Source organism: Mixophyes fleayi, chromosome 9 (assembly GCF_038048845.1).
Source record: "Mixophyes fleayi isolate aMixFle1 chromosome 9, aMixFle1.hap1, whole genome shotgun sequence".
NCBI classification, from domain to species: domain Eukaryota; kingdom Metazoa; phylum Chordata; class Amphibia; order Anura; family Limnodynastidae; genus Mixophyes; species Mixophyes fleayi.
In genome coordinates, this window is record NC_134410.1 from 19,070,880 (window position 1) to 19,213,037 (window position 142,158).

General features: G+C 39.1%; 3 protein-coding genes and 1 pseudogene across 6 annotated transcripts; all 4 read left to right on the plus strand.

Annotated features, from left to right (window-relative positions):
• Positions 1 to 11,136: 11,136 nt before the first annotated feature.
• On the plus strand, positions 11,137 to 85,986 carry LOC142102124 (4-galactosyl-N-acetylglucosaminide 3-alpha-L-fucosyltransferase FUT5-like). 4 transcript variants are annotated; one of them, XM_075186768.1, is made up of 3 exons: positions 11,137 to 11,311; positions 62,517 to 63,479; positions 83,715 to 85,986. In XM_075186768.1, exons 1-3 carry the CDS (start codon positions 11,166 to 11,168, stop codon positions 83,716 to 83,718), a joined length of 1,113 nt encoding a protein of 370 aa, XP_075042869.1. In that variant the 5' UTR covers positions 11,137 to 11,165; the 3' UTR covers positions 83,719 to 85,986. The 4 variants fall into 4 exon arrangements, with proteins under 4 accessions (XP_075042869.1, XP_075042867.1, XP_075042868.1 ...); XM_075186767.1 differs by lacking the exon at positions 83,715 to 85,986 and adding an exon at positions 37,356 to 37,585 and having other exon boundaries at positions 11,238 to 11,311; positions 62,517 to 63,709; XM_075186769.1 differs by lacking the exons at positions 11,137 to 11,311; positions 83,715 to 85,986 and adding exons at positions 37,519 to 37,585; positions 60,957 to 61,048 and having other exon boundaries at positions 62,517 to 63,709.
• LOC142102125 (4-galactosyl-N-acetylglucosaminide 3-alpha-L-fucosyltransferase FUT5-like) lies at positions 83,722 to 85,986 on the plus strand (annotated as a pseudogene).
• Positions 85,987 to 111,421: 25,435 nt separating this feature from the next.
• Positions 111,422 to 112,366, plus strand: LOC142101523 (4-galactosyl-N-acetylglucosaminide 3-alpha-L-fucosyltransferase FUT5-like). Its single transcript, XM_075185979.1, has one exon. The coding sequence runs from the start codon at positions 111,422 to 111,424 to the stop codon at positions 112,364 to 112,366; it is 945 nt and encodes a 314-aa protein (XP_075042080.1).
• A 27,516-nt stretch (positions 112,367 to 139,882) lies between these two features.
• On the plus strand, positions 139,883 to 140,999 carry LOC142101469 (3-galactosyl-N-acetylglucosaminide 4-alpha-L-fucosyltransferase FUT3-like). Its single transcript, XM_075185922.1, has one exon. It carries the CDS (start codon positions 139,883 to 139,885, stop codon positions 140,939 to 140,941), a length of 1,059 nt encoding a protein of 352 aa, XP_075042023.1. The 3' UTR covers positions 140,942 to 140,999.
• Positions 141,000 to 142,158: the final 1,159 nt, after the last annotated feature.

Below are 142,158 nucleotides of genomic sequence, written 5' to 3' on the forward strand. Positions count from 1 at the left end.
TGTTTTATATTTTTCTTGGTTGTCCATATATTGAAGCTAGTTTTATTTGCCTTTATTCTGGATACAATTATAGGAATATGAAATAAATGTTAAATGTTAAAAAGTGGAGACAGTTGTACTTTAGGAACTATAGTTTGTTAGGTGTGATCCTGTTCCATTTGTGATCAAAGGTTGATTCCGGTTTTGAATGTTTGTGAAAAATGATTCAATTACAGTCTGACCTTCAGCAAATGTAAAACTTCTGGAAGTGTCATCCAGGTCGCTAAGGAAGTGAAAGTAAATACTATTCTATGACAGTGTTAGAAAAGGGTAATTCACCGGCAGGGGCACACCTTGGAACCAAAATTTGTAAAATAGAATGTATATACATGTTCCACTAGGGAACTGTTATTACTTTGATATGGTGAAATCACCTGAAATATTAATCTCAAAATATATAATAAACACGGATATGACCCATAAGTGGATTTCTAATGGCATATTCTCTTCTTTAATTTACACATAATATGACATCTTTTTGAATTACATATTAATAAAGATTGAAATTTTAATTTATTCTTCCCCTTCAATATATATCCATCTATCTCTATCTATCTCTATCTATCTCTATCAGCAAATGTTTATAGCTTATTGACACTTTCCAAGGTCTTTCCTTTGTATTACCTATTGTTCAAGGGCAATAGAAATCTTCAATATAAAAGTCACTATTCTAAAATTTCTTATGAACTATCGTCTAATTAAAGCGTTAGTCATATGTTGCTGAATACCGGTGTGGTGATTGATACTGTGGTTGACTGGCATATTATAATTCAATGGTAAAAATGGACAAATGTGGCGATACATTGTGTGCCTTGGAGCTATTGTCTGGGTGTTGTCCACAAATCATTAAGTCTGGATTTGTTAAGCAATACCACATTTCTTTAACACCCAATATTGTTTTGAGCAATTTATACACCATAGCCCGTGATTATTACATCCAAATACAGGTTGGTTAAATTGTGATCTATATTGATCCCCTATTCGTCAATCATAAGCATATGTAGGACTTTGTGTTTAAAAGTGTAATCACTTCCCACAGTTTCCTTTAAACAATTGTGTTCTAATAAATATCCCTTTAAATTGTCTTATGAATTACAACTGAAAGGAAGACAATCATGTACATTAAGGTCACATGATTATCATCATCATCAACATTTATTTATATAGTGCCAGCAGATTCCGTAGCGCTTTACAATTGGGAACAAACGGTAATAAAACAATACTGGGTAATGCATACATACGTAGAGGTAAGAAGGCCCTGCTCGCAAGTTTACAATCTATGGGACAATGGTTTAATACACAAGGGTAAGTGCTACATCATATTGAACATTTGTTCAGCTAGAATGCAGAGGTTACGAAGTATTTAGTGGGCTGTGTGATCAGTCACACAGCAATGTTGGTCAGAGGGTTGTAGTCTTGTATTAGCTGTGTAGAGGGTGGTAATAGAGTAACCTAGAGAGATTAAGAGGGTGGTAGAGGAATATTTTAAGCTTGTCTGAAGAGGTGGGTTTTGGTTTCTGGTTCCTTAACCTATTCATGAATATTAGCTATGCAAATGTTCTATACACACCTTTCAGCCCTTCAGCCATTTCAACTCACAAAGAAGGAGAGAAGTTCATAGGAGCCTGAAAGGTTAGTACTAAGCAAATGTAGGATTTTGTGCTTAAAAGTGTAATCACTTCCCACAAATACCTTTAAACAATTGTGTTCTAATAAATATCTCTTTATATTGCTTTATGAATTACAACTAAAAGGAAGGCAATCATGAACATTAAGGTCAAATGATTATCAGAGCACAAATTGATGTGCCATATAGCTCCTATGAAAGTTGTTTATTATATATCTGGGAATTGCATATTTTGCTTTCTGCAGGTTTTAAAATACTATAGAGCTCCGTTTCTAACAGTATAAACATATCCTACGGATTCAGGTTACCACTTATATTCCAAGTATTTTCATTTGCATTACTCGTAAAGCACTTTAAATATTGATGTATATGATTATATATACTAGAGTAATATATTTATTGAAGGCACAAATCTTCCATATAACTCCAATAAAAGTTGTACTGTTAAAAGATGTTTGAATAATGGTCTCTATGTATCTAACTATTATCCAGATATAGTTGCAGATTTTATGACAATAGAAGGTAAAATAAAACAATATTATATCCTTATAACAAGATCGGGACTTTAGGATAATCATTTTATTCTAGTTTCATTTAAAACCTTCAAGTACAGTATTTTTGGTTTTGTGGTCTTGGTTTGAGAATTTAAATTTGTGTCTCCCCTTGGGAGATGACCTCACATTCCATCTCTCATACCCGTGGCTACCATACTTGTTCATTTCCTGGTCTCTGGGAGAATGTGCTTAGATGTCATCACGTTAATGCAGTTCAATACAAAGATCATGATGTCTCTGAAACCTAGTTTGTGATAGTTCAAATGAACTGGCCTAATCCTTCAACAAGCTGTTCTCCACAACACAGAAATTCCAATGTATTAATTTGAATTCACACATTCCACATAGTTAACTCAGTAAATGCCTTATCAAGGTTCAAGCTGGTTACTGTAGCTAGACTTGACTAATCTTAACTGTACCAATGTATCCAATGTGCTGTAGTACAAGCAAGAGGAATATAAACATTTTTAGATCTAAAAGAAGAAATTGGTTCTCAAGAGTCACTAACAACCCAAAAAAGTACACAATAAAAAGTTGCTCTCAGATTTGCTAATAAAAAGCAACAATGAAGTAGAAAATGTTTACATGACAGTTACTACAATATAGTCATTCTAACAATAATAGATATTATTTCTAAAGGACAATAGGAATGTAGAACTATTCTTACATGAGACACAAAGACTTTTGTAATTCTCTCTTGTTTAAAAGTCCTATCCGACACAGCTCTAGAGATCCTTTCACATGTAGTTTTAAAATCTAAAATCATTCATGTATAATATTTGATCTTTATACTGTAATCGGTGCACTGAGCAGCAGCACCAGTTTATCCAAACTAATAAAGCTAATGACCAGATCATACAACTGACCATACTGTTATTAATAAAGTTGAAGTGACGCTCAGAAATTCAATAATATTTACATAATATGATTTGGGGGCACTATTGTGGCTCCACTTCATTGTTCTCTGCAGTCCTTCCTTTGTTCTTGTCTTACTCTCCTTTGTCAGCCCATATCTAACTCCACCACTCTAGCCCACTTCTGGCCCCCATCGCTGCCTTCACCTCGGTGCTAATTGCTCTTACCCTCTTCTTGCCCCTTCTCTCATTCCCAGTCCCACCTGTCTCTCACCATGCCGCACCGCTCCTTTCCTATACCCATCCTCTCCCCTAGCCCCTTTCTCTCACCCAACTCTCACTCCCCCTCGCTCCATCAACCCTGATAATCTCATCCGCATCTCCCCTCTTCCCTCCCTCCCTTTCTCTTGTGCCCTCTGGAACTCCAGGTCCATCTGCAACAAACTTTCCTCCATCCGTGACCTCTTCATCTCCAACTCTCTTAATCTTCTTGCCATCACTGAAACCTGGCTTACTTCTTCTGATACCATTTCACCTGCCGCTCTCTCCTACAGGGGCCTCTCCTTCACCCACTCCACCAGACCAGACGAGCGTCCAGGAGGTGGAGTGGGCCTCCTCCTATCCCCTAACTGCACTTTTCATGTCATTTCTACTTTACCTTCCCTCTCCTTCTCCTCCTTTGAAGTACACTCAATCCGTCTATTCTCCCCCATCCACCTCCGTGTCTCCGTCATCTACCGTCCCCCAGGCCCCTCCTCCCTTTTCCTTGACAACTTCGCTGCCTGGCTCCCCCATTACCTGTCCTCTGACCTTCCCTCCATCATACTTGGTGACTTTAGTATCCCTATTGACAACTGTTCTGACCCCGCCACCATTAAACTTCTCGCTCTTTTCTACTCCCTAGGCCTTACTCATTGGACCTCTTCCCCCACTCACTGTCTTGGCCACTCCCTTGACCTTGTCTTCTCTCATCTCTGTGATCTCTTTGACTTCTCCAACTCTCCCTTCCCACTATCTGACCACCACCTCCTCTCCTTCACTCTGTCCTCCTCCCCTGCTCCTGCCTTGCCCAAAGCCACCCTCACTAGATGTAACCTGGATGCTATTGACCCCACCTCCTTCTCATCCTCTCTCGAAACTCTCCTTTCACCCCTTCCCTCCCTGGCCTGTCCCGACCAGGCCTCCTCTCTCTACAATCACTCCCTCACCACTGCCCTGGACGCTGTTGCCCCGGCCTCTTCTATCCGGCGATGCGGCATTATTCACCAACCCTGGCACTCAAAACTCACCCGCTTCCTCCAAAGATGCTCTCGCACTGCTGAACACCTCTTGAGGAAATCTCGCTCCCTGGCTGACTTCCTCCACTTTAAATTCATACTCTCTTCTTTCTCCTCTGCCTACTCCCTCATTAAACAATCCTTCTTTAAATCCCTCATTTCTTCTCAGTCCTCCAATCCCCGCCGCCTCTTTGCCACCTTCAGCTCCCTCCTCTCCCCCCCTCTCTGTCCCGCCTTCCCTCTCCGCTTCTGACTTCGCCACTTTCTTCTCTTCCAAAATTGAGGCCATCAGACTGAACATCTCCTCCTCCCCTTATCCCGCCACCCTCATCGCTTCACCTCCCCCATCAACCAACTCTGAAGCTCCTTCAGCCCTACAAACGGTGAAGAAGTTCACTCCCTTATTCTTTCCTCTCCACCCTCTACCTGCCCTCTCGATCCCATCGCCTCCCACCTCCTTCGATCTCTCTCTCCAACAGCCTGCTCTTACCTAGCACACCTTTTCAACCTATCACTCTCCTCTGGTGTAGTACCCTCCTCTTTTAAACACGCTCTTATCTCTCCTATCCTCAAAAAAAACAATCTTGACCCCACCTCTCTTGATAATTATCGCCCTATCTCTCTTCTCCCCTATGCCTCCAAATTACTTGAGTGGATTGTCTTCAGCCGCCTAACCAGGCACCTCGCGGACAATTCCCTCCTTGACCCTCTCCAATCTGGCTACCGCCCCCTCCATTCTACCAAAACTGCCTTGGCCAAGGTTACTAATGATCTCCTATCAGCCAAATCCAAGGGTCACTTCTCCGTACTCATCCTCCTTGACCTCTCTGCAGCCTTTGACACCGTGGACCACCCCCTCCTGCTGCAAACTCTTCTCTCTCTCGGCCTCTCTGGTTCTGTCCATGCCTGGTTTGCCTCATACCTCGCTAATCGCTCCTTCTCTGTATCCACGTCTGGTTCTTCCTCCTCCCCCTACCCTCTCCCCATAGGAGTCCCGCAGGTCTCTGTTCTTGGCCCTCTACTCTTTTCGCTCTACACTTCCTCCCTTGGTGCTCTCATCTCCTCCTTCGGTCTTCAGTATCACCTTTATGCTGACGACCTTCAACTCTATATCTCCTCTCCTGATCTTTCCTCCACCCTCCTCGCTCAGGTATCCGACTGCCTCTCCGCCATCTCCTCCTGGATGTCCGAGCGCTTTCTCAAAATCAATATCTCTAAAACTGAACTCATTGTCTTTCCTCCGCCCAGACTCCCATCCCACCATGACCTCTCTATTGTCGTCAATAACACCACCATCTCCTCTGTCACCCAACTTCGCTGCCTGGGTGTCACTCTCGACTCCTCTCTCTCTTTTGCCCCCCACATTCATTCCGTTGCCCAAGCCTGTCGCTTTTAACTACGCAACATCGCCTGCATCAGTACTTTTCTCTCTCAGGATGCCACCAAAACTATCATCCACACACTCATCTTCTCCTGCCTCGATTATTGTAACCTCCTCCTCACTGGCCTCCCCCACTCCCGTCTCTCCCCCCTCCGCTCTATACTCAATGCGGCCTCAAGACTCATCTTCCTCTCACGCCACTCCTCCTCTGCCTCCCCGCTCTGCCTTGCCTTACACTGGCTCCCCTTCCCCTACAGAATCCTTTTCAAACTCCTCACCACCACTTACAAGGCTTTCTCCAACTCTACTGCCCCTTATATCTCTAACCTCCTCTCCATTCACACTCCTGCCCGCTCCCTGCGCTCAGCCAACGACCGCCGCCTCTTCTCCACTCTTATCACCTCTTCCCACTCCAGAATCCAAGACTTTTCCCGTGCAGCCCCCCTTCTCTGGAACGACCTCCCTCGTTCCATCCGTCTCTCTCCTACTCTGTGCTCCTTCAAACGTGCACTCAAAACTCACCTCTTCCTCAAAGCCTACCAACCATCTACTTAACCCCCATATCCTCCCTTTAACTCATCCTCCCTTCTCTCCTCTTGCCTCAACTGGCTCCTCTGTGCCTGGTCTGTTTACCCTCCCTTAGGATGTAAGCTCGTATGAGCAGGGCCCACTCCCCTCCTGTCTCCATACCTCTTTTTCCGCTCCGTCTTTACTGCATATGACTGGCCGGAGTTTCTGAAGTATTGGTACTTTTTGTTCATTGTTCTGTATGGTTTCACCCTGTATAGTCTACTGTTAGTACTGTGTGCGGCACTGCGGATACCTTGTGGTGCCTAACAAATAAATGATAATAAAAATAATAATAATATGATTTGGGGGCAATACTGTATGGTATATGATTTGGGGACACTACTGCATGGCCAAATATGAATTGAGGGTATGCACTACGGTGTGGCATAATATGAACTTCTGCCAAAGGTAAGTTTCTCATTGTTGAATATGATGGGAGCCCAAAGAAGTTGCTGTACAGGGGCCCAAAATTCCTCTTGTCGAACCTGCCTGTGAGTCAAGGGGGTAGACGTTTCCAGGTAAATAATCTAAATGTTTTCTATCTAATCAAACTGATGGTTCACATCTAGTTATCTCTCACCCACCTCCTCTATCCCCCTTAATTTATATACTGTGTTATTTAAAATTAATAGAAAAGACGCATATCCAGTAGGGGTGTGCACCGGCCACTTTTGGAGTTTTGGGTTTTGGGTTCTGATTAGCTTGAGGTTTTGGGTTCTGATTTGTTTTGCCAAAACACCCCACGAAAGGTTTTGGTCCTGATTTTGGGTTTTGGGTTCTGATTTTTTTTTAAAAAGGCATAAAAAGTTTTTTTTCACTCCTACACTATTATTAACCTCAATAACATTAATTTCCGCTAATTTCTAGTCTATTCTTAACACCACACACCTCACAATATTGTTTTTAGTCCAAAAGGTTGCACCAAGGTAGCTGGATGTTTAAGCTAAGCGACACAAGTGAGCGGCACAAACACGTGGCCCATCTAGGAGTGGCACTGCAGTGGCAGACAGGAGGGCAGTTTGCAAGAGTTTGCTAGAGGTGCAAGATGGAATTGTCCTTGGGCCCTCTCACCCACCCTGATGTTTTTGAAATAGGACATTCGCACTTTAACAAACCAATCAGGAACAGTGAACGTAGTTTAATCTCTGGTACTAATATTTCTGGACTGCAGGAACAGTGAACGTAGTTTAATCTCTGGTACTAATATTTCTGGACTGCAGGAACAGTGAACGTAGTTTAATCTCTGGTACTAATATTTCTGCACTGCAGGAACAGTGAACGTAGTTAAATATTGCAGTACTAATATTTCTTGACTGCAGGAACAGTGAACGTAGTAAAATATTGCAGTACTAATATTTCTGGACGGCAGGAACAGTGAACGTAGTAAAATATTGCAGTACTAATATTTCTGGACTGCAGGAACAGTGAACGTATTTATATATTGCAGTACTAATATTTCTTGACTGCAGGAACAGTGAACGTATTTATATATTGCAGTACTAATATTTCTTGACTGCAGGAGCAGTGAACGTAGTAAAATATTGCAGTACTAATATTTCTTGACTGCAGGAACAGTGAACGTAGTAAAATATTGCAGTACTAATATTTCTGGACTGCAGGAAAAGTGAACGTATTTATATATTGCAGTACTAATATTTCTGGACTGCAGGAACAGTGAACGTATTTATATATTGCAGTAGAAATTTTTATAGACATTTTTTTATAATTTTTTTACATTTTTTTTAAATTATTTTTGTAAACTTTTTGTATAATTTTTTTACATTTTTTTTGTATAATTTTTTTTATGATTTTTTTTTTATTTTTTTATAACTTTTTAATAATTGTAAAATAACAATGGCCTTAGCAGAACAGAGCACAGGACACAGCACCATTGGACTCAGCAGGACAGAGCACAGGACACAGCACCACTGGACTCAGCAGGACAGAGCACAGGACACAGCACCACTGGACTCAGCAGGACAGAGCACAGGACACAGCACCACTGGACTCAGCAGGACAGAGCACTGGACAAAACACCACTGGACAAAGCACCACTGGACTGATCAGCAGGACAGAGCACTAGACAAAGCACCACTGGACTGATCAGCAGGACAGAGCACACCACAAAGTAACCACTGGATTAGCAGGACAGAGTGACAGGACACAGGAGCAGGAGCACCACTACTACAACCTTCCCTGATCTGACCCCTAATGAAAATGGCGGCCGCAAGCGGGGAATTTATGACATCCAAGTCTCGCGAGATCTGACGCGAGACTTGGACGTCATAGCCTCTCTTTTTTTTAGATATATGTTAGAGTTTGATTTCATGTAGAATGATTCATGAAAATTCTGCCAATACTTTTTAATTGCGGGAAAAGGGTACATGTTAACTATATGTGTGTGTAAGTATTCTGTTGTTGCTATTTTGTGGGAGATTTGAAAAAGCAAAACAATGGTTTCCTACAGTGGCGCCTGTATAATTGGTGGTATTGCTGTAGTATGGGGTGGGGTGGTGTTGGCAATGTTGTAGTGTGTTTGGGGCTTAGTATTGTTAATAAGTAGGAGAGGATAGTGCTATAATGTGGGGGGTGATGCCGATTGCTGTAATGTGAGAGGTGATGCGGGTTGCTGTAATGTGGGGGGTGATACTGGTTGCTGGAATGTGGGGTGTGATACTGGTTGCTGGAATGTGGGGGGTGATGCTGGTTGCTGTAATGTGGGGGGTGATGCTGGTTGCTGTAATGTGGGGGGTGATACTGGTTGCTGGAATGTGGGGTGTGATACTGGTTGCTGGAATGTGGGGGATGATGCTGGTTGCTGGAATGTGGGGTGTGATGCTGGTTGCTGGAATGTGGGGGGTGATGCTGGTTGCTGGAATGTGGGGTGTGATGCTGGTTGCTGGAATGTGGGGGGTGATGCTGGTTGCTGGAATGTGGGGGGTGATACTGGTTGCTGGAATGTGGGGGGTGATGCTGGTTGCTGGAATGTGGGGGGTGATGCTGGTTGCTGGAATGTGGGGGGTGATGCTGGTTGCTGGAATGTGGAGGTGATGCTGGTTGCTGGAATGTGGGGGGTGATGCTGGTTGCTGGAATGTGGGGGGTGATGCTGGTTGCTTGAATGTGGGGGGTGATGCTGGTTGCTGGAATGTGGGGGGTGATGCTGGTTGCTGGAATGTGGGGGGTGATGCTGGTTGCTGTAATGTGGGGGATGATGCTGGTTGCTGGAATGTGGGGGTGATGCTGGTTGCTGGAATGTGGGGGGTGATGCTGGACACTGTAATGTGGGGGGTGATGCTGGTTGCTGGAATGTGGGGGTGATGCTGGTTGCTGGAATGTGGGGGTGATGCTGGTTGCTGTAATGTGGGGGAGTAATGCTGGTTGTTGTAATGTGGGTGGGTATTGATGTAGTATAAGTGTGTGTGGGGGGTTATTTATTGCTGTAATTTGGGTACTAATAATGTATTGCCATGGTATTTATTGATATAATTGGGGTGCTAACAATGTAATGTTGAGGGTCATTAGGAGAAATAAATACCCCCCACACACACACACACACACACTCATACTACATCATGTTGTACTGCGCCAGCATCAGTGTGCAACAATATAGTGCATAGAGCCCACAACATGTGAACCTGTGTGCTTTAAATGCCAGGGCTGATTTTTAGTCCCAGTCCGGCCCTGGTTTGGACACAAGGTCCAACACCTGAGAGAGGGTATCACTAAAATGTATTATCTAGTAGCCAGACGGCTAGGATTTTGTTTATGTTTTGTTTGCAAGATGGTGAATAAACTAGCTGTGGCTTTCAACCTGAAACCCTTGGACTTGTGTGGTTTACTGCTGCTGTTCATCGCCGTCTCCCCCTTGGAGATTGTACCTGTCCCCTGATTATGTTAAAATATATATATATATATATATATATATATATATATATATATATATATATATATATATATATATATATTAGGTAGAGCACTGATATATTCCACATTACCGTAGTGCTTGATATTATATCATTGAGTATAATATTACATAGATTTACATTTACCCCTGAAGTGGCCTTTTTTTAGTAGTACTTTTTTTCTTTTTGATTCTTTAGTGCATATATCTTACTACTGAGAGCACCCTAACAATATATGTAGATTACTATATGTATTGGTACAATGATATCTAAGGGGGTTTGTTTGATACTACACTATGGCTTTCTAATGCAGTTGGTTTACTCTTTCCTAAATATTATTATTATTATTATTATTAATTTTTATTTATAGGATGTCACAAAATATCCACAGTGCCGTACAGAAACAAACAGTAGGACAGTACAAGGTAAAACAGCACAGTATAAAAACAATAACAATATAACTCAGGTAGCTCAAAGCACAGCTGGGAAGAAAGGTTGAAAGAGTGAGGGTGAGCGAGGAAAATTCATTAGAAGCTGGAAACCTGTGCCCAAGAGTCAGGGCGCAGCTAACAAATACCAAACTTATTTGGAGCACTCTCGTTTCTCATCATTGTGCTTCTTCATTCACATATATTTTTAAATGTTGATTTCTACAATTTATAATGCAGTATAGTGAATCAACAAATATAAAATAATGACTAAAAGATTGCCTAACATCTAGCTAGTAGGAAAAAATGAAGGTCATTTAACGAAATATAATATAAAAAGGTGTATATTATGCAATTTATGACTCCCTTGAACAATAAACAATTGAAAATAATATCTGCATCCAATAAACTTAATTTATATGAGTTAGTTGTTTTCAGCTGTCTTCTGTAGGTTGCCTCAGGCATCAACACACAAAGTCAGACTTTTCTGCCGCAGACAAGGATTCACTGAGATGCTGCCAACAGGAGCAGGATGCTAGAGAGATGCCCAGAGGAGGTGGCGCTTAACACGCAGGCTCATGTAAAACCTTCAAGTGCAGTAGATTTGTTTTTGGGACTATCTTGGCTTGAGACTTGTGTCTGCTACTGGCGAAGAGCGTTCTGTGGACCTCAAGAGAGGTTAGTAAAATGATATTCTGCACAATTTTAGTACCTACATTAAATTGGTGTGGGAACTGGTGATTCTTTACTCAAGGAGAAGAGGGGAGGCTTTTACATAGGTCAATCACTGGCTTATGAGGGTGCAATGTAAGTTAGGAAGTGTCTGGGGTAGTTTTGCATTAGTCTTCTTTTCTCAGATGTTTCTATGTCTCTAATAGCGGACAGATTTACAGTGGTGTAAAGAGCGCAAAATACTCTGGAGGGCTTGATGGTGGCATTTTCAAAATGTCTTTATTCCCCACAATGGCTTCTAAAGAGCAGTGATATACTATAGCCTAGCTTTAATTCCAGCTTATAAGAAGCACTACTGGAAGTAATTTGGTGCCTGAATCATTAAGGATCTTAACTTAAGAAACTTCTTATTTCAGTCTCCTGGACAAAACCATGTTTCAATGCAAGGGGTGCAAATTAGTATTCTGTTTAGCACATAAGTTAAATACTGACTGTTTTTTCATGTAGCATACAAATACTTGATAGCTTATTTGTACATTGAAATGTAAAGTTGATATTTGTGTGCTACATGAAAAAACAGTCAGTATTTAACTTATGTGCAAAACAGAATACTAATTTGCACCCCTTGCATTGAAACATGGTTTTGTCCAGGAGACTGAAATAAGAAGTTTCTTAAGTTAAGATCCTTAATGAATCAGGCCCCTAGAGATTAACATCTGTCCTATCAAATCTGCACTAAATTGAAATAATGAATTTAATTGCATATTTTTAAGATGTTGGTGATCCGTCATAGCAACCCTGACACTGTCTACTTGACAGACCACAACAGTGTTCAGTCTGTCTCTGTGAACTGGGACAAAGGAATTTTTCCATTCCTTTTAATAAAAAACTCAGTACACAAATGAAGTGTGTCTGTTTTAAGAAAACAGGAAGCTCGGCAAAGGTCTCTCACATACATACAAATGATTGTGTGAGTGTAAGGGGCTAACGCATTTCATTCCACACATTTGAGTTAACTGGACAGAAGTCCTGTCTGTAGTTAACCCTGATTATGTACCAAAGAGAGACAATCATTAAGCCACGTTTTCATTATATGGACTTCTCTAGTTCAGCTCTCTTGTGTGCATTTCTCTTTGTTATAATTCTTCATTTATATATTCAAATGTTAGTTTCTACAATAGACAATACAGTGTATAGTGAAAAAATGTATATTATATTCTTTAGAGTATCAAGGACGCAACTTATTAAATTTTAGATTTAATATACAAAAGGTACAGGGCACACAGATAACAAAAATACTGAAAAAAGATTGGACATACAAATAATAAATTGCAAACAGTTATAAAACAAATGGGATGACACAGAAGTACAGAGCATTACTTACAATAATAATCTGTATGCCTGGGGCAGGCAGGAAAGATGGACAGTCCTTCAATTAGATTGATTCCCCAAGAAGCTGACAAATTCTCCTTTCCACACACAGGTTTTTAAGCAACATGAAATGAGACAGTCTTCACAGATGCTAATCGGGGGTTGTGTCCTGGGACACTTTTTCAAACCAAATTTACATGTTGCCTGATTTCCTAACCAATTCTACTATGTGATATATTTTTCCTGGACAGCGTTATATCGATCCAATTTTATCATTAATAAATCCCCTATGACTTTGTCCATCTTTTCATATCAAGCATACCTAAGTACAGTGCATTCGCAGAGCTTACACTCCTTTTCTTCATTTCTCTGTGGGGCAGAATTCTTAATTTAACATATGAGCTGCCCTTCATCATGCTATTGAGGAATATGTGGTTGATCACTACTTTTATTGATTTTAAGTGGCATATTTTAAAACTGAATTATTTTTGTCTGTACAGTATTACATATAGGCTATGTTAGCACATGGCCTCATTCAGCCAGACCACATGCTGAGCAGTACCTAAACGTCTATTCAAGTGTCACAAATAGTCTACATCATACTTGCCAACTCTCCCGGAATGTCCGGGAGACTCCCGAAATTCGGGTCAATCTCCCGGGAGAGTTGGCAAATCTCCCGCATCCCGCTGCAGCCACCGCTAAATGACACGATTCAGCCAGAATCGCTGCATTTTGGCCCCGCCCCCCGCGACAAAACGTAATTTCCGTCACGGGGCGGGGCTAAAATGACGCGATTTGTCTTGCCCATCCCCGCCCCGCCCTCCAGTCACGCCCATCTTCTGGAATCAGAATACAGAAAGTAGGTAAGTATGGTCTACATCTCACCCCGGGAGTCCTTTGAACTGCCCCCAGGTGACACTTCTATCTGTTCACACTGGTGTGTGCAAAGCCATCAAACACAAATACATCAGACTCTGCGTCTTTAACTGTTACACTAACTTATCAATGGATTCATTTGATACAACCTATTTACACTGCAGTTATGAATTATCCCTTATAAATAACTGCAAGCTCTCTATGTTAACGACACACAGTAATAACAGTTTCCTTTTTAAGAGGTAGAGAAAATATTTTTCCAATTTAATAATAAAGAATCATCATTATCACCATCACCATTTATTTATATAGCGCCACTAATTCCGCAGCACTGTAGAGAACTCAGTCACATCAGTCCCTGTCCCATTGGAGCTTACAGTCTAAATTCCCTAATATACACACACACACACACAGAGAGAGAGAGAGACTAGGGTCAATTTTGATAACAGACAATTAACCTACCAGTATGTTTTTGGAGTGTGGGAGGAAACCGGAGGAAACCCACACAAACACGGGGTACAAACTCCACACAGATAAGGCCATGGTCGGGAATTGAACTCATGACCCCAGCGCTGTGAGGCAGAAGTGCTAACCACATAGCCACCGTGCTGCCCCAGACAGGAGTGCCCTCAAGCACTGTCTTTCCACACACTCTTTATAGAGTGCTTACATATTATTTAGGAGTCTTTTATCATTTTAATTGTTAAATAGTTACATAGATATAAATGTGTCCTTTCCGGATAGATTGAACTTGTATTCAGAACGTGGATCAGTTCACATTAAATGTGCGGCATATGCCTACAGCACAGTGCCACTGGGGCTAACATTGTGGTGTCACAGGGTTATGGCCATGGATTTAATTGCAAACCAATCGTGTTTACTCCCACACTGCAACTTTAAAAGGGAACTGTTATTACTGTGATATTTTGAAATCAGCTGAATTATTAATCTCAAAATGTATAAGGATCATGGATATGACCCATAGGTGGATTCATTTCTAATGCCCTAATCACTTATTTTATGCACAAATAGCAGCGCATATTTTTAAATGACATGCTAATAAAGATTGAAATCTTAATTTATTCTATATATATATATATGACTATACATGCCACGTGACCTTTGACCCCACAGTTTTGGAGAGAAAGGTTGATCTTTGGAATCAGGCAGATCAGTCAATTAATAATTTTCTTTGCTCATCTTAATGAACTTAGGGCCAGATTTACTAAGCTGTGGGTTTGCAAAAGTGGGGATGTTGCCTATAGCAACCAATCAGATTCTAGCTTTCATTTATTTAGTCCTTTCTACAAAATGACAACTAGAATCTGATTGGTTGCTATAGGCAACATCCCCACTTTTTCAAATCCGCAGCTTAGTAAATCTAGCCCTTAGTTTACACCAGATACTAATAATACTTGGCTGCACTTTCTGCTATTAAACCCCTGTTCAAGCTTTTTAAATCAAGGCAGTTGGTTTGGTTTGCAAAATTTGTATGCGCTCCCTTGTATGGATTTTGTCCAGACTGTCATCTTGATAAAACTATATTTAATCGCTAACCATTTTTACTGCCATCCAGAGAAGATAGTATTTGCCATTTTACATGACTTTTAATATGTCTTTTTTGGTTCCTAAACCTGTTCATGAATATTAGCTATGGAAATGTTCTACACACACATACACACCTTACTGTCCTTCAGCCATTTCAATTCACCAAAGAAGAAGAGAAGCTCATAGGAGCCTGAGAGGTTAGCACTGCAGAGGTTCTGTTTTCTCATCTTCCTTTATTATGGTATCTGGTTGGCTTCTCCCGACTCTTCTCCACCGACTGTGTCACAACATCATTAATTGATGCCCTCGAGGTCTAAGGTGCAGAGAACCAGGTGCCTCTCAACATTATCACTATATCTATTATCTACTATATAAAAGCCTAGTGGCGTGTGTATGTGTGTGGAAAAAAAAAAACCAAGCTGCAGCGCCAACTGCTGGGCGAAGTTATACACTGACCTACTAAATTCTTAGTGTGTGTGGAATTTTTTTTTTAGAAAGGGCTGAAATTTGCTGCAGCGCCACCTGCTTGGCGGAGTTATACACTGACCTACTAAATTCTTAGTGTGTGTGTGGGAAAAAAACTCAGAAAGGGCTGAAATTTGGTATACTACGATGTTTTTAATTTGTTAATTTAATTTGTTAATCGTTAAAAGTGTTTATAAAGATTTTAAAAAAATATATACCCTATTTGCTGGCGTATAAGACTACTTTTTGCCCTGAAAAACATGCCTCCAAGTGGGGGGGTCGTCTTATACACCGGGTCCAGTATCGCGCGGTATCCAGTGCGGCCGCGGCGGGTCATCAGCGTGGCTGCGGCGAGCATCAGCAGCGATACAGGGGTGCCAGCCTTTTTGGCGTGACCGGCCCGTTCTGCTGACAGGGAGGGCAGACAGGGAGCAGGGACCAATCCAATCAGGCTTTGTATACAGCCAACAGCCAACCACAGTACTGCACCATTGTACAGCACAATACAGCATAGAAAATGTCCAGCAGTCAAACCCCTATCAACCCTATCATGGCACCAGCAAAAAGAAAGAAATACGATGCAAGTTTTAAACTTAAAGTTGTAAACTTTGCCATGGAACATAATAATTGTGCTGCTGCAAGACAATATGGAGTAACAGAAAAGAAGGTTCGGGACTGGAAATCAAATGAAAAAGCATTAAAGATTATGCCAAGGGGTAAGTGTGCACTTGCTCTCTCCCTCTATTTGTTATCTTCCTTCTATCATTGACTAGTGAATTACGTTTAATAAACTTGCACTGTTTTATGTTTACTGTACATGTTTGATAACATACAGCCTTGTGACAGTTTTCCTGCATGTCATAGGCATTCGAATATAAAATAACATGTTGAAATCAAATCTGATGTTCTTTTACGTTTTATTTGGTGTGTGGAAGGTGAGCGGAAGAGGGGGTAGTCTTATACGGCGAGTATATAACAAACTATATATTTTGAGTGGAAATGTTGGGGGTCGTCTTATACGCCCAGTCGTCTTATACGCCAGCAAATACAGTATATATTTCTTGAAGGAGAAGTGACAGTTGGGAGTGGTTGGTGGTTGCCGGGGGCGACAGTGGGGAGTGGTTGGTGGTTGCCGGTTGCCAGGGGTGACAGTTGGGAGTGGTTGGTGGTTGCCGGGGGTGACAGTGGGGAGTGGTTGGTGGTTGCCGGGGGTGACAGAGCGAGAGGAGTGTGATACTCAGGACCGCTGAGAGAGATCCCTGTGTCTGGATAGACATCTGGATAGATGTGGGGATAAAGATGAAGGATGAGGTGATGGAGAAGAATGATGAGGTGGTGACATGTGGACAAAACCACCTTAAAAAAGGGCGCTTACGCCGGGAAGTAACGCTCTTCCCCTGAGGAGGCCTGGCCTAGCCCCAAATGCATGACAAGAACATTTTTAACTCCTTAAGTAGCTTGATTTGACTAGAATGCATGAGTATTATGCACGGGTTAACTTGTATATATTAAGGATGAGCGGGCTCGGATTCCGCTAATCCGAGCCCACCTGAACAGTGCGGATCCGACGGGATCCGAGCACTGTTCGGGTATTTCCGGCGGCCAAAAAAAATGAAACTGAGGCTCTGACGTCCAAGTCTCGCGTCGGATCTCGCGAGACTCGGATTGCATAAATTCCCCGCTAGCGGCCGCCATTTTCATTTGGGCTGGGATCAGGGTAGAGGGAGGTTGTAGGGTAGTGGTACTCCTGTGTGATCAGTCCAGCTGTGCTTTATGATTGTGTCCAGTGCTCTGTCCTTGCTGAGTCCAGTGGTGCTTTATGCTTGTGTCCAGTGCTCTGTCCTTGCTGAGTCCAGTGGTGCTTTATGCTTGTGTCCAGTGCTCTGTCCTTGCTGAGTCCAGTGGTGCTTTATGCTTGTGTCCAGTGCTCTGTCCTTGCTGAGTCCAGTGGTCCTTTTGTCCTGTGCTCTGTCCTGCTGAGTCCAGTGGTGCTTTGGCCAGTGTCTGTCCTGCTGAGTCCAGTGGTGCTTTAGTCCTGTGCATTATTGTGCTAAGCCCATAGTAATTGTCTGATTATTAAAAACTCCAAAAAAAAGAAATTCTAGAGCAATATATTATTGCAGTCCTGAAATATTAGTACTGCAATACCTACATTCACTGTTTCTGCAATCCAAAAAATAGGAACTGCAATCTATATTACTACGTTCACTGTTTCAGCAGTCCAAAAAATAGGAACTGCAATCTATATTTCTACGTTCACTGTTTAAGCAGTCCAAAAAAAAAACTGCAATTTATATTACTACGTTCACTGTTTCAGCAGTCCAAAAATAGGAACTGCAATCTATATTTCTACGTTCACTGTTTAAGCAGTCCAAAAAAAAAACTGCAATTTATATTACTACGTTCACTGTTTCAGCAGTCCAAAAAATAGGAACTGCAATCTATATTACATTTACTACGTTCATTCTTTAAGCAGTGCAAGAGAATAGGTACTGCAATCTATATTACAAGAGAAAGTGAGGGAGGAGCTGGTAAATCATTGCGATTCCACCAAGCATGTAGCTCTTGTGGATGAAGCCCTTCGTACGCTTTGCCAGGATCCGAGGGTGGTCACTCTTTTAAAGTCAGAGGAATACATTCTGGCCACCGTGCTCGATCCTCGGTTTAAAGCGTATGTTGTGGCTCTGTTTCCGGCGGACACAAGTCTACAGAGGTGCAAAGACCTGCTGGTCAGGAAATTGTCCTCTGAAGAGAACCATGACATACCAACAGCTCTACCCTCATTTTCTTCCACACCTAAGGCTGCGAGGAAAAAGCTCAGTTTTCCTAAAAGACCCACTAGCGGGGATGCAGACAACATTTGGGCCGGACTGAAGGACCTGCCAACCATTGCAGACATGTCTACTGTTGCTGCATTGGATACTGTCACAATAGAAAAAATGGTGGAGGATTATTTTTCTGACACCATCCAAATAGACATGTCAGACAGTCCATATTGTTACTGGCAGGAAAAAAAAAGGCAGTTTGGAAGCCCCTGTACAAACTGGCTCTATTTTTACCTCAGTTGTCCCCCCTCCAGTGTGTACTCGGAAAGAGTTTGTAGTGCAGCGGGGAACCTGGTCAGTGAGCGGCGAAGGAGGTTGCTTCCTCAGAACGTTGAAAAAATGATGTTCATAAAAATGAATTAATAATTCCTCAATCAAGTACAGCACTGCCCTCCAGATAGTACAGAGGGACCTGTGGTTGTGGAGTCCAGCAGGGACGAATTGATAATGTGTGATGAGGAGGAAGTACACACTGAAGGGGGCCAGAAATCAGAGGATGAGGATGAGGACGACATCTTGCCTCAGTAGAGCCAGTTTAGTTTGTACAGGGAGAGATGAATAGCTTTTTTTGTGTGGGGGCCCAAACAAACCAATCATTTCAGCCACAGTAGTTTGGTAGGCCCTGTCGCTGAAATGATTGGTTTGTTAAAGTGTGCATGTCCTATTTCAACAACATAAGGGTGGGTGGGAGGGCCCAAGGACAATTCCATCTTGCAACTCTTTTTTTGGCATTATGTGCTCTTTGGGGCCTAGTTCTATCTCCATCAGAGATATTCCTGCAGGCCATGTCACCGGCACAGCTATGTTGGTGTTAGACGTGCGCTGCATACTCTGTCTGATTTAGCAGAAGCTAGGCATTGCCCTTGATAAGCAAATAGGCTTTCCGTGATATTACATTGTCAGGGATTAGGCTAAACAGAGTGTCGTGGTATTTGAGATCCCTACCTTACCTACACACAGCATATACAGCGCTGCAATTTGTTCTATCATATTAATGTTTAGATAGGGTCTCTCCATATTAACACACTCCGCTTGCTCACATCACCCAGTGAAGCAAGCGCTATATAAGTGCCAACTTTTAGACACGTTAGGCAGCGTCTTTAATGAGAATACAGTCTATATAATTGTGAGTGCTTTAAGATCTTACATGACCTTTAATCAGGCCACTTTAATCGCTGCTCTATTACAGATCTCTGTCCAGTGATCATCATGCATATTTTTGCAGAACCAAGTTAAATATATAAACAGGGTTTCCTAGAATACGTACTATTTTATTTAAAGGTGTTTTAAGGGGCATTACACTCTAATAGAGAGACTCATCATTTCTGAATAAACAAAATTATATAATTCTTGTTAAGTTCCAAAAAAGAGGAACTGCCATTTCTATTACTACGTTCTTTGTTTTTGTAGTTCAAAAAAGCAGTAACTGACAATTCTATTAATACTTTCTTTCTTTCATTAGTTCCAAAAAATAGTAACTTCCATTTATATTACTACGTTCTTTGTTTTTGTAGTTACAAAAAAGAGGAACTGCCATTTTTATTACCACGTTCTTTCTTTCTGTAGTTCCAAAAAAGAGTAACTGCCATTTTTATTACTAAGTTCTTTCTCTCTGTAGTTCAAAAAAATAGTAACTTCCATTTATATTACTACGTTAATTGTTTGAGCAGTCCCAAAAAAGAGGAACTGCGGTCTTAACATCTATGTTGGTTTTAGACGTCCATCCAGTGTCCGCCATCTGTGCAGTGGAATTCAGACCTGTTGAGGGTGATATATTGTGGCCCCGGTACCAAATTGGGTACCGGGGCCACTCAACTACGCAGTCTAGATAGATGCGTATCAGATATTAAACTACATTCAGTGTTGGGGGCAAATCCAAAAATAATTAAAATGCACTGTCATGATCGAAAACAAGAGGTATTGACACGCTAGAACTCCACCCTCTATTTGCTGCAGAGGATGGAGGAGCAGCCATATGTGCAGTGGAATTGAGACCAGTTGGAGGAGGTATTGTGGCCCCGGTACCAAATTGGGTACCGGGGCCACTCCACTACGCAGTGCAGAAAGCTACCGCGGTGCAACGTTTTGGACTAAAAAGAATATTGTGAGGTGTGAGGTGTTCAGAATAGACTGGAAATTAGTGGAAATGATTGTTATTGAATGTTATTGAGGTTAATAATAGCGTAGGAGTGTAAAAAAACCAAAATAATGTATTTTAGCGCTTTTTATGCTTTTTTAAAATAAATCAGAACCCAAAACCCTAAATCAGAACAAAAACCTTTCGTCAGGTGTTTTGGCAAAACAAATCAGATTATTTTTCTGACACCATCCAAATAGACATGTCAGACAGTCCATATTGTTACTGGCAGGAAAAAAAGGCAGTTTGGAAGCCCCTGTACAAACTGGCTCTATTTTACCTGAGTTGTCCCCCCTCCAGTGTGTACTTGGAAAGAGTTTTTAGTGCAGCGGGGAACCTGGTCAGTGAGCGGCAAAGGAGGTTGCTTCCGCAGAACGGTGAAAAAATGATGTTCATAAAAATGAATTATCAATTCCTCAATCAAGTACAGCACTGGCCTCCAGATACTACAGAGGGACCTGTGGTTGTGGAGTCCAGCGGGGACGAATTGATAATGTGTGAGGATGAGGAAGTACACACTGAAGGGGGAGAGGAATCAGAGGTTGAGGATGAGGACGACATCTTGCCTCAGTAGAGCCAGTTTAGTTTGTACAGGGAGAGATGAATAGCTTTTTTGGTGTGGGGGCCCAAACAAACCAATCATTTCAGCCACAGTTGTTTGGTAGGCCCTGTCGCTGAAATGATTGGTTTGTTAAAGTGCGCATGTCCTATTTCAACAACATCAGGGTGGGTGGGAGGGCCCAAGGACAATTCCATCTTGCAACTCTGCAATTATGGAAGTGAAAGGGCCGTCCCTGAATTTCAGTGGCCTCCGAGAATAATTCCCAGTATTGTAGGTGTGTATGTAAATATATATACAGCTAGGTATATACCACACTCAATTTTTATAAAGTTAAATTTTAAATTAAATTTAAATTAAAAAATTTTCATGGGTGTAGTCCTTCCAATATTATTGGAGAGATAGAGAGAAGGTATTTATGTCTGTTTTCCTCTCCGATGAGTCTCTGATAGGAGCCGTGATACTGGTGTTTCAACACTTTGCTATGACACAGAAACCGAGATCTTGAATTCATCACTACTCTGTAACAACACAGTGTTGTGCGATTCACAACACTTACCTGTGTGATAATCTATTTCCCTGTACACAAATCAATCTCTGATTGCTTTACTCTGTCTATATAGAAAGCAGTTTTATAAGGAGGTGAACTGAGACAAGTAGCATTTTGGCAGAAAATTGTAGGAATTCAAGTGTATAAATCTTCATGTTCTTGTTGCTAGTGTCTGAGATAGTGATTTCTACAGTATTCATATAATAGATCTGTAGGATTGATATTGCATTGACTATAGATCACTAGTAATCTTTAAAGCATTTTTTCTTATCTTAAACCATCCTAATCTAACTTAAGATGGGTACAAAGTATGATTATAGCAGTGCAATGTGAACTACATTTATGATAATTAAATTGTTAAATAGTTATGTATATAGGAATCTTAGTATTAACATTAAAAATAGTGCTTTTGGTAGTTAATGGTTCTAATTAATATGCATACGCATAACACAACGAAAATATGATCTAGCATAAAAACATAAAAAAATAATAAAATAATATGATCAGTAGTTAAAAACAAAAATACTATTTATTTGTTCCCGAATGGTTTGTATATACTTTTCAGGAAAATGCTTTACTGTAAGCAATATAGCCCAGTTAGCCCTATGGTTAATCCGGCCCTGGAAACACTACATTCAAAGTGATCTGGGTTTGAACCACCCACTTTAGCACCTTGCTACATAAGCCCAGGACCTGAATTCTGCAAGTCTAGGAGTCAAGTTTACACTTACTGGTGCAGGAAAGATTCCTTACATACCTCCCTCCCCCGGAAATTAAAATACCCAGCACCAGTGCTATATCCTGCATTGGTTACTGCTAAAGCTGGGGGGCAAAAAGCACAGGGTCCCCTCGCAAAAGTGATAACCAACACCAGACTTTGTTAGACTGGGCTGGTCACACTATACCAGGGAGACCCACAAAACAGGGCTAAAACCCCCCACCCGCCTGGAAAACCAGCCCTCTGTTGAATAGCACTGCTGTATCATTACTGAGGTTACAATAAAATATGCAATTTCCATCCCCAAATGGACATATTTGAACAAAACTTCACCCGCTTTCCTATTAAGGCCCACCCGGTTTGCTACCCGCGGGATGCCCTGCCACAATCGGGATAACTGGGAAGTATGTTAAAGTACATTTTGATGTAACCACATACTTTTTGAGTCACATGTATCTAGATTCCTAATAATGTACAACTCAAAATATGCATGCAAGGCTAAAATTGTTTGGATGAAAGTTTAGGTTAACATTCGGGAAGCAGGATTGTACCTGCTCCAAGTCCGGCCCTTTCTGTCATTTGGTCTCTCATTTCATCCTCAGTCGCTCTCACTCTCAGTTTTACCCCTGTCTCATTTACCTGACTAATGTCTTCTCCATCCTCAATCATTTTACCCTCCCTGCTGCAATGCAGTGAATACAAGCCCTTTCTATAGTCGATTATCTAACCTGCTTCAACTGTCCTTTAAAATGCCTTTTATTACCGAGGAACGAAGATTCGGCATTCCAAGCAGTGAAAGGGATTTCAGACACGTGACTTTTAAGTCAAATATCCTACAACCTGTCCACTTGACCCTATTCCCTCCCAACTACTCTGCTCCCTCTCCTCCACTGCATGCCCACCCCTAACTCACCTCTTCAACCTGTTTCTCTCCACTGCCATATTTCCATCCTCCTTTAAACATGCGCTCATCTCACCTGTTCTAAAAAAAATCTCTCGATCCAGCCTCTCTCTCCAACTACAGCCCTATTTCTCTCCCCTTTGCCTCCAAACTAGTTGAGCGATTAGTGTACAACCACCTTTCTCACTTTCTCTACTTTCATTCCATTCTCGACTTTCTGCAATCAGTCTTTGGCCCCCAACATTCCACTGAAACTGCTCTCACAAAAGTGACCAATGTTCTGCTTACTGCAAAATCTAATGGTAATTTCTCCATACTCATTCTCCTAGAACCCTCTCTCACCCCCTTCTCCAAACATCCTTCACTCCATTAGACTTCATGACACAGTCCTTTCCTGGTTCACTTCCTACCTATCAAACCGCTCCTTAAGTGTTTCTACTTCATGCACATCCTCCCCTCCACTCCCACTATCTGTTGAGGTCCCACAAGTCTCTGCTCTTGGTCCTTTACTCTTTCATTGCACACCTCTTCTCTTGGGGCACTAATTTGCTTATTCGGCCTCCAATAGCACCTCTACGCTGATGATACACAAATCTATCTCTCTCTTTCACTGACCTCTCTCCTCTCTGTACTATCTCTTGTAACCAACTGTCTTTCTGCTATCTCCACATGGATGTCCCAATGCTACCTAAAGCTCAACATGTCCAAAACAGAGCTTATTATCTTCCCTCCTGCCAGAGTCACCACCTGCCCTCAAATCTCCCTCACTGTCAATAGCACCACCATTTCCTCAGTCTCCCAAGCCTGCTGCCTCGGTGTCACACTTGACTCCGCCCTCTGCTTTATTCCTCACATCCAGACTCTCTCCCAGTCCTTAGCAGGAAAAGTGGAAGAGAGAGTATGTATTGAGGGGCACTCAGAGGGTTGGGATAATGAAATGTATGTACATAAAGTAAAAAATAATAAATCTTTATTTGTATTCATTAAAATGCAAAAATTCCATTTATAATCTCAATAGTAATTCGATGTCCACAAAATTAGAGTAATGATTAAAAATGCAAATGACCTGTAAGAACCAGTAGTAAAATTACTGTTAAGAAGCAGTGTTACCTGCTGTACTGTGTTGCTGTATAGTATAATTCAAATAAGGATAAAAATATCCTGTATATAGTACTTCAAATTCCTTGAGTCTCTAAACTAACAGTGGCAGGGAGTCTTATGATAATCTTATAATCCTTCCATAGTGAGCTGTTATGCTAAGGATTATGTATCAGTATGTAAACACATGCACGGGTCTATACTGTTATCATACAGAATTAACAGTAGCATATAATTAATTATAGATGGCATCCTTCAGTATCGCAAGTGACTTAATTAAAAGACAAGAGAAATGGCAAGGCTATGCAGATGCAGAGTTTCTCTCTGATACTTCAGATATCAATGTTATCCCTAAGGGATGGTCACAATTACTTTATGATTTCAAAAAACTCATGTTCAAACAAACAAAGACCTTTTGGAATAAAACTTTGTTTATTAATTATACCAAACAAAAGATGATTCCAAGGGGCTTACGGCCTAAAGTTTACCCAGCTTTTGAACTGGCCAACGAGGAACTTAGAATAAAATGGGAATCAGCGAAATTTTCTAATGACCTTATGGGTATTTTGATTGAACATGACAGTCTCCTATTGGATGAACTCTCTCGGGAGATTGCTATACTTAGTGAAAAACTCAAACAATATGAGGAGCTTGATCATTTTAAGAAATCATATGATAAATTCCAACAAGATCTGGACTATTTTGAAAAAATGGTAATTGACAAAAAACGCGGCAAATTTACGAGAGATAAGAATGACTATATTAACAATAAGGTATTCAAATGGGATACTCGGAAAGTTAATAGAAATAGATCTAATCCAGGTACCTCAGAGGTAGAGTCATCGGAAGGTGACATTCTGGACTCCTCCCCAGAACAAAGAGCCAAACGATCCACTATGAGGAATTTTTTGGGCTCAAACCCCAGATACAAAGAAGGTGGTGGCAATCCAAATCTAAACAAATACGAAGGGGGGGGCAAGAGACACAAGAGAAAGGAAAAGGAAGGCTATGGAAGAGCAGGAATTCCCAACTCAACAATCTTACAGAAAAAACAACAGACGAGTACGTTATTAACAGATGATATGAAAGTTATCAATCTATCCGATAAAGTTCCTAACCAATATCACATTTCATTTTTAAGCAGGGGTCTTTCTTTCTCACCAGTTCAAAAATTTGACAGATTTGAATGGGAGAAAGACCTCATGCTTTTTTCCAGGAAATTACTTTTAAAAAAGTTCTTTATTACCAAACAAAGAGAACAAGCCACCACTGTGGACATGTACACCAATCCTGATATCCCTATTTTTGATACTGAAGCCGAAATACAGGCACTACAAATTCTAGAGGAATTGGATTCTTCTAGTAATGAGCCTAGTGATGCAACTAGTCAATCGGATCAACCAATACAATTTAAAACCCCAAAAATTTCTCCCGATGTATCGATCTGTCCTCAAGTAAAAACTTTTAGAGACATGGTATCCCATGATTTGGATTTACTGTACCAAACGAGATGTAGAGGGAATTCCAATAATAACTTATCTAAAAATGAAAAAGCAGCGCTTAAAGAGATAGAGGACTGGAAGGATATCATTATAAAACCCTCAGATAAGGGCGGTAATACAGTTCTGTGGCCCCGAAAAACGTATTTAAAGGAAGTTTATAAACAACTGAATAATGGTGATTGCTATAAACGCCTCATTTTTAATCCTACAGATAACTTCTTGTCCCAGTACAATCACTTGATTGAAAATGCCTTTTCAAGGGGCACCATCACTCAATCAGACTTCCAATTTCTCTCTGTTGACAACCCGAAAATATCGACATTTTATCTACTCCCTAAGGTTCACAAAAACGAACGTAATCCAACGGGGAGACCCATCATTTCTGGGGTGGTTTGTCTTACAGAAAAAGCCAACCGATTCATTGATATACATCTATGGGATTATGTGAAAAGCTTAGACTCATATGTCAGGGACACTCTGGATGTACTATCCAAACTTAATAACATCACTGTCAATGAAAACACTTTTTTTGCCTTGTATGATGTCGAATCCCTCTATTCTAACATTCCTCACAAACTGGGAGTAGAAGCAGTTAAATACTTTTTGAACATGGCATGTAGTGATAACTTTCATAAGTTCCTGATTACACTCTTAGAATTTGTGTTGTTCAAAAATTACTTCCTTTTTGAAGAAAATTTTTTTCTTCAAATTCGAGGGACTGCTATGGGCACAGTGTGTGCCCCAACGTATGCCAACTTGTTTCTGGGTTGGTGGGAGAGAGAGTTTGTTTTTATTGATGCCAAAAGTGTATATTCTAGCCACATTATTTTGTGGCTCAGATACATTGATGACATACTCATTCTATGGGAAGCAGATGTTAGCCTTACGACTCTCTTGAATACTAATACCTTGAATTTGAGACTTACCTCAGAGATACAGGAATTTTAAATAAATTTTCTTGACCTGACTGTTTTTAAATCAAATGATGGGAGGCTTAATACAGATGTCTATCGTAAACCAACGGCCACTAATAGTCTACTGCATGCGACCAGTGCGCATTACCCTGCAGTAATACGTGGAATTCCGAAAGGAGAAATGCTCCGGTTACGCAGAAATTTCTCGGACAAAGATACTTAGAACAAGAGAGCTACAGAATTAAAAGTTAGACTCAAATGTAGAGGATACAGTAACAAAATCATTAATAAAGCTGCTAATATGGCCAATTTAAAAGATAGGGACACTTTAATTTACCCTGCCCCCAAATCAGACAACAAAGATAATCAACTTCGTATGATTGGTACATATTGTCAGGAATGGAAATTAATCAATGACATTTTTCAGAAACACCTTAAGATCCTAAAATCTAATGATGATCTAAAAGAGTTTGTTGGAGACCGTATTCTAATGACCTGGAGAAGGTCAAGAAATATTAAAGGCCATCTAGTTCACAGCGTTTTATCTCCAGTAAAACAATTTACCCCAATAACAACAGGCTTTTTTAAATGTGGTCTTTGCCGTGCTTGTCAATATATGAAACAAACAAAAAATTACTTTGACCGCTACTCTAAGAACTGGCAGATCAAACAATTCTTAAACTGTAATTCGCCGATTGTTATCTATTGCCTTACTTGCCCATGTAACTTTCATTATATAGGGATGACCACCAGACCCTTTAAAGTTAGGGTCTTGGAACACGTGGGCAATGTGAGAAGAGCAAATAAAGACAAGGAGAATTTTAAACAACTAACCTCTGTGGCCAGACATTTCTTAAGACATTTCTTAGGATGCCATAATTCTGACCCTAAATTGCTCCAAGCTTTTGCTAGGGAACAAATTACGCTAGGTCTAGGGCTAGAATTACTTAGAAGGGAAACCAAAAAGATCTTTATTATGAACAGTCTAGCCCCACATGGTCTCAATGACTTCAATAACTACATGGTATATTTATAGCTTATTGAAGGAATCTTGTTTGTATTACCAATGTGATTTACATACTTACCTTCATTAACTTAAACTTACTTCTATACACGATTTTTCTAATTCGGGATGACTGCTTTAGATTGTAGATACTATAATTTTAAGATATGGTTATAGTTATTTCAATCCTTCTAAAGTGGAGCTTCAATTTTCCCTTTTATCACATTGTATTTTTCACTACACATGGTCCCAAAGGATTTAAAAATATATTACTTGTTTAAATTACAATTTAATCCTTATTCTCTATCCATATTTATCTCTTAATAATTAAGTTTTCTATAATAAATACACTCTAAATATTATAATCAAATATTTAGAACTCCCCATAATTATTATTATATATTATTTATATGTATATTTTTTTTAAAGTTATTTTTTATTTTTTCATTTATCCTTCACAACCACTAGGCACCATTGGTCACTCACGGTTACCTATACGACTTTTTAATGGTTATATACCATTTACTTTTAAAAGTACTAATCTTATTATACACTAGCTGTAAATGCTATATTAGGCCAGTAAACAAATACATATTTTTCTAGTTGCTAATTAACAACCGACTTCTATTATACCCCTTATACTTTTCTCACTAAAATTACTATGGCTTATATTCATGCTATTTAGCACTGTATTCTTCTTAACAATCAAATGACTCTTCTGATCGCAGGGGGTGTTAATTGAATGTTATAAATGTTTCTACAACATCGGTACTGTAACATTGTTCAATATACCTGTCAATCTCATGACTCCACCTTTGTTTGCCAAAAACGTCACTGATACTGACGTCACATTGAAGGCGTGGTTACATGCTTTAAATAGCATACTGAAGGGCTGCCTCTGGTTGCCTTTGATAAAGCCAATTAGCGAAACGTGCGTTGGGCGTTTCTGTGCTCTACTGTCTCTTCACCTTTATATACTAATCTCTCATACAGTGGCTGCTGCTATAAAATGCTAGGGATACGCTATGCTATTGCTACAGTATACACAATTATCTTTATCTTAGCAGCGATTCCTATGCAATTATACTCGCTGCTTACAGCCGCTTCTAGCAGGGCCCCCTTAAGAACATCTTGGGCCCCCGGGCACAGCAGTGCACCGGGGCCCCTATATATACAAAAAAAAAAATTTTTATGATTATATATATGGGCCCTGCAGCCCAGGGGAACCCATCGGAGGCAGCAAAAAAAAAGAAAACCTGAAAAAAAAGAAGAAAATACTTACCTTGCGATCAGCTGGCGATCCGGCTCCCTCCGTGGTCTCTTCTTCCGTCGCGCTCCGCAATGGATGTCGGGCGGGTGTGATGACGTCACGCCCGACATGCACTGAGAGCGCGACGGAGGAGGAGACCATGGAGGGAGCCGGATCGCCAGCTGAGAGCAAGGTAAGTATTGTCTTCTTTTTTTTCAGTTTTTTTTTGCTGCCTCCAACGGGCCCCCCTGGGCTGCAGGGCCCCCCTGGGCTGCAGGGCCCCCCTGGGCTGCAGGGCCCCCGGGCACCTGCCCATTGTGCCCAATGGGAAAGACGGCCCTGGCTTCTAGGCAGATTCCTCCACAGGGAGTCCTCTCCTGGACAGGCAGCTTTGATTACATATGCTAAGTTACTCACAGTGGGTTCCTTTATTTACTGTGCTTGCATAATACAATCGGATACATTACTGACAATACCTTTCCGGATCTTATAGACGCTGAGAGTTCAGATCTATAGATAGCTGGAAATTTGTTTCATTTTACTTAAAGGGAATTTAAGATTTTATTAGATCAATCCCTTCATTATACTGCCGATTATTAACTACATAAGGCAGGCTTGATTTTAGGAGTTTTTCCAGTAATTTAATTTAATTAACATAAGTATGTTTACATACTGATACATAATCGTTAGCGTAACAGCTCACTATGGAAGGATTATAAGATTATCATAAGACTCCCTGCCACTGTTAGTTTAGAGACTCAAGGAATTTGAAGTACTATATACAGGATATTTTTATCCTTATTTAAATTATACTATACAGCAACACAGTCCAGCAGGTAACACTGCTTCTTAACAGTAATTTTACTACTGGTTCTTACAGGTCATTTGCATTTTTTAATCATTTCGCTAATTTTGTGGACATCGAATTACTATTGAGAATTATAAATGGAATTTTTGCATTTTAATGAATACCAATAAAGATTTATTATTTTTTACTTTATGTACATACACTTCATTGTCCCAATTCTCCGAGTGCCCCTCAATACATACTCTCTCTTCCACTTTTTCTGCTAACATATGTTGTTATATGTGAGGGTGCACCATTTCCAGAGACTCAATATATACATTAGTCATTATTTTTTATGACTTTTTAAGTATCTCTGGTTTCCTTTATTAGGGTTTGCCCAGTGCGGTTCACAATTTTCCAGTTCTCTCCCAGTCCTGTCGACTTCACCTTGGAGTCACCGCAAAACACCTCCTACCCAGTAGGAGGTCCGTTATGCAATGAACGCACCTCTATGTACTGTATTAAGTGATTTTCCCACGCTATTGGGGAAATCACCTAATACTGTAAATAGAGCTTACGCAAGTAGCGTAGTTCATTGCGCATGTGCTACGCTACTTGCGTAAGCTCCATTTCAGGGTTTTTTCACTAAACTCGCAGGTAAACACCCGCGATTTGCTGCGATTTTAACACGCTGGCAAAATCGCACCTTGATACATTTACCCCCTGCTCTTGTCTACGGTAAAATAATTCACCAGAATTAGTGACACCTCTGCTGTAACTCCACCTGATAAACTATCAACATCCAAAGAATATTGGAGGATTATTTTCAATTTTTTTGAACGGTATAAAGTCAACAGTTTTATTAACAAAGAACAACGTTGTTTGCAGAAGTAATGTAAGCATGGATGTCTAAATAGACGTGTATATGTATTACCTTTCACTTTGCTGTTGTTTTATCAGTATTGCACAAAGTGTTTGTAATCTGCACTTTACATCAAAGGTACCTAACTATATTATAATTTTGTGGGAATTGGGGCTGATTCGAAGCTCAGTGATGAACTTGCTTTTTGCTGTGAATTACAATGGCAGTTTTTAGTGCATTGTCTGGCACCTTGGATTGGTCTGGGTCTGATAAAAGCACACATCCCACGGGGGGAGGGTCAGTGCTCATCGCCATGTATTAGCTGTAGAATTATCACAGTTATCCAAGGAACGGTTGGAGCGATCAAATGAACCATAAATGATTTCATGATCCAAGGACAATTCCATCTTGCACCACTTTTCTTTACTGACACTGCTGTGTGACAATGTGTCCTAGATGTGCTAGGAACTGCCGTGTGTTTGAGTCATTGCTCTGTCGCTTAGCATCCAGCCAGGTCGCTGCAGTCTTTGTTTGAAAGTGTATGAAAATAGTACTGTGACTTGTGAGATGGTCCAAATTGACTTGAAATAGTGTTATTGAGATTAATAATAATGTAGGGGGAAAAAAGCAAAATTAAGGGATTTGAGCAAAAAACGTAGGGATTTAAGAAAAAATAGGGATCGAAAACCAAAACACGCGAGGCCGGTTTTGCCAAAACCAAAACACAAAGTTTATACAGATCCAAAACCAAAACCAGAACACTGGGATCAGTGAACATCTCTACTTTTATACAGATTTACACAGATAACCTGCAGGAGGTAATCTTGCCTCCTCCCCCTTTAACCAATCTAGGTGCTTCACCTTTTTAAATTGCTGCAACATCTGAGGTTTTATATTGAATGTTTACCATAGGATATAACATTTTCTCTAATCTTGCTTTTAGCACAAGTTAACTTACAAAATTCACATTAATCTGTGATCATTTGCATCCTGACACACATAGGCAGTCTATCAGAAAGTCTAATTACTCCTCCTGTGCTTTCAGACTCAGCAGACGTGTTGGTCACTCAGCGCTGAAAAGATCTAATTAACATGAGATTACCTGTTTCCAGACATTGTCAAAAACACCCCCTCCACACATATGCTTACTTGGGATTTCCTATAGAAAAGTTACAAAACTTAAACATGACATACTGTCTCATAAATCAATACCTCAGAAATCAGTACATTTGCAATAATATAAATATAACATTTAAAACCTTTAAGTACAGCATGTTTATTTTTGGGACTATTTTGGTTTGAGATAACCAACTTGTGTCTGTTAATGGCAAAGAGCGTTCTGTGGACCTCTAGAGAAGTTATTAAAATTATATTCTGCAAAATTTTAGAACATACAGAAAATTATTGTGGCAACTGATGATTCTTTATGCAATGTCACAGTAGAAAAAGAGTGGGGTCTTTTCCATTGTCCAATCACTGGCTTAGTAGGGTCCGATGTTAGTTAGGAAATGCATGGGGTAGTCTTGCATTAGTCTTGTTTCTGAGACGCTTCTCTGTTTCTGATAGCAGACAGACTTACAGTGATGTACAAAGCCCCAAATTCCTCTGGAAGGTTTGACAGTGGCATTTTTAAAATGTCCTTATCCCCCTTCCTACGTTCTAAAGAGCGGTGAAATACTAAAGACAAGCTTGAATTCCAACTTATGAGAAGCACTGCTGGAAGTGAACTTGACAAAGGTCTCTAACATACATATAAAAGATTGTGTGAGTGTAAGGAGCTAATGCATCTCATTCCACACATTTGAGTTATGTCCTGTCTGTAGTTAACCCTGACTATGTATCAATCATTAAACAAAGTTTAATGTGTAAGTTTCTGTTTGTTAGACTTTCTCATTCATATATTCAAATGTTAATTTTTACAATAGACAGAACAGTGTATAGTGAGTGAATGAATATAATACTATAACTTCAAGATATACTATCACCTAGATAAAAGAGTTTAGGCGCCCCATGCATCTGTATTTAACAGGGATGTGCCGGCAAAGCAATAAATGTTATCACTTTTAAATGGTGTCACAGAGAATAAGGGTGTGGGAGGATGAAGGTCAAGCCACAATCTCTTGCATACGGTTTGTGATTGGTCCAAACACACAACCTTCCCCACCTTTTTTTTTTAACCATGGCTGTAAATGAAACGGACTAGCCCAGCAAAAATGGCTGCAAATAGCATCCCCCCAGCATAAGTGCACATTATAAAATATTTGACTAGCTGGTAGTGCTGATTTAAAAGGAACTATAGCATGGTCCAAACAATTAAATAGAAAAAGTATGGAAATCTAGCAGACAATTATCTTAAAGTAACAGATTTTAATTTCCGTCCCCAATTATACTCTATTCATTTATTAATTAATTTATGCATTCAATAAATCATTCATCTCTGAAATAAATAATTTGTACAACTACCTGTTTTATATTTTTTGGGTTGTCCATATATTGAAGCTAGTTTTATTTGTCTTTATTCTGGATACAATTATAGGAACATCAAATAAATGTTAAATGTTAAAAAGTGGAGACAGTTGTACTTTAAGAACTATAGTTTCTTAGCTGTGATCCTGTTCCATTTGTGATCAAAGGTTGATTCCGGTTTTGAATGTTTGTGAAATATGATTCAATTAAAGTCTGACCTTCAGCAAATGTAAAACTTCTGGAAGTGTCATCCAGGTTGCTAAGGAAGTGAAAGAAGATCCTTTTCTATGACAGTGTTAGAAAAGGGTTATTCACCGGCAGGGGCAAGCCTTGGAACAAAAATTGGTAAAAAAAAAATGTATATACATGTTCCACTAGGGAACTGTTATTACTTTGATATGATGAAATCACCTGAATTATTAATCTCAAAATGTATATTAAACACGGATATGACCCATAAGTGGATTTCTAATGGCATATTCTTTTCTTTAATTTACACATAACATGACATCTTTTTGAATTACATATTAATAAAGATTGAAATTTTAATTTACTCTTCCCCTTTCACAAATATCCATCTATCCATCTATCTCTATCTATCTCTATATATCTCTATCAGCAAATGTTTATAGCTTATTGACAATTTCCGAGGTCTTTCCTTTGTATTACCTATTGTTTAAGGGCAATAGAAATCTTCAATATAAAAGTCACTATTCTAAAAATTTCTTATGAACTATCGTCTAATTGAAGCGTTAGTCATATGTTGCTCAATACCGGTGTGGTGATTGATACTGTGGTTGACTGGCATATTATAATTCAATGGTAAAAATAGACAAAGGTGGCGATACATTGTGTGCCTTGGAGCTATTGTCTGGGTGTTGTCCACCAATCATTAAGTCTGGATTTGTTAAGCAATACCACATTTGTTTAACACCCAATATTGTTTTGAGCAATTAATACTTCATAGGCCGTGATTATTACATCCAAATACAGGTTGGTTAAATTGTGATGTATATTGATCCCTTATTCGTCAATTATAAGCAAATGTAGGATTCTGTGTTTAAAAGTGTAATCGCTACCCACAGTTTCCTTTAAACAATTGTGTTCTAATAAATATCCCTTTAAATTGTCTTATGAATTACAACTGAAAGGAAGACAATCATGTACATTAACATCACATGATTATCATCATCATCTAATATATAAAAGCCTAGCGGCGTGTGTTAGTGTGTGTGTGTGTGTGTGTGTGTGTGTGTGTGTGTGTGTGTGGAAAAAACTACAGAGTGCTCAAGCTGCAGTGCCACCTGCTGGGCGGAGTTATATACTACACTGACCTACTAAATTCTTAGCATTATCTAATATATAAAAGCCTAGCGGTGTGTGTTAGTGTGTGTGTGTGTGTGTGTGTTGAAAAAAATTATTTTCTCAGAAAGGGCTCATCCAATTGACCTGAAATTTGGTATACTGACATTATTTGACAAAAAAATTATAATAGTGAAGTCAGTTAACTTCCATCATCCCCCCTTCCACCCGTGGGAGGGGTAGTAAAGGCTCAATTTACGAGTTGAGGGCTCAAACTCATATTCGTGAGGTAATTTTACCTCATGAACACACATGCTGTGTTAGTGTGTGTGTGGAAAAAACTACCGGGTGACAGAGTGCTCAAGTTGCAGCGCCATCTGCTGGGCGGAGTTATATACTACACTGACCTACTAAATTCTTAGCATTATCTAATATATAAAAGCCTAGCGGCGTGTGTGTGTGGCGATGAAGATGACAAGAACCTTTTTAACACCTTAAGTAGCTTGATTTGACTAGAATGCATGAGTATCATGCACGGGTTAACTTGTTTATTAATATAGCGCCAGCAGATTCCATAGCGTTTTACAATTGGGAACAAACGGTAATAAAACAATACTGGGTAATATAGAGATACAGAGAGGTAAGAGGGCCCTGCTCGCAAGCTCACAATCTATGGGACAATGGTTTATTACACAAGGGTAAGTGCTACATCATATTGAATATTTGTCCAGCTAGAATACAAAGGTTACAAAGTATTTAGTGAGCTGTATGCTGAGTCACACAACTATGTTGGTCAGACGGTTGTTGTCTTGTGTTAGCTGTGTAGAGGGTGGTAATAGGGTAACCTAGGGAGATTAAGAGGGTGCTAGAGGAATATTTTAAGCTTGCCTGACGAGGTGGGTTTTGGTTTCTGGTTCCTAGACCTATTCATGAATATTAGCTATGCAAATGTTCTATACACACCTTTCAGCCCTTCAGCCATTTTAACTCACAAAGAAGGAGAGGAGTTCATAGGAGCCTGAAAGGTTAGTACTAAGCAAATGTAGGATTTTGTGTTTAAAAGTTTAATCACTTCCCACAAATACCTTTAAACAATTGTGTTCTAATAAATATTTCTTTATATTGCCTTTTGAGTTATAACTAAAAGGAAGGCAATCATGAACATTGAGGTCAAATGTTTCTCAGAGCACACACTGATGTGCCATATAGCTCCTATGAAAGTTGTTTATTATATATCTGGGAATTGCATATTTTGCTCTCTGCAGGTTTTAAAATACTATAGAGCTCCGTTTCTAACAGTATAAACATATCCTACGGACTCAGGTTACCAGTTATATTCCAAGTATTTTCATTTGCATTACCAGTAAAGCACTTTAAATATTGATGTATATGGTTATATATACTAGAGTAATATATTTATTGAAGGCACAAATCTTCCATATAACTCCAATAAAAGTTGTACTGTTAAGTGACGTTTGAATAACGGTCTCTATGTATCTAACTATTATCCAGATATAGTTGCAGATTTTATGACAATAGACAGTAAAATAAAACAATATTATATCCTAATAACAAGATCGGGGCTTTAGGATAATAATCTTATTCTAGTTTCATTTAAAACCTTCAAGTACAGTAGTTTTGGTTTTGTGGTCTTGGTTTGAGAATATAAATTTGTGTCTGTCCTTGGGAGATGCCCTCACATTCCATCTCTTATAGCCGTGGTTACCATACTTGTTCATTTCCTGGTCTCTGGGAGAATATGCTTAGATAACATCACGCTAATGCAGTTCAGTACAAAGATCATGATGTCTCTGAAACCTGGTTTGTGATAGTTCAAATGAGGTGCCTGTGGAAAAACAGCTAAAATATGCAATCATTGTCTCAGACATGGGGAGGAGGTGAGTTGCCTCCTGAGACATTCTGTGGTGAGCAATGATATGTTGAGTGTGTGTTTGTTCACAAGGTCCAACACCTGAGAGAGGGTGTCACTAAAATGTATTAGCTAGTAGACAGACGGCTAGGATTTTGTTTATGTTTTGTTTTGCTTGCAAGCTGGTAAATAAACTAGCTGTGGCTTTTAACCTGAAACCCCTGGACTTGTGTGGTTTACTGCTGCTGTTCGTCGCCTGATTATATTACAATATATATATATATATATATATATATATATATATATATATATATATTAGGTAGAGCAGTGATATATTCCACGTTACCGTAGTGCTTGATATTATATCATTGAGTATAATATTACATAGATTTACATTTACCCCCTGAAGTGTCCTTTTTTTAGTAGTACTTTTTTTCTTTTTGATTCATTAGTGCATATATCTTACTACTGAGAGCACCCTAACAATATATGTAGATTACTATATGTATTGGTACAATGATATCTAAGGGGGTTTATTTGATACTACACTATGGCTTTCTAATGCAGTTGGTTTACTCTTTCCTAAATATTATTATTATTATTATTATTATTATTATTATTAATTTTTATTTATAGGGCGCCACAAAATTTCCACAGTACAGTACAGAAACAAACAGTAGGACAGTACAAGGTAAAACAGCACAGTATAAAAACAATAACAATATAACTCAGGTAGCTCAAAGCACAGCTGGGAAGAAAGGCTGAAAAAGTGAGGAAGAGCGAGGGAAATTCAGTAGAAGCTGGAAACCTGTGCCCAAGAGTCAGGGCGCAGTTGACAAATACCAAAATTATTTGGAGTACTCCAGTTTCTCATCATTTTGCTTCTTTATTCATACATATTTTCAAATGTTGATTTCTACAAATTGCAATGCAGTATAGTGAATCAGCAAATATAAAATGATTACTAAAAGATTGCCTAACATCTAGGCTATAAAGACTAGAAAATAACTCAAATAAACTTAATTTATATGAGTCATTTGTTTTCAGCTGTCTTCTTCAGGCATCAACACACAAAGTCAAACTTTTCTGCTGCAGCCAAGGATTCCCTGAGATGCTGCCAAAAGGACTAGTAAGCTAGAGAGATGCCCAGAGGAGGTGGCACTTAACATGCAGGCTCATGTAAAACCTTCAAGTGCAGTAGATTTGTTTTTGGGATTATCTTGGTTTGAGACTTGTGTCTGCTACTGGCAAAGAGGATTCTGTGGACCTCAAGAGAGGTTAGTCAAATGATATTCTGCACAATTTTAGTACCTACATTAAATTGGTGTGGGAACTGGTGATTCTTTACTCAATGTCACAGTAGGAGAAGAGGGGAGGCTTTTACATAGGTCAATCACTGGCTTATGAGGGTGCAATGTTAGTTAGGAAGTGTCTGGGGTAGTTTTGCATTAGTCTTCTTTCTCATATGTTTCTCTGTCTCTAATAGCGGACAGATTTACAGGGGTGTAAAGAGCGCAAAATACTCTGGAGGGCTTGATGGTGGCATTTTCAAAATGTCTTTATTCCCCACCCTGGCTTCTAAGGAGCAGTGATATACTATAGCCTAGCTTTAATTCCAGCTTATAAGAAGCACTACTGGAAGTAATTTGTTGCCTGAATCATTAAGGATCTTAACTTAGGAAACTTCTTATTTCAGTCTCCTGGACACAAACATATTACAATACAAGGGGTTAAAATTAGTATTCTTTTTTGCACATAAGTTAAATACTGACTGTTTTTTCATGTAGCACACAAATACTTGATAGCTTATTTGTTCACTGAAATTTAAAGTTGATATTTGTGTGCTGCATGAAAAAAACAGTCAGTATTTCACTTATGTGCAAAACAGAATACTAATTTGCACTCCTTGCATCCACTAGGTGGTAGTGCTGCTAAAAAAAATTAAATAGTCAACACTGTAAAAATCTACACCAATTATACTCTATTAATTTATTAATTAATGTATGCACTCAATATATCATTCATCTCTGAAATAAATAATTTGCACAACTACCTGTTTTATATTTTCTTGGTTGTCCATATATTGAAGCTGGTTTAATTTTCCATTATTCTGGGTACAATTATAGGAATGTCTAATAGGTGTAAAATGCTAAAAAGTGGTGACAGTTGTACTTTGAGAACTATAGTTTCTTAGCTGTGATCCTGTTCTATTTGTGATCCAACGTTTATGCAGGTTTTGAACGTTTGTGAAATATGACCTTCAGCAAAATGTAAAACATCAGTAAATGTCATCCAGGTCACTAAAAAAGTGAAAGAAAATCATTTTCTATGACAGTGTTAGAAATGGATTATGCCCTAGCAGGGGCACACCTTGGAGCAAAAAAGTGTGTAAAAAAAAATGTATATACATGTTCCGCTAGAAAAAAGGAAGGTAAAGAGTAAATTAAAGTTTCAATCTTTATTAATATGTATTAAAATTGTTATAAAAGCTAAATATTTAAAAATATTTAAAAAGATGTCATGTTATGTGTAAATAGAAGAAGAGAATAGGGCATTAGAAATTGATCCACTTATGGGTCTTATCAGTGATTATTATACATTTTGAGATGATTTCACCCTGTCACATTAATAACAGTTTCCTTTTTAAGAGGTAGAGAAAATATTTTTCCAATTTAATAATAAAGAATCATCATTATCACCATTTATTTATATAGCGCCACTAATTCCGCAGCGCTGTACAGAGAACTCACTCACATCAGTCCCTGCCCCATTGGAGCTTACAGTCTAAATTCCCTAACACACACACACAGACAGAGAGGGAGAGACTAGGGTCAATTTTGATAGCAGCCAATTAACCTACCAGTATGTTTTTGGAGTGTGGGAGGAAACCGGAGCACCCGGAGGAAACGCACGCAAACACAGGGTACAAACTCCACACAGATAAGGCCATGGGCGGGAATTGAACTCATGACCCCAGTGCTGTGAGGCTGTGACATGTTTATCATGTGCTAACCACATAGCCACCGTGCTGCCCCAGACAGGAGTGCCCTCAAGCACTGTCTTGGCACAAACTCTTTATAGAGTGCTTATATATTATTTAGGAGTCTTTTATCATTTTAATTGTTAAATAGTTACATAGATATAAATGTGTGCTTTCCGGATAGATTGAACTTGTATTCAGAACGGGGATCAGTTCACATTAAATGTGCGGCATATGCCTACAGCACAGTGCCACTGGGGCTAACATTGTGGTGTCACAGAGTTATGGCCATGGATTTAATTGCAAACCAATCGTGTTTACTCCCACACTGCAACTTTAAAAGGGAACTGTTATTACTGTGATATTTTGAAATCAGCTGAATTATTAATCTCAAAATGTATAAGGATCATGGATATGACCCATAGGTGGATTAATTTCTAATGCCCTAATCACTTATTTTATGCAGAAATAGCAGCGCATATTTTTAAATGACATGCTAATAAAGATTGAAATCTTAATTTATTCTATATATATATATATATATATATATATGACTATACATGCCACGTGACCTTTGACCCCACAGTTTTGGAGAGAAAGGTTGATCTTTGGAATCAGGCAGATCAGTCATTTAATAATTTTCTTTGCTCATCTTAATGAACTTAGGGCTAGATTTACTAAGCTGTGGGTTTGCAAAAGTGGGGATGCTGCCTATAGCAACCAATCAGATTCTAGCTTTCATTTATTTAGTCCTTTCTACAAAATGACAGCTAGAATCTGATTGGTTGCTATAGGCAACAACCCCACTTTTTCAAACCTGCAGCTTAGTAAATCTAGCCCTTACTTTACACCAGATACTAATAATACTTGGCTGCACTTTCTGCTATTAAACCCGTGTTCAAGCTTTCTAAATCAAGGCAGTTGGTTTGGTTTGCAAAATTTGTATGCGCTCCCTTGTATGAATTTAATCGCTAACCATTTTTACTGCCACCCAGAGAAGATAGTATTTGCCATTTTACATGACTTTTAATATGTGCTTTCTGATTCCTAAACCTGTTCATGAATATTAGCTATGGAAATGTTCTACACACACATACACACCTTACTGTCCTTCAGCCATTTCAACTTACCAAAGAAGAAGAGAAGCTCATAGGAGCCTGAGAGGTTAGCACTGCAGAGGTTCTGTTTTCTCATCTTCTTCTATTATGGTATCTGGTTGGCTTCTCCCGACTCTTCTCCACCGACTGTGTCACAACATCTTAATTGATGCCCTCGAGGCCTAAGGTGCAGAGAACCAGGTGCCTCTCAACATTATCACTATATATATATATATATATATATATATATATATATAAATATATATATATATATATATATATATATAATATATATATATATATATGTAAATGTTTATAGCGTATTAACACTTTCTGAGGTTTTTTCCTTGTATTATTACCTATTGTTCACGTAGACGCTTCTTCAATAGAGAAGTCATTATTCTAAAGTTTCTTATGAACCATCGTCATATTGAAGCGGTAGTCATATGTTGCCCAGTATCGGTCTGGTGATTAATACTGTGATTGATTGACATATCATAATTCAATGGTAAAAATAGACAAAGGTGGCAATACATTGTGTGCCTTGGAGCTATTGTTCGGGTATTGTCCAGAAATAATTAAGTGTGATTTTGTTAAGCAATAAAATATTTGTTTAACACCCAATAGTGTTTTGAGCAATTTATACATCATTATTACATTTAAATACAGATTGGTTAAATTGTGATGTATCTTGATCCCTTAATCGTCAATCATAAGCAAATGTAGGATTTTGTGTTTAAAAGTGTAATCACTTCCCACAGATACCTTTAAACAATTGTGTTCTAATAAATATCTCTTTATATTGTCTTATAAATTACAACTGAAAGGAAGGCAATCATAAACATTAAGGTCACATGTTTATCAGAGCACACACTGATGTGCCATATAGCTCCTATGAAAGCTGTTTATCATGTATCTGAGAATTGCATATTTTGTTCTCTGCAGGCTTTAAAATACTATAGAGCTTCGTTTCTAACAGTATAAACATATCCTACGGATTCAGGTTACCACTTATATTCCAAGTATTTTAATTTGCATTACTCGTAAAGCACTTTGAATATTGATGTATATGGTTATATATATACTAGAGTAATATATTTATTGAAGGCACAAATCTTCCATATAACTCCAATAAAAGTTGTACTGTTAAGTGACGTTTGAATAATGGTCTCTATGTATCTAACTATTATCCAGATATAGTTGCAGATTTTATGACAATATAGAGTATAATAAAACAATATTATATCCTAGCAACAAGATGGGGATTATAGAATAATCATTTTATTATAGTTTCATTTAAAACCTTCAAGTACAGTAGTTTTAGTTTTGTGGTCTTGGTTTGAGAATATAAATTTGTGTCTGTCCTTGGGAGATGCCCTCACATTCCATCTCTCATAGCCGTGGCTACCATGCTTCCTTCCTTCATTCCTGGTCTCTGGGAGAATGTGCTTAGATGTCATCATATTAATGCAGTTCAATACTAAGATCATGATATCTCTGAAACCTGGTTTCGGATAGTTGAAATGAACTGACCTAATCCTTCAAACTGTTCTATCTGCCGGAAGTGACCTTCCACAACACAGAAATTCCAATGTATTAATTTGCATTCACACATTACACATAGTTAACTCTGTAAATGCCTTATCAAGGTTCAAGCTGGTTACTGTAGCCGGCAGCTAGACTTGACTAACCTTAACTGTACCAATGTATCCAATGTGCTGTAGTGCAAGCAAGTGGAATATAAAAATTTTTAGATTTAAAAGAAGAAATTGCTTCTTAAGAGTCACTAACAACCAAAAAAAAGTGCACAATAAAAGCGTGTTCACAGATTTGCTAATAAGTAGATAGTGATTTAATGAAGTCAGGTAATGCTTTAAGTAACTTTTGAGTTGATATAGTAGGAAAATGCTCTAGTCTCTTTTGAAGTCCTGAATTGGTTTAGAATGGTCAAAGGAAGTATGAAGAAATTCATAATGTCGAGAAATTGCTCTGTGTGTGGGAGGACCATAGTACCTAAAAGATTAGCCTAGTCAGTTGTAGGTATAGAACTAAGGACTTTGTGGGCATAGTATGAGCTTTTAAAACTGCAAATCTATACAGGCCCACAACATTAAATTTCTCTATAGTCTATACGTAATGAAGTCCCTCCCGTTTCCAAGAGGTAAAGGGATCATGAGTACATCCCTTTTGGAAGCCAGTATTACACACGAGGAGCAAATGTAATGATTAGTATGGATGCAGTTTGGCTTTATTATGCAAGATAAGCCAAATTTTCTTGTTGACATTAACAATTGATTATACAGAATGTGTGGGGGTATCTCCTGAGAGGAGTATGTAAGAAGACAACAATATTGAGATTATCAAGGACATTTTTTTCAAGTGTGGGGATATAATGTTTCATCATGAATCCAATCGCTTAAATATCTCAAAACGTATCATGATTATACGCGATTACTTGAATACTGCCTTTTGATTTTGATAAACACAGTCTAATCAAACCTATATGAGTTAGAAAATCATTATGTTTCAACAGGAAAGGTAAAGTTTAATGTGTATATGGTAGTTTAGGGAAAAATACCATTTTAATAACATTGACTCGCTATTTTCAGAGCAAAACACTACAGCTAACCTCCACCCTAGGGGCTGTCTGTTATAAAATGGAACTTGAGAAAACGAGGGAGGACTATATAGATAGCTCGAGTTTTGGAAGTAACTTTTCTCCGGAAATGACGTTTTGTCTCTTTTTGATATCCGAAATTGTCACACAAAACTAGAGATGGGCGGACTCGTTTCCCCCGAGATCCGAATTCATCCGAATTCAGCCTATCCGAGTACCGAGCCGAGCACGCTCGGTACTCTGCCGCCCGTTCGGAATCGAAATTGAGGCAAAACGTCATCGTGACGTATTCGTATTTCTGAGCTCGGTTCTCGCGAGATTTGAAAAGCATAAATACCAGCCTCCACAGCAATCCATCGCCATTTGACAGAGGGAGAGAGCAGGGTTAGGTCACAGATTATATCAGCGCAGGGACAGAGCAGTAATTGGACACATTATTGTTTCTATTCAATACCATTCTAATCTTAATACCAGTTGTTACAGCAATAAGAGGAGGATAGAGGAGGGTTTTTGTTCAATTTCTGGCACTCCAAGTGCTTCTGGGGTGTTCCCCATTCTTTTGCATTAATTTTTCTGGCTGTAAAAAGTACTATTTGTCAGCAGTCTAAAAAAATAATATTTAGCACTCCAAGTGCTTTTGGGGTGTTCCCCATTCTTTTGCATTCATTTTTCTGGCTGTCAAAAGTCATATTTTTTCAGCATTATCTAAAACAATTTTTAGCACTACAAGTGCTTTGGGGTGTCCCATATTCCCCAGTGTTTTACTGTAATTTTTCTGGCTGTCAAAAGTCATATTTGTCAGCAGAATTTCTACAATTTTTGCTCTACAAGTGGTTTGGGCTCATTAAAATGGATTAAAAGCAGTCCACATATGAGCAGAATCAGCAACCAGGTTCTGTCACCAGTCCTGATGGTAGTGTTCCCAGTACATCATCTGGGAAAGGCGATGTAAAAGTACATAGTCTTTTTAAATCAGGGAAAAAAACACACACCAAAATTTTTTTTACCGTGTTGAAGCGAAAAAGAAATGTAACTGAGGAAAAGTTAAGTGCGGATAAAAATAAAATTGCCAACATGCCATTCTACACATGCAGTGGCAAAGAAAGAATGAGGCCTTCGCCTTTCTCTATTAGTGGCAGATCAAAAAATGTTACTGAGCCTTCTTCTTGTACGGTCACTCATGACCAAGCAAAACCAAGTAATTTGGAGTCTAAAAGTGGTGAACAACTACTGTTACACGTGAAAGCCGAGCTGCAAGAAAACAGTAAGGCATTAGAGGGTAATGTATGCTCTGAATCAGAAATGACACCAATCCCTGTTGAGAGTCCAATCACCAGTGGTATGTCTAATCGTAAGCATTCTGTTAATGACACTGTACCTCTAAAGATGGTTCCTTTCAGCAGTTCTGCTGATGTGTGCCTGAACAGCCTGAGTGTAGCCGGTGATACACCAATTGGGGATGCCACTTTGGAATTAGAAGAGGATGAGGGGGAGATTTGTGTAGGCGACGAGGGCACTAATGATGATGTTTATGATTATGATGCAGACAGATACCAAATTGCCTTTCTCAATTTCTATTTATATTCTAGACTCTATAGCGGCTGAATAGTTTTCTATTTTACTCCTAGTGCAGAGGAGGTCTGATGCAGACAGATACCAAACTACCTTGGTCCATTTATTTTTATATTCTAATTCTACAGTCTATGCAGGCTGCTTTTTTTCTATTCAACTACAAGTGGAGGGCAGGGGGGGAATAGATAGCCACCAAACTACCTTGGTCCATTTATTTTTATATTCTAATTCTACAGTCTATGGAGGCTGCTTTTTTTCTATTCAACTACAAGTGGAGGGTGTAATATACACCCAAAGACGATGGCTACATTGCCAATAATCAAAGATGGAGGAGGTAGACAACCAGGTTTGTTTGTATAATTTGCAGGCAAGTGTTAGAATTAAGGATGGCCTACCAGGGATTAAACTGTTTTTTTCATAATTTATTAGCTTTAGAATTACCTCACTTATCCAAGAAACTGGTGGAGCACTAAATTAGGTTATTTTAGACCAAAAAAATGGCATTTTTTTCAAAAATAGCAAAACAAAACCAAAACCAAAACACGCAAGGGCAGTTTGGCAAAACCAAAACCAAAACACGACGGTAATCCATATCCAAAACCAAAACCAAAACCAAAACACGGGGGTGAGTGAGCATCTCTACACAAAACCGAGTCATAACTCTGTAAAACTCGGATCCCCAACGTCCGATCTAGTTGGATTTCACCAAATCCAAACCACTCACCCATTTTCATTTAGTAAGGCAAACTTACATATTTATATATATTTACATTTTATATTAATTTTAATGAATATATATTTTAACTTAGGTGTTAAAAGGAATTATTTGCACAGTTATTTTTGTTTATTGATAATTTTATAGTAGGGGTACACCATTTAATATATAATTCCACTGTCACTCTTATAAACAGCAGGAAGTATAATAAACTTAAAAAGGAATAAATATTAACTAGCAATACTGATTACAAAGCTTAAGGAGCCCAAGCCACACAATCACAAATAGCAAATTGGTCAATATAAAAAGTAGACACGCACAAATAGTTAATAAGTAAAAACATTGCATGCAAGGGCATTTTAAAGACTAGATGTGATATACTAGTAGTACATAACAGTCATGGGCTATTCAATGATTCAGCTGAGCTGGCGTCTGGCAGGAAAAATTGGAATCCAATCCTGCAAAAAAAATTCAAACTTCAGATGATGATAGCTGTCAGCTATGTAAGCTTTGTACTGCTTCCTCACCTTACCAGAAATCGTTTGATATGCTGATAGCACCAAGTATTATTTTAGGGCTTAGGGGTATTAGGCAGACTTGCCAACTCTCCCGAAATATCCGGGAGACTCCCGCATTTTGCGAGAGTCTCCCGGGCTCCCGGGCGAGTGTGGCAATCCCCCGTATCTGGATAATTCTGCCCACTTCCTAGTGAAGTGGGCAGAATTAAGTCCCAAACGCCGCGATTCCCGGTGAATCGCGGCGTTTGGCCCCGCCCCCCGCTGTCAAATGACGCATTTTGCGTCATCACGTCATGGGGGCAGGTCCAAAATGACGTCACTTGGAGCCCCCCCCCCCCCCCCCCCGTCACGCCCACCTCCTCTGCAGGCTCCCGGATTTCACCAACAGAAAGTTGGTAAGTATGGTATTAGGGTTAGAGAGTTAGTGATGACCCTAACCCTAATCCTAACCCTAACCCCTAAATAATACTTACATTACATCAATGACAGCTGGGTCCGTCTATCGCCGCTTTAAGACAACTCGCGCTTTGTTATGACGTCATTTAACACAGTCAGTAACACAGAGAGTCGTCCTGTGAAGACATCTGCATCCTGGTAAGTTTTTTTTTTTCAGGTCGCTGTAGTATCAAGTCGGTGTCCTCCAGTCGTCCTCTTCTTTGTCGGGGTAGTCAGTACCGTAAAACTGACTACCACCGAATCATATATGGTCAGCTTCTTCTAAAACAAAGCAAAAAAAGATAATATAACTTAATATTAACAGGTTATACTATATGGTAATGAGGATCACCTATTATTATTATTATTATTATTATTATCATTTATAGATATGATGCTTCAAAAGGTTTGCAGCGCCGTACAAGACATTTACAGTAATATACATTAAAGAGACAACAATGATTCATAACACATTACATAATACATGAAAAAGAAAAGAATACAAAGACCAGATTTACTGATTAAACAAATTGCACACACATAAAGAGAAAGTTATTACGGGACAGAGAGTGAGAGTGATGTCCAAGTGGACCTGGGCTCCAGAAGACAGGACTAGGAAAGCAGGCATAGAGATACAGAGGGTGATGGAATGGTAGAAGAAGAAAACGAGGAAAGAGAGCATTGCACGAGAGAACTTACATCCTAAAGGACACTGCACAAGAGAACTTACATCCTAAAGGACACTGCACAAGAGAACTTACATCCTAAACGACACTGCACAAGAGAACTTACATCCTAAAGGACACTGCACAAGAGAACTTACATCCTAAAGGACGCTGCACGAGAGAACTTACATCCTAAAGGACGCTGCACAAGAGAACTTACATCCTAAAGGACACTGCACGAGAGAACATACATCCTAAAGGACGCTGCACGAGAGAACTTACATCCTAAAGGACACTGCACTAGAGAACTTACATCCTACAGGACACTGCACAAGAGAACTTACATCCTACAGGACACTGCACAAGAGAATTTACATCCTAAAGGACACTGCACAAGAGAACTTACATCCTAAAGGACGCTGCACGAGAGAACTTACATCCTACAGGACACTGCACAAGAGAACTTACATCCTAAAGGACACTGCACAAGAGAACTTACATCCTAAAGGACGCTGCACAAGAGAACTTACATCCTAAAGGACACTGCACAAGAGAACTTACATCCTAAAGGACGCTGCACGAGAGAAGTTACATCCTAAAGGACACTGCACAAGAGAACTTACATCCTAAAGGACGCTGCACAAGAGAACTTACATCCTAAAGGACGCTACACGAGAGAACTTACATCCTAAAGGACGCTGCACAAGAGAACTTACATCCTAAAGGACGCTGCACAAGAGAACTTACATCCTAAAGGACGCTGCACAAGAGAACTTACATCCTAAAGGACGCTGCACGAGAGAACTTACATCCTAAAGGACCCTGCACGAGAGAACTTACATCCTAAAGGACGCTGCACGAGAGAACTTACATCCCGAGGGACACTGCACGAGAGAACTTACATCCTAAAGGACACTGCACGAGAGAACTTACATCCTAAAGGACACTGCACGAGAGCATCCTAAAGGACACTGCACGAGAGAACTTACATCCCGAGGGACACTGCACGAGAGAACTTACATCCTAAAGGACGCTGCACAAGAGAACTTACATCCTAAAGGACACTGCACGAGAGAACTTACATCCCGAGGGACACTGCACAAGAGAACTTACATCCTAAAGAAAGGGGCAACACACAAATACAGTGGTACCAAGTGGGGGAGTAAATATGATATCTGAAGCAAAGGAGTAAGGAAGAGGGCAAATGGGCTTAAATACAAAATTAATTTTTCAGATCAGTTTTTCTTAATTCACAGTTTACATTAAGTCTCTCTTTACTTGAGACTAAAATCATTATTTAATTTTCTTTCCCTTTACTTAAATATGTTCATCTTTTCTCAATTTCCCTGTCTGCGTAGGGAGTTGTGAAGTGGTAACTGTAGTTCTGTTAATGATACAGTGTACATTTAGCATAATTATATGCATAGGCACTAAAGGAAGTGTGCTTGTGAACATTTTCAAAAGGACATTGTATGTGTAACTAGGATTCACCAGGGAAGTTACCAGGAAGCAAAAAACAGAAACATAATTAGCAGCTATCGCCCAGGTAATTCTACAACTTTAAGCACTTATCCTTTTATTTTATGCACTTTCCTAGCTTATATTAATGTCATACTTGTGGTTTTAAACACCAAACTAATGTCCACTGATTCCACTTTTCTTTTCAACTATAAACAATGACAGCTCCCTATCCTGTCTGAACTTCACTTTATCTACTGTGCTATTCCTTTACTACTGTGCTAATCCTTTGCTAAACCCAGGGATAGATTGGTCATACACATTGCTGGGACTTTTCCCTGTAGGAGGATGCCCTAATGGGGCCGATACAAGTCCACCTGTTGTTTTTATATTGCATTTTCTTTTTTTGGTGGGGGGGGGGGGATTCCCCCGGCAGAAAGTGGTGGGTGCTACTTATCTGGGAATGCCCCATCAGTGAGGTATTTAAAACAGACATCCAGACAGCAAATCAGACTGCTGCCATGTATGTATGTATGTAAGTATATGATATTGTATATGTATGTATGTATGTATGTATATGGCATTGTGTGTGTGTGTGTGTGTGTGTGTGTGTGTGTGTGTATGTATATGGCATTGTGTATATGTATGTATGTATATGGCATTGTGTATGCATGTATAAGGCATTGTGTATCTGTATATGGCTTTGTGTATGTATGTATTTGGCATTGTATATGTATGTATGTATGTATGTATGTATGTGGCATTGGGTATCTGTATATGGTGTTGTGTATGTATATGGTATTGTGTATCTGTATATGGTATTGTGTATCTGTACATGGTATTGTGTGTGTATGTATGCATGTATATGGTATTGTGTATATGTATATATATATGGCATTATATATATATGTATATATATGGCATTGTGTATATGTAAGTATATATGTATATCGCATTGTGTAAGTATGTATGTATGTGGCATTGTGCATGTATGTATATGGCATTGTGTATCTGTATATGGTGTTGTGTATGTATGTATAAGGCATTGTGTATCTGTATATGATGTTGTGTATGTATGTATGTAGCATAGTGTGTGTATGTATGTATATGGTATTGTGTATGTGTATATATATATATATATATGCAAGTTAAAACGTGCATGAAACTCATGCATTCTAGTCAAATCAAGCTACTTAAGGTGTTAAAAAGGTTCTTGTCATGCATTTGGGGCTTCCTCAGGGGAAGAGCGTTACTTCCCGATGCAAGCGCCCTTTTTTAACGTGGTTTTGTCCACATGTCACCACCTCATCATTTTTCTCCATCACCTCATCCTTCATCTTTATCGCCACATCTATCCAGATGTCTATCCAGACACAGGGATCTCTCTCAGCGGTCCTGTGTATCACACTCCTCTCGCTCTGTCACCCCCGGCAACCACCAACCACTTCCCACTGTCACCCCCGGCAACCACCAACCACTCCCAACTGTCACTTCTCCTTCAAGAAATATATATATATTTTTTTAAAATCTTTATAAACACTTTTAACAATTAACAAATTAAAAACATCTAAGTATACCAAATTTCAGCCCTTTTTGAGTTTTTTTTCCACACACACTAAGAATTTAGTAGGTCAGTGTATAACTCCGCCCAGCAGGTGGCGCTGCAGCTTGTTTTTTGTTTTTTTTCACACACACACAGACTAACACACGCCAATAGGCTTATGTATATTATATATATATATATATATATATATATATATATATATATATATGGCATTGTATATGAATGTATCTAAATGGCTTTGTGTATGTGTATATGGTGTTGTGTATGTATGTACATGTCATTGTGTATATGTATATAGCATTGTGTATGTATGTATGTATTTGGCATTGTGTTTATGGACGTATAAGACATTATGTATGTATGCATGTATATGGCTTTATGTATATGTATGTATGTATGTATATGGCATTGTGTATGTATGTATATGGCATTGTGTATCTGTGTATGGCATTTTGTATGTATGTTTATGGCATTGTGTATCTGTGTATGGCATTTTGTATGTATGTATATGGCATTGTGTATCTGTGTATGGCATTGTGTATGTATGTATATGGCATTGTGTATCTGTATGGCATTTTGTATGTATGCATATGGCATTGTGTATATGTATATGGTATTGTGTGCATGTATGTATCTGGCATTGTGCTTGTATATATATGGCATTATATATCTGTGTATGGCATTGTGTATGTGTATGTAAGTGCCTCATTTTGCTGAGATCCTCATTGAAAGTCAGAGGTTTTCTTTGCAAAAAAACAATGAAATACCTGCAACATGCTAAATGTTTCTTGTCCACGTTATCTCACAATCAATTACAATTTTATCTGGTTCTGGTCTTAGTTATCCAATGGAGAAAAATCTTGATCTTTATTGATGTGAGTGTATTTTCTGTTTTGACCTTCTTTAGATCTTTGTATATCGACCACTTTTGAGTTTGTCCCACCTACAATTGATTTGGTCCCTTCCACGTGAGGCCACTTTCAGATTTTTTTTCCAGGGGCACTTTCAGGTCCCAATCCGCCCTTGACTAAACCAATATTGATATCATATTTTCTTCACTCACTTTCCCATTAGCTAATGAATAGTATTTGTTTCTCTTGCTCCTCACCTGACAAGTGGGCTTCATTTACATTGGCCCCGCTCTTCTTTCCTCATCCATCTCAAAATGTACTGCCACTCCTTCAGCCTGACAATCCTTCTTCTCCCATCTCACAATGTAAAAATGAAATCATCTATTCTCCTCATCATTGTCATGGACTTACCTGATCCCCGCCGCTCCGTCCAGCCGCACTTCCGCATTCAGGACCATGTGACCGCACCCGGAGGCGGTCACATGACCACAACCCTAGAGGCGGGGATTTTGAATCCCCTTCAGTATAAAAACCTCACTCTGACACTGGCTGAGTGTCAGAGCAACACTTACCTGTTCCTGGCTCCTGCTTTTCGTGGATTGCAGTGTCTTCCTGTTTCCAGTGTCTCCTGTGTGCTGATCTCTGCCTGTTTGACTTCCCTGGCTCTCCTATCCCTGTGTACCGACCCGGCTTGCTGACCATTCTCCTATTCTTGTGACCCGTGTACCGAACCTGGCTTGTTGACTCCAAGTTGCCTGCTGATTCTGCCTGACTCCATTCCTGTGTACCGAACCGGCTTGTTGACTCCGCTACCACCGCTTCACTCTGCTGTACTACATCTTGAGGCGAACCTGGGGACCGCGACCTGCGACTCCTGGCAGCGAAGCCCACCCCGCCTTGCGGCGGTTCTTGGTGAACACCGGGGAGATCGTTAGACTCCGCACCTCAGGTAAGCCAGTGCTAATCAAGATTAGTAATATAGTATCCAGAATCTGTTACAGTTTGCTCTGACCATGGATACCACAGCTAAAGATCTGTTGGAGCATTTAGTAGGAAGGACGGATAAGCAAGAAGCTAACCAAGAGCAACTTTTAAAATTCCTCAATAGTCTATCCACTCGGTTGGATGTTGTCCAGAACACCCTAGTGGCTGGTGGATCACCTGGGCCGGCAGTGGCCCCTGTACCTCAGGCCGCAGCAGCAGCTTCTTCCTCGCAGCTACGGTTACCTAACCCACCCAAGTTCGATGGAGACCCTAAAAATTGCAGAGGATTTTTAAATCAATGCTCCATACAATTCGAGCTTCTACCTGGGAACTTCCCCTCCGGGAAAACGAAAGTGGCCTATGTGATTTCGTTATTGTCCGGTCAAGCTTTAGCATGGGCTTCCCCCTTATGGGAGAGGGACGACCCCATTCTGCATAACTTCAACCTCTTCTTGTCCACCTTCAAGAAAATATTTGATGAGCCAGGAAGGGTGTCCAATGCCGCTTCCGGCTTACTACGTCTCCGCCAGGGAAACCAGTCTGTGGGGCAGTATGCGGTCCACTTCAGAACCATGGCCTCTAAACTTCGCTGGAACGATGAGGCCCTAGTAGCTACATTCTGGCAGGGCCTTTCAGACCGAATCAAAGACGAGTTGGTATCCCAGGAACTCCCTACGTCTTTGGACGATATTATCTCCCTCTGTGTCAAAATTGATTTGCGTTTCAAGGAACGTAATTCCGAGAAGGAACAGTCGCGGCGTAGTATGATTCGCTTGGCCCCCAACTTCCAAACCCCTGTTCTTCCCCCTGAAGAGCCCATGCAACTTGGGAGGACCCGCCTATCAGCCGAAGAGAGGGAGAGGAGATTTCGGAACAAGTTGTGTTTATATTGTGGAGAGAGTGGCCATCTTCTGAGTTCTTGTCCCAAACGCTCGGGAAACGACAGGGCCTAACGAGTTCTGGAGCTGTATCGTTGGGCCTCTTTTCTCAGTGTCAGTCAGTTCCCAATAGTAATGATTGCCTGTCTATTCCCATTTCCCTTCAGTTAGGACAAAAGACCTTCCCGCAGTCGGCTCTTCTAGATTCCGGAGCCGCAGGAAATTTCATTTCTGCCACAGTAGTTAAAAAATTCGCTATTCCCACACAAGCCTTGGAACAACCCATCTCTCTGATGGCCATTGATGGGGGAAGAATCCCTGAGGGGTCCATCCTGGTACGCACTATTCCTCTTCTACTTCAGATAGGAGCACTTCATCGAGAGAAGATTTCTTTTCTAGTAATACAGAGATCTACCAACCCAGTCATCCTAGGACTTCCTTTGCTTCGTGTCCACTCTCCCACCTTGGACTGGAAATCTGGTCACATATTGTCCTGGGGACAGTCCTGCTTCTCTCGCTGCCTACAGAGAGTGGTTCCCCCGAATAGTCCCAGACGTACCCAAGAATTTCCTGTGACTCTCCTGCCTGAGCCATACCAAACCTGCTCTGATGTTTTTTGTCAACAAGAGGCCACTAGACTTCCCCCTCACAGAATCTGGGACTGTGGCATTGATCTGATACCTGGTAAACCCATTCCCAGGGGCCGTGTTTACCCCCTTTCCCTCCCGGAGTCTAAGGCTATGGAGGAGTACATCCAAGAAAATCTAAACAGGGGCTTCATCCGCAAGTCTGCCTCCCCAGCTGGGGCTGGCTTCTTCTTCGTAAAAAAGAAAGATGGGGGCCTCCGCCCTTGCATTGATTGCAGAGGCCTGAATGCCATTACCGTTAAAAATCGGTATCCACTGCCACTGATTTCTGAATTATTTGACCGGATTAAGGGTGCCACCATCTTTTCTAAACTTGACCTCAGAGGAGCGTATAACCTTATACGCATTAAGGAGGGGGATGAATGGAAGACGGCGTTTAACACCCGAGACGGTCACTTTGAATATCTGGTCATGCCTTTCGGGCTATGCAATGCCCCAGCTATATTTCAGAGCTTTATGAATGAGCTGTTTCAAGACCTCTTGTACCAATCTGTAGTCATCTACTTGGACGACATTCTCATCTTTTCTCAAGATCTAGCATCTCATCGTACTCATGTATTGGAGGTCCTCTCTCGTATCCGAAAAAATCAGTTATTTTGCAAATTGGAGAAATGCACCTTCGAGCAGAGACAAATTCCCTTCCTGGGATATATTATTTCGGGCACCGGTCTACAGATGGATCCCACAAAATTGAAAGCCATACTTGACTGGCCCCAACCTTCGGGCCTTAAGGCCACTCAACGCTTCCTAGGATTCTCCAACTATTATCGTCAATTTATCAAGGGGTACTCCTCTCTCGTGGCCCCCATCACAGCATTAACCGCAAATCTGCTGATGCTGGTATTTGGTCCTCTGAGGCTATCCAAGCCTTTATATTATTAAAGTCTCTCTTTTCATCTGCACCCATTCTTCAACCGCCAGATTGTTCTCGTCCCTTTGTCCTGGAGGTAGATGCCTCTTCTGTTGGCACAGGAGCCGTACTATCACAGCGAGGTCCTTCTGGAAAACTTCATCCCTGCGGATTCTTTTCCCGTCGCTTTTTACCTGCTGAGAGGAATTATGGGATTGGCGACAAAGAGCTCCTGGCCATCAAATTGGCTCTCTCCGAATGGAGACATTTACTAGAAGGAGCGCAATTCCCTATCACCATATATACCGACCATAAGAATTTGCTTTACTTACGCACTGCTCGATGTCTAAACCCTCGACAAGCAAGGTGGTCCTTATTCTTCTCACGCTTTGATTTCAACATCACTTTTCACTCAGGATCTAAGAATACGAAGGCAGACGCCTTATCTCGCTCTTTTGATCCAGCTGACATGGAATCCTCGGAAGATAAGAAATTCATTGTAAATCCATGTCAAGTATTGGCAGCTACACACCTGAAAAAGGGTTGTCCTCCAGGCAAAACATTCATCTTGCCACATCTACGCACCCGGCTCCTTCACTGGGCTCATCACTCACTCTTCTCTGGGCATGCCGGCATTCGCAAGACCTGGGACTTATTGTTCCGAAGCTACTGGTGGCCTTCCTTGCTGGAGGATGTGAAGAGATTTGTTGCTGCTTGTTCCAAATGTGCTCAACACAAGACCTCTAGGAAAAAGCCTTATGGATGCTTGCTCCCATTACCCATTCCTGATTACCCTTGGTCACAGATCTCCATGGATTTTATCACGGACCTTCCCCCTTCCAAATCCTGTACTGTAGTGCTTGTGGTCACGGATCGCTTCTCTAAAACAGCCCACTTTATTGCTCTCAAAGGCCTTCCTTCTTCCTCCTCCTTAGCCGATATTTTTATTAAAGAAATATTTCGCCTCCATGGCTGTCCTCAACATATTGTCTCCGATAGGGGATCACAATTCATATCAAAATTTTGGCGGTCTTTTTGCAATAAATCCGGGATTAAGCTTGACTTTTCTTCCGCATATCATCCCCAGTCCAATGGGGCTACTGAGAGAACCAACCAAGAATTAGAGAAGTTTCTAAGAATATTTATCTCTAGTAACCAAGACAACTGGGTGGACCTTCTCCCTTGGGCCGAGTTCGCCCATAACAACCATTTTCATGAGGCCATCTCTAACTCCCCCTTTTTTGTTCTGTATGGCTGCCATCCTAGACTACCCACCTTCTCTCAAGTCTCATCTTCTGAAGTTCCAGCAGTGGACTCTCTGGTTCGTAACTTCTCTGATATTTGGGAACAAACCAAGACAAACTTAAAACAAGCAACTACTCGTTCCAAAAAATTCTATGATAAAAGGAGAAGAATGACTCCAAGTTTTGCAGTTGGTGACAGGGTATGGCTATCCACCCAGAACATTCGTTTAAAGGTTCCCAGTAAAAAATTTGCTCCCAAGTTTATTGGCCCATTTGCTATATCTGAGATTATTAATCCCGTAGCCTTTAGATTGAGTCTGCCTCCTTCCTTACGCATACCCAATGTCTTCCATGTCTCCTTGTTAAAACCGATGGTAACCAACAGATTCTCCACCTCATCCAGAACTCCTCCTCCTGCTGTGGATCGGGATCAAGTTGAATACGAGATTAAAACTATCCTAGATTCTCGTAAAGTTCAAGGCGCCATACAGTTCTTGGTGGATTGGAAGGGTTACGGCCCTGAGGAGCGCTCATGGGTAAGAGCCATTGACCTACATGCTCCCCGTCTACTTAAATCCTTCCATAAAAAATTTCCTTTGAAACCCTATTAGGTGTTCGGAGTCCACCTTTATGGCAGGGGGTACTGTCACGGACTTACCTGATCCCCGCCGCTCCGTCCAGCCGCACTTCCGCATTCAGGACCATGTGACCGCACCCGGAGGCGGTCACATGACCACAACCCCAGAGGCGGGGATTTTGAATCCCCTTCAGTATAAAAACCTCACTCTGACACTGGCTGAGTGTCAGAGCAACACTTACCTGTTCCTGGCTCCTGCTCTTCGTGGATTGCAGTGTCTTCCTGTTTCCAGTGTCTCCTGTGTGCTGATCTCTGCCTGTTTGACTTCCCTGGCTCTCCTATCCCTGTGTACCGACCCGGCTTGCTGACTATTCTCCTATTCTTGTGACCCGTGTACCGAACCTGGCTTGTTGACTCCAAGTTGCCTGCTGATTCTGCCTGACTCCATTCCTGTGTACCGAACCGGCTTGTTGACTCTGCTACCACCGCTTCACTCTGCTGTACTACATCTTGAGGCGAACCTGGGGACCGCGACCTGCGACTCCTGGCAGCGAAGCCCACCCCGCCTTGCGGCGGTTCTTGGTGAACACCGGGGAGATCATTAGACTCCGCACCTCAGGTAAGCCAGTGCTAATCAAGATTAGTAATATAGTATCCAGAATCTGTTACAATCATCTCTTGCCACTTTAACTGATCTTAGCAGCTGGTGAAACTTCTCTTAATCCTGTTATTTTGTCACCTGTTTTTCAGCCCAATCATATAATTTCAAGACACCCGACTAACTTTATTAACATATACAAGCACTTACTTTTCCCTTTAAGGTGGACCTGTCACTTGTGCTCAGTGGAGACATCAGTTTTCTAGGCTGAAACAGAATCATCTATTTGCTAGGGTCCAGTAAAACACTACAGGCTTTGTCTTAGATTGGATTAGCTTGGATTAGAGTTAAGAGATACTGATTGCTATGAATGAATTGATAGGCTACATTCTCATAAATATGACACAGTGGAGTCAGACAGGAAGTAACTTTAAATGAGCAGTTGGGATTCACACTCTTTGTGCTACGACCTCCCAATCATTTAAGACCTGTTTCTCACCAACACTATTAACCTGTTGGCTCTGAATTAGTGCCACTCAAACTGCCACTTTTATTTGTTCAAGTCTATTCTCCTATCTGACTTTTTACAAGGTGCAGACATATCCCAACCTAATGGCTAAACAAATCAATTCCAAAATAATTTCTGATCTCTCCCTACACATTACTTGCCATATTTTGCTGTAAATTGCTCTGCCATTGACCAGTAACAAACTATACGCCAGAGAACGCAAATGTATGCAATTCGTCTTCAAGTGCAAAGGACATTTACGGCAGGCTATGGTTTCATGGGCGGAACGGAGAGGAGAATGGGCGTATGTATGTAGTCAATGTACAGAATGACAAATGAGGCTGAATAGGACGAATGCACTTAAAGGGCGACAGGGTTTGTAGTAAGCTGTACAATTACCTGAAGGTGTTAACATGGGTTGGCCCGACCAATGTGTAATCCAGTGGGAGGGACCTTGATTGATATAGGAGGCTGCACTTCCTGTTCTGGTTCATTCCACAGCACGAGATCCCACCCACCCGCTCCTTTGGTAGGGTATGTCCGGTTATGTTGCGGTAGGAAGGCACTGCGTTCAGCGGCTGATTTGTGGGCGCACTGGTAGTTGTCGTAGGTCATTGCCCCCCGTTGAGGCACCAGTAACTCCCTTTTTGGCCCTTCGGTGAGGAGGGTCCCTGTTCGACTCGGTGAGGGAGGGCAGAGTGAGTTTTAAAAGGGGCAGTCACTCTGACGCCAACTCAGCGCAAAAGTTATGTTGGGATTTGTTCCCCGTGGTGGTGGACGTACAGTGGTTTGCGCCAGTCCACACGTGATAGTGTTTGTCAGCTTGAGAGTTGTTTCGCAGTGCCCTTTCTCCGCCACCATAGGTCTAGTTAAAATTAAAATCATAATAAAAGTTCTGGCAATTTTTAATAACTTATACAAGTCTCCGTGTGTTTATTTGCATGCAAAGGTTTAGAATTATAAGGTTGATGTAAGGTTTACGGAACATACACGATGAGCTCTTTAAGGGTGTGCCAAGCTCGAGTGCACACAGCAGCTTCCAATTTAAGCTTTGGGCATCTCTATGGTAGATGTTTTTCTTTCGTAACACTTGCACCTGCTACAGGTCAGGTGTAAGTGCCGATTGAAAGTCATGACAGTCGAAAATGCATGCTAGAACATGTGTTTGCAATCAAAACCAACTGCAAAAATGCATTTTTATGTTCAGTAGCCATTAATAACAACCTGATAAATGTATTTCATGGGGAAAAAACAAATGTTTTTTCATAAATTAATATTATTATTATTATTATTATTATTATTATTATCATTTATTTGTTAGGCGCCACAAGGTTTCCGCAGCGCCTTACATAATACAAACAGTAGACCATACAGGGTAAAACATTACAGAACAATAAACACAAAATACCAATGCTTCAGAAACTCCGGGCAGAAATATGGAGTGAGGGCGGAGCAGAAGAACAGGTATGGAGACAGGAGGGGAGAGGGGCCCTGCTCATGCGAGCTTACATCCTCATGGAGGGTGGACAAAACAGGCACGAAGGAAGGAAGTGATGCAAGGGAGAAGAAGGGACCAGGGGAGAGAGGGGAGAACAAGCAGAGTGGATGAGGGGTTAAGTGGATGGTTGGTAGGCTTTCAGGAACAGGTGAGTTTTGAGTGCCCCTTTGAAGGAGCACAGATTGGGAGCGTGACGGATTGAGTGAGGGAGGTTGTTCCAGTGCAGGGGAGCAGCTCGGGAGAAGTCTTGGACTCTGGAGTGGGAAGAGGTAATAAGAGTGGAGGAGAGGCAGGGGTCATTTGCCGAGCGCAGGGAATGGGCAGAAGTGTGAATGGTAAGGAGGTTAGAGATATAGGGGGGAGTAGACTGGGAGAGAGCATTGTAAGTGGTATTAAGGAGTTTAAAAAGGATTCTGTAGGGGAAAGAAAGCCAGTGTAAGGCCTGGTAGAGAGGGGAGGCAGAGGAGGAGCTGCGTGAGAGAAAGATGAGTCTAGCAGCTGCATTAAGTACAGATCGGAGGGGGGGGCGAGATGGGAGAGGGGGAGGCCAGTGAGGAGAAGGTTGCAGTATTATTATTATTATTATTAACTGGTGACAATAATTGAATACTTTTTTTTTCTTACGCATATGTACGTATCCTGTCTCAATACGGCAAGTGCCGTATATGCAGAGCGCACCTAGACCTGAATTCAAAAAGAGATGCGTATGCCCGATTACGTGCATTTTAAAAAAGAGGGCACAATACGTTCCTTTTGCATCCTTGATGAATCAGGCCCAGTTTCCTGACCCTTTTCCATAGGTTGATTCCAACTGCTTCTCCTTAACCACCTACTTTGGACTTTCCTAACTGACTAATTTTGCCATTAATGGTTGATTATCTTTTAAGTGCATTTTTACGATCCTTTTCAGCAAGCTACAAACCTATCACTAATCTCCCCTTCACATCGAAATTTCTTATATTCTTAGACTACACCCGCATTTCAATTTTTCCTATAATTCAATCCATGACCTTTACAATCTCATTTTCACTTACCTCTGCAGGGGCAAATGCAGGATTTGTAGAGGGGGGTTTCCACACCACGCCACCAGGGGGCGTGACCAGCATGCATGGGGGCGTGGCTATAATTATAGACAGTGCTTGGCTGCTCTCCAACTCTTCCTATCCCCATAATATACATGGGCAATGCTGCGTGCACTACTGTTAGGTGCACGCAGCTCTCTCCCTTTTCAAGCAGAGCCGTGTGAAGTGGGGGCAGGGTCCAGCCACCTCAATTATACAGTGCCCCAGGCTTGGATGGGGGTTTCCAGGCACTAGGAAACCCCCTCTTGGTTTGCCTATGCTCTGAGCTCTTTTTGGGGGGAAATGTATTAAAGTGTGGTATTGTTTGCGGCTTGCAAACTGCCACTCGTCAGTGATCACATCTGTGATCTTACTATTAGCTACAGATTGGTACATTTTTTACTGCATACTCTTTGGGAGGAGTCCACTCATTGCATGGAGTATATTTTCTTTCTCCTTATAGGTTACAAGATTCCCACTTATCCACAATATCCCTCTACCATACCCTTATATATCATATTATCGTTGCCATCACAATCACTCAGTACTCCAGAGTACTTAACAATTTTACACCCATATACGTTCCTTTGTTGCTTGGTCATTGTTCAAAACATACACCTGTACTTTCTGTATTGCTTCCTTCCTCCTGCTAGATCTCAGCTCCTTTAAGCTCGTACATTTTTCTCTAGTATGTATTCTAATCAATGTGTTTTGTTTTCTCTCCCCAATATACAGTGTTAAATTAATGAATTAATAATAATAATTGCACCACTTTTTACACAGCTTTGTTGCAGGTGTTTTAATATGTCTCCCAATTTATTAGAATCATGTGGTAAGTTTAAATGATCGCTATATGCAACAATAGCTGAATGCTCAAATCAGGACAGTTCCGCCTAAAAGAAGGCATTTGGAAGATATGATAAATTGTGCTTAAGATATGGGGTCATAAAAGTACTGGTAAACATATTGAAATTCATTTACAAAAGTGCAAAACATCCACTGCATAGTGCAAAAGCAGATTTTTGCGTGCCTCGATTTAAACAATTGCACCTAGATTTCTGCCAAGATGCACAGGTTTATGGTGCGAGCATCAGTGCCATAGTATACTGCAGAAACAAGAATTCCCTTCGTGATTATTGAAATCTACGATAATAATAATCAGGTAAAGGGATGGAGGAGCACAATTTTAAGGGGGAGGGGCATTCCTTTTGTGCAATTGGGCAAAGAGCCATTTCCATTCCACAAACAGCTTTGACTTTTGTACCAGCTCAGGACTGGAAATCTTCTGATTTTAATTACTTTGTACATCTAGGCACATTTCTATTTTGCAGAAAAGTCCTCCAAAGGCGGAGAGCAAGCATGCACCCAGAAGAGCCTGGACAAACCATCCAGGATCACTTGTGCAGAACCAAGGCATTTTGCAGTGCGTATCTGGAGTGCTTTGTAAAATGAAGGCAGTTGGGGATACCACCATATACACCCCACTTCCACCACTGGGCAGACATTTTGGGCCTGATTCATTAAGGAACGTAAAGCAAAAAAAAAAAGAATAACTTTGCCCTTTGGCAAAGCCATGATACAATGCTAGGGGTGCAAATTAGTTTATTATTTTGCACATAAGGAAAATACTGGCTGTTTTTCCATGTGGGTCACAATTCCTTGATAGCTTTATTTTTATACTGAAATTTAAAGCTGATCTAGGACATGCCTTACCACTACAATAAATCTGTCCCCACATTTTAAATTTACCTCCCCTCCAATGCAACATGGTTTTGCCCAGGTGCAAAGTTACTCATTATTTTTTTGCTTTCCTTTCCTTAATGAATCAGGCCCTTTTAGTTTAGTCATATAAAAGAAGGTCTTATCTGAAAAGAAGAATGGTGGCGATTCAAGTAGACTGTTTTACTGTAGTAGTAACCACTGTCAGAGAATCTACACATTTATTTATAAATCTATTTCTTTATAACTCTATTATATACAGTAAGCCATATAGGAGAATAGAGCATTTCTACGTGCTAAGAAATATAATAAAACACTTAACACACACATACATTTGCAACACGTAATACCTCAGAACTTGCGTCCTCTCACCCAAATGAAGCTAAAGTACTTTTGGAGAAAGACAAACAAGTTTTTCTCCAAAAGAACGGTAGTAAAGAGCTGCGTATTTGTACTTTGATGTAGCATTTAAACTTTAGTAGAGAACTCCCCTGGAGAATGTTCTGCTGCTTCCACACGTAATCATTCCTCTGTCTTATAGAGGTATCTCCTGATGTGGAAGAGTAGGCTTGTACCTAGGAGCAGCAGTCTAAAACAAGGCAGCGCAGTACACATCGAGAACTATGGGAAAGGGTACTGCTAACAGTGAAAACCACAACTAGCCTGACAATTGGTGCTGACATCCCTGGGATCCCTATCAGACATTATAATGAAGCAGTGCAGCAGACATTCTACATAAATTTCAAATGGTTTCCCTTGGCAACCAAAATAAACACTGAGAGGTTATAAACCATTAGATAACAGTAGCAAGAAATGTACCTAACCAACAAAATAAATCAGGTAGGTGAATGCTTTGGTTGAGTTAGATTTCAAGTCAGCAAGATACTCATATTCTCCCAGCTAAAAGAAATCCTGAATTTGCCAACAGAACCTACTCATATACAGTTGATGTGGTAAAAGTGAAGTTCCTAAGTTATTATGTGCATTGCCAACTTTTAATCACTTGTATTCTATCCTGCCACAAAAAAACATAGTTAGATAAATTATCCGTTTAATAAAGGCCACAACATATTTAGTGCCACCGAATAGCTAATACTTGTCCTAATGTCACAAAACATTAATTTTCACATTGGATTACAAATCTAATACTGCTATTTATCATTTCTCTATAGAATAAAAATGATCTTGACTTCACTCAACCAGAAGCACCTGATTATATGTTTCCTGTCTCTTATTTTGTTCCTCCTATTCTCTTTTACTTGGACACATGTGTCTATCTCATTGGGATTAAAATGCATTGCAAACAAAAATATTCAGGAAAAGGAGGCTCCAAACATGACAACAGCTAGAGAGACAATATACCAGGCAAGAGAAGAGAAACAGACTCTCATCCTGATTTGGCACTGGCCTTGGGGATACACGTTTCCATTAGATAGGTGCTTCAAAGACTATGGCATCCCTGGATGCAAGCTATCTACAGATAGGAGTCTGTATAGTGCTGCTGATGCGGTCATCTTACATCACCCCGACATTATGTACAACAAAAACTCATTGCCCCAAAAGCCAAGACCTAATTTTCAACTCTGGGTGTGGCTCTCTGTGGAACCTCCACTGATTATTAAAAACTTGGATGTGCTAGATAACTTGTTCAACTTGACTATGTCGTTCCGTCTGGATTCAGATATTTTCATCCCATATGGCCGTATGGAAGCGCTGAAAGAGCCTCAAAACTTCACTATTCCAGCAAAATCCAAGCTGGTGTCCTGGGTAGTTAGTAAATGGTACCCTGGTGTCCGTCGCATTAGTTATTATGAGGAGCTAAGGAAACACATTCCTATCGATGTTTATGGGGCAAAACACATGAAACTGAGTTGGGAGGATTTCCATTCTACCATATCTCAATACAAATTCTATTTGGCCTTTGAGAATTCGAATTACAAGGATTACATCACTGAGAAACTATGGTCAAATGCTTTCGGTTCATGGGCGGTGCCAATTGTGTTGGGGACATCTCGTCAGAACTATGAGCGTTTTATTCCTGGAGATGCTTTTATTCATGTTGATGATTTCCCAAGTGCGAAGGAGTTGGCTGCTTACCTTCTGGAGTTAGATAAAGATGATGAGAAATATAGAAGGTATTTCAACTGGAGAACTCGATACCGTGTAAAGATATTGATTAACTGGCAATATAGGTATTGCCAAGCGTGTGAGATAATAAGACAGGGTCCAAGGTACCAGGTTGTTCAAAGTGTGGCTAAATGGTTTCTGAAAGATGTCTAATTTTTGTGCTTTAAGATGGTTGTTGTTTACTTTAAATAATGTTAGTTGTTAAAGAACTCTATCCTTAATTAAAGTTTGTACCTAATTTCTCCGCTCTTGTCTTCCATAACATTCTGGCTTCTTGTCTACATGAGCATCTCATGAGCCCATGCATAGTAACCCATCAGTAATCAAGCTCACCTTTGACTTTTCCCAACATTCTTTTCTTAGCAGCTATAGCAGTCTCGAATAACTGAGAATAGAATGCCGGGACATGCTGGCAGGGAGGTTGTACTATGCTCCTGGTTCCTTCAACACTCGATTGCTCTTTCCTGAGGCACCACACTCACACTAAATAGAGGCAGAGAACATTTGAGCACTCTAAGGTCATAAAAGAAGCTGAGAGTGGAAAAAAGAGTGACCATTCCACCATGAGAAAATGTCAGCTCTTGAGTCTAGCGATGTACTTCTACAACTTCTGATATTGTTACATGATTCCCACAGACATGTGTTGTGATAAGACAATGTGTATTGAGATGTGAAGCGATTTAAATAGAAAAATAACTTATTGCAACTAATTTATTTCTGCCCCAGAAGAGAAAGATAGGAAACTATAAATAACCAAAGCTACATTGTCTTTTTATTTAATCATAAGATAACCTGGTTATTTTATTAGAGTAAACTGTGTATCACTACACCTCCTGCTTTTGCATGAGAATTGCACACTTTATTAAACCTGATTGTGCAGGGATATCTGTTTGTTGACTTTAACTCTCAGGAGCTTGAGGTTGGAGAGACTGAGTTACAGTCAGGTGGTTGAACCAAAGGCACTGAAAGGCATAAGATAAGCCTAACTACCAATTATAAGTGCACACAGGGACTATATATAGATAAAAAAGTGCACAGATTTTGCACACCATCTGATCGGTGTCCCTGGAAATATTTTTTTTTTTTTTTTATACACTAATAACATATTTTCAGATGACGTATAGAGGTACCGTTTATTCCGAATTTCGCAACAGGAGCTTTCATTCAGAAGATCAATTCTGAAAGTATACAACTGTGGACCTACCAAGCAAACAACGCTTGGTATCATCTTGAGTCCTTTTTTAAATGAAGCATAGATGTGTACCATAGCATTACAGCATCTGCTGGGGATGCAAAAGACAGTACAGTGCTTTAACACTAAGATCCTTCAGTCGGAATTTCCATGCTCAGATCTAATTTGTATAAACCAGTAATGTAGCATAGGAACTACAAGCTGGATGTATAAACTTTGTTTCATGTAAAGGATATATCACATTCCTGCCTCTTTATTCAATGAAGTTCAAATACAGGCAGGTGAAGGTGACATTTGCAAGACTCTTTCACTGGTCTCCGCTTTAGTAAGTTTAACAGCCCTGATGCAGATTGATATCTTATCAAGCTGTTATTGTAACAGGGACAGGCAAGTTTTCATTGGTTTTCACCGGTTTTTCTATGAACTTTATTGCATAAAGAGGCACATGTGTAATGTACCCTTTATAAGAAACAAAGTTCATACATTTAACCTATTGTTCCTGTGAAATAATACCTGTGTGATATAAAGTAGCATTGAACAAGATTAAGGTTTCCTCTAGCACTTATTAATCCTCTTTCCTAAATATCGCAGGAGTATTTTACTAAACAAGGGACAGCCCAGTGAAAAGTGACAAATAGGAGCAAAGAGAGGTGAATTAAAGAGGTGCACTGATTGAGTTTAGTAGGCACACTATTCAAAAAAGTACTTCACCAGTTGGGAGCCTCTGTCTTACTTTTACATGCAGATTAAGATCTGACAAGTCACCGGTTGCAGAAGGTCGCTGCTCTGTTTCAAAGACGGAGTAAAGAATGCATTTAAATATTATATTATGGTTTATTACTGTTTCAATTACATATTTATGTACTTGAACTTTGTAATTGTTATTAGATGTCACTGTATAACTTGAAAACTCATCTTATCTAGCTTATATTACAATATCATATACCGTATATACTCGTGTATAAGCCGAGTTTTTCAGCATACTTTTGTATGCTGAAAAAGGCCACTCGGCTTATACACGGGTGAACTTACCTGGTGTCCGGTCCCTCGGCTTCAACTTCTGCATATGTGTTCCAACACAGGAAGTTCGGCATTTGGAACGCAAACTTGCGTTCCAAATGCCGAACTTCCTGTTGTTGGAACGCATATGCGTTCCACTGCCGGGTAAGTGAAAAAAAACATCTCTCTCTCTCTCTCTCTCTCTCTCTCTCTCTCCTTTTTTTTTTAATTGGCAGTGCAATTACATAATGAACAAACAATACAGCCACCATGTTCATACATTTATATCCCTACCCCTTATATACCCCTTTATTTAGGTTAGGTTGTACCCAATGCCAATGATTTTATAATCATTTATGAATGTTCCTTGTCATCTACTGTTATTTATGGTTTAGCTAAAAATGATTTCATAGATTGAACCTATCATTTTTATTTAGGTTTTTAAATTAGCGCTCTTTTCCACCCTAGGCTTATACTCGAGTCAATAAGTTTTCCCAGTTTTATGTAGTAAAATTAGGTGCCTCGGCTTATATTCGGGTCGACTTATACTCGAGTATATACGGTATCTCTCTTTTTTTTTTACTCTCTGTACGGTTTTATCTCTTGCAGAAACTGTAGTCACTTTGGCATCATGACCCTTAAAACTAGGGCACCAAAGACCTAGGTCGATGTAAGAAAATGTATAGTGAAACTTCACAACCCATATATGGAAACACCAAAATTTGGAATATTGGAAAAATTCTACTAAAAGAAATTAAAACCTGGTGGTAAATGATAGTCTTAGAGCACAACATAAAATTAGGTAGAGTTCCTAGAGGTCTCAGAATAATTAAATATTCTACTTTTAGTATAGACTAGCAGAATACCCGGCGTTGCCCGGGATTTAAAGAATTTTAAGACACAACTGTGTTACAAAGTGTTTCTCTGAGTTTGAAGAGACCAGTTACTGGATGAAGTGGCATTAAACCATTCCCAATATTTAAGAAATAATCAGCAAACTGACCGTCCATTGTGTTGCCATGCAGAGAAACTCTTATATTTGTGGTTAGTCGCAAAGTGCGAACATGCCTGCAAAGATGTGATGATTTAAGGCATGCATTAATTTCATCCGCCATTGTTCCTTTCGGAATGACCGGCAATGTTTGTCGAAAATCTCCAGCCAATACAACAGTGACTCCACCCATTAGTAAATTATTGCCTCTTAAAAATTGAAGTGTTTGATTGAGGGCCTGTAAAGCATTTTTGTGTGACATGGTGCATTCATCTCATACAATGACCTGACATTGCTGCAGAATCTGAGTTTTTTCTGTTCGTTTAGTGATATTGCAGATGTGAGTTTCACTTCGGGCCAGATTAAGCGGTAACTTGAAAGCTGAATGTGCTGTTCTTCCACCAGGGAGCAAAGTTGCAGCAATTCCAGAAGAGGCCACAGCAATAGCTATCTTGGAATGTACTAGAATTTTAGCAAGTAACAACTTGATGAGAAACGTCTTACCTGTTCCTCCGGGTGCATCCAGAAAAAATATATTTCCCCTTTTTTTTGGAACTTCTTCCAAGACATTGTTCCAGACATTCCAGAGTTATGGTCATTTTAGATGATTTTTAGTTGTTACCCCCCTCGCCACCCCCACCCTTAGGAATGCTAGGGGTGTCTTGCCCCCACAATATTTGTTGTCAGACTGTAAGTCATATGTGTACCAGGTTTGGTGTAAATGGTTCCAGACATTCCAGAGTTATAGTCGTTTTTGATGATTTTTAGGTGTTACCCCCCTCGCCACCCCACCCCGTAATGAATTTTAATTTTAAATTTATTTAGTTGCCTCCGTCATGTTTTAATACACTCGTATGCAAAATTTCATGATCTTCGCTTGAAAAATGTGTATTTGTATAGAAAGACAGACAGAAGGACAGAAGGACAGAAGGACAAATTTTCTCTTTTATATATTAGATAATGCGGCCATCACTGAGGCATAGGAAAAGGTTGTAGATTAGTGCTAAATCAATCTTATGAAACTCATTATTCATACACAGAAGAAGATTCTAAGGTCCTGAGTCATTATGGAGAGCAAAGCAAAAAAGGAGTAACTTTGCACCCGGGCAAAACCATATTGCAATGGAGGGGAGGTCAATTTAAAATGTGGAGACAGATTTATAGTTGGGGTAGGGCATGTCCTAGACCAACTTTAAATTTCAGTGTAAAAATAAAGCTATCAAGTATTTGTGTGTTAAGTTAAATATTGGATAATGAATTGTTTACTCTGGCATAGTGTGCTTAGTATAAACACCAAAAAGGAATCACCCATTATATCCATTTGTACCTACAAAAGAATACCCGGTGGAGCAAACAATGTTAAAATTTGGCTAAGAGGAGTAGCATAATAAAACTTCTTTTACTATATGGAAGACCTCTGCTACCATCATTAGAGCATCTTAGCTTCTAATATTTTAGTCTAGGAGGTTTATCATGGCAAAGAAGTTGGATATAATCTAATATATAAAAGCCTAGCGGCGTGTGTTAGTGTGTGTGTGTGGAAAAAACTATTTTCTCAGAAAGGGCTCATCCAATTGACCTGAAATTTGGTATACTGACATTATTTGACAAAAAAATATAATAGTGAAGTCAGTTAACTTCCATCATCCCCCCTTCCCCCCGTGGGAGGGGTAGTAAAGGCTAAATTTACCAGTTGAGGGCTCAAACTCTTGACCGTGTGGGTATTTATTTACCAGAGCCTGTGTTTGGTCATGGACAATTGTATGTCGCATTTTCACGAGTACGGAGAAGCAGTGATGTGAAAGTGCAGGTTATGAATACTGCCCTTCAAGGAAGACTGATTGAGCACAGCGATAAGGTGTTTAGCAGAAACATGTATCGAGAGGTTTTAGAACAGTAAGACGATGGAGATTAAGGATGTGGCGATGAAGATGAAGGATGAGGTTATGGAGAAGAATGATGAGGTGGTGACATGTGGACAAAACCACGTTAAAAAAGGGCGCTTACGTCGGGAAGTAACGCTCTTCCCCTGAGGAGGCCTGGGCTAGGCCCAAATGCATGACAAGAACCTTTTTAACACCTTAAGTAGCTTGATTTGACTAGAATGCATGAGTATCATGCACGGGTTAACTTGTATTCTAAATATATATCTTAAAACCTCACTTAGAACTTGAAGTTGAATTGTTTCAAAGTAGTACAGGATTTTTGGCAGTATATTCATCTTGACAGCACCATCCTTCCAAACCATGAGGTTCTCTGCTGCCTCCATACATGTAGATCTGATTTGACATTGGTAAAAAGTGAAGGGGAACGTGCCTTATACTGTAGATAGCTACTTGCAATATAAACACTTAGGTGTTTCATTTTTGTAGAATTCCAATTACATTTAGAAGTAGTTGCTTTTTTAGAATATATGGATGGGTAGGGTTCCTCTCTTAGTATAGTTAAATTTATAACCTAACAAAAAAACATATTAATCTAAAGTCATGAATAGATTTGGGAAAGAAATAAAGGAGGGAAGGGGGAGGACAAAGTGAGCAGTGCATCATCTGCAAATAACAAAAGCTTACTTTCTAAATCACCACTTCTATTTCTTCAATATATGAATTTAGTCTCATTAATTGTACCAACAACTCTATGGTTAGTGCAAAAATCATGGTAGATAGTGGGCACCCTTGTCCGGCACTATTACTAATCCGTAAACTTTATGAACTGCATAGTGTTGCTATCTCTTTTTCATTGCACCTAAACCTGCATGTTCCGACTTATTACTGTTAATGATAAATAAACACATGGACAAATGCCAGTGGTAAAAGGTCACCGTTTTACTATAAGCATGGTGGCAAAGAAAGCAATGTGAGACAGCTATCAACTATTTGCAGAAACCAAACAGTTGAAGGTGACATTGTCATTAAACTACTGGGCCCAGTATATAATCTTTTAGGATTGCCTGGTGTTAAATCTGGTATTAGAGTGACTACACTACCCCTTCTGGACTCACAATAACATTCCCACACAAAGCAGGTCAAGGGGTCCCCCCCACAAAAGGACCAAGTTACGTTACTTCGAAGGGGGCAGTGATCTGTAGCCAATCAATATAGAATATATCTGTTCTATAAAGAGCCATAAACCCTCATCCGTAAGGTGAACCTCATCTGATCTAAATAAGTGAAACCACTCGACCGTGATTAAGAGGTGGTCAATAGCTACCCTCCCCCGACCAAGTGACCCAATGAAATACCTTCCTCCAGTGGACCAATTGACCTTTTTAAGTTGAGTACTCATAACAGGGGCAGGAATATTGACCCTTCAGGAGAGCCTGGGGATTAAATCCGACTAACACAACTTTACCACCAGCCACTGAGCCTGGATTGTGTGCAAATCCTCCTTAATGGAGGTTAACAAATCCAAAGACTTCCCCTTACAGAAGTCATTACCACCCTGGTGAATGAGCAAATTGTACAGAGGGCCTTCCCTGACTATATCAGCCAACAAAAGGGGAATAAGGGACGACCAGCCTAACCCCCTCCTCCATAATCATTTCACTTCCACAGGGTGGAAGAAGGCAGCCCAGCCATAAGCCAATTTGTTTCTGGATGCCCAGTACACATAGGAATGGCCCACCACCCATATCTGGATATTCTGGCAGGGCGTATCTAGAACAAAACAAGACCTACACACCAGAAATGACCATCGTCCTGGGCGGAAGGGGAAATCAAAAGAGACAGGGCAGTGGTAACTCATATGAATATAAAAAACCATGAAACCCCAGAGGCATGTACCTAATCAGGCCTTGATCTGGGAAAAAAAATAAGAAAATTTCTCTTCATGCCCTCGCTAAAAGTGACAAGCAGCAAAGCCCTGGGTTACCGAAGGATGGGGAGTTATAAAGAGCCGGGCGTCACCCTTTGCTTCTGGGCCTAATGTAAGTTTTTAAGGTATCCTACTTCCATCATTATAGTGACTTAATTTCTGTGACAGAAGAGCGGGATTTTCGGCGATCCCGCCGTCAATTGAATACCCCCCTATGAATTAGGGTTAGAAAAATACAAGTTGCTTCGTGTGAATTGTGGATTCTTTGTGTGAGGAGTTTTATACAAGTTGTGTGAATTGTGTCCAATCAGGTACAAACAACGCTACATCAGATGTCAGACTGAACTGAAGTAAACTTAAGAAATGTGTGATAACCTAGCTTGTTTGTTGGGCTGCTTAACTGTCTTGGGAAAAAAAACACTTTCTAAATAAGACATTTCTGTTTGTGTGTCAATAGTATATGTTTGTCCTTTTGAATTTAACTCTAATTAGAAAATGGAGGCAGTTAAGGGGATTATGTTAAGTTGAACGCAACATAATAAGGGGATCATGAAAAGTTGAACGCAAAATAAAAATGGGCTCATGTTAAACTGAATGTAAATTGTGTTTCTGCCGTGTAATAAACTGAAACATGAGCTCCTAAATGTATATGCACTGTGGAAATGCTTATCATAATCTGTTTGAGGGAAAAATAAGCCACTGAGAATGCATGCTAAGTAAACCTGTTAAATAAAACAGGTTAAAGTAAACAAAAAACAGAAACTTAGAAGTATGTGGCTTTTTTTAACCCATTTTTCCATTTTTTAAACATACATTCAGTATATGCATTTAACATTCCATATTGTAAATTAATTGGGAAAAAAAACACTTTCTAAATAAGACATTTCTGTTTGTGTGTCAATAGTATATGTTTGTCCTTTTGAATTTAACTCTAATTAGAAAATGGAGGCAGTTAAGGGGATTATGTTAAGTTGAACGCAACATAATAAGGGGATCATGAAAAGTTGAACGCAAAATAAAAATGGGCTCATGTTAAACTGAATGTAAATTGTGTTTCTGCCGTGTAATAAACTGAAACATGAGCTCCTAAATGTATATGCACTGTGGAAATGCTTATCATAATCTGTTTGAGGAAAAAATAAGCCACTGAGAATGCATGCTAAGTAAACCTGTTAAATAAAACAGGTTAAAGTAAACAAAAAACAGAAACTTAGAAGTATGTGGCTTTTTTTAACCCATTTTTCCATTTTTTAAACATACATTCAGTATATGCATTTAACATTCCATATTGTAAATTAATTTATAGGTCAGCTCAGTACTTAGCAATTTATTGAACATGGGTCTGATTCATTAAGGAAAGTTAACCAAAAAATTGAGTAAGTTTACTTACTCAAGTTTTCTGGACAACACTATGTTACAAGGGGTGCAAATTAGTTTATCATTTTGCACATAAGGAAAAAACTGTCTGTGTTTTCGTGTAGGATGCAAACACTTGATAGCTTTATTTTAACACTGAAATTTAAAGTTAATCTAGGACATGCCCTGCTATAATTAGAAATGTGTCTCCACATTTAAAAATTACCTCCAATGTAACATGTTTTAGCCTTACTTGCTTTTTCTTAACTTCCTTAATGAATCAGGCCCGATATGATTAGTATATGAATAAATCAAACACTAGTGCATATCAGAGATTAACAAGACATGTTTTAGTAATAGCTTGCAATGTTCAAGGTCTTAGCAATAGTGTCTTCCTTCTCAACACTTAAAAGAGTATATTTAATTTAAACTTGACATTGAAAATTTCACAATTTCCAAGAGACATGGGGAGACTACCCTCGGGTCTGAGATTCCCCATTGCAGAAGTGTCATACAAATATTGATGGGTCCAATGTACATGGGTAAGTCTCATATCAAACGGAGAGTATATGGAGAGTATCGATGATGCTTTACTGTGTTTAAAAATAGAAATTGCAATCATTGTCACTTATTTGGTTTTCATTAAAGTTAGAACTGTATAGCATAACGGAGGCATGAACACGCGCTGCTGAGGGTTAAAATGTGAAGGTGGAGAAGGCTGCCACGTCCGTGCCTGTCCTACACAAGCGATGGGGTGGCTGCAGTGAGCTGTTTTTTTGATATATATGTCTTTACTAGAGATGTTCACTGCCCCCCGTGTTTTGGTTTTGGATCTGGATTAACTTTGTGTTTTGGTTTTGGCAAAACCTCCCTCGCGTAAAATCACATAATTTGGCTCTTTTTTTGTTCCTGCATTATTATGAACCTCAATAACATTAATTTCCAGTCATTTCTAGTCAATTTTTGTCAAGTGACAAAAACACTGCTACCCCTCCTGTTTCTGTGTGAGCAATGGCGCTGGATTTCCCGGGGAGAGAGGTACTTATGGAATTCAAAACCCGCGAGATCCGACAACGCAACAATGACGTTTTGCCTCAATTCAGATGCAAGGATGCGCAAAAGTGCCAAGCCGGCTCGTGAGCCTACTTGGATCCCCTACTTTCGGGTGGGCTCAGTTTTTAGAAAACCAAGCCCCAACATCTCTAGTATTTACACACATACATTTTATATATATATATATATATATATATATACATATATATATATATTTCAGTTCAAACCATGTAATAATACAGTCTGAATACTGTTGTTGAGATGCTGCAGAGTTCTCCCTTGAAAAATAAAGCTCACTGCAGCCAGCCCCTTCCTTTGGTAAAAAAAAATCCCCAACAACTTCAGTACTGTTATGGTATATGCTTAAACATACAATTCTTTTATTATATTAGGTTTGCACTTTGCACAGCATACTTTTTCTAAAGGAGGAAACTTCTCTATTTAGACACATGTATTATCTCAATAATATGCAGATCTTATCAGTTTACAGTAAACAGCTCTAGCTAAAAGCTAGAAATAATTTACTCCTGTCATTTAATAAAACATCTTCACCTTTCCTCGCCATTGACAAGGCCCATCATATTGCTTTGCTATTTTGCATAGCCCTCAAATATAAATCCGCTTGCTAAAATACATCAACCATGAGTCAACATAGAGTCTACATCACCAATATCTTTCTATCACTACACAAAGACTATGTAACATTTTTCATTACTCTTTGGTCCAAGGTAACTCGCTATATATAGTGGATGAAGTGGGAATTTAGAAACATGCACAATGTAAGTGAATGGAATTTGATAGTTTTACAGTGAAGGCTGTAGGAGAAGTGGCGTTATGTTGTACCATCGTATACCAGCCCACTTCCACCAGTGTACATATTTATACAAGACAGTGAAAAATGGCACTCAACCCAATGTACGTAACCACTCTAAAGCATGTATGGAACAGGATAAGCAAGTAAGAAACACTCCGTAGATATACTAGGTGGTTGCCATTCTCAGAAAGCCCAATGATTCATTAAATATGAAAAACTCACAATCTGAAAAGAAGAGAAGAATACAAAGATGCCCAATGGTGTAGTATTTTTTTTATGGAAAAAAAGACCCAGCGTCTATTTAGGAGCTCTATAAAATGTGTCCCACATAAGTTGAAAAAAATAAGGAATTTCTGTCTAGTTCCAAAATCTTGTGAATCTCTACCATCATTGTGCCTCGGAAATTCAAGCAGAAGAAATAGAAGTAAAGAACAAGATATAATGAATTACCTCCAATACTATTATGTTACCAGAAGTAATAGTGAATATGCGTAGTAGATAAAATAGAAAAACAGGATTATCTGTTTGAATGCTGGTGCTGTCTCTGTATCACTCCACATCCAGTCTATATAGCTTACGGATGAAAAAAGGGCTATATAGGGTAGTATTTAATAAAATCCTTTTTAATGCATAGTAATAAAATACACTAAAAAACAAATAAACAAAATGTGCTTATCCAGGGGCTGACTGACAGACTTCAGCCCGGGGGGCAAGCACACAGCACTGGCCCATAAGTAGCAGTCTATCCTTAAAGGGTTGTTTGTGGTGCAATATATATATATATATATAAAATAGAGGTTATTTTAGTGTTGATTAATCCAGTAGTACTATTATTATAAATGTAAATCTTAAATAATGAAAATAAATAATGTAAGAAAAAATAAACCTGCCTTTATATTGCATTTTATTTTATATGTTGATTCACTTTTTTACATACCTGTCTGATTATAATCTGACACCCTGGTCCATCGATACTGTGAGGATCGCACTCACACATAGTCCTCTGGTGCTACAGGGCCCCTGTAGTCTAGGGGAGGAGCCCTGTAGCACTGTCATTAGAGAAACGCAGTGCACGCAGCCTATGAAGTCCGCGCATAGGTGGCCATCACATACTACTGGATTTAGCAGCGTCATCCATTGTTAGAATTTTGTACAAGCTGTAGTACCAATATTCTATCAATGGATGACACGGCTGTAACGACCACCAGGTTCACTCCATCCACAACGTAACTTTGTTGGAGTAGATGCTGCCTCTCAGTGGTTACGCATTGCCGGTGTCCTCTGTCTGCTGGTCTCATGCTCCGTTGCTGTTTAGCTGAATTCTGGAATGTTGGTGTCCTGTTTGTAAAAGAGATAGTTATTATTCACCTTCTGAAAAGTTGAGCAGTGAGTGAAGAATCTAGGCCTCCCTCCCCACAACCAGACGGACATTAAATGATTAGCTTTTTTCTGTTTAATAAACAGACCTACTTACACCCAGAATGTAATTAATAGCATTTCAGTGTAATGTCTATTTTTCTCCATATAGCCCTGACATCAAATTAATAGCAACCACGTTTAATAATTAGGCCTCTTTCCCCCTAACCAGCCTAACATTAAATCAAAAACCTCCTTCTTCCCAACCAATCCCCTACAATAAATTAATAACATTTAACAACATCCCCATTTAATAAACAAACATACCCCCCATCAGCCCAGACATTAAATTAATGACCTCCACATTTAACAAACAGACCAGTTTCACCCCTCACCAGCCCCGGCCAGGGCCATCTTAACAACATTATGGGCCGCCGTGCAAAGCAGTGCATCGGGGCCCATATATATATATATATATATATATATATATATATATATATATATATATATATATAAAGCCTATGGTTGTTCGCTCAGTCCCTCTAATATTGCTTATCTAATAGCAGAGCGATGTAAAGCCATCCTTTTAATCCTTCTAACATATTTTAGGTAATCCAAGTTTCAATAAGCACATTCTCTTATAAAAGTGCAACATCAATGATTTCTTTATCATCTGGACAATGGTCAACTAATAAGAAGATTGTAGACTAAGTCAAAAAAATTTAATAATCTTCTTTCTTAATGGGTTTTCATTCTTGTACACTTAAGAAAGGATTTCCTCTCTCAGTTATTTTACAGCAAGAAGAATTATTATGATTTATAACAATTTATAACCATCTAGAGATCATTAGATTTACTCATTAAGAGTTAAACAGGCTGCTTCTTAAGCAGCAAGTGGCTGTAACATATCCTCTAGCTGGCTAAATATAATTACATTTATGAATGAAGAGAAAATACAACTGCTCTTTAAGCAGAAAGTGGGAGCAATTAAACTCAATCTTTACAGTTAAAGATAACTTTATCACATTGAAATACACAGAGTAACTAAATCCTAGTGCAATATCAGAGCAATAAACTTTGTGGCGAGAGATAACCTCATAGCTAATATTCTAATGATTTACTATATATTTAGTTGTAAATCTAAAACCTAGTGGTCATTGTATAATATCTGAATAATTACTACTGACTGATTCCCAGTGTATGTTTGTTAACACACTGACCACACTATACATATCTTAATATATTCGCTGATATTAATTTTAGTATACATATATATATATATATATATATATATATATATATATATATATAACACACACAGTTGTGTATTTTAGTTATCATAAGCCATATAAAGAGTCAATATTAAATATTAGAAGAATTTAGTCTGTTTGATTTGTGCACCACAATAAAACACTCTCTCTTTTTCTTCTCTATTGTTTAACGATGAACCAATAAATCTTTAAGGTTTCTTCTTCTTCAATAGCAAACCATTGATATTTTAGATTTTAAAGACTTAAGCGAAGTATCAGTCTTAATTAATAGCTTTTCCTTTTCATAATGGAGGCCAAATCTTGTGAAAGGTCGGTGTATGTAATGAGAATAGGAAAAGTATCTTCCCATTCCTTAAAAGAGCGAGTTTTTATGGAGATCCATATGACCTCTTCAGTATGTTTTTGATTAAAATCTGATGAATACCCTCTAGATTTAGGTCATTTCATATTCCATTCAAAGTCTTAAATAGGTCTGATTTGTTGCTAATAATTCTTTTGGCTCTAAAACTGAGAGAGAGGAAGTCCTTTCTTAAGAGGACAAGGATGAAAACACCAGTACATTGGCTGAGCTCTTTGCCCAAGCTCCCACTTTTCCTTTGTCTCACAAATATAAAGCATTGGATATTTCTAAATACTGTTGGCAAATGTCACAGCAGCACCGTGGATCAACTTCATGCTGAAAACAAGGTTGTTTTAGGATCTACTGAAATACCATCTTTGTTCATCTGTGGGACCCACAGAGCTTAACTATCATTGCTGTTTAAACATCTGTTCAGGTGCCTACTGAACTCAGTTGTGATTGCTGATGTCATCTCTGTTTGGCTGCTAGACAATCTGCACCCAACTGTCAGTATACTGGACTTCATTGTGTCAAAGCTACAGAAGCTGCCTACTCCATTAACCCTTGCCAGGGGGCAGTAAAGTATCCTCCACCTCTGCTATTGCCCTGTACCATTTAGATCAATCATTCCTTTAAACTCTCTCATAACCTACCTCAGCTAATACATTCATTCACATCTCTCCGTCATGCACCTACTCAATTTACACTATCCCCTATCACCACACTTCTCTTCAAACTCCTCTTCTTTCGCCATCATCCTACTTCTCCCTCTCCTACTATGATTTCCACTTCATTACTTCCCTCCTCCCTAGTCTGCACCCATGAGCTGTTTGCACCCACCATACTCCCCATCCTAGATAAATAGAAATAAACCTCACACCCACAAATCGTCCTCGCATGTCCTCTTCCTAACCCTGCTCCTTCTCATGGCTGCTGGTGACACCTCACCTACCCCTGGACCCCATACAATACCCACTCTCTTGTCACTTTCTTCTTTCCATCCCAAACCTTTCCGTCCACCCCACACTTGCAATCCCGGCAACCTTATCCACATAACTCCACTACCCTCTCTTCCCTTCTCCTTTACACTATGGAACGCCAGTTCTGTCTGTAACATACTGGCATCCATTCATGATCTATTCATTTCTAAATTCCTCAACCTCCTGGCCATTACATTAAGTCTAAGGGTCATTTATCCATACTCATTCTCCTGGACCTCTCTGCTGCTTTTGACATTGTTGATCACCCTCTTCTCCTACACATCCTTCACTGCATTGGCCCTCATGACACAGCTCTTTCCTAGTTCACTTTCTAGCTATCAAACTGCTCTGTTAGCGTTTCTACCTCTGGCACATCCTCCACTCCATCTGTTGGGGTCCCACAAGGTTCTGTTCTTGGCCCTTTACTTTTTTCATTGTACACCTCTTCTCTTGGAACACTAATTCGCTCATTCAGCCTCCAATACCACCTCTACACTGATGAGACCCAGATCTATACTTCTTCCCCTGACCTCTCACCTTTTGCACTATCTCATGTCGCCAATTGTCTTTCAGCTATCTCCACATGGATGTCCCAACACTGCATGAAGCTCAACATGTCCAAAACAGAGCTTGTTATCTCCCCTCCTGCCAGAGTCACCACCTCCCCTCAAATCTCTGTTACTGTCAATAACACCACAATTTCCTCAGTCTCCCAAGCCTGCTGCCTTGGTGTCACACCTGACTCCACCCTCTGCTTTATTCCTCACATCCAGACTCTCTCCCTGTCTTGTCGATTCCACCTTAAAAACATTGCCAGAATACTCCTTCTTATTCAACATGTTACCAAAATTCTTATCTATTCTCTCATCATCTCCCGTCTTGACTACTGCAACCTCCTGCTATCTGCCATTATGGTCACCCATATATCCACACTTCAATCCAACCTAAATGCTGCTGCTACAAGACTGAGCTTCTTCTCATCGATCCATATCTGCTGCATCACTTTGCAAATCCCTACACTGGCTCCCTGTGTACTCCAGAATCAAATTCAAATTACTCACCCTTACCTACAAAGACCACAACAACACCACCCTTTTATACATCTCAAATCTCATATTAAAATACTCTCCCTCCTGCCCTCTTAAATCTAGCTTTGACCTGTGCATTGTCTCACAGGTCATCACTGGTAACCACCTCTCACTTCCTCCTACAAGACTTCTCCCGTGCTGCTTCCCTCTCATGGAATTTCCTACCATGCCCAATCAGGCTTTCCCACAGCCTTCAAATCTTTAAAAAAAAAACATCTCTTTTTTAAAGTTTACCTTATCCCTTATGATACTATTCACACTAATACACCCTCACAAGTGTCCATTCTAAGCCACACACGCTCCTCTTGTTTCAGCTGTGCCCTCTTCCACTTAGAATGTAGGTTCTCTAATGAGCAGGGTGCTCCATACCCTTTGATTTCCTGTCTGCATTTATCTTGTCTGCCTTGTATGTTCTTGTTTTATGTATGTCCTGTTTTCTCTACTGTACGGTGCTGTGGAGCACTGTGGCGCCTTACAGATCTACGATAATGATAATAATTATAATAATAATAATAATAAGGTGCTGAGTAGATTCATTTTAATTGCATTTGTTCTAGGAATGTACGCCAAGTGAAATAAGCAAAGCTGTAGAGGTAAAATAACTTCCTCCATACGTCTTAACTGTAGCCAGCTTTATTGCACTTCTGTGACTTTCTCTCCCTATCAACAGAGTGGTTCTCAAACCGGTTTGTTACATCTGCTCTGACCTTTGAAAATATGTGATAAATTCTCAAACTTTATGAGCACAATCTCCTTCTCTCCATATGGATGGCATTGCCTTGTGAAAGACTGAGACGTGCAGCCATCTGATTACTTCCTCCACACAACACCAAAGTTACTCCAGTGCATCCATAAGGGAAAACATCTTCTTAAACTACTTGTCTGTTTGAACCCTTAATAAAAGAATTATGAATGAATTTAGCCAGAAATGGATATTTTCAGTCAATACTGTAAACTATAATATAAAAGTCATAAAAAGGGGTGTGAATAAGTATGAATAACATTTTGCTGAGCTTATAAAAGTAGATGGCCAAATAGGGAAACTTTGAGTTAATATTTTAAATCAGCAAGCAGTGTAAATCATTAAACAGTGGGACTATCACTCATCCATAATTAAATTCTTTCTTAGGCAGCTCAAAAATTACCGCCAACCCTTAGGGGATGGTAGTAAGATTTACATATCTTGTGAACATATGAAAGTAAATGTTCAGGAAAGAAACGCTTTTTATTTTCTCACAACTAGCAATCGGCAAAGGAAAGAAATCAGCCTCTCTGTGGTTATTATCTTGTCATACAGTTACAGAGCTTGTAAAATTATTTATATGCATGTATAGGATGCCTCAGAGAATGGTGCTGATCAGTGACAATGTATTTTTATTTTTTTATTTTATTTTTTGTATTTTTTTTATTTTTAATATTTAATTTATTTTAATTGTTGAAACTATTTCCAGTTTAGAAAACAATACACTGACCACAAAATTCCTATTTTTTAAAATTTATTATACAGTTATCTAAATAATCTAAATACACTTTTGCGTTCAGGATGATGGCAAATAACTGTACATAATGAAAGAAAAATGTAATAAGCATATTTAGAAACCATAAAAATGTCTATACAAAGCAAGTACAATTAAACACATCTTATATTTAAAGTATTGCGACATTTACACAGTTTTATCACAAAACACGTTCTTTGCAAAATCCCTCACAATGCCTCCATTAACAGCTGAAGCAAGACAGCAATATCTTTTCATTTCCTGTTATTAGAAAGCGATCTTCTGAAATGTTGCACAGAAATATGTTTTGCATGTAAAAATAACAAAAGCTGTCAAACAAGTTGAGCAACATGTGGCTGACACTCATCAACCAACTGCATAAAATCCATAATTTTACTCAGTTGTTTCAAAATGAAAAAAAAATAAAATGTACAAAATATTTTACTTATACTTAAACTTATACTTATATTTATACTTAAACTTAGCAATGATAGGGTTGCTCTAGAAATGAAGAGAGCTCTTGATACTTGATGTAAAATAAATAAAATAATACTTTGTACACTGTAAAAACATAGCAATACATAGTGATTATAAGTGAACCACCAGCACTAATGGACATGAGTATTATTTTGAACAATAGTCATAATTAAACAAATCATAAAAATCATGACAGCAATGCAGACCAAAATATTACAATTTTTTGTAATGTCATAAACATATAACGATATAGCACGGGTCACCTCCAAAAACAATTATAAACGGGTCAAAATGCTCTTATTTAGGTAGTTAATAATAGTTGCTATTTATTCTAGTTTGAATTAACGTGTGGAATTCCTTAACCCAGGTGCTGATGATGACAAGTTTACTAACATAATTTAAAATGTTCATGTCTTTTGTGGACAAGAAAGAAGGTTTTGCTAAATGGGAAACTGTCAAACTAGGGGTTTTCTTTTGCTTTGCTCTGGATCAATTCATTTGCAATTTTTGAAAGCTTGAACTTGCTGTGCCTGTGTCTTTTTTCAAACTTATTAACTAAATAACTGTGTGTATCAGCTCCTACAGTTCTTGGGAAAGAAGATCCAAAACTTCAAACCGAAATATCTCGCTTGCAAGCACTTTTCTTTACCACGTCTAATAGTGTCAGTGATGCCAGCAATGGAGATAGGCTTCATTTATTAGGAGAGGGGTATTTATTTGTGGACATTATGCACCTCATTATATCCTTAAAGTCAGGGCCGTAACTAGAGCTGTGCGCAACGCTGAAGGGGGGGGCGCAATTTAGGAATATTTTAGGTTAATTTGGTTAAAATTGAGGGCTAGAGGGGCGACATTTGTCTTTCTCACCCAGGGCGCTAGAATTCTAAGTTACAGCTCTGCTTAAAGTGATTAGAAACCACTGAACCACTGGTCACATCACAATACTTACTATGCCTGCTTTTTTCTACACGCCGAATTGCCACCAGTTATAAAATGCGTAAAATGCATCCATGAAAAAAATGACGTCAGTTAAAAAGGCCAGAGTGAGATTGCCGGTCTTAAAGCGGCAATGGCCGGACCCGCCGCCTGTATAAGGATAACAGAGGGTGGGGATTAGCCCGAGGTAACATAAACGCTGAGGGGGCTGGTAAAAGAAAGTACCAGTATAGCAAAAGTTAACTCCACTGGGGGGCAGTGGTCAGCCAATCAGTAGGAACGTAGGGGGCAGGATTACAGGATTATAGTGGGGGAAGCAGGTTAAGGTCCAGGTACGAGCAGTCAGCTTCGCCTTTTACCGTCTGGAGAGTTTTTCCTGCCCACCCAGGCCCTACTTTTGTTTCTTGCTCTGGTTTTATATATTATTTTTTCTTTTTTTTTTTTATGGTTTTTAGTGTTGGTTCAGTTTGAGTGAAATTTTCACAAATAAAGTTTCGTATTGGCGGTAAGCAGCCCAGTCAGCGGACAATTTGGTCACATTCAAGATGTGGTAGGCACTCTCCCCTAAAGGGATTGGGCAATTAGTGAGAATACCCCTTCGGGGTTATGGGGCTCTGTTTAGGCGGGCAGGCCTCAGCTGTACCCAATCTATTGGGGTGGAGATTATAGCTCAGAGGTGTGATCTAGGGGCTGATTGGTCTGCTTATATTGGCTACCTCTTCTCAATATATTGATCATTTCAATAAATGGCTGACCTTTCATTTTAGCTAAAACAGGTCTCCGTGTCTTTATTTCATAGTGGTATGTTAACTCTGCAGGTAACACTGTAAAGGTAAAATGTCAACCGATAAGCGGATTATGGAAACTAGGCGTGGGGTCTGGCCCTTGCCTCTTTAAAACCGACAATCTCACAAGTTGTATATCAGTAATATAGCAAATCTATATTTACTCCTTGTCGAGCTGATACTATTTTTAGGTCGTGCTAACTCTTGTCGGAATTATTGCAGCCGAAAAAAAACATACTCCACCCATCTAGATGTGCTAAGAGAGGAAATCAAGGCTACCCCATATAACTACATAAACTTGAATATTTAGCAAATAAGTAACTATATGTAAATGTAAACTACGCATAAGAGTTGAAACGTAATAGACATAAAAAAGTAGCCAATACCATGAAGCTGATATTTTAAATAAAAGCCTACACATAATTAGAACCCATTAATTTTTTATAAGGTAACAAAGTGTTCCTTATGGAAATTATTCTGTAATCGTCACACTCCAAGCAATGTGTGACTTACTATATACAAAAAGCCTTGTAGTTTGTAATTAATCAGCACCAATATCTCCCCAGCTTGTTAGCATATTAGCATATACAACAAACCATTCATCCCTAAGCTCACTTTCTTTTATGCCCAGGTCATACTTTTAGAATTTAAACCCCCATAATGCCCTGGGCTACCGCTCAAAGAGCCCCCATTGTACTGCGCTGCTTGCGTCGTTTGTCAAACATGACTTGAGTAGGTTTATTGAATCATGTGCCCTGGAGGCAGTGGCGGATCCAGGGGGGAAACGATCGGGGCGATCGCCCCCCCTAGCAGGGGCTTGCTGCCGGCGGCTGCACACTATGTGCAGATTCGTTCAGCAGAGAGAGTTAGGGAGAGAGTCCTGCACAACTGCTCTGATTGACACAATCAGAGCAGCCTGCCTCTGCCATCTCCCTAACTCTCTCTGCTGAACGGATCTGCACAAAGTGTGCAGCCGTCAGCAGCCTTAGGTGTCAAAAAGGGGGCGGGGCTAAATCGCCCCCCCTAAATCGCCCCCAGTTCAATTAACTTCCGCCCCTGCCTGGAGGCTTAAAGTTACATTTTAACATGTCATACCCTAAAAGATTATGTGACAATTTAATACAAAAAAATAATTTAAAAAAATCCATAAAGCAATAACATATTCTTGTTATAGATCACTCAACTTCAATAAGCAGTCAGCAAAATGTCTAGCAATTTCTCCTTATGTCACATTATATTTTATTTGTTATGTATTTTGAGACCTAAAATTAAAATGTGTTTCTTATTTCCTTACAGATAAAAGATGATCTTGGCTTTACTGAACCAAAAGTACCTACTCTTATTTTGCTTTTTTCTTATTTTGTTCCTCCTATCCTTTATATGGAATCGTGACAACATCAAACCAGGAAATTCAGACTGTATGGAAAAGGTGATTATCCAAAACATGACAATAGTGAGAGAAATAACAAAACCAGCAAAAGAAGAGAAAGAAATTATCATCCTGATTTGGACCTTTCCTTGAGGATCCAAGTTCCCATTAGATAGGTGCCACATAGACTTTGATATCCCCGGGTGCAAGCTGTCAGTAAATAGGAGTCTGTATAGTGTTGCCGATGCTGTTGTCATACATCACGCAGACATTATGTACAACAAAAATTCATTGCCCCAACAGACAAGACCTGATTTCCAACGTTGGGTGTGGTACAACTTGGAACCCCCACTGATTATTAGAAACTTGGATATGCTGGATAACTTGTTCAACTGGACTATGACGTTCCGTATGGATTCAGATATTGTCATCCCATATGGCCGCATTGAAATGTTGCATGAGCCTCAGAACTTCACCATTCCAACAAAATCCAAGCTGGTGTCCTGGGTAGTTAGTAAATGGTACCCTGGTGCCCCCCGAATTAGTTATTATGAGGAGCTAAAGAAACACGTTCCTATTGATGTTTATGGAGCAAAACACATGAAACTTAGCTGGGATGATTTCCATTCAACCATATCTCAATACAAATTCTATTTGGCCTTTGAGAATTCTATTTACAGGGATTACATCACTGAGAAACTATGGATCAATGCATTTGGATCAGGGGCGGTGCCAGTTGTGTTGGGGACATCTCGTAAGAACTATGAACGTTTTGTTCCTGGAGATGCATTTATTCATGTTGATGATTTCCCAAGTGCGAAGGAGCTGGCTGCTTACCTTCTGGAGTTAGACAAAGATGATGAAAAATACAAAAAGTATTTCAACTGGAGATCTAAATACCGTGTAAAACCAAGGAGAGGGCCATCCTATAGTTACTGCAAAATATGTGAGCTAATAAGACAAAATTCAGTGTACCAGGTCATTCATAGTGTGGCCAAATGGTTTCTGGAAGAGGTCTAATTCTAGAGATGGAAGTTTCTTTTGGCCCAGATATCTTAATGTTACCAATGTGGTGTTTATATTTCTTAGACTGTAGGTGGTAGTTTCTACATATCATCTAAGCCAGAAAAATGTAAAATGATTAACTGTACTTAGTACAGTTTTATGTATAGCCTAGACCATTGGCTGATCTACCATTGGTGCAGTAGGGGCGGTACTCCGGGGCCCATGGAGATACTGGGGCCTGCTGCACGGGGAACTAATGAGCTATAGGCCCCAATTCCCTCCTCCAGGGCCCGCAGCTCTCTAGTTCCACCTCTGGCCCAGACATAATTTTATATTCTTTTTCTTTACCAGCTTTGAGTAAACTTAAATTTCTGGCTGTATCCCTTTATCTATTTTCTGCCATTTTTTCATACTTCTGACCTCAATCCCAACTATATCAAAACCACCCCCTACCAGTAAACCTCCAAGTTGTATTGTGAGTGATTATCACACAAAACATAGGGTTACGGTAATTATAGGAGGTAAGTTATTTATGAGATAAAACAATTATTTATATGAAAGCTTTGCTCTGCTATACAACCTTTACAGAAGGTAAGAATAGGTCTGCAATATGAATATTAGAACACATTCATCAATTAATATTTACATTACAGACATATGAAGAGAACATTAAAAACAGGATTATTGTTCATTTAATAGGTGTTTATTAGGAGATATTGTAATATGGATTCTAATTCCTATATATTTTTTGCCATTTACCTTAATTGTCTAATGAAAATATTTGGGGATGAACGTATAAAATATACTTGTTATAGGACCTAGTGCTAGTAAGTCTACTTTCAGTGCTCACAATTTTAGTCAATACCATTGTTTACTTTCTTTCCTCCAGAATACCTGTGTATTCTTCCAGACCTCTCCAGTTAATCTAAATGAGTTTCAAGTCAGACATAAGACCAATTTTAATTGATCCCCATAAAATATATGTTGTCAAAATTTGAAATGATAAATAATAAATGATGATGTCTTCCCCTTCCCAGTTTTTTTTTGAGGAGGCAGATTTGCCTTTTGGTTTTTCTGTTAAATCAGGTTTCCGTTTTAATCTTGTTCTGACCCCTAAAAATGATTTTTATGTATTTATGTAATTAAAGCCAATCTTTTTTGTTTGCGACTATAAAAATAGATTTTTATACCTGCTCTACATTATGTCAGAGATCTTAAAAAAACATCTTTTAAAAAAATCCTGAATAGATACTGAGGAATTTTACATGGGTTGGGTATGATCTGATGACAATGAACATGTCGATAGTCAGACTGTTGATATGTCGACAGACTGACTACATCCCTTTTACATAACCAGCTATAAACAAATATAGCCTGAAAAAGGGCTTGCTTGCAATAGATATTTGACAACATAAATTGATACTTAAAAAGACAAAGGAGTTCCAGTGGAGACTTAGGGCTAGATTTACTAAGCTGCGGGTTTGAAAAAGTGGGGATGTTGCCTATAGCAACCAATCAGATTCTAGCTTTCATTTTGTAGAAGGTACTAAATAAATGAAAGCTAGAATCTGATTGGTTGCTATAGGCAACATCCCCACTTTTTCAAACCCGCAGCTTAGTAAATCTAGCCCTTAATCTTGAACTCGTAGAAGTTGGGTAGAAAGGTCCTGACTAAGGTCTGCTAGGATAGGGGAGGCAGAAATGATAGATGTGTTACTGGGAGGGTGAGGATGTTTCTGCATAAAACACAGTATCAGCTTTTAAGTTTTTAGAGTTTGACCAATAAGTTTATATAAAGTTGGAAAAAATAGAACCCAACGGACTTTACTGGAATTTAATCTCTTGGATGATTTGATATAGAAGATTCTTGAGGTCCATGAACGAAAATACTTGATGAGTAGCTCCTTCCAACCAGTGCTTCAACTCTTCAAATGACCACTTAATGGCGATTTCCAACACCATCACCACCAAATTTTGCTTACAGTCTAAAATCCCAAACACACACACACACTAGAGTTAACTTAATTTTGTCAGCAGCCAATTAACCTACTAGTATATTTTTGGAGTGTGGAAAAAAACTGGAGCACTCAGAGGAAATCCACGCTAGCATAGCTAGAGCATATAAACCCCACACAGATAAGGCCCTGGTCACGGAACTCTGTGCAGGCAGAAACGTTAACCACTGAGCCACCATGCGAGAATAAAAAGGCACATATAGCTTCCCATCATTGGAAGCAATTTGAGAAAGAATTGGCCCTGCACTCATGTATCTTTGTACCAAGGCTCAAGCACCAAAAAGAGATACGCCTGTCACTAGGTGTATCTGCAAATGTGTCCACATCTGATCTAGTCACAAACACGGGGACATACCTTTGCTGTACTTAGCCTACACTTACCTACCCCTTCTCTCCCCTGTTATGACTATTTAAGCAAAGGGAGTCATTAATGTAAGATACAGCCAAATCTGCATATATATATATATATATATATATATATATATATATATATATATATATATATATACACACACAAGTTAACCCGTGCATGATACTCATGCATTCTAGTCAAATCAAGCTACTTAAGGTGTTAAAAAGGTTCTTGTCATGCATTTGGGCCTAGCCCAGGCCTCCTCAGGGGAAGAGCGTTACTTCCCGACGCAAGCGCCCTTTTTTAACGTGGTTTTGTCCACATGTCACCACCTCATCATTTTTCTCCATCACCTCATCCTTCATCCTCATCGCCACATCCTTCATCAAGCTACTTAAGGTGTTAAAAACTCCCCACTGTCACCCCTGGCAACCACCAACCACTCCCAACTGCCACTTCTCCTTCAAGAAATATATAGGTCAGTGTATAACTCTGCCCAGCAGGTGGTGCTGCAGCTTGGTTTTTTTTTTCCACACACGCCACTAGGCATTTATATAGCAGATATATTTATATAGTAGATATATATATATATATATATATATATATATATATATATATATGTATGAATCTTTGGTGCACATGCTCATTACAGAAATGCAGATTTTACTAAAAAAAAAGGACTTTCAACCAATACTGCGTGAGGCTCTATAACGTAGCACAATAAGAAAAGTTCCATTACGTCATACAAAAATGTGCATGTTACTGCAAATCTGAATAAGCAATAGGACCATAGTAGAAAACTCTATATAGATTGATGGTCCTCTCACCTGCACTCACCTTCAAACCAGACTTCTTACCTCTCACTCCCACGCACATGTGCACATTTTGATTTTTTCACCATTGTTTAATAATAACCTTTACACTTTCTCATTCATACCTGAGTCATTAAGAAGAGCAAAGCATAAAAAAGGAGTAACTTTGGGTAAAACCATGTTGCACTGTGCATTGAAGGGGGACGTAAATTTAATATGTGGGGACAGATTTAAAGTTAGGGTAGGGCATGTCCTAGATCAACTTTAAATTTCAGTGTAAAATAAAACTAGTAAGTATTTGTATGTTAAATGTAAAGACATCCAGTATTTAACTTATCTGCAAAATAATAAACAAATGTACACCCCTTGCATTGTAACATGGTTTGTCCTGGAGAACATTTACTCTTTTTTTGCCTTACTTTCCTTAATGACTCAGGCTCTCAGTCACCAACTATTCCCACTGTCACTCCTGCCTAGCATTCTTCTAAATTACTACCATCCCATGCCCTGTACTGGATGATTCAGTTACTCTCCCTCTAATATAACATGTTTCTTTCTCAGGAGCCCGTCATGCACAGATTTTTTAACCTTCCTCCTCTTTACATCCTCCTCCCATTAATATAACATCTTAACTCTACTGTTCCCTTTATTACTTGCCCTTCTTGTAGCTTTAAAGTATCTGCTTCCAGAACCTTCCTTACTACTTAGCCATCACTTACTGCAACTAACCTCTCACTCTCATATATCCCTCCCTGGTTACATATCACCCTCCCTGGTCACATATCACCCTTCTTGGCCCTCTTTCTCATCCCCCTCCCCTTTCTGGATACTACTGACATTTTCCTCAACCCAGACCTTGCACATTCCCCACTATGGACCCGATTCATTATGGAACGCAAAACCAATGCATTTTTTTTTTAACAGTTGCTCCTAACTGCAAACACATGGTATGGAATGCATACACATCAGTCATCACTACTAATCAGCACTTACACCTGCCTTGTAGCTGGAGCAAAAGATACAGCTAAAAACACATACCTGAGCGATACCCAAAGCTTCAGTCGGATACTGGTGCATGACCTTACTGTATATTGTCTACTCTAGTCCTCCCCTTCCCAACCCCATTCCGCCCTTCAAAACATAGGCAGTCCAAGTGTTATTTATATGAACATGAATTAGATTATTTGGAGCAAGTATACTGTTTATCTGGAACAAGTCTGTACACAATTAAAGAATAAGTCAGGCAGAGCAATCAAGTCTGTAAATCCAGGAAAATCTTGTACTCCAGTAGCCAGGATACTCCCAGACAATCCCCAGCACACTGGCAGAAGCTGCAACTGCCAGTAGCTTTCAGAAGCAATAACACATACCTAGAGCTCTCTTGCATTCTTTTTTTTTAAAGGGGTTCCAATTTCCATGACCAAAAATCATCCTGTAAACAGTGGTCTTAGGAAAAGGTCTCCCCTGATTGGCAGAGTTCAATGAGGGGTTATAAAAGAGAGTAGTCATGTCTTAGGGTCAATTTGAGTTCGCCAATGCAGTTTTCATGCCACAATGTCTGACTCAGTCCTAGAGAAGAACATTGGGATTTCGATGTAATTAATGCCTTGGTGATGGTGGGTAATAGCCAGTCACTCCTTGTTTTAACCCCTTCTAGTCATTTGTGATGTCAGAGGGGCTCCAGCTGCTCCCAGCTTCTTTTCCTTAGTGTCTTTATAGGAAGTGCCCAGAATAGAACACAACACCTGGTCCTGTTTAAGAACAATAGCTAACCACCCAATCCTATATTCCTGGTGATTGCTGGGAAATAGCAATCTTGGTTATGTCCATTCCTCGGTAGTCCCGGTGGTCCTCTTAAAACAATGACAGAATGGGCCTGGGGCAGTCCCATGTGCAGTCTTATCATCTTCTCCCTTGAAGCATTGCCAGTATATACTTCTTTCTCACTCAAGTCATTGCTAAAACCTTTATCCATTCTTTTGCTATCTCTACCTTGTATACTGCAATATCATATTACCTGGCCTTTCTCTCACCTTTTTTCCCCTCTACAATCCATCCTAATATAGTGCGATGAGACTTATCTTTCTCTCTTGCTACTCCATTATGCAAGTCCCAGGACTGTCTCCCTTATTCCCTCTAGAATTCAATTCAAACATCTTACCCTCACCTTGACAGCCCGACCAACTCCTCTTGCAAAGTGCATCTGACCTAGGCCTCTCCACCTCCTTGAACCACCTCTCACCACTGAATCCAAGATTTTTCCTGTTCTGCTCCCCACCTATGGAACACCATAACACATCTAGCCAGACTATTAGTATTTTGTATGATTTGTAACTCTGGTTGTCCAGCACTGCAAAGCCTCATGACACCTTACAAATAAACGCTTATGATGATGATGATGACAAAATTACATAAGTTTTTATTGTTTCAGTAGTTGAAGCACACAGCATATGGCTTAAAGATTGTGCACCAAAATCAAGGTGCCAGAAATTAAATAAAGCGATATTGCATTACATTCATAATTTGGGACTCTGTAATAGAGTAAAAAAGTAGGAGAATTTACTGTAATCCCAACCAACTCAAGGATTATTTAGGACAGCAACTTGTAAGGTTACATGCAGAGGAAATGCTATTTGTATTTTATCATTTGCATATATAAGTATATGCTTTCAACGTACCCATGAAGTCAATATCTTAAAAATATACAAATATATATAAAATAATCATATAAAGCAATTAACACATTCAATTTCAAACCCTTCAGCAATCTTCTACAGTAGAAGTAGATGGTGCACTCATCTATATTTTCATAATTCCTTCTTTCTCAATAATAAAACGGATCATAATATATAGCTGTATATAGGAGAAACAAACATAGGTTTCTAGCTCTATTAGCCTAATGTTTGCTATTAATATTCCTTATGCTCTTAATTACGAGATGACTATGGAAACAGACGGAATAAATCAAAAAAGAAACAACCTTGTCCATTAAAGATACTTAGATCTAAATGTTTTTGCAACCAGAAAGAGGTATGAAGTGTTCCTGTTATCAATTCAATTAGTCTAAATTCTTTCAATAAACACTCAAGAAGAGTTCACAGTCCCAAACAATGCCCATTAGGCAGTTCTTATATGTAGTGAAATATCTTATAACCTCTTTTATTAAGAATATTATTCATGCTCACCCCACTGGTCATTAGAATCAGCTGTTCAAATAATTTGTGGTTAGCTTTGATATATCGACAGTTTGTGCTCTTAGAGACTCTTCTGGCAGACCTCACAATAATTCACACTTTAGGGGCATAGAACTCACAAGTCCCGCTCATTCTCCTATAACGATGATGTAATCCTGGACAGAACACTGCCCTCCTTGAACAAATTTGTCATTTCCAATGCTCACACTTTAGGGATATAGAGTCCAACCGTCCCGCTGGATCCCCTATATTAATGGTGGGATTATAACCAGTACTCTGTCCTCCTTGGTCTCATGAGTCAGTTTCGATGCTACACTCTTACTCACTGGGTTATAAGCAAAACATCTTGCGCCTGATTCATTAAGCAAAGTAAAGCAAAAAAAATAGTAAGGCTGGGTACACCCTGAAGAATTTTCCGACCGACGTGTTATCTCAAACAATTGAACCTACGACTGAAAGTTCGATCAGTCTGGCAATTCATGAGTACACATTGACATGATTTACCTTCAGATCTGTGCTCCTCCATCTGGTCCTTCATCTGGTCCTTAGGGAGAGGTATGTATATAGAGCTGGGCACAGCTTTGTCGGCAGTTGTTCTCTCCATCGGCTACAGACACCTCCGTTCATTCTTGATCATTTGCACACAGTCTCCAAAGTACAGCAGTATATTTACTCACAGTAGATTTCTGTTCCCAAGTGGAAAAAAGATAAAATACTGGATCCACTCCTTCAGATGTTGGTGTTTCTCCTCATTAAATCCAGAATCTAAAGTGCACATTGGTCCTAATTGCAGGCAATCTTACACATTTCTTCACAAACACTGTGATTTCATCAGAGATAGTGTTGCCAAAGCTGGATTTCCTTTTAAACACATTACATCCAATCAAAAACTAGATGATTAACTCTCTCCTGTGACGATCAAATTTAACATACCAATTAAACAATGTAATATGTGGTGGTAAATGTGGCTGAGAAATTATTACCATATAGGTTCACAAACCTTAATAAATAAGTAATATAAAACTTAAAAAAAATAAAATAAAAAATATACAAAACAATCCTTCAAATAAGCATTTCCTATTTGGGATATGATTTCTAAACCTTTCACTAACCCACTACGTCATTTGTTGGATTTGTTATAAATGGCTCATTTTTTTAAACAAATATAGGAATATAATTGTCAACTGTTAATCTAATATTCATATGAAATGCTAAACATCATATAGCATAATACATCTCTCCTCTATAATAATAATAGATGTATTTAAAGTACACTATAATAAACTTAAAGAAGAAAAGAAGGAGAAAAAGAGTGGAATTTCTTTTACTCCCATAAACAGTAGATATTCAACATCTATTCAAAAATCATAAGTCACCATTTATCTTAAAATACATTTAGTTCTACATAATCATTAAACCCCTTTGGGTGCATAGAATCTAAGGAAAATAAAAACAAAATGCTGCCCTCTTACAGAGGGAAACAAATCTGTCTCCACCTCTTGATTTAATATGCTCTATTCTAGTCACTTGAAGCCCCTCTAGGGAGCTGTTATGGTTTTTTATAAAATGTCGTGCTAAGTTATGTGTACAGTCACCTTTTAAAATATTTCTCCTGTGTTCCAGGAATCTCACATTCAAGGTTCTTCTGGTCCTGCCTACATATCGGGCACCACATTTACATTCCAATAAGTAGATCACAAATTTGGAATGGCAATAAATGAGATCCCCAATTTCATAATTCTTTATTGTTGTGGTAGAACGAAAGATTGTTTTTATATTTTGAACAAATGTACATGTTATACAATATTTCTTACCACATTTAAAAAAAAAACATAGGTTTACTGGAGAGCCAATTAGTTTTTATTGATTGGTACATAGCATTCTTATTAATACTTAATACTTATTAATACTCAATATTTTTATAATGGCTTGGCACCAGCCTATTTTTTAATGTAGCAGCCCTTTTAAAAATCACTTTGGGATCTTTGTGGGATGAGGTCATCAGAATTTTATCATCTTCGAGGATTGAAAAATTCATTATTATAATATATTTAATACGCTTAGAGTAAGAATTATATTGACTAATAAACATAACATGTTCCTTGATAGCTAGTATATCTTCTTTTTTACTATTAGCTTTCTGTTTTTTTAACTAATAGTGTTTCTCTTTTTATTTCTTTCACTTCCAAAAATGCTTTATCCAAAAATGATTGTTGGTAGCCTTGATCTAAAAAGGAATTGAGTAGGGAATCGCCTGTCAAAAAAAAAGTCTCATCTGAGGCACAGTTCCTCCGTAACCTGAGGAGCTGTCCTTTTGGAATATTGTTCTTCTAACTGTTCAAATGACAACTTTTGACATTTTTGGTACGTTTGTGTAACTATACATCCCTCCTCTACTGATAGGGCAATAGCCAGGAATTTAATAGCATACTTATTAAAAGAACTTGTAAATTTCAAACCAAAAGTGTTAGTGTTAAGGTGCTTAACAAATTGGGTGGAGGAATACCTTATATAAAGCACGGGGTTCGCCTTATACCCACTATTCCAAATGTATTGTTCTTCAAACAGACCCATATACAAGTTTGCAGTCACCAGTACCAAGTCTATTCTAAAGTGGCTTTTTTAATAATTTATTTTGTTTTGAGAATTCATTTGATTTATTTACAATTTTGCATTGAAGTCTCACGGAAGCTCCCATTTTTTATCCTTTTTGGATACTATTAAGGCATACCTATATTGAGAATTAATATATTCCTTCATTTCAAATCTTTTATTGGATACAAATGATTCAAAATACTTTCTTTTATTCATAACAAACCCACATGTTATAAATTTATTTCTGTACATTTAAAGAAGCGATTTGGCTTTTCAAACAGCCTAATATGTTTATTCAATTAGGATGTATTATCTTCCTCGACCATTTCCTAAAAACTTGGAACCAATTGTTTTACAATGCGGCTCCTCTTCTAAACACTATCTTTGTATCATCCCTCACAAATGATTTCAAAACTTCATTGTATTAAGTTAAGTCTTTTCTCAATGACAGTTTTAGCCACTTGGAATATCCTTTATACTGACCCACAAACACCAATAAATTTTCATCCTTATTACAACAATTCTTTTTTACCTTATTATTTTGTACCTCACTATCTTCCTTTGAGTTCTTTAATATCGAACTCCTATTTTATTAACCTCTGTCATCGCTTTTTTTTAAATCTAGTCAGGATATCCCTGCTCCTTAAATGCACTTTCCCCGTTCTCTGAACTGTTGTGTTGATAGATACTCACATATTGGTTAAATTCCTCCCCGAATGAGATCCCTGTGCTCTCTCCCCACCTCCCAACAGCCCGTGAATGTTTGAACGGAAAGGCAGATATGTTTGGGTGAGTCACAAGACGGAGGACACTCAGCACTGTGTCCTGCATGCCCCTGGTAAAGGAAGGACCAGACTGCTAGACATGATCATGGTTCAGGACTGGCTGCACCCCAGCTACTAAACTCTGTAATAGCAACCTCGTGGCTTGGACCAGAAGAATGGGTCTATGCATAAGTGTCTTAAGGCATATGGTGAGGATACTGAAGCATGTTATGATGCAGAGCCCAGCAATGAAGTCAGGGTAAGGGAACAGAGATCTTCACGTCACATACCCAGCATTGGTTCTGTGGCTGAGTAAGATATATACTTCAAGTGATAGTGGGTGGGACAGCAACACCCTTTAATAGTTGATGGGCAACACAGCACACTCATTGTCCTTGAGTAAGTCATTAGCCTTGATGTTAGCGGGTAGAAATGCACCCTTAGTGTAAGCGGGCAAGGCAACATCTTCAAGGTTGGTGGGTAGGCTAGCAAGCACCCTCAGTGTTTGTGGGTAAGATAGCACCTTCAGTTTTAGTGGGTAAGACTTGATACTTGGTGTTGATGGGTAAGACAGCACCTTCAATGTTGGTGGGAACCAGGGCCGCCATCAGAAATAATGTGGCCCAGTATGGGCCCTCCTGGTGAGCGCCCCACCATGATGAGCAACAGCGCAACACAAACTTACCTGGGGGCCGCTGTCTTGCAGACCGCTGGACTCCGCTACTCTGCGCTGATGTCTTCAGCCTGGCTGTCACCATGACAGCCAGGCACCAGAATGCGATCGCAGGGGAATGACCCCTGCGATCATGTGATCTGGCTGTCACAGGCAGATCACATGATCACAGGGGAATGATTCCTCCACCCCTGCGATCGCATTCTGGTGCCTGGCTGTCACGGTGACAGCCAGGCTGAAGACATCAGAATAGCGGAGACCAGCAGATTGCAAGAGACAGCGGGCCCCCAGGTAAGTTTGTGTTGCGCTGTTGTACCGGGCCCCCTGGTGAGCCAGGGCCCGGTACAACAGTACCCCCTGTACCCCCCTGATGGTGGCCCTGGTGGGAACAACAGTTAAGTAATGCCATTGACCTGGACCTTGGTGAGTATAGTTGAGAAGTGAAAGCTACAAAAAGCAAAGAAGTTTCACTTGAAATGTGAGTGCTGTGCACACACTGAAAAAAAATTCTAATGCAACCCACATGTATATTGTGTGGTTTTGTTCGAGCACAGATTGAAACCCTGCATGCTAATCGGTGTACTCTCAGAAGTATGATCTTGTTCCTTTTACTTTCTTACTGGGATTTTCAATGAGCAACTGAGTAAAAGCAATAATGTACTTAACTGAAGCAAAACAGATTTTTTTTTTGCCATAACAGAGATGATTCACTATGATTGGTCAAAGGCATGAGGCCCAAAATTTAAAGAAAGTGAGCATGCCCAAAATAATAGTTTGCTATACTAGGGCTCATTTGGTAACATTGTGTAAATGTGCACCAAATTACACCAACCAAATAACAATTAACTTGTATCTGATTTGTGCAAGTTAGACAATGAAAGATACTGATCTATTTTATATTTAGAATTGAACTAGGAAAGAACAAAAAAAGAAGATTAGGTGCACTGGAGCTCACTGTATTAACTGATATTCGGTACATATGGATTCAAAATTAAAACATAACTTTTAACTATTTTATATTTATGCCAAACAAAGTCCAGCATGCTGTGCCGCTGATTCGGGTGTCGGCAACCTTTACTGGCTGAAAATTTAACCCAGTCCTGCCAAGAAGTCTCTGCAAATATCACTATGTCGGCTTGATAATCTGCCAAATGTGAGAAAGACAAGGGGTACCATTAAGGTCAGCATGAGGAGCAGGGTTCCTGAATTTCACTCATTTAAAGTGGAAAAGTGCATCAGCCAAAGCATTCTCGATATCCAAGACGTGCTTAGCCTGAAACACATTGTTATGTTCAAGGCAGCGCAAGATTAAATGTCTAATAAGCCAAATTGCAGGGGAAGTAGTGGCACTTTACTCATTGATGGACTGGACAACCATTAAATTGTCACAACAGAAAATGGTGTCATGGCCCGTAAGTGAGGAGCCCAGAGCTCCATAGCTACCATAAAGGTAAAAATCTGTAGCAGTAAGAGATTAACAACAATGCTTGAAGAAACCCATTTTGAGAGCCATGGTTCCATGCACCATGCCTTATCGAGCTAGGCCACGAAACCCCTAGAACCCCTTGTGTTTGTGTGTGTGTGTGTGTGTGTCTGTGTGTGTGTACAGCCGGAGGTCAGGCCCGGACACAACAGGTCCCAGGCATATGCGGACCCCTTTAAAACCATCAAGGAAACGCACCCAAATCAACAAGGTCTCCCAAATTTTTTGTGATCACCGAATACACACATGGGCGTCAGTCACACCGGCAGTCCCCCTCTGCAATTTCCGGCAAAAAACTTTATCCATATGAATAATGCAAGAAGCAAAATTAAAGGACCCTAACACCTATTGGATCTGCCTAAGGAATATTTTATTTGAATGCCTCACTGCAAAATAAGCTCCTTCAAAGTCGCCACCTTGTCCATTGGAAGGCAATAGCAACCTGCTATGGTGTCAATTTCGATGCCAGTGAATGACAGACGTAGATGGGCCTTCAGTATTATCATACACAAATGGCATTGGCCAAGTACCTGGAACAGGGCCTGTGCCTTATAAAACTTTGCCACATTGCAGGGAGTCACAAAATGTATCTTTAAACCAGCTCACTGCTTATACGTGATTTATAGACGTTTATACAATTATTTACAATATATACAGTATACAATATAAATATAACTGTGTCAGCTTTTAACATTATATTGCATTCATTTATCACCATTTTTATAATAGTAGTATATCTTCTTCTGTCAAATAAAGATATTTTAAGGGTGTATGCCCTTGGAGTGTTTTTTCAATGAGCCAATAAAGTGTATGCATGACACCGTGGGCCAATAAAGTCAGTCAAAGTCCCCTTGTAAATCATTCAATGAAGTAAGCAGTGGGAGTTTCATTCATCTTTAATTAAATTCTCTAGGCAGCATAATAACTGTGTCCACCCCTAGGAGTGGGAGTACTTTAAACTGAGAAACTGATACATAAAAAAGTAGATGTTTAGGAAAATAATTTTATTTATTCACTCGCAATAGTTAAGCGACAAAGGTAAGAAATGAGCCTGTTTGTGATAATTATCTTATTGTAATATATTCTTTACAGTTTTGGATGGTGTGAAACTATAAGTTACGAAGGAATAAGTTGGCCATGGGAATGCAGATCGTCTGTGTCTATGTGTTTTACTGTCATAAGAAATTAACTTATAATTTATAATATTTATACATAATTTATAATATTCATGCATTTTTCTACCAAGACCTTGTAACTGTAGCTATAATTAGTAGATATTATGGGGGGGGGTGAGTGTTCCAGAGAATTTGCCATTTTGTAGTAGAAAAGAATTCCCACCCCCCTCCCCCTGTGAGGCTAAATTGGCAGCAGTCACACTGGTGATTTTAATTTGCCTTCTTCTGGATCAAAGCAATTGGAGTTTATAATCTCGATGACCCTGCGTCATTTTTCAATCTTACTATCTATATAACTACATTCACTTACAAAAGACCCAGGGTAGATTAAACTTGTGAAACAACTGTGGAGCTTGAATCATAATTCGTTATGTTTCACACATGGTTAGATTTTTAGAAACATACATATAGGTTATCTTGATAATGCCACAAAGAGATCATTTTGAACAGATCAGTGTTATTGACATTGTATTAGAAACAGAGATCAAGTTTCTGCACTTTTAATGCATGGGCGTGATCTTCTGATATGTCAATGAATGTAAACTTTGTTTTTTTTCATGGATCTAATTACCATTTATATATATAAATGTTGCTGGTAAACTTAATTGTAGTGATTTGGTGTTTGCTTGCATGCATAATAGAAGAGAAAGAGTCATGTTGGATTGGATAAAATCTAACTTTTACTTCAATTTTCTAAGATAATAGAATCATTGTTACCAGAACTGTTGATACAATAAGTTGCAGCAAAATATAAAAACAATCTAAATAGTAGTAGAAAGAAATAACCAAATTAAATGTTAAGAATGATAAAACATTTTCTATTAGCAATTTAAAATGCAACCAACGTGGTTGATGTGAAAGGTGGATTTCATCATGTCTGATATTTAGCAGCAATGATATTAATAAAGTAATTATATATTTCATAAATTTTCCATTATGAGATGTATATTTAGCATATAGTGCTCATCGGTGATTATTGATGTTTGTAGTACAAACTATATACATACATATATATATATATATATATATATATATATATATAAATATTTATATTGACTCACATGGGAAGCGAAGGCTAGCCTGTCTAGTCCAGTCCCACAGAAGAGCTACTGAAGCACGAATTGCTGAAAAAAATAATGCTGGCTATGCTAAAGGGTGTCAGATCACAGTTTGCTATGTATGGGGCTGCATAGCTGGAGACTGGTCAAAGCTAACCCCTGTCCACTGCCAGAAGCATCTACAATGGGCACATGAGCACCAGTACTGGACCATTGAGCAATGAAAAAAGGTGTCTGGTCTGACATTTTTTTTACATCATGGATGACCGGGTGCATGTGTATCATTTACCTGGGGAGCAGATGGCACCAGGATGCACTATGGGAAGAAAGTAAGCCAGCAGAGACAGTTTGATGCTCTGGGCAATGTTGTGCTGGGAAACCTTGGGTCCTGGCATTCAAGTGGATGTTGCTTTGACATGTACAACCTGTCCAAGTACACCTCTACATGGCAATGGTATTCACTGAAGGCAGTGGCCTCTTTCAGCAGGATAATGCACCATGCCACACTGCAAAAATTGTTCTGGAATGGTCTGACAACGAGAAGGAGTTCAAAGTGTTGTCTTGGGCTCCAGATTCCCCAGATTTCAATCCGATCGAACATCTGTAGGATATGTTGGAAAAATAAGACCAAGCCAAGGAGGTCCTACCTCGCAACTTACAGAACTTAAAGAATCTGCTGCTATCATCTTGGTGACAGATACCATAGGACACCTTCAGAGATCTTGTGGAGTCCATGCCTTGATGGATCAGAGTTATTTTGGCGGAGCGAGGGGGACCTACAGAATGTTAGGCGGGTGTTTAAATGTTGTGGCTGATTGGTGTATATATATATATATATATATATATATATACATACATATATATATAAATGTATTTATTTGTTTATACATATGTATTTTAGTATACCCTATAGGTATGTTTTATACCATGTATTATATCTATCTATCTATCTATACATCTATTATTGATACTTAGGGGGGTATTCAATTGTTAGCGTTAAGGGAAATATTGCACGAGAAAAGCGTTAATACGGTAGTTTACTCGCAGAATTTCGAGCTGAAATTCCGCGAGTAATTACCGTATTAACGCTAAGATTTTTTGAGCGCTTGTTTTTTTTCCGTTAACGCTAACAATTGAATACCCCCCTTAGCATCAGAAATGAATGGTTAAAATAACTAATTATTTTAAAGAAAGAAGTAACCTGTCATTTTTGAATGAACATAAAGGCTATACTGGCAAGATGATTTAATAATTGGCCACCGCTAAAACAAACGCAGGTTCCTAATAAGGGATAGAGTCTTACAATACAAGTCCGATGTCCACTAGGACAGGGTACGATTGAAAGTTCAATGTGCATGCGCAAAGGGACGTTGTATAATAGAAGAAGAGCGCTATGTACTTGGTATATGATCTCATGAGAAAGTCTTACATATAACAAAACAAAACGCGTTGAGAGTTAATATTCATATTTCTACTATCTACATTTATTGGGTGAAACTCTAGACTCTGAAACTGCGATTTACTACATTGAACTTGCTTTACTCTGATATGGATATAACAACAGGCACAGTACACGAGTGATTTCAGATAAGCACATGCTTTTTATTATCTTGTGAACGCATTAACTTATGTGATCTTTGATTAAAGTGTTGTTGAATGAAGATACAACACTATAGGGTTTTCATTGTCTTGGTCTGAGGTATCAAGGAATACAAGAGGCACAGTGAAACCCAGGAAAGACTACAGCATAATATGTATTTTATATCTGCTATGTTTAAGCCCAACCACTGGGTGTTTGGTGTATGGGGAATTACTCAAAGTAAATTGTATTAAACTATTGTTGGTTTCCATATGTTTTCATATTCCATTATATATGATTTGGAGCCCTTGAAGACAACCTGAGTGAAAGTGTGGGGATCACAATATTGATACGCCAGATGAAGAGAGATTATTTGGTACGCATATATTCTACCACCACTTTTTAGGAATTGGTCCAGAAATATTACACTATCAGGTACCCTGCTTTCTCCTTCTTGCTATAGATTTGTTTTCCGGACCCACCAACTGGCTGTTGCAACGTGGCTGCTGCTTGAGGACCCTCTCTGGAGCCGACTGGAGGGACAGGACCCTCTCTGGAGCTGACTGGAGGGACAGGACCCTCTCTGGAGCCGACTGGAGGGACAGGACCCTCTCTGGAGATGACTGGAGGGACAGGACTTTCTCTGGAGATGACTGGAGGGACAGGACCCTCTCTGGAGATGACTGGAGGGACAGGACTTTCTCTGGAGATGACTGGAGGGACAGGACCCTCTCTGGAGATGACTGGAGGGACAGGACTTTCTCTGGAGATGACTGGAGGGACAGGACCCTCTCTGGAGATGACTGGAGGGTCAGCACCCTCTCTGGAATGTACTCCAAGGGCAGTGCCCCCTCTGGAACGGACAGCAAGTGCAGCACCCCCTCTGAAACACACTGCAAGGGCAGCTCCCCCTCTCGAATTGACTGGAGGGACAGGGCCCTCACGGAAGTAGACAATGCTTCTGGAATGGAGGCAGACAAAGGCTGAAGACTTGGGACCAGACAGAGTGGATGGCACCTCGGAGCTCATTTTATCTAGATACTTAGGGTCTATGTGCAGGGACCCACATCCACATTGAAGACTCCCCCCCCCCTCCCTTTCCTTTCATTTCCCTATCAAAACAAAAAAGATGCAGCAGTCTTTTGTAATCTTTATATATCCCCAACCTTACATGGTCTCTACTGTGTTGGCATGATCTTCAATGCTATTTATGTTCGCTAGGTCTTTAGCTCCTAGCTAATATCTGAATTATGCTACACTGTGAAGGAGGCATTTATTCTTTTGTAACTTCTGTTATAAATATTTAAAGGTGCGAAATGACCTGTATTGGTATTATCTGCTGCTGCAAAGAAAAAGTAAAAAAAAAGATGTATCATATTTTCACTGCAGCTATGATTTAGGCCTTATTCCCCACAATTATATGATGGGTTAACACTTATAAATAACTGTAAGCTCTCTATGTTCATGACTGTGTATTATCATTTTTGCGATACAGAGGTGCAAACCACTCCCCACCTATAGTGTGTAGGCATAACAGATGTCAATAAAGATTGCGCTTATCTGTATGGGTACTGGATGCTGCTGTACTACTTTAGTAGCACGGGATACCGCAGGTGCAAACAGATGTAGGAACCATATGGTGGGGTATTTAAAAAAAAAAAATTAATCGGAAAAAACATACAATAGATACACTCACAATTTAAAGGTACGTAAAGGTTTATCTGTGATATTAAGGATGTTTTCCAAGTCCAGTGTGTGTCAGGTTTTAGATGTCAGACCCTCCTTGGTTAATCCCAACCATAGCCGCTACACAGCTGAAAAACCAGGAATACACATTCAAAGGCTCAAAGTTCAGATATTATCGCTGCCTCTACGAGTTTCACCTAATAACATTGACTTCATCTGGAGAAAAGTAATATGTCTGTGTCAGAAGAATTAGATATATTGTGCAGCGCCATTTTGCGCCTGGGCGCTCGTAACGGCGGGCTCCATTTTGCGCATGCATACTCGTAATGGCGGATGCCATTTTGCGCATGTGTGTTGGACCCCACTTGTATTCCAAATTGCACATGTGCACCCCTTCTTGTGGTGCGCTTGTATCCTGACATCTATGTTACTTAAGAGAAGAATAGGTTTACATATAAGGACTATTAAGTAGCGATATTCATATAATAATCCTGCATTTTTAAATATATAATGAAGATTGGTACTAGAAGGGAATTAATAGAAGGTAGCAGCAAACAAAAGGACAACAAAGAAGTACAAAAATTAAGTATAAAAATTTATAATATGAATAAAATTACATAGTAATAAAGAAGCATATTACATATATAAATCATAAAATTCATCAATATAATAAGTATACAGCAATTATATCATCAGGCTAACATATAATAACTAATTGTACCTATGAAAACCAGTTAAGGTGAGCAGGTGGATTCCAGAGATAAAAGGTGATTATGTATAATATTGTACAAAACCTCTTTATTTCAAACATTATAATACTAAAATGTCATTGATGAAAAATGTCATTGATTAAAGATTTGACTAAAAATATTTTGGTTCATCCCCTCGTCATCCATAAGCATTATAATTAAGATTAGAATGGTGTGGATAATCAATTTATGAGTCAATTCTTATCCCCTGTTACTTCTCTGAGTACATAGGAAATTAACAATGTACTACATATATCCATTTATATAAAAATCACTTTACAATAAATAAATAGTTAATCATAAAAACATAAATATCATAAAATTCATAAAAATGGAGCAATTTCATATCCCTCATTTAGTCCTCGGGGAGACAGAGTTCTTCATTCGTATAACCAGCACATTTCTCTTTGTGACAGTTTTTTCTGTAAATCACCCCCTCTGGAGCCTATGAGCAATGGCTTTGAAATTTAAGAGTTGAGGATCTGAATTATGTTTATCAATAAAGTGTTTTGATACAAAATGACTTTCTATTTTATTTCTTATGTTATTCACGTGTACTTGGATTTGAAGTTTCAATGTACTTTTTGTTTTGCCTATATATTTGTGTAAACACGTACATTCCAATAAAAAAATTACTGAGGTGGTGAGGACATTTATAAGTTGTTTTATTATGTACTCCTTACTGTTATTAAAATGTTTTAAAGATTTCTTTATTGGGTTTGTAAACTTCCTTTTAAATGTAGGAATGTGTTTTCTCCTCTCTTAACATACTCAGGGCCAACATATCCTTAAGGCTGAGATTTTTTTCAAAAATAATGACTGGCTTTTCCGGCAGAATGTGTGTTAACACGAGGTCTCTTTTCAGAATTTCCCTTTTCCCCACTATTGTATTGTGCAATAAATGAATTGCCATCCTTTTTGTTCTCTTTATGTATATGTTAATACTTCTGTTCTACTTATGCCATCAACCTTATGGATAGCTTCAGATATCAAACTTTCTGGATATCCCTTTTTCTGAATCTGTCTGCATATGTAGATAATTGTTCCTTACATTGTGTATCTTTACTGCAATTCCTCCTGATTCTATGGAATTGGGAAAAGAGGATATTAGTTTTCCATTTCTTGGTGTGGCCAATTTTAAAATGTAGATAACTATTAGTGTCTAGTGCTTTAAAAAAAAAAGAAGCTTTTAGTGGCTTTATCTCCATTCGTCATCAGATCAAGGTACTCAATTTCTGAGTAGTCATACTTGACCATAAATTTCAAATTATAATCATTGTTGCCAATATATTTCAGAAATCTATAGAGAGATGCAACATCTCCTTTCCACACTATTATTATGTCATTAATGTATCTCTTGTACAATATTGTGTGCTCATTAAAGGGGTTTGAATTGTATTTATACCTGTGTTCCCAGCTTCAAATAAACAAATTAGCGAAGCTGGGTGTAAAAATTGTCCCCATAGCAGTTCCGCATATCTGGAGGTAAAAACTGTCAAATAATTACGAGTTAAGATAAAAAATATAAGTTCACAAATTAATTATCTATGTTTTTCTGTGAGAGTGGGGTCTGAATTCAAAAATTGTCTACAGGTCTTAATGCCTATTTGATGTTCAATAGATGTATAGATGTACATCGATGGTTGCCCACAAATAGTCTCTGCTTGATTTAAAATCTATAAAAATTTGTAGTACACTAGTCGTGTCTTTCAAATATGACCTTAAGTTGGTTACATACTTCCTCAAAAAAATGTCCACCTACTCTGAAAAGTGGGACGTGAGGGATTCTATTCCGGTTATAATTGAACTGCTGGGGTGTTGACCAGGGAAAATTATAGAAGATTGGAATGATGGGATTATTTAGCATTACAACCGGAAATTCATCTTTTGTAATTATTATCATTTATTATCATTTATTTGTTAGGCGCCACAAGGTTTCCGCAGCGCCGCATTGTAATGATGTCATCATATAATCCCTTTATTAGAACCTCTCTTAGACGGGACACGTAATCAGAAGTGGGATCATTATTCAACGGTAAATATTAGGATGCACCTCATAGCAACCTCTCAGCCTCCTTTACATAATCTATTCTATTTAAAATAACTAGGACCCCACCTTTATCGGCCTGTCAAATCACTACATCCTTGTTGTTTTCGAGACTTTTCAAGGCTTCAGATTCCTTTTTGGTTAGGTTTATAATAGAAGGGTTTCGATATTCATGATTACATAAGTCCTCAACCACTAATTCTTGGAAGATATTTATATGAATGCTTTTAGATTTTAGAGGATAATACTTCAATACCACTTTAAGACCTGATCTAGAATTACTTTCATAGTTATTAATTGTATTTTACTGACATCTAGTGGCCATTGCAAAAAAGGAGGGAATTTACCAAGAAGCTTTTGTTTCTTTGTAAATGCATTTATTTCTATTTTTTTAAAGGATATTTTTATGAAATTTGAAACAAATTTTCAGAGGTAGGATAAAGTACAGAAAAGAAAAGGGAAGAGGGAAATGAATAAAGTAGAGGTTGACACATAAATGTATCCATTTGCAAAACAAATTACATTCAAAAGTGAAAAAATAGACATTTAACACTGGAATATTATGAAGATACAAAATAAATGATAAGTAAAAGATAAAAAAATGATAATGTTAAATTAAAAAAAGAATAAATATATATAAGAAGTGGTAATGCAGTGATCAATTAACAAATATTGGAAGAAGGCATGGGACAATTAGATTTTAATTTTTAATCATTAATTATGAACTATCTGGTCTCCAGGCAGATATAGTTCTAAACCAAGTTTTAATAGTGAGAGCACCATGATGATCCTGCCAGGGACACTAAATGTCTGAAATGTTTATGGCATTTAACACAAAGCAGAGGTTAATTTAGCGGGTTTGAAACCACCAAACGTCACCTCCCAATTCCGTCACCTGCATTCCAGAGGATTCATTATCCAGTAGTTTGGATGCTGAAAATTAAAACCCCTGGCAATGTGTAATGATGTGTAGGGGTGGTTTACACAAAGTCATCAGCAATTTTGTACTAAATTGCTGTCATAGTCATTGGCGATTTACCATTGATCGTTAAAACCATGGGATTTTAATCTCAGAAGCTCTACAAAAGCCTGGCCACTTCCTCATCAGCTTTGTAAGGGGTCTAAAGAGCTAGGTGATAGGAGAAGGGTGTTTGTGAGTTAGTTGGCTATGTGTACAGTTGAAATGTCCCATTTTGTGATCTTGTTCCTTGTTTGTCTGTTATCCTTATTGTGTGCTGTTTTATCATTGTTTTTTCTTAATGAGTATGGTGTGAGTGTCAGCGTTGTTTGTGTACTGTTTTTTTGTATTTTTTTCTTTGTGTTAAATGTTTTCTGTGTTGCGGAGGATGTAGAGGATATGGAGAGAGAAAAGAGAGGGTGAGAATGTGGAGGAGGAGGATAGGAAATTAGGACAGGAAGGGTGAGAGGGGAGTTAGGAGGATTTAGAGGAGTCAGGGGCAGATGAGCCTAGCCAGGTTGCTAAAACTAAATGTGAAAGTAATATGTATTTTTTACATAAAAAACTCTGTGCTCAGAACATTATCCCCTGTTATGAGCAAATATTGGCGAGCCAGGCAGCCAGGACCCCAATTAGCAGAAAAAAAGCTATGGTGGGCCACCACTGGTGATGCAATACATCATACATAAGCAGGAGCTGAGACAAATCCTGCCACCTGAACTCAAAGAGGACATTTATGCGCCTGACAGTGACGGGTCTCAAACACAGCAACAGGCAGGTGATTATAGCTATGCATTTGCAAGAGACATATATTATTTATTTTAAATACAGTAATAAAACATAATCAATGTGTCCAAATCAATGCAAACAGACTGACAAATGTAAGTAGTGGATATGCTACGTGTCTGACATGTTTTTACTTTACAGTATAAACATAGCTAAAAAACTTCACTAATTCATAAATTGTCCCATGGTTCAATCAACAGGTTCTTCATAAAGACAAGGGCCACCACCCTCAACACAACAACCCTTAGATCAGAGGTAGCAAGTGAGTAAATCTAAAAAGAAACTCCACCAAACGACCCTCCAAGTGACATGGCAGCTGCAGTGGCAGACTTTAGAAACACACAAACACAAACCCAAAGCCAACAGTTGACCCAAATGAGTCAACAAATGGAAAGAGCTGGATTATACCTATGCATACATACAATTGTCCACAACATAATGCAACAGAGAGCATCACTAATAATTTGACCAAGATGATAACAGCATTAAATGCTGAGACATCAGTTGTCAGGGAGCTCAACTCAAGCTTCCAAAATGCATCTTCTCAACTTTTGGGAAGCTGCAAAAACACTCACTTCAACTGAAAGTATTATGGGCAGCACACCATCCACTTTCGGCACCACTAATCCACCAAGGCACAGAGTACAACCTTGGGACGGCAGAGGAAGAGGTCACAGTAAATAGAAAATTAAAGAGACCAATGTCGTGAACATTAAGAACTTGCAGTTAATTATAAGGGTTAACCCATCACATAATTGTGGGGGATAAGGGATAAATTATAATTACAGTGCAAATATGTTATATCAAATGATTCCATTGATAAGTTAAGCTACTAAAGTGTAAAATGTGAAGACAGAATGTCTGTGGTATGATTATTTGCACATTCCAGTGTGAGAAGACAGGAGTGTCACCTATGGCAGCTTCAAAGAACTCTTGCTGTGAGATATATCCTGACACAAATTCGTTTTTGGACTCCTGAATAGACTTTGTGGGGCCGATCACAGCTGGACATCCTTGCAGCCCAAGGCAGTGTTTTGAAGGCCTATACAGGTATATAGAAATATGAGCTTCAAAGGAAAATGTCTTCATAGTTCATATTTTGGGAAATCCAGGTGGCACTCCATACCAAGGAGCAGAAATCACACCAGGGTTGTGAATGACAGGTACGGGTGGTATCCGGGAACAGCTAAAATCACATATCTTTGGAAAAGGTATGTCACATTGTCAAATTTCATCATGTTTGGTATCAAAAGATGGACAAAGTCATAAGGGATTTATTAATAATAACATTGGGTCTGTGTGACGCTCCACAGAAAAGTTAGGTCACATGGTAGAATTGAGTAGTAAATCAGACAACATGCAAATGGTGATTGAAAAAGTGCCACAGGCCACAACCCCCTGGGGGTAGAAAAAGGTGTGGAAGTGCCTTTAAAAGGCTGAGACCAGGTACAGCAAATTTTCAGACTTTTTGAGAAATCAATTCACATTGATAAGCTGTCCATCTTCCAAGCCAATTTCTCTTGCCAGAGAAGGCAATTCATGTAAGTGCTACTGTGAATGCAACCCTTTTTATTTAAAACTCTTTTGCTTGTTATGTCAATCTATTAATCGTTTATTCATTATTGTTTTTTATATCTGTATGCCCTGTACTGTTGTATATTAAATCTATAATTTAATATGTTGCGTCCTAACGAACCCATTAGCCTGTTAAGAAGAATATAGCTCGGCCAATCTAACCCTTAGAATGCCAGCGTGCTATTTGTTGATACATCTGATTAACAAGCTCTGTGTGCTTGCATTTAGAGTTGTGTAACAGTCTGGAGGTGTGAATAGTTAACTCTTTGCTTGCTGGTGTGGGTCTTGCTAGTCTGTGGATAGCTAGAAGCCTTGTGTGCCAGTGTGGCACAGTATATTGGGTCCTATTGCCCGTATTCAATAGGTGGTGGCAAACCTGAAGTGTGTGAGGTGTGAGCACTGTTTGGGGGCGATTCAGTAGGTCTATAAACTGTTTGAAAGGTAAAGAGAGACTGCGGGCTGGAATCATGCAACCTCATATAGCAAACACCCCAAAGTCACGGCAGCTGGAAGCATGTTCGTGACAACCAATAACACTTTTTTGTTTGTTAATATCTCTATATTGCATCAACATACCTTGAATTTGTGTTCAATACTATAACTTTAGTTACTTTCGTTACGGAATGTCTCAGTAGAGCTTATAATCTAAATTACATTACACATAGCAGGTCAAGGGTTGCAAAGTTAGAGGCCACATTAGTATATGAACAATGCTCTAAAATAAAGAAAGACAAAGATTTTATTATGATTTGTAATTGGCTATTTACAGTTTTGTAATAATTACACTTTTCTAAACCAAACATTTACATGTAAAGATGTTGGCAAATATTCGCTGCCTGACCTGCCTTCACCTCTGTATTGTCCACATCAGCTGATTGTACGAGCACCCCTGCTACCTTGCTGTGTACTGCAATAAACAACGACTTATTCAGATTTAATATTATTATCATAGATTTGTAAGGTGCCACAGTGCTTCCCAGTGCCATACAGGAAGGAAAACAGGACATACATAAACCACGGACATACAAGGTAGACAAAATAAATGCAGACATGAAAACAAAGGCTATGGAGGACCCTGCTCGTTAGAGAGTTTATTTTCTAATTAGATTTAAAGTCAGATTGTGCAGTAATTGTGCAGCAAGTAACCACAATATCAGCCACCTTTGCAAGGTCATAGGGAAGCCCATAACTGAATTTATGAAGGTATCTGAACCTGGTCTTTAAAGGTACAGTCTACTACACCGCTAGTAGTTATATGTGCCTCATTATATATTTCTGCTGGGCAGGAGAGATGTCATTAACCAGGAGGAAACCCATATCCTGAATCACCTGAAATGACACACAGATTATATCTTCCGTTTAGTTGACATATACTGCAGATAGCACATGTTAAGCATTGCAACAAGACATTTGGTGCTACAGGGCTCTCATAGTCCAGTGACGGAGCCCTGTAGCACTGTCATTACAGAAATGCCCAGCAGCTTTACTTACATATGCCCCCCACTGCCCACATGCTTTACACACCCATGCCCCCTCTGCCCACATACTTTACTTACACATGCCCCCCTGTGCCCAGCAACATTACTCACACATGCCCCCCTCTGCCCACATGCTTTACAAACGCATACGTTTTCTGCCAGAAAGCTTTACACCATACTTGCCAACTCTCCTGGAATGCCCGGGAGACTCCTGGATTTCGCGTGAGTCTCACGGATTCCCGGGAGAGTGTGGCAATCTCCCGGATCTGCCCACTTCCTAGAGAAGTGGGCAGAATTAGCTCCAAAACGCCGCAAATTTTGGAGCCCGGCCCCCCATCATGCCAACCACCCCTGGCAGGCTCCCGGAAGCCAACTTTAGAAAGTTGGCAAGTATGCTTTACACAGACATGCCCCCTCCCCTTCACCCCTTCTTCTTACCTTTTTCTCCATCAGTAACTCAGTACAGGAACAGGAAGATTTCAAACATCAGCCTCCAGCACTGTGTACCATGTGACTGCTGCAGTCACACGACCTGGTGATATCACAAGGACTCTGACGGGGTCTAGCCACCACTTTATGTAGATGGATAAGGGCAGCCTGTGCAGTCCCTGCATAGACTGTCACATTGCATAGTACTTACTGCAGCCGCATCATTCATTCATAGAATATTATACTATAAGATGTAGTACAATATTCTATGAATAAATGACACTGCCGCAATTTATTAGTATGCGACTTGACAGTCTATGCAGGGACCGCATAGACTGCCTAAGCCCAACCCCTCCACTCTTTTTCAGAAAACGCTAGAAAAAAAAACAGCAGAAAAAAAAATTAAAGGAGACAACACAAACATCAGTACCCGCAGTGGGTGAAGTGAAAATTTAGAAGTGTCAGTATGGAAAAAGTAAGTGAATGGAATTTGATAGTTTTACAATGAAGGCAGTAGGAGAAGTAGTGGTATGGCAAACCACCGCAAACTGCCAGGGGATGGCTGGCAAATTTTAGCCAGGGGGCCAAGACTCGACTTCGCAGCCTAAAATGAACATTTTAAAAGGAAAAAACGCATGTGGCTCTGTGACCCAGCCCAAAGTAGCCCACTATGGGAACGGCCCAGGGGACAAATGCCCCCCTACTACCCCCTGCCCAGCCAGCCTACTTTAACCACTGCATATAAGTCTGCCATGAATCATATTACCATTTTTAAAGCATACACCAGATTGCAAAAAATAGAAATAATTATTATAAGTGTAAGATAACATTGTTTTTACGTGATCTTTATTTATTAAATATGGTGCTAATATAAGCAAATTTTAAATTATAAAAACAACAAAAAGGATGCATATAAAACTTAAAAAATAACAACATCCTCTTGTTATGGTTCCACAATAGCTCAAATTCAAAAAATATTTCACTTGTATGCAATATTTTATGCAAATCCACTATATATTTCCAGATATAAACTATTACCATTTCTAATTTCCTTGCAGACAAAAGATGATCTTGACGTCACTGAAGCAAAGGCAATTAATCTTATTTATTATTCTTCTTACTTTGTTCCTCATATCCTGTATGTGGAAACTTGTAGATATCACATCAGGAAACACAAAATGTCTAGACAAGTTGATTATGCTGGAAAGAGGGGTCGAAAACATGAAAACAAAGAAGGAGACAATATACCCAGCAAAAGAAGAAAATGAGATACTTGTCCTGCTTTGGCAGTGGCCTAGCATATACCGTTTTCCATTAGATAATTGCCACAAAGACTATGGCATCACTGGATGCAAATTGTCATATGATATGAGTCTGTATAGTGCTGCTGATGTTGTCGTCATACATTTCCCAACCATAATGCACAACATAAACTTATTGCCCAAACAGCCAAGACCTCATTTCCAACGTTGGGTGTGGTTCAATAGGGAGCCCCCATTGATTATTAAAAACTTGGATAGGCTGGACAATTTGATCAACATGACTATGACGTTCCGACTGGATTCAGATATTTTCTGCCCATATGGTCGCCTTGAAATACTAAAAGAGCCTCAAAACTTCACCATTCCTACAAAATCCAAGCTGGTGTCCTGGATAGTTAGTAAATGGTACCCTGGTGTCCGTCGCATTGCTTATTATGAGGAGCTAAAGAAACACATTCCTATTGATGTTTATGGGGCAAAACACATGAAATTAAGCCGCGATGAAACCCTTTCAACAATATCTCAGTATAAATTCTACTTGGCCTTTGAGAATTCGAATTACAAGGATTACATCACTGAGAAATTATGGTCAAATTCATTTGAATCAGGGGCGGTGCCAGTTGTGTTGGGGACAACTCGCAAGAACTATGAAGTTTTTGTCCCTAGAGATGCCTTTATTCATGTTGATGATTTCCCAAGCCCAAAGGAGTTGGCTGCTTACCTTCTTGAGTTAGACAAAGATGATGTGAAATACAGAAAGTATTTCAACTGGAGATCTAAATACCGTGTAAAATATGGGAATGTACCTTCATATATGTACTGCAAAGTTTGCAGGAAGATAAGAGAAAGTCCAAGGTACCGGGTCATTCATAGTTTGAGAAAGTGGTATCTGGAAGATGTTTAGTTCTGAAGCTGGAAAGTATAGATAACTAAATGTTCGACCTTTTTGGCTGATAATGGCAGTTGTCTCTAACCTCAAAAAAGTTTTTTTTTATTGCCTAGTACAGTGGCTTGTATATGCTTGATATAGTTTTATGCTATTTTTTTTACCAGATTCAAGTAAACTTACGATTTTGTGACTGTCTCTCTTTGCCTGTTCTGTGTCATTTTTACACTTCTCTGGTTCTTCACACTGGCCCCCACTCTGTTTTTCTGAGCATGAGCAGGAGCTAGCAGATGCACAGTGAAGCCAGAAAAAAAACTTTACTGCTCATGTGCCAGCTCCCATGCCAGCTCAGAAAAGCAGAGCAGTGACTTCAGAAGAGTGAATGGGCATTGCCATGCCCCCTCACCTCCTGGCTCCACAGCATCGGCACCCTCTGAAGTGGCAGTAGTTACACCACTGTTTCTACTGGCTGGAGTACAGCTCCTATCCAAAGACTAGAGAATGCAAGATAGTGCTACACACTGCAGTCACTTCTTAAGAAGAAGAGACTTCAGAGAAATGCACACGCACATGGCAGATCCTTTGAGTCAATGTTTTGGGCTTGTGATGACTCATACAGACACACTGTTTGATCTATGGTGTCTTGAATTGTTGAGGAAGGTAAATCCCATTATCCATGACATCATTCTCCTTTCATCATCATCATCATCATCAACATTTATTTATATAGCGCCAGCAAATCCCGTAGCGCTTTACAATTGGGAACAAACATTAATAAAACAATACTGGGAAATACATACAGGCAGAGAGGTAAGAGAACCCTGCTCGCAAGCTTACAATCTATGGGACAATGGGAGTTTGAAACACAAGGGCATGTGCTACATCATATTGCACACTGGACCAGCTAGAATGCAAAGGTAAAAGTACTGAGTGGGCTGGTGTGTACCAATGTTGGTCAGAGGGTTGTTGTCTTGTGTTAGCTGTGTAGAGGGTGGTAACAGGGGAGATTAAGATGGTGGTTGAAGAATATCAAAAGCTTGTCTGAAGAGGTGGGTTTTCAGAGACCACTTGAAGGTTTGGAGACTAGAGGAAAGTCTTACTGTGTGAGGGAGGGAATTCCACTAAGTGGGTACAGCCCGAAAAAAGTCCTGTAACCGAGAATGGGAGGATGTGATGAGAGTGGAAGAGAGACGCAGATCTTGTGCAGAAGGGAGGTGTCGAGTTGGGAGATATTTTGAGACAAGTGAGGAAATGTATGTCGGTGCAATTTTGTTGACGGCCTTGTATGTTAGTAGAAGAATTTTGTATTGGATTTGTTGAAATACAGGCAACCAATGTAGAAACTGACAGAGTGGCTCAGCAGAGGAAGAACGGTTTGCAAGAAAAATCAATCTAGCCGCTGCCTGCATAATAGATTGTAGGGGTTCAAGTCTGACATTGGGAAGACCAGTAAGGAGGGAATTGCAATAGTCGATGCGGGAGATGATGAGTGCATGAATTAAGGTTTTTGCGGTGTCTTGTGTGAGATATGTGCATATTCTGAAAATGTTCTTTAGATGTATGTAACATGATTTACATATGGAGTTGATGTGGGGAATAAATGATAGTTGTGAATCAAGGATTATACCTAAGCAGCGAGCTTGCAGGGTGGGGTTTATGGTCATGTTATCGACAGAAATAGAAATGTCAGGCAGGAAGCTTCTGTTTTTGGGTGGGGATATTATTAATTCAGTTTTTGAAAGATTGAGTTTGAGTTGATGAGAAGACATCCAAGATGAAATGGCAGAAAGACAGTCAGTAACGCAAGACAACACAGATGGTGAAAGATCAGAAGAGGATAAATAGATTTGTGTATCATCCGCATAGAGATGATACTGAAATCCAAAGGAGCTTATTAGTTTTCCTAGAAAAGTGGTGTAGATAGAGAATAGCAGAGGACCAACATGTGTCATTATTGCTATCCTGCCCCCCTCATCATCATCTCTACCAGCCTTACCTCATAAATCCCTTTCACGCAACAGTTTCTCTCCCAACCCCATGGTTTCACCCTCTCTGCAGTTGTTTCTCCCATTCCTTCTACTCTTCCTCTCCCCGGCAGTTCTTTTACCAGCCTTCGGACAGGCAGTCCTAGCAGTGGTTCCTCTCTGTACAAGAGCTCTGCAATTGTTTTGGCAATGGCATTACTATAAAGTGTCCTCCTCTCAGAGTCACCACCTCCCCTAAAATCTCACCATCAATAAAACCACAATGTAACAATTGACTTTGTCCTCTACTTTATTTCTCACATCAAGTCTCTCTCCCAATCCTGTCACATCCACATTAGAAACATTGCCCATTTCTTACCCAACATGCAACCAAAGCTCTTATCTCTCATCATCTCCCGTCTTGACTACTGCCACCTCTTGCTATTTGGCATTCCTCTCACCCATCTATCCTCACTTCAATGTATCTTAAATGCTGCTGAAAGAGTGATCTTCCTTTCTCACCACTCCACATCTGCCACACCATTTGCAAATCCGTACACTGGCTCCCTGTGTCATCAAGAATCCAATTAAATGACTCATCCTTACCTACAGGCCCTCAAAAACACCACCCCTTCATACATCTCAAATCTCATATCATACTACTCACCCTCTCTCCCTCTTAAATCAACCTCTCACCTGCATCATCTGGCCTCATCACTGGTAACCACCTCTCATCCTCATCTACAAGACTTCTCCTGTGCTGCTAAGCATTCAGGAAATTCCCTACCATGCCCATTTCCTACAGCCTTCAAATTTCCCACTGCATGCTCGCACCTGTAGTTCTCCAAGTGCCAGCCATTGATATGCTGAGCATGGCCAAACTGTTAACGACAGCTTTGGTTTGCCAGTACCTGTAGTGCACCAGGGACCAAATGTGTATTTTAAACATTGCATACATTTTATTACCCCACACCCACCCTTCCAGGGGTGTGGGAAGAGCTCTTGTGCTTTCAGCATAGGGCTGGATACCTCTAGCAAGGAGGGGTCTGATTTTTTTCTTGCAGCTCCCATCTCCCTAGGGTATCCAGCCACTTGCTGACCAGACTGGGGATGGCTGGCATTACCCCCACTGTGGGTTTTCCTGCTATAGTACCAGCAGCCCCAGTGGGCAAAGCCTAGTGCTGGTACTAGTAAAATCAGGGGGACCCCATGCTTATTGTTCCCCTGATTTTGCTAGTACCAGCCTAGGCTGGCAGCACTAGGTTTAAGCTGTTTTGAGGGGGGGCACACTGTTTTTTTTTATGTATTGACATTTTATTTATTTGCTCTTTACTGTATTATTTACTGTTTATTTATTGTATTGTAAGGCAATATTTTGAAACAAAACCAGAGAAGAAATAAGCCAGGTCAAGTTGCATATGGACTTGACCTAGAAGGTTTATTAAAAATGACATATCCTAAAGTGAATGTAATTACACATGTAACCATCATACTGACACATCACTATTACATAGCAGGTCTTGTAGTTTGTGTGGGACAAATAGACCCTGGTGAGAGTCCTCCCCAAGCCACACAACAATCCCCTTCAGGTAACTATCTTCTTATAATACATGCTTTATCTATTCAAATGAGTTACGTTTTGTGACTAAATAAATCTTAACACCCCCACCAACAATGTATATATTCCTGTGATTTCAAAAAATGTCACTTTACAAGGATCTTGAGAGATTTTCAACACCACCACCATAAAAGCCTAGCACCCTAGCCTTCAGCCTAGTTAGGCTGTTGGATAATCAGGCTCTGTGGTTTAGCTTACTACCTATTTTCTTCGGTGATCCCTTGGAGAATAACCAATTTAAATGCATATGTAAAATTGGCATCAAGAAAAAAAGAATAAAACAAGGAAAGGACAAACAAGCATATATAACAGGTATAAACAAATCAGTCCTGGATCCATGTGTACTCAAAGAACAATCGTCGAGAATTAACAGGAACAGGATATCCAATTAGGAATTGGTAGAGCTCAATTTTGATAGATGATAAGCATTCAGGTGATTGGAGGGTTAGTTTTCTTAGAGGAAACGGTATGCCATGTTTGTCTTGGAGCTCTCTGTGGTAGAGCAGTAGCGTCGTGTATAGAGGACTGATCTGGTACAGGAAGGTTTAGTTTCTTAAGCAAAGATATAGCTTCTTCCATAGATTTAGCAGATAGTATTCTACCCTCTCTCTGGACTATGAGAGCAAATGGAAATCCCCATCTATATTTTATGTTGTGGTCTCTAAGAGATCGAGTCATATCTTTCATCTTTCTCCGTTTGATCAATGTAGAGGGGGCTAGATCTTGGAACAGCATCATTTTAACTCCATCTATGAGAATCTCCTGGCATCCTCTAGCATTTCTAAGGATCTGTTCTTTCGCTTTGTTATAGTGTAATCGAAGAATAACATCTGTCGGAGAGTCAGTATCTTGTGAACGAGGACGAAGCGCCCTATGGGCTTTATCATGCAGGAATAAGTTTTCAGAGATAGAGGGGGCCAATATACGAAATAATCGGAGAATATAGTCCTTTAGTTGACACCCCTCCACGGACTCTGAAATATTTAGAATTCTAATATTATTTAGTCTACTTCTGTTCTCGGCGTCTTCTTGTTTATCAGCAAGGATCTGAAGACTGTCTCGAATAGAAGAAAATTCTTGTTCCAAAGATTTTTGGTATTTTATAGTATCATCGTGAAATCGTTCCAAGGCATCAACCCTATTGCCAATTTCAGCGACCTCAGAAGAGAGGTTGGACATTGCTTTAGTCACTTCATCTTTAATAACTAATAATAATTTAATAATTTAATAATTTTTTTTCAGATTGAGCAATCATCTTGGATTTATGCAATTCTTCATCAAGATTACCTACTACATCGCTCTCTATTTTGGACCCTGACTTCTTCAGGACTTCCATTCAAACGCCGTTTTCTCATATTTATCTATAGATAAGTCTAATATTTTGGTATATTTGTTAACACCATACACTATATTCATATAGTTAGGTACTATTGGTTTTTTACATTATTGTTCCACTGTGTTATTGCATTACTATTCTGTCTACTTTATGATTTGGTCCTTCCACACACCTTGGACCTGTAAGGTTTTCACACTTCTGTAACCCATCTGGCATATGCCAGAGCCACATTACCCCCCACTGGTCATTAGGACCAGTCTCGCACACTTTTGGCTATTATGCCATCTCTTTTCCCGTGTCCATCCTCTCAGGCTATTTATTATTATGACCCTAGTCTTCATTTCCTTACCTTTTTCTTTCCTTTCCCTACCCTGTTTCGCCCCCGTCTCTTGAGGTCGTTACTCTGGATTCCCGGTGGCTTAAACACCATTTATTTATTTTTTTGAGCTTTAATAGTTTATTTCTACACTTATGGTTGTCAAAATTATAGCGCTTAATGTTAAGGGTCTGAACTGATCTGTCCAAAGAAGAGATTCACTCTGTTGCATACTATCAGACAACTAAAGGGCGACATAGTGTTTTTAAAAGAAACCCACTTTTCTGGCCTCCATCATCCTGAACTCAAATCTAGATTCTATCCTTGCTCTTTTCATGCTTGCGATCCTGCTACAAAGAAAAAGGGAGTTGCTATTCTTATAGCTAAACATCTCACATTCACAGTATCTAAAGAAATTAAGGATCCAGAGAGGTGTTATATTATCCTAACTGGTTACCTTAATAACATCCCTTACACATTATTAAATGTTTATGCACCTAACACGAACCAAGCTCACTTTTTCAGTTCTATAAATGACCTCCTCTCACTGCACCGGATGGGTAATGTAATTCTGGCGGGGGACTTTAACACTGCTCTGGACAGCCATTTGGACAGATCCACACCTCCACCTCAGTCAGCTCACCTTACCATTGATACTAACTCTAAGACCTTAAGATCTCTTTTGTCCCAACATTTTTTATTTGATGCATGGAGAGTTAGGGAACCTAATGCAAAAATTTTTATTTTATTTTCGCCGGTCATGGCGTATATACACGCCTTGACATGATCTTCCTATGCACGGATTTAACTAAAAATAATGTGAATATTCTCCCTAGCACGTGGTCGGACCATGGCCCGGTGACGGTGGATATTATGGGTTCTCGGATAGGACAAAAACAATTTCTATGGCGCCTTAATGATAGGGTTTTATTCAACCCCATTCTTAAATCGCAAATAGATACAGAAATCCGCCAATATTATGAGACAAATATTGATTCCTCTATATCCCCCATGCTCCTCTGGAATGCCCATAAGGCTGCAATTCGGGGTAGTTTGATTAGAGCAGCTGTATATGCTAAAAAAATAAGAACCCAGAAATTTCTAGATGTTACCAGACATGTCAACAGCCTTGATAGAATCCATAAAAACTCTGAGGATTATACTAAAGTTGTAGCAGCAAGGGGAGTGCTAAATCTTCTGCTTTCCACCAAAGTAGAGAATTCTCTTAAATGTTTAAATCAATCCTTTTATGAAAAAAGTGATAAAGCAGATAGATTTTTGGCTTCTAGGCTTAAATCTAAACTTTCCCAAAATAATGTATCTCATATTAAAACTCATTCAGGGGCTTGTACTCATGATCCAAATCAAATAACAGAGGAGTTTAAAAAATTCTATAACAAACTCTATAACATCACATTAACACATGACCCCTCGTTAACTCCAACAGAGGCCTCTAGACATTTTCTCTCCCAATGTCACTTGCCTAAACTTCTACCTGAAGCAATTCAGCAATTGGGGCCTGACTTTCCAATAAAAGAAATTTCGGATGTTATTACAAACTTGAAATCTAATAAAGCGCCAGGTCCTGGTGGTTTTACAGCTACTTATTATAAAACCTATAATAAGCTTCTTTCGCCTTATCTTGCTGACATGTTTAATAGTGTATTAAAAGGTGGCTCATTTTCAAAGGAAGCTCTTGAAGCACATATTATTATCATTCCAAAGGAGGGCAAGGACTCGTCTGATTGTGCTAATTACAAACCAATTTCAATTTTGCACACATACATTAAGATATATGCAAAAAACACTTGCTAACCGTCTTAACGCAATACTACCTCTTCTGATACATAATGATCAGGTGGGTTTTATACCAGGCCATCAGGCCCATGATAATACTAGAAGAATCATTAGTCTCATTCACTACATTAATTCTACTAAAACCCCGGCTGTAGTGCTTTCTCTGGACGCAGAGAAAGCCTTCGACCGAATTAGTTGGCCCTTTATGTTGGAGACTCTTAGAGCATTTAGCTTTGAAAGTACCTTTCTTCAAGGTGTTCAAGCTTTATATTCAAACCCCTCTGCTAGGTTTTCAGTAAATGGGGTGATTTTCTCCCCAATCTTAATTACCAATGGCACTCGTCAAGGATGCCCTCTTTCCCCTTTGATTTTTGCACTTGTGATTGAACCTTTAGCGGCCATGATTCGCCTCTCCCCAGATATTAAAGGAGTTAGAATCGGTCCCGAGGAATATAAACTTAGTCTATTTGCAGATGACATCCTTGTTACATTAACCTCTCCTCACACCTCGCTCCCAAATCTGTTTTCCACCCCTACAGCTTACAGTATGATCTCTAACTATAAAAGTAATCCTTCCAAAACAGAGTCCATGGCTTTTCATGTATCATCTTCCACCTTGGGTCTTCTTAAAAATAATTTTAAATTTTCTTGGCAGCATAAAAAACTAAAATACCTTGGGGTTTATATTACTGCCCAATATGAATCTTTATACGCTGAAAACTTTCCCTCCATAATTAAAACAATTAAACTAGATCTACTTAGATGGCAAAAACTAATTATTTCATGGTTGGGTCGAATAGCTGTCCTTAAGATGAATATCCTTCCCCGCTTGCTTTATTTTTTCCAAACCCTCCCGGTGCAGGTACCTAGATCTATTCTATCTCAACTACATTGTTGCTTTTCTCAATTTGTGTGGCTGCATAAACCCCCACGAACTAGTTCCATTACTTTACGTAGAACATTTTATGGCCTCCTGGCCAAACTAATTCCCCCATTCATGAGCTCAGGTGGAAAGCTGACTTAGGTAGACCACCTGATGAGGATGCTTGGGTAACAATTAGAAAGAGAGACTCTAAAACATCCATTTCATCTTTAGTCAAGTAAAATGCATACAAAAATGTATTATTGTTGGTACCTGGTCCCCACTAGACTAAAAAGAATATATGGTTCCACCTCTGATCTATGCTGGAGAGGTTGTGGAGAACAAAGGTCTTTTCTTCACGTATGGTGGTCTTGCCCACGTGTTACCTTTTTTTGGGATGATGTTACCACTTTGATTAATAATGTTACTTCCATCCAGGTTTCCAAGTGTCCTTGGTCATTTCTTCTAGGCTACCCTATCAAGGTTTTAGATAAATATGCAGATAAATTATCCGTTCAAATCCTCAATGCTGCTTGATGTCTAGTTGCAAAGCATTGGAAAAACCCTGACTCTCCAACTAGACAACAACTAATTAATAAAATTTGGTACCTGGCATCTATAGAAAAAATTCTGCATATCTAAATAAGAAAACTTATATATTCTCTCAAATCTGGGGTGATTGGTTCATTTACAATGGTTCCTCTGGAATCACACACTCAACTGATCTTCCCCAAAGTATATCTGCCCTTTTTCTATAAATAATATTTTGTAGATAATATTCTACATTATCTTTCCACCCCCGGAATTCCAGGTTTTGACCTCACTATTTCCCTCCCCCTCTATCCCCCCTCTTTTTTCCTTTTATTCAAAACGTCACATTATCAGACTTCGTATATGGGTCTATTCTCAGTTTTATGTTATTGTTGTTACTACATTTGTGAATTTTAGACTCTCACTTTAATTATACTTGGTCATCTCAACTTGCCTTTATCATAAATTATTATATATCTATTGTATCACTTCCAGAAACTTGAAGGCTTATGTAAATACACTAATGATGACTGTTATTAACACTAGCTAGACACTTTTACTATTTGAGATTTGACCTCTAAAGATATTACAGTTTTCTTCTACTCATGACTATATTATATGGTTTTATGGGTGTATTCTACAATTAAATCCCTACAACTTTAATGTATTAATAATAATAATATGTAATATACATTTGTAAATAACAATAGTGAGTAATTATTCATTTATAATAATAATAGTATAGTAATAGTAATAATAATATGTACTATAACGAGATTTTTATTTAAATTATACCCAATAATATATACATATTTTAGTATCAAAACAAATGTTAAAAAAAAATTGTATCTTTTATCCTTGTTGTAATTACTTCTTGTGACGAACTTTAATAAAGTCTTTAAAAAAAAAAAATTGTCATCAAGCCAAACAAATTAATTTTGCATTTTATGCATATTGTCAATCTATTTGGTGCTTTAATTTTTCTCTAAATGACCCCACATATACAAAGATGAAAAAAAGAGTAAATTTTGTTAATGTGTGTAATGAAGTTTACTAGTGAACTCATCTACATATATGATGCTAAAAGTAGTAAGTGTCATTTGCATACGTAGAAGAAGTGAACATTGCTGCATTCACTGGCATATCCTGGTTCCGGACATGTGCCGCATGATTTTGCGTGCGATACGCACAAAAGTGGCAGATACGTGCCTTGTTGAATCAGGCCCAGTATAATAAATAAAATACTTATTAATAATATTTAGTAATATACTTATTACCTACCAAATAATTTCTCATGTTGCAGACTGCTCAGTTGCTTTCAGTTCCCTTCGTCCTTTCTGTGCCATCTGACAAGGACGGGCACAGGTGATCATTTCTACCAGAAATAGCTGGAGAAGACCAAGCCAAAGGTCTCTGTGTCACACTAACGTGACACTGGGGCGAGAGAAAGAGAAGAGAGAAGTCTTGTTGGAAATAAATGGAGACCCCCATAGTGAGTTGTATAAAGGAAAATAATTTATATCATTAAACATTGAACGAAGGCTAAAATATAAATGTGTTGTTGCAATGAGTGTATAAACATAATTGTAAAGTAAATTTAAAATATTTTAGGACTTAACTAAAGTTACTATGCTTACTCTAAAACAAAGTCCCCTGTCCTCAATTTCAAGGAAGATTAAAATATATTGTGGCTTTGTTTCTGAAGGTTATTATTCTCATTGATTGAAAATTGGGCATTTATAAGACAGGTGCAGTGTAAACTATATTAAAATTATCTTAACCAGACCTACTTTAGTCATGGGGTGTTACAAGGTCTGGGATTTGGAACATTAAAAACATACTAGTAGGTTCATTTGCTGCCTTTGTCTCTCTCAGAGTGTGTGTGTGTGTGTTAGGGAATATAGACTGTAAGCCCCAATGGGGCAGGGACTGATGTGTGTGAGTTCTCTGTACAGCGCTGCGGAATTAGTGGTGCTATATAAATAGCTGATGATGATTTAGAATAGGAAATCGCTCTTTTTTACCAAATTTTTTACCAAATGTATTGTAATCCCTGCATCCTCATCTTCAAATACCCAATTTCCACAGAAGATTAATTTAATATAAAAGCCAATGAATCAATGAAATAAAGGGGTGCTTCTATGGTGTAATATCATTAAGACATTTTATTAAGACGAGAATACAAAGATTGCACACATACCAAAAATCAGATGTTTATTCCTGGAAAACTCTGTTATACACCAAACATGTTCACAACATACGGGAAAAAAAAGAAAGGGAAAGGTTCTCTATTGTAAGGGGCACTCCACCATTCATCTTTGTAATATTGCAATCAAATGATTGAAATCATTATCTTTATTGTTAAATGTTAAACGACAAATACGTATCTTAACACAACAATCATTTATCGGTGAAATGATAAAATAAAGAATAAGAAGTGGATGCAGAAATAGTATTGTGATTAAAAGATGTGTGGAAAAACACACCAAATGAGAAAGTTTGTGCAGTCGCCCGGGTTATGAATTAGAGATGCTCAGGCTCGGTTCCTCGAGAAACGAACACACCAGAACTTAGGGGATCCGAGTACAGAGCCGGGCCGGCTCGGTACTTTCGCACGGCCTTGGAATCGAAAACGAGGCAAAACGTCATTGTTATGTCATCGGATCTCACAATTTTTGTATTCCTTTTTAAGATCCAACATAATGGTGGGTGGGAGGGTGGCGGGCCCAAGGACAATTCCATCTTGCACCATTTTTCTTTTCTGCCACTGCTGTGTGTCAATGTGTCCTAGATGTGCTAGGAACTGCCGTGTGTTTGTGTCATTGCTCTGTCTCTTACCATCCAGCTAGGTCGCTGCAGTATTTGTCCGAAAGTGTATGAAAATAATATTGTGATCTGTGAGGTGGTCAAAATTGGCTGCAAATGACTTGAAATTAGTGTTATTGAGGTTAATAATAATGTAGCAACAAAAAAAGAGCAAACATATGTGATTTTAGCATATTTTAGAATTTTTCCTAAAAAAAATCCAAAACCAAATCCAAAACCAAGACACACAAGGGCGGTTTTGCCAAAACAAAAAACCAAAACACAAAGCTAATCAAGATCCAAAACCAAAACCAATTCATGGGGGTCAGTGAGCATCTCTAGTATGAATATAACAGGTGTTCTCTAATAATCTGATTTTCTGGTTAGTAATAAATATATTTAAGCTTCTAATAGCTCTGTATTAGTCACTATTATCCAATAGAGATCACTTACTTTATATTGTCGACTACACGTGAGTCATATTGTTATTCCTATATCAAAAAAAAATCAGTGAGTCCTCTCATAATACATTACACCAATTATTTGTTGCAAGATGTAATGATTGTAATTCAATTATAATGTTTGTTGTGCGTTATCCAAATGCCACTTTGTATCCTCAATCATGTAAGATGCTAATCTGAAAATGCTGCTTTGATGTTAGTACAGCTATTATCTATGGAAAAAGTGCAGTTAGTATTTCAACTATTATCAATGAAACTGATGACGTTTCCTTAGGCTGGGTACACACTGGGGAATTTTTGCCCAATAATTGGCCAAATCAGGCGACATACGACCATTCGGTTGGAAGCTGGGTTAGTGTATATAGTGACACGAAGGTCAAAGGTCGTTCCAAAGTGTCAATTGTCGGCTCATTTGGTTGGTCGTACTGTTTAGTAATTTCCGAGCAATCACCGACCGATCATGTAGTGTGTATACACTCATGCTCACGATCTCCATAGAGGTTACAGAGTCGGGCTCTTTTCAGCTGATGCTAGCGATGAATGTCCTGGTGGATAAATGTAGAGAGTGCTGTAGAAGGAATAATTAATTTGTTCTTTCCCAGACAGAATGTTTCGTTTCAGAGCCACAGAAGTTAACGAAATTCATTAGGACATGTGGACAGCTATAACAAGGCAGTTTAATCAGTGTGACAATGTGACAAGAATGAATGAATAAATATTATTTTGTCTTTCTCTGAAGACTAGAGAACCAGTTGAAGGACCAGATGAAGACAACGATCTGAAGGTAAATTGTGTCAGTGTGTATGTATGAATCGCCAGACTGACTGGACCTTCAGTCGTAGGTACAATAGTTTGAGATAACACGTCAATCGAAAAATTCTTCAGTGTGTACCTAGCATTAAAGGCATGTATCTATTTCAGTGTTAAAAGATACTGTATCTATTATTCACTGTTATTTCCACCACAATATACTATATTGATACTACCCTCTATCCTCTAGAGGGCTGTATTGCTAACAATCACCTAGATTTCACTCAAGTTCAGCGATGTATGCTTCCCAGACAGTGATAGCTGCACACGTATTTTCACTTCCCATTTAATGAGCAAATAAACAACTGGTTCAATCTGCATCTAGCCTGAGGTATTACTTATTCTTTCACATAAAAATTCTTTCATTTTAAAAGTTTCATAACTGCCAGAGCTCCCTTGTCAGCAATGTAAAAAACACACATTGCCGTTTAGCACTGACACACGTTTCGCCCTCGGCTTTGTCAACATGCCAACCAGATGTCTGTCTCAGGAAACTACTTACAGACGGGCGAGCCAATCAATGTTTTAGATGCGGTGATTGACATATCAATTTTGGCGGGTTGTTTGCGGTCATGTAAGCCAATCAGAAGCTGGAAGGATTGAAAGAATTAGATGATGTGTGTTTGGGTGCTTCTCAATTCACGTCTCCTATTCATGGGAATCCTACTTTATCCATAATCTGAGAACGTTTTTTATTAATTATTTTTTATATTGTGCGGTATATTAAATCTTCCGGTTAATATCCTTCTTGCATTCATTCCCATAGTTTATAATATTGCCTATGATATATATATAGGTATTCTATGATAATGACAATTCTTTATTTATTTATTTATCATGTGTGATATTAAGGTGAATAATAAAGTGAAGGTGAAATAAAATAATGTTCACAGCATACACCAGTTCACAGACAATGTGATCAAAACTTGTTGCGAGCTAAACTCTCAACACGTTTCGTTACAGACTTCGTCATTTGCAGAGCTTGTAAAAAATGTGTTTTAATGTATGTATAGGCTGCATAAGGAAAGGGAGCTGACATGTGCATTTGTATTTTACTCTATTAAGGGAGATTAAGCTGTGAAAATTGTTACCACATGAGGTTATGATGGCAGTGACATAAATTTATAATATGTATACGTGTTTATTCCAAGAACTTGAATATGTACAGATTTTAATCTAGCTTTTCTTTCCAAGATTTTAAGATAGCTTTTCTAACAATGGCAGTGATGCAAGCAACGGAGGCTTCATTTATTAGGATTGTTGTATTTATTTTGGACATCTAAACACCTCATCCATTGCACAATATATATCCTTAAAGGGGATACAAACCCCTGGCTGGATTACAATAATTACTGTGATTGGCTTGGGAACTCAGCAGTAGCTGGGCATACTAGAATGAATAGGGTATGTTAGGATTGGATGTGACAACCAGGATATTGGCTAACAACCTACCCTTGCCCCCTTCAACCAGGTGCGCTTCTCTGCTGCTGAGCCCTCATTGGTCACCATAAATAATATGATGCAGCCAGGTACTACCATCCCCTATAAGAAAAATTATGTCTAGTTTATAAGGGGCCGGTACAAATTGGAAATGATATGTAAAATATAACAATATAATGTGTCAGGAGATAGTTGGATCAGAACTTTTCATATACTGTAGATATCACAGGAGATTGCTAAAATAATAATCTGCAAAATTAACATTGATAAAAGCAAAATGCAATAATATGAAATAGACAAAATACTAGGTTCTCAATGGTACTAATTATTATTATTATTATTATTATTATTATTAATTTTTATTTATAGGGCGCCACTAGGTGTCCGTAGCGCCGTACAGGGACAAACGAAATTACAATACGAGGTGAGACAGCACAGTACAGTAAACAATAAGCACAGTAACTCAGTGAGCTCAAAGCACAGCTAGGGGGGCGGGGGAGGGGAGAGGGGAAGGTCCTCCTAAGACAGAGTCCAAGAGGGAGGGCACGGGTGACAGGGAGACCCCCAGAGGGGAGAGGAGGGAGCGAGAGGGGACAAGGGGAAGAGCGTCCTTGAGTAGGAGGGCGAGGTAGCTGGAGAGCAGAGTTAAAAGTGGTGAAGACAGGAGGAGAGAGGACCCTGCTCAAAGGAGCGTACAATCTAAGGGGAGGGGTAGACAGACAGAGACATGGGGAGAGAGGGAGAGAAGGAGGAATGGAGGATAACGGAAGGTGAAAGAGGGGAAGAGGCAGAAGAAAAGGTAGGAAGTTAAGTGGGAGACTGGAAGGCTTTAAGAAAAAGGTGGGTTTTTAAAGCCCGTTTGAAACTGGACAGATTAGGGGAAGTTCTGATGGAGGGAGGGAGCTTGTTCCAATGGAGGGGGGCAGCGTGGGCGAAGTCTTGGATACTTGCATGGGAGGAGGTGATCAGAGGGGAAGAGAGGCGACGGTCATTGGCAGAACGGAGAGGGCGGGATGGAGCATGAATAGAGAGGAGGGTGGAAATGTACGGTGCAGTGGCGTTGGTGAGGGCCTTGTATGTAAGAGTGAGGAGCTTGAACAGGATTCTGTAGGGGAATGGGAGCCAGTGAAGGGATAGGTAGAGGGGGAGACGGAAGAGGAGCGGCGAGAAAGGAAGATAAGCCTAGTGGCTGCGTTAATTACAGATCGAAGGGGAGCGAGATGAGCAAGGGGGAGGCCAGTAAGGAGGAGGTTGCAATAGTCCAAGCGGGAGATGATCAGAGAATGAATAAGACATTTGGTGGCATCTTGGGAGAGGAAAGGCCGGATGCGAGCGATGTTCCGCAGCTGGAAGCGGCAGGATTTAGCAAGAGAGAGAATGTGGGGGCCAAAGGAGAGAGAGGCGTCGAGGATGACACCGAGGCAGCAAAGTTGGGGGACAGGGGAGATAGAGGTGCTGTTGACAGTGATAGAGAGGCATGAGGGGGAGGAAAGACAATGAGAGGGGGAGGAAATACTAAGTGAGAGTCCACATATTTAGTCCCCAAAGAATCTTTATTCTTTTTGGTTTTTAACAATTTTTGAGATATTTCAGTATCTAAAATGTTTAATTTAAAATTGTAACTGCAACCAGGGCAGTAGTTCCATGGACAGGTGTCTCTACATATGCAGAGACAAGAAAGTTATGCCTAAAGCTGACACAGACAAAGCCGTGCAATATACTTACAATTGGCAAATGGATTTGCTCCAAGTTAAATAAAAAATCATTATTATTATGTCTTTTGTCACCTGTACAGATCTTGTTTGCATAAGTTACAGTTGCAATAAAAGTGATACGTTTATACGCACAGACACTCTTCTAACACTGATAGGTCAGCCTGTTATTCTTACTTCTCTACTTCCAATCAGATACACCTGCCGCACTTCCTTTTAATCCCAGCGTCCTTCCAGGCTGTTCCAGAACACAATATTGTCTGTCTGTGAGCAGGTCCCTACTTCCAGGTTAATTCGGTGATATTTGTGTATCCCCTTCAGCTCTGGCCTCGCTTCAGGTTTGGTGAGCTCCAGCTAATTTACTACTGACTTGGTATATATACTCCTGTGTGTGGTCTTTGTTTTAGCAATAAGCTACATGATAGTAATCCAGAAACCTGCATTCCTGATTTTCTTATTTTGCTCCTTGTAACTTTGTGCTGCATTCATGGCCTCTGCGGACTCTGTACCTTATTTGTACACATGTGATTGTTTATTACCTGTTCTTATTTATGTGAACCTGTTATTCAGGATTCTGCAATGATTTCTCCGTTAACTGATCTTTCTATTGCTGCTATCAAATCCTATCTACAAAAAAGTGACTTTCTTCTGTCATCCCAGACACCAGTAAGTTATTGGCATCCAGGGATTGTGACATACTGACTAAGGGCTCTCCCACAGAATGGTGAGTTTAAGCTTGAAGTATAGGCTTCAGGATCAAAGTGAAGGTCATCGATCAAAGACTGAACCCAGTTTGAGCATAAAAAAGTGGATGTTCAGGAAAGGAATACTTCTTATTTGCTCACAATTCTTAAACGTCAAAAGAAGGAACTAGCCTGTCTGTGATTATTATCGTAAAAAATATGTGTTCTGTATTTGTAGGCTGCCTAATGGGAGAGAGCTGTTCTTTGTCTTTTACTGTCATAGTTGTAGTTTAAGTTGCAGTTTAAGATTAAGCTGTAGAAATCATTAGCGCAAGTTTACAATTACAATTTATAATAGTCATAATTTTTCTTCTGCAAGAACTAGTATCTGTAGCTATAACTGCTAGATATTTTAGGGGATAGTGATCCAGATAATTTATTTGTTTGCCATTTTGGTAACAGGAATGAATGCAATTTAGATTTTATTTTATTTTATTTTTTTTGCAATATTTAGCCTTATTTATATTTTCTATAAAGAGCCTAAATCGGCAACTGTCACACTGGTTTGTTTGCTTTTTACAAAGAAATATACAGAGTTGATTTGCGACTGGGAGAGAGTATAATGAAAATTGTATCCACAAATTAAAACAGTCTGGCTATAGCAGAATCTAATAAATTAGGAATAGTTTGTTGCAAAAAATTACGCATTTAGTAAATAAAAATCTAATTAAACATACATTGCAGATAATAAGGCACAATGATGTTGTGAAAGGATGGACCATCTATGCCACCCTGTCTGTTGTTGCTGGGAACAGGCTGTGCTTACTTTGCCACTGTCCCCTTTCGTTATCCCAAATGCACCCTCTCACCGCAGTAGGAGGGGCTTACAAATGCTGCCACCACTGGACTCCTTTACCGGCATCCAGAACCGGATGCCTTCTGGATAACTGACACTGCGAGTGTACCCCGTTACTGGTCTACCTGGGCTGGTACTCCTGACCTCTTCCTATGGATCAGGGTTGCTATGGATGGATCCCCCCTGGCCTCTCACACTGGCCAGAGCGGCTGTGTAGCGGGCAGAGCGGTGGTACTGGATGCTGGGTCCAAACCTGAGAAACAGCTGGGAACGGATTACATTTTGGGCCTAATCTGTATGTCACAGGATTGTTAGCATGGAAGACATTTTCAAGCAGGTCTCTGAAGCAAGTGATGTTTATTTGTAGTCAAACTGGTTGAAGGTACCAGTGATCAGGTCAGATGTTACCAGAAGAACAATTTTCAATACAAGTCAGGGCTTTATATACAGATTTGGACACAGCCTCAAAATGGAAGCCAGTCCCCTTGAGGTCTGAGCTATTTTTAGAATCAGGATGCAATTTTTTTATCCAAACATGGATTTACATGCGATGCAAAGCTAACAATATTTACACTTATCCGTGATATTCTAAAACTTGCTCTGAGTTCCTGCATCTTATTTTGGACACAGGAAATGTAATAACAGGTTTAATCAAACCTTCCTGTGCCTTCAGGTGCTGGATCTCCACACATCAAAAGGGTCTAATTAACATGAGATTAACGTGGGTCCTTTCTTGAGACAGTTGCAGAATACACATTCCCCAAACAAGTTATTTCCCCACATCACGATACACCAAATACTTCCTGCACAAAGGCTTATTGTATCCGATATATCCTTCAGATATCATGCACTTTCTCTAGAAAAGTTAAAACAAACAGATTTCTTCCCTGGTCTCAGAAACAAAGATTTCCCTTTTCAAAATATACACAATATCAAAAATAAGTGCATTTGCAATTATATAAATAAGCGCCCGGCGCTATTTCCTTTAAATAAATTTATACCATAAGTTACTTATAAGTGATCCAGTCACAGATGTATATACAGTGAGTAGCCAGTATTAATGGAATATCATGCAGATATATAACCCGTAAGTCTTGGAAATAAAAAGGTAGTGTTGGTTTACCCAGACAATAAAAAGCGGTATGTTCTCTTTGGCTTATTAGAATAGTCAATAGAAAAAGCTATGGATTTCAAGGTCAGCGTGTACCTTGTTACGATTATGGTATCGCTATGCATTTAGTGTCTGTGAGATGGCACTATGCAGACCTATTTACAAAAGAAATCTATAGCTTTTTCTATTTACAATTTTTTTAATTTTATTGCTTGTTTGTATTTAGAACAAACTTATTATATTGTTTTATATATTATTTTTTATACTTTTTTTATTTTTCATTAATATAAGATGAAGCGTTATTGCAGCACTATGCATTTTAAAGATTATCGTAACAACTACTGCGGGCTCCTCCTTGTATTCATACTGGATGTAGATGAAGATTAAGGGCTAGATTTACTAAACTGCGGGTTTGGAAAAGTGGAGATGTTGCCTATAGCAACCAATCAGATTCTAGCTTTCATTTATTTAGTGCATTCTATAAAATGACAGCTAGAATCTGATTGGTTGCTATAGGCAACATCTCCACTTTTTCTCGTTTGATCAGTTTGGTGAACTCCAGCTAATTTAATACTGACTTGGGAAACTCCTATGTGTGGGGTTTTTTTTTTAGCAATAAGCTACTTGTTAGTAATCTACAAACCTGCATTTCTGATTTGCTTACTTTGTCCCCCTTAACTTTGTGCTGCATTCATGCCATTTTTGTACTCCGAACCTTATTTCTATACAAGAGATAGTTTATTTCCTGTTCTCATTTATGTGACTACTACTTGCTTTTCCTTATAGTCATACTGGATGAAGATAAAAATTAAGACCTTGAAGAAATTTCTATAAAACAATTAATACCCTGCGTGAAACAAGAAAAATTATTTCGACTTGTTCATGTATGTTGCACGGATTATATGGACTTTTTTTATATTGAATGGTTGTTTTTTATTGTTTTATTAATTAATTTATATTAGGTCCCCATCCTTCCTTATATCTATTTTTACTTTAGTCATCCCCTTTTTTTCTTCAAATAATCCACTAGTTATATTCTCAAGTATTTTATAAGTGTTACTGTAGTATTACTATTAACAAAGGCTTAACATAAAATTTGCTATAAAGATTTTAAATATTAATGTATTAATCAATGCTGTGATTGATTATTTGCGCTGTTGGGAATAGTTCTCTGCTTTAGGGACAGATGGATATTTTTTAAGTTACTTGTATTTGATTTATAGTAATTTTGATGTAAATTATTATGATTGTGACAGCCATGTCCGTGTGTTGCTGTGGACTGGCTTGGCTCGCCTTGCCATTGTCCCCTTGCTATATTCCAAATTGCGCCCCTCTAACCACAGTATTAGGGGCCTGGTGCCACCACTAGGTTCCTTCACCAGCGTCTAGAACCGCTTCCTTCTGGGTAACTTTTGCTTTTAATGTACCACCTCGCTGGGCAACTGGCTGGTACTCCTGTTCTCTTCCTTTAGATCAGGGTTGCTGTGGATGGATCCCCCTGACCTATCACACTGCAAGGTAGCGGGCAAAGCGTTGCTACTGGAATGCTGGGTCCCAAACCTCAGAACAGCTAATTGGTCTAATCTCTACGTTCCAGGAATTACAGCAGGTAAGTAGGCGTCAGAGCTGGATCTTGAACAGTGATGTTTTATTATCTCAAGTATCCTAATAAGGACAGTTACACATGCCAGTTTGTGGTACTAGCGATCTTCAGAATGGTACAGATGGAATAATACTACATTACATGGTCAAACGGTCCGTTTCTTTACACAGATACGATGGCAGGAGGTAATCCAGTCTCCTGCCTCTCTAACCAGTCCAGATGCTTCATGCAGCCTGCACATATATCAGCCTACAGGGGTTTAACACCTTTTTACATTGCTGCAAGCAGCACCACAACGTCTGAGGTTTTATATTGAATGTTTACCATCAGAATATAACAATTTCTCTAATCTTGCTTTTAACACAAAATAATTTGCAAAATTCACATTAATCTGTGATCACTTGCATCCTGAGTCTAGGAAGTCTACCAGCAAGTCTAATTACCCCTCCTGTGCTTTCAGGCTCAGCAGATGTGTTGGTCACTCAACAATGAAAAGGTCTAATTAACATGACATTACCTGTCTCCAGACAGTTGCAAAACACATTCTCTCCACACATATGCTTACTTGGGATTTCTTATAGAAAATTTACAAAACCCAAACATGATAAACTGTTACAGAAATCAATCCCTCAGAAATCAGTACATTTCTAATACACACGGGTTATATATCTGCATGATATGCCATTAATACCGTCTACTAACTGTTTAAACAGTATATTGTGTATCTGCTATGTATCTTTAATTAGGTTTTTATTTAAAATATGTTTTGGATTTTTTTTGCAAGAAACTGTTCCCAAATTATTGGATTCTGCGATAGTCAGACTGTGGGTGCAATTTTCACTATACTCTCTCCTAGTCGCAAGTCAGCGCAGTATTTTTCTTTGTGTGTGAGTGTCTTTTGGTGGGATTTTAGCAAGATCCTCTTCATCTACAGCTGCAAATTTCCATTTTTCTTGGAGAGAGTGAGCTCAGTGCAGGATAATCATTGTATTTGAGGGGAGGGGTTTGCCTTATTCTGGATCAAAGCAATTCAAATTTATGAAACGATGAAGTAGCTGTACCTGTGCCTTTTTATCAACCATACTGACTATATTACTGTGTCATCACCAAAAAGAAAGAAATAATTTATATTTATTGTGGCGTACTAATAAGATGAAATGAATTAGAACAAGTATAAAGTGTATATCACAAAAAATTTTAATTCTATACACTTACAGAGGAAATGAATCCTTTGTGTTAATTTTTCATATATTTTAGGTCCTACTTTCAGTTAGATATATTTTTATGTTTAAAAAATCTATATATGCCACAGGCTGTGGCCAATTGCTCATAGTTATTGCTGTTGTTATTTAGTGCAAATGATACAATTGTAAAACAATGTTTTATCCCCAATCATAAGATTACTGTTGTAATCCTTCAATAAAACTGATGAAATGATATTGTATAAGTAGAACAGTATCATGTACATGCTTGTAGTAAGGAGAGATCCCAAAATAGGGTACCTGCCTGAAATATTCTAATTAGCCACTATGAGTTAATTAGTAATTCTGTAAACTGTGAGCTGATATAAGTCTACACATTTCCAGACTGTGTCTTTGACTTCAATAGTACCACTCCCAGCTGTATAATGTATTAAACAGCTCTAACTTGTATAATCAAATGTTACTGGTATATATACTGGTATATATCATAAATTGAGTAAATTATACCATGGATTGTGTACTATTGTGAGTTTACTCAGTAATGAGTTATCTCTCTGATAAAATGTAGCACCCCGTAAAACGCTGTGATATATCACTGTTAGAATGATAGACCCAACTAGGGTAACTAAACGATGTATATTAGTGGCTGTTTAAGATCTGAGGGACCCTGTCTGTCATCAGCTGATTTCAGCAATATTAAGCGCTATATTCGCTATATGTTAATGTGGCAGGGATCCCTAATACAGCGTCAGTCTAAATAACCTAGGGGTATATTTAACAAACTGTGATGGTGCACTAACGTGCACTTAACATAGAATCCATGCCCCGATGTGTCCCCCGCATATTTATTAAAGATGCATCGCAGCAGATATCGTGGATATCTGCTGCTTTGCATTCTGCTTCGTTTTGGGGAGTAGTCACCATTCAATAGTATGGTGACTGCTCCCTCTTGCAATCTAACAAGTTCTGAAAAATAGATTTTTTTCGGGAACTTGTCTTGATAATGTACTCCAGCTGGAGCTGGCGTACATTATCATTAATGAAAAGTTTCAGTGCTGTCAGCTCTGCTCCGACGAGCAGAGCTGGACAGCACATGTGTGGAGGGATCACACTCTCTCTCTGAAAACTATAATTGCCGATAGAGAACAGAGATGTTTGTGCGCATGCCCGAGGGTTTCACTCGGCGCATGCGCACTGGAGTAAGAACAGGACCCCCGTTGACCACATACTGCTTCGGGAATGAAGCAGCTTTGGTAAGTATGATTTCTACTGCTGTTCCTGTGTTGCTTTTTTAATAAATATGAGAAATAGTTCAATCCTTATCAATGCGATAAGGATTGAAAACTATTTTTCATATTTTGCGAGTAGTGATAAATGTGCCCCCTAATCCGAAGCAGTGTTAGGTCTGGAATAGCGACAATGAATGAGTGAACAACCGTTAATTGCAGGGAGCCTGTTATCTCACTAGAGACACTGCCTAGCGTCTGCTAAGATTAGCAGATATTCAGCGCTTTGTTCGCTACATATTAGTGAGACAACAGTCTCTTAAATCAATGGCAAAGTGAATTTATAATAAGCAGCAATGTTAGGTCTGTAACAGCGACTATGTTAGTTATTTCAGGCAGACAGAGACAGAGAGCTGTAGTGTATCTATTGAGGAACAGCAGAGCACAGAAACGCCTAACGCGCGTTTCGCTAATCGGCTTTTTTATAGCAACAGGGGGCAGGGTTTTATGATTGACAGGCATAGCGGCCACTGTTGTAATTGCAGTTCAATATCTGCTGTGTACTTTAGCAGACAGAGACTGTGCATGTAAATAAAAGGTACACAATGCAATTTGGAAATTGGACAGAGTGTCACAAGGTAATTGAAATCTCTATATAGGTAAATAATTCACAATAAAGAGTAAGTGTTAAATATAAGTTAAGAATCTAAGGTCTAAAGGATATATATTAAGGCAATATAGCCACATTATATAGATGGAGGGGGGAGAGGGAGAAAAAGGGGAAGAAAAAGGTAAATGTGAAAAAAGTGTTTAAGTTAGAAAAAACCTTTTCTACTTCTAATAAAATCTAATTTTATTTATTAAATTTGTGGATTTTCTAATTATATTTAGTGTTGGGGTGATTAATTTGATTTTTTATTTTATATTTTTTATTTTTAATTTTGTATTTTTTATTATTTAATATACCCCTTGGTGTCATAAGATGTCTTCAAGATCAGTATCTGCTTGAAAATATAAAGGTTTCGTTGCAGAATATTCCGAATTTGATACCATTTTTGGCAATAAAATCCTACAAATCTGATCTCCTTCTTCCCTTTCTTTTCTTTCTGTGCATAAAGAAGATTGTGTCTATTTCTGTATTTTGCTATCTTGTAGGCCTTCTTAATAAAAGTGCGGCTGTAACTACTTTCTTCTAATCTTTGTGAGAGTTCTTCTGCTCTTTTTTTAAAAGTAACATCATCCGTGCAGTTCCTATGAATTCTAAGGAATTCACCCATGGGCAATGCCTTGATTGTGGAATTCAAGTGAAAGCTTTGACCTTGAATTAAACTGTTAGTCGCTGTCTTTTTCTATAGATATCAGTACTAATCCTCCTATCTGGTGTTATCAAAATAGATAGGTCTAGAAAATTGACTGATCTCTTACTACATTCATAGGTCAACTTTAGGTTGAGAGTATTCTCATTCAGAAGGGAAATAAATTCTTCCAAAACAGATTTTGGTCCGTCCCAAAGGATGAAAATGTCTATATACCTGGTCCACAAGATGACATACTTTGTATATTTGACATGTTCATCCTTAAAAACATAAATGTCCTCCCACCAGCCCAGGTAGAGATTGGCATATGTGGGGGCACAAGTTGTGGCCATCGCCGTTCCTCTAATTTGCATGTAAACTTGATAGTTGAAAACAAAATAGTTATTATTGATAATAAACTCCAAAAGTTCAATAATAAAGTTGAAAGTTCAATATTAGTATCAGGATTGGCCTTCAGAAAATGTTTCACCGCCTCCACACCAGTGCAATGTTGTATACTGGTGTAGAGTGATTCCACGTCACAAGTCACTAATAAAGTATCTGTATTAACCAATACATGTTCCAGTTTTCTTAATACATATGCAGTGTCTTGGACGTAAGAAGGTAATGTCGTTACATAATTTCTTAGATACTGATCAACAAATACGCTCGCTCTTTCCGTGATATTCCCTATCCCAGATAAGATCGGTCTGCCTAGTGGGTTAATTCTGTTTTTATGGATCTAAGGTAGTAGGTAAAAGGTTGAGATCCTGGGATTATCCACCCAAAGAAATTATTTTTCACTTTTATGGATAATATCAGTATTATACGCTCTGTCAATTATTTTTTGGTATGTGATCATGAGACTCTTGGTTGGATTGAAGATAAGTCTTTTATAGCAACTGCTATCATTCAACAGTCTTTTTGCCTCATCCAAATAGAGGGACTTATCCCACAAAACCACATTACCGCCTTTATCAGAAGGTTTTACTATCACGTCTTCCCATTCACGTATCTCTTCAATGGCTCAAATTTGGCTCAAATTTCCGCTCTGGTTAGATTATTTCTCTTCCATTAAAAGGCAGGAGTCTTTGGCATTAAGTCATCTAATTCCTTAGAGACCAACTTAACAAAAACTTGTACTTGTGGAGCAAGCAGGGACGGATTAAGGGAATGGAGGCCCCTGGGCTAAGGGGGCCTCCATTCCCCCGTGAGAGCCCCCCCCGTGATCCGAGCCGCCCCCCCCCCGGTGATCCAAGCCCCCCCCCCCCTCCCTCGGCACTTACCTTCTTCTCCTCCTTCCCCGGCGTGCTGTACACTCTTTACTGAGGAGATCTCGTGAGAGTGAGACTCATGAGATCTCCTCAGTAAGGAGAAAAAATCTCGCCGGGGAAGTACTGCAGTGAAAGTGCTGAGCACTTTCAAGGGCCCCCTGGATGCCATAGGCCCCTGGGCTGTAGCCCAGTTAGCCCTATGATTAATCCGGCCCTGGGAGCAAGGTTAAAGTCCGGAAAAAATTTGGATTTGTTCTTACATAATGGTCTTTGATACAATTATGTAACTTGCATAGTATTCTACCAAATTCTTGCTCACGTTCTGTTGATTCCTGAAGAGTATATTGTTCTTGTGAGGTTTCTAAGATCATGTTTTCTGAAAGGTACTTGTGGGAAATTCAGTTTCACGATTTTTTAAGAATTTATGAAGTATCAATTTCCTGGCATAAAGATGCAAATCTCTCTCTCATTCAAATAGGCTCTATTAGAGGAGTTTTAAATAATTTACCTTTAGTTAAAATCACAAGATTATATTCAGCTCACAATAACAGATTTTTTGTCATCTCAGGAGTGTATACAATTCATCCAGCTCTTCATTCTGTAACAGGACTAACACTACAGATCTATTCTATTTAGAGGCATCAGCAAACATTTGTTTGGTGCAAATAACCGGATTCAGATAATTAGCTATAGCCAGACTAGGCATCACAAAGCATTTGTCCGCGCAGATTCATTTAACAAGTTTTAATTAGTAATGTGCTTGGCGTTAGAAAAGCTGGATTGATATTATTAGAATAAGATAAATGGTACAAAACATTTTAGCTATATCAATTACTTTTACCTAAGCTTACTAGTTACACACGGACAGGGGTGATCGGTTGCAGGATTATTTATTAGAATTCTGAAACTCAGCCTTAGAATCGTTACTATATAGGCTCCTAAGCCATACCTGATATGACTTAGAAAGTTTTTTATTACTACTATTGGACATAGCGATTAATAACTATTCTTAAACATACTTCAATGGAGCCTATATGAGTGTCATATACTGTTACACAATATTTGCAACAGTTACCATCTGCTATTATCAATATTTATGAGAGCAATATCAGCTTATAACATCATAGCTGTGAAATTCAGCTTTCTAAATTATCTTATAGATCAATCTGAAATATAGTGTATACTTTGTATGATAATATCATTCATTGTTATACTATATATATCTGTAGCTTCTCATCCACACCACCAAGTCTTAATATTTCGCTTTGGAATACATACAATTTTAACCTATACGAATAAAATAAAATTTTGTTTTTATGTGTGTTTTTTTCATTCACCATAAGCTATTAGAATAGAATTTTGGACTATACCAATCCTCATTAAAATTTCTATCTGACTACACATATGAGGTGTGCCTTCCCTAGTTAGTATCTCTTTCTCTCCTCTTTTTTCTCAGCATGCTTGGAGTCTTGTAATACCAGCACATCTGTGAGGTCACAAATGTAGGAATATATATTCCAGTAAAAATTGAGATTTTAAATAATATTGTATGCAGGGGGAAAAAAATCACATTATAAATAAACATAAGCCATATATACATTTGACGGTGGTGTCCCTTAAACAAAAATTATATTTTTAAAAACGTAATATATTACTGAAGAGTTTGTAGAAAGATAGAACCAGAATTGGTTCTAGATGTCAGGTTTTAAGGAATCATTAAACATACCTGGCAGAAGCAGAATAAAACTCTCATTGATTCACTCTAATAAGATTGACACAGTTAAAAGTCTTCAATTTTTAGCAATGACTGATTAAAAGGAGGTCATGTTTGTGATATTATATTGGTTGGTAGAGCCACAAACCTCTCTGCATCACACAGACCCAGAGGAATGTCAGAGCCCCAGGTCAAATGACTGCACATAACAGCACCCAGGGCGTTGATGAAGTGGGTGATGGGAATGACGACCATTTATCATAAATGACAATACAGCTTTAATTGTTTTATTATGTACAGCAAGCCTTGTATTGTGAAATAAACAACACCACTATGTCTACCCATTAATATACATACAGCGATCCATTCATCCCCAGGCTCACTTTCCTTTATGTCGGAATCACACTTTCAGAAATTAAAGAAACAATATGGTTCTGGGAAACCACCCAAAAGGTCCCTATTTCACTGGCGGAACTACAATTGGTGCAGCAAATGCAGTGCACCGGGGCCCATGGCAGATGCAGAGGGTGAGGGCCCTAGTTCCCTCCTCCTCACCTACCTCCACAGGGGCTTTCAGCTTGCTAGTTCCGTCTCTGCCCCATTGTATTGTGCTATTTTAGTCATTTGCCTATTTTGGCTCGAGAAGGTTTTTACTGCATTATGAACAGGGGAGGTTTTAAGTTACATTTTAGCAAATCATACCCTAAAAGATTATGTGAAAACCTTCAATAAAAGGCAATAAAGGGGAAAAAAATCTATAAAACAAAAACCATATTCATGTTATAGATCACACAACTTCAATAAAGGGCCAACAAAATGTTTATTACTTTCTCCTTATGTCACATATATATTTATTTTCACCATGGATGATGATATGTAAAATAAAGCTGTGTTTTCTAATTTCCTTACAGATAAAAGATGATCTTGACTTCACTGATCCAAAAGCACCTATTCATATTTGCCATTTTTATTTTTTTGTTCTTCCTATACTTTAAATGGAATTATGTGCTCATCACACCAAGTATCTCAAACTCTATGGAAAAGGCGATTATGCAAAACATGACAAAAGAAGAGAGAGAGATTGTCATCCTGATTTGGACCTTTCCTTGGGGATCCAAGTTTCCATTAGATAGGTGCCACATAGACTTTGGTATCCCCGAGTGCAAGCTGTCAGTAGATAGACGTCTGTATAGTGCTGCTGATGCAGTCGTCATACATCATGGAGACATTATGTACAACAAAAAGGCCATGCCCCAAAAGCCAAGACCTTATTTCCAACGTTGGGTGTGGTACAATATGGAACCTCCACTAATTATTAGTAACCTGGATATGCTGGATAACTTGTTCAACTGGACTATGACGTTCCGTATGGATTCAGATATTGTCATCCCATATGGCCGTACTGAAATATTGAAAGAACCTCAAAACTTCACCATTCCAACAAAATCCAAGCTGGTGTCCTGGGTAGTTAGTAGTTGGTACCCTGGTGTCCGCCGCATTAGTTATTATGAGGAGCTAAGGAAACACATTCCTATTGATGTTTATGGGGCAAAACACATGAAACTGAAGTCGGAGGATTTCCATTCAACCATATCTCAATACAAATTCTATTTGTCCTTTGAGAATTCTATTTACAGGGATTACATCACCGAGAAACTATGGATCAATGCATTTGGATCAGGGACAGTGCCAGTTGTGTTGGGGACATCTCGTAAGAACTATGAACGTTTCGTTCCAGGAGATGCTTTTATTCATGTTGATGATTTCCCAAGTGCGAAGGAGCTGGCTGCTTACCTTCTGGAGTTAGACAAAGATGATGAGAAATACAGAAAGTATTTCAACTGGAGATCTAAATACCGTGTACAAACATCCAATTTGGCATCATATCCTTACTGCAAAACTTGTGAAGTGATAAGACAAAACTCTATGTGTCAGCTCATTCAAAATGTGGCCAAGTGGTTTCTGGAAGATGTCTAGCTTGGCAGCACAGTGACTAAGTGGTTAGCACTTCTGCCTCACATTACTGGGGTCATGAGTTCAATTCCCGACCATGGCCCTATCTGTCTGGCGTTTGTATGTTCTCCCTGTGTTTGAGTGGGTTTCCTCCGGGTGCTCCGCTTTCATCCCACATTCCAAAAACAGACTAGTAGGTTAATTGGCTGTTAACAAATTGACCCTAGTCTGTGTGTGTGTTTCTTAGGGAATTTAGACTGTAAGCTCCAATGGGGCAGGGACTGATGTGAATGAGTTCTCTGTACAGCGCTGCGGAAATAGTGGCGCTATATAAATAAATGGTGATGATGGTGATGATGATGATAGTTCTAGAGCTAGAGGCCCTTATTGATTCAAATGTTTTGAATGTTGTATTTATTGTACGTAGATTGTAGATGGTAATTTGTGAAACTGTTATTTAATTATCTGTGCACAGGTTTATATATATGGTGGACATATCTTATGCTATTTATCACTACTAGCTTATTTATGACTTTATCCCTTTACCTATCTTCTGTCATTTATTTCATACTGGATCTTATCTCATTTCCAACTATATCAGAACCACCCACTACCACTAGAACCACAAGTTGTACCGTAAAGGATTCTCACACATAAGAGAGGGTTAAAGGACGTATAAGAGGTACAGAAGATATAGAAGATAAGGTAATTGTGAGACAAATACAACGGTTTTGTACTCTGCAAGGAGACTTAGTTCTTTCTTTAAAAGAAGGTAAATATTAACTCATTCATACATTAATGTTTACATATGAAGGGAAGATAAAACAAAACAGGGTTATTGTTCATTTAATGAGTGTCATAGGTTTGCTCTCCATTAAACTTAGAGGCAGTGGATGAAGTGTGCGGTACGTTATACCGGCACTTCTCAGTCTCACCACTTGGTGATCGGTTTTCACAAAATTAAATTGTCTCCAATGTAGAAGCCACAACGGATGAATTTACATAGACTTCAAAGCATTTGGGCTCCAAAAAAATGTCTGCCACTTGTATAACTTGGCCAGTAAATAAAAGATAATTCACTGGATGTTCTGATAAAACTTCATTTAGGCACTTCCACTCAGAAAGAAGACAACAGGAGTTCTTGATTATACAAAACCGTTCTCAACATGTCTCAGGCAGGAAATTTACTGCTAAAGAAAGATTTCTGCATGCTGGATATTAGTCTCAGTCTCTGTGGTGTG

Bases quoted from the DNA above. Each gene is read 5' to 3' on its own strand.
- LOC142102124 (XM_075186766.1), top strand. From the start codon at position 11,166: ATGCTAGAGAGATGCCCAGAGGAGGTGGCGCTTAACACGCAGGCTCAT. The intron at 11,312-62,516 runs GTTAGTAAAATG...ATTTCTCTATAG, and splicing joins TTCTGTGGACCTCAAGAGAG to AATAAAAATGATCTTGACTT.
- LOC142101523 (XM_075185979.1), top strand. From the start codon at position 111,422: ATGAAAACAAAGAAGGAGACAATATACCCAGCAAAAGAAGAAAATGAG.
- LOC142101469 (XM_075185922.1), top strand. From the start codon at position 139,883: ATGATCTTGACTTCACTGATCCAAAAGCACCTATTCATATTTGCCATT.